This window comes from Ailuropoda melanoleuca, chromosome 9 (genome assembly GCF_002007445.2).
Source record: "Ailuropoda melanoleuca isolate Jingjing chromosome 9, ASM200744v2, whole genome shotgun sequence".
NCBI classification, from domain to species: domain Eukaryota; kingdom Metazoa; phylum Chordata; class Mammalia; order Carnivora; family Ursidae; genus Ailuropoda; species Ailuropoda melanoleuca.
In genome coordinates, this window is record NC_048226.1 from 71,414,236 (window position 1) to 71,522,500 (window position 108,265).

The 108,265-nt window shown below is 37.2% G+C and overlaps 1 protein-coding gene across 2 annotated transcripts; it reads right to left on the reverse strand.

Moving 5' to 3' along the window:
- Positions 1-15,216: 15,216 nt before the first annotated feature.
- LRP12 (LDL receptor related protein 12) lies at positions 15,217-86,454 on the reverse strand. Of its 2 annotated transcripts, XM_002917475.4 has the most exons (7): positions 86,376-86,454; positions 53,225-53,281; positions 34,720-34,855; positions 25,649-25,851; positions 22,860-23,964; positions 21,205-21,337; positions 15,217-17,493 (listed from the first exon to the last, which is right to left on the reverse strand). In XM_002917475.4, exons 1-7 carry the CDS (start codon positions 86,452-86,454, stop codon positions 16,627-16,629), a joined length of 2,580 nt encoding a protein of 859 aa, XP_002917521.1. In that variant the 3' UTR covers positions 15,217-16,626. The 2 variants fall into 2 exon arrangements, with proteins under 2 accessions (XP_002917521.1, XP_002917522.1); XM_002917476.4 differs by lacking the exon at positions 53,225-53,281.
- Positions 86,455-108,265: the final 21,811 nt, after the last annotated feature.

Below are 108,265 nucleotides of genomic sequence, written 5' to 3' on the forward strand. Positions count from 1 at the left end.
CCACTCACTCACTCACTCACTCACTCAGAGAGAGAAACACCTGCATCAACAATGATAATACCCACGCCAGGAAAAACCACTTGATCTGGATTTCCTTGTAAAAATATTCTTTATGTGAGGAGTGAATAATCTCACAGTCCCAGTAATTGGCAGACACAGAGTGAAAGTTCAGAGTGAAATACTTAATCTATTTGAAACCAAAGCGGTTTGGTATCAACTCTTCTCCAGAATGATGCAATACAGATGGGCAAAGTTTTCATGGAAAACAGCAGGTAATGTAACTCTAAAGATATGGGTTTTTCCTCAGGTTTTACCAAAGAAACTTATTTAACAAATACTGGCTTTGTAAGGACTGACCACTGGGACAGGGGAAGGGGGTGGGTTAGATAGAGGGGTAAGTGATAAAGATAAATGACATTCTCATCCTCAAGGAGCCAAGAGCCAATGGTGACACACACAGACATTTTGATATGTAACCAAATATATAAAACAGAAAATTCTACCTTTGAGAGAGGATAAAGATAAGAGTTTAGAGGAAAGGGAGAGTGGACTTCGCCTTGAAGAAAATTAGGTATAGAAGATTCACAAAGAGATATTTGAACCAGGACATGGAGGACATGGACATAAAGAGATGAAGGGTGGGAAGCGGAATGACATTCTAGGTTGTGGGAACAGAGTATGTAAAGGCTTGGGGAGGTGATGGCAAGTCAAGTCAAATATAATGAAACTCCTGCAGGCTATTCATATAACACACCACCCTAGGAAAATGAGGTGAGATGTCACGGCGGTTGGGATATCCTTTCTGAAACTGTCCAGGTGAGTGATTTCAAAAGGTTTCTTTATTTTAGGTATTTTATATCATGAAATGCCCAGCAACACGACACAAAACAAACTTCCCACATTTCATGAACTCAAACTTTGATCAGAAAAGGGGTTTGTAGAATGTCACTGAAGCAGGAGGATGTGGCTCATTGAGATTCACTGAGAGCAACAAAGAGAGATTGGGGAAGTTTAAGGAGAAGCGTTAGCGCGCAGGAAGAGTTATTCGCCTTTCTGGTGGGACATCGGTGTCCCACACCAGCTCACGGGGCAGGAGGAGCCTGGGCAAACATGCTCCTTGGAGGAAGCGTGTCCATAGAATAGCCTGCCTCTCTTGGCCTCTCTTGGCTTTGTCCTGTTCACCTGCCTCCTTACCCAGATGTCTACAGTGAACAAGGATTTGGGAGACAGAGATGGGATGTTGGTGGGAAGCAAGACTGCCGTTTTGCATTCCCCTCCTGGGGAAGAGTCAGGTTGATTGACTCACAGAACAAACTGTGTCTGAGAGCAAGTTACTCCTCAGAGGACTAACTGACACTCAAAGGCTTAACCACAGAAACCAGCCCTGACTGATGGTTTAGAGGGGCAGCAAGGTAGAGGAGAAAATCGTGACTTCCTTCCCTGAGTGCCTTGCGTTTTGGGGGAAACAAATCCACCGGGCCCGGTGGTATTTAAGTCCTCAGCAAGCCTGGTGTCCAGGAGTTTGCTTTCCCTATTCTCCTAACCTGTCCTGCTCCTGCTCTGGGCCCCTGTGGCCCTCAGAGGGTTTCAAGCCATCGTTCATGGGCAGAGGGAAGGGACGGTGAGGGTGTGTGGGCAGTACAGAGGAAAGAGAGGACAGGACAGAACTGGGCATCTCCAGAAAGCATACCCCAGTTCCCTGTCCCACCCTGGGACCCAAGTCCCTGGCAGGGTAATGAGGTTATATTTCAATCAGCGATTAAAGAGGTAAGTAGGCAGCATGGCTAGGTCAAAACAGAAGAAAATCAAATGAGGAATTGGAATTAGGAGTCTAATCCTGGGTCTGATGCCAACTTCTGGTGTGAGCTTGGTTGAATCACTTACTCTCAGGGTCTCGGTCTCTTCAACTGAAAAACAATGAGTTAGGTTAACAGGACACACCCCCTGTGCTTTTAGAGTTTTGTGATTCTGTGAACAGGGACAGAAGCTGGAGTCCAAGTAGGACTTGCCTTTGAGATTCAGGTCAATTTTATTTCTGGTCCCTCCACTAAAGCAGAGGGACTCTGCTTGGAAAGACAGAGTGTATAACCCGCGGTCACCAGGGGACAACGCTTGGTGGGACTGATCTTGGAGTCTGTGTGCTGATGAGCAGGGATGACATCTTTATCACGGCTCAGCAATGACATACATGGCAGGTGGGAATGGTCCCCTGACTCTGGAGGGCCAGAGGGAGAAAGGAGCTGCCATTGCACAGCTCCAGAGGGCAGTCTTCCCTAAGCACCAGTCCTGGGTAGAGGGAGAAGGTAGCTGTCCCGAGTAACAATACCAGCTTCAGTAGCCAAGATTCATCAGGCACTCAGGTCAAGTCAGGACCGGGCTGAATACTTTACGTGCTTTGTTTTACTTCACCTGCACAACTCTTTGACCTGAGTACTGTTTTTTCCTTTAATAGATGAGCCTTTTGAGGTCAAATGGTTTGCCCAAGGTCACATAGCAATAAATATTGGAGGTAAGCCGATCTGGAACCTGTAATTTACCCATTATATGACTCCAGATTCCAAAGCCAGGTTCAGCTCCTGGCTGCACTGAGGCCTCAGGTGATGTGAACGGATAAACGAATATCCAGGAGTGAAATCTTACATCCCTAACACTAACTTCAGACCTCCAGCGCGTCAAAGCTGCCCACAGTCACCTAAACTGTGGTGACCTATTGCAGAGCCATTCTGTGTCTGTGTTCTTGCTCAGGTAACCAAGGTCAGGAGTGGTAAAATAACTACATAAGTAGGTGAAGTTATAAAGTGGACATTTTTGTAACAAATTAACAAGTCTCATGGGACCAGACCCAACACACCCACACTGACATGCCTTGGCGGAAAACTTTCAGACGTGTTATTGTGTGAGTCCCAGAAACTCAAGGAAAATACCTCTTTTAAAAAATTTAAAAAAAAAAAATTCTTTTTAAGTGGGGAGGCCAATGCAGAACTTGAACTCACAACCCTGAAATCAAGACCTGAAATCATGACCTGAGCCGAAATCAAGAGTCAGATGCTTAACCGACTGAGCCACCCAGGCATTCCTCAAGGAAAATTCTTTTTAAATATTCTTATCTCCTACAGGGTCTCGTCCTACATGGTTTTTATTTGCTTGCTTGTTTTTTGTTGTTAAAGCCTTCTGATGCAAAGCTGGCAGTTCTAGGCACACCCTCTAAAGCGACCAGAGCAGTGCGTCTTCGTTTCCTAGGGCTGCTGGAACAAAGCCCCTATGAACATGTCAGCTTGAAAGAACACAAATTCAGTCTTTTTGGGTCGTGGAGCCAAAAGCCCAAAATCAGTTTCTACTGGACTGTAGTCAACCTATGGGCAGCGCTGTTCGTTCTGGGGCCTCCAAGGAGAGAATTTGCTTCCTAGCTCCTCCAGCTTTTGGGGGGTGCCAGTATTCACTGGCTGTGGCCTCACCACTCCCATCTTTGCCTCCACGATTACAATTGCCTTCTCTTCTGTGTCTGATCTTCCTTGACCTCCCTCTTATAAAGACACTGTGATTACAGTCAGGGCCCACCTAGGTAACCCAGGATAATCTCCACATTTCAAAATCCTCAACTTCATATCCGCAAAGTCCCTTTTGCCCTGTAAGGCAACATCCACAGCTTCCAGGGTCTAGAAAGATACCCAGGTATCTTTGGGGACCCTAATTCAGCCTATGATAGTGCCTGTCATTGTTCCCTTTGAACAAAAAGACACTATCTTCTCAAGTGATGGCCTAGGACCACTGGGCTCTGCTCAGAGTTTTCTTCTGCCGGCAGTACTAACCTGTCCTGTGCTTCCAAAAACTCTCCTGTAACTCACTCAGAATGTGCCACAGTTTCCAAGTGATTTTGGTCTTTTTTAGCAAAACTTATTCCAGCAATATAATAATATTTAAGGAAATAGTGAAAGTGCTCCGTGGATTACAAAGAGTATAAGAAAAAAAATGAATGAATGAATAATGAATGAATCAGCTTGCGTATTGGAGCCCAGCTGATCTGAATTTGAGTTCTGGCTTGTCACCTATCATCTGTGGATACTTGGATAAGTTTCTTAACTAGTCTAAACAAGAGCAAATCATTTAAAAAATACCATTTGGACTTTTGTTGAATAGACTAAGATAGGGTTTGAATATTGTATTTTATATTTTTAAAAAATTTTAATAAAACACTGTAAAATATAGAGAGTAAAATTCATCTTGTTTGGGCATACAGTACTATGAATTTTGACAAAGACATGCGATCTTTTTTCATGCCACTACCACCACAATCTAGATAGAGTATTTCCAGCATCCGTGAAAGTTTCCTTGTGCCCCTTTACAGCCAGTCTTCTCTGCCCTCAGCCCTGGCCCTTGGCAACCACCATCTCTTTCCTGTCCTTTGAGTTTTGTTGGCTTTCAACTTGAATACAAAGTGAGCTGCAGATATCTGCAGAAGAATTTACCTACTTTCACTCTAGAAGTCATCTTCATGTGGAATACACACACAATGGAATATCACTCAGCCATCAGAGAATGAAATCTGGCCATTTGCAACGATATGAACAGAGCTAGAGGGTATTATGCTAAGTGAAATAAGTCAGAGAAAGATAAATACCATAGGATTTCACTCATATGCGGAATTTAAGAAAGAAAACAGACGAACATATGGGAAGGGGGAAAAGAAAAAAAGAGAGAGGGAAACAAGCCATAAGAGACTCTTGTAGATAGAGAACACACTGAGGGTTGCTGGTGGCAGGTGGGCAGGGGATGGGCTAGACAGGTGATGGGGATTAAGGAAGGCACTTGTGAGGAGTTCTGGGTGTTGTATGTAAGTGATGAGTCACTGAAATCTACTCCAGAAACCAATATTGTATGTCAACTAAAATTTAAATTAAAAATAATAAATAATAAAAAAAAATAAATGTCATCTTCAACTTAGTGGCACTCTTCCTGTGCCCTACATCTAAAGAAACCTCCCTGACGCTGTCAAGATCTAAAGCAAAAGGGATTCAAGGCAGGCCTTACTCCAGACCACACCTGGGGCTGAAGCAGGGCTGGCAGGCTTTGTGCTGGAGCCCTCCCAACACCGTGTTGAGACTCGTAGGTGGGGGAGCAATCGGTGTACAGGCGAGAGCGTGAGATTCAGAGACAGCAGGCAGGGGGCAGCCCCTCTTACGGGCACTGGCCCCACCCACACCCACGCCCTGTGGCGCAGAGCCTTCCGACCTCTGCACTGTCTACGCCATCTCATTTTATACTTTTATTTCTCTCACATAAGGTGATGGAGTTATAGATCTTCCTTCTTCATAGAAATGTTGTTAATCTTCAATACTTCTCGGGAGAAGATTACTCTTTTCCTGGAAGAGGTACTTAGTACTAGACATGACAGACACAGTGAAAATATTGTTGTAGGTCAAGGATAATACCCACCTGTTATGTAACTGTGTACTTGAGGGCACTAATCTGCAGCCTCCTGGAAAACGCAAACCGCACCGTATTTATCTGTGTAATCACAGAGCTCTCAGTGGCACCGAAGAAGAGCTCACAAGCTTCGTGCGCACCTTGTCAGTATCACAGTGCAGGACTCTTTCAGGGAATTTTGCAGCGTTTGGTTCACATTAATCAGATCGCAGCTAAAAGTTTCTTTTAGACTTTTTTTGGAGCTCCAAACTAAGTGCCAGCTTTATTTCCTTTTTGATTCACACATTTGCCTTCAAAGAATTTCGTTTGAGTGATAAGAAAAGCAAGTAACCCAACTAATTGCATTGCGAAATAAATAACTGTAAATGCTAGAATGAACCACTAGGTGGCTTCTTGAAAAGGCAAACATTTTGTTTGGTTTGTTCAGCAACTTGTGTAAATTACAGATAAGCCACTCCTGGTGACCTTATATCTCTATTTATATTTAGTTTTTATCCTTTCTTTAAAGTTGGAAAGGAAAATAAATAGTTTCTTTGTTTCCTTGAATATGACTAATGCATCATTTTTGCAGACATGTTAATATACAAGCATAATTTCATATTATAAAATTAGAACTTTCTAGATTTACAAAATATATTTTTCACATTAAACAAAGTTTTCACATTATGACGTCAAAGAGCATATAGATTGAGCAAATATAGTCCCTCCATAAATATTTGTGGGATAATTAATTGTTGAATTTGAATCCACTAGGGCCTGGGGTGAGGCCCTTCATATATGTTCTGTCATCTTGACAGGAATTCCATGAGGTGGGAAGTCTTAGTTCCATTTTAGAGATGTAAAAACTGTGGTTAAGAGAGGTTAATTGCCAGAGTAACACAGTTAGCTGATCAGATTTCAAGGCCAATGGAACAGAACTGACAACCACTATATTACACTGCAAAATAGATGAAGACCATATTTTCTGTCTTTAATTTGATAAAACAGTTAGTTTTATCCTGCAGAATAAGGGAGATTATTTATACAGGAATAGCTTAGACCTAATTTTAAAAGCAAAAAAGAAAAGCAATATTGTTTGTGTTTTTGTTCTCTAATCGTTAATAGCTATATTGAGATAAATTACATATCACAAAGTTCACCCATTTGAAGTGTTCCAGTCAATGGTTTTTAGTATACTTACAGTGTTTTGCAACATTCACCTAATCTATTTTCAGAATATTTTTATCAACCCTGAAAGTAGCTTGTACCTAATAGAAGTCACCAATCCTAACTCCCCCAACTCCCCATTTCCTAGCCCTAGGCAACCAATAATCTACTTTTTGTCCCTACAGATTTCAAGACATTTCATATAAATAGGGTCATATAATTTGTGGTCTTTTGTGACTGGCTTCTTTCACTTAGCATAAGGGTTTCAAGTTTATTCAGGCTGTAGAATGTTTTTCCCCTTCATTCCTTTGCATTGCTAAGTAATATTTCATTTTCTGGATATATCACACTTTTATCCATTATCAAATGATGTACATTTAGGTTATTTCTACTTTTTGGTTATTATGGATAATGCTACTATAAACGTTGACATACAAGTTTTTATGTGGACATATGTTTTCATTTCTTTGGGTATATACCTAGGAGGGGACTTTCAGGGTCCTATGGTAGCTCTCTATGTAACTTTTGAGGTACTGCCAAACTGCTTTCCAGAGCGGCGACACCATTTTTATATTCCCACAAGGGAGGCGTCAGGGTTCCAATTTCTCTACATTCTTGCCCACACTTGTTTTTCCTGCTCTGTGTGATTCCAGCCACCCCAGATTATGAAGTGGTTGTTTTTAAACCTTTTTGTTATTTTTAATAAAGCAAACATGGTTCCAAATAAAACAGAAATCCTTACTATGTGATAACACAATCTTAAATATGATGTAAAATTTCTCCATTATTCTCTTTGTGAAAATATAGTTAAGAATTAGTTCGTGTTTCAAGAGTTCTACTCCTTCCAGTATCAGTAACAAAGGCCCTTACTGATGCAGCCAGTGCTGTGAGAGGACAGTATCTATCACACAGACATGTTCCGAGGACTAGAAATGACATACACGAGGTATCTAGTACAATCCTTGTTACTCAGGAAAATACTCAATACATGGATGCTTATTTTCACGCCAAATCAAGAAAATGGTGACAAAGAATTGCTTTGCACACTTGGCTAATGATTCTAATGGCAATTCCTGAGCTAGAGAAATGGAAATTATATTGTATGGTGACATCTCAATAAAAAACAGCAATAATGCGAATCCAGCCAAAGAAAACTGATAGGAACACAATGGAGCTAAGACCCATACAATGCCCAATAACCAATACAAAGTCCATATTTAAGTCAGACGTTGAAAAACTAGGTAAGAAATTTCTATGCTCTTTGAAATCAGAGCTCGGCAGATAAGATAGAAATATACACGATCCTATTGTAGTGAAGTTGAAAAAAGGTTTTGAATATTATTTATAAGCTGCTGATTATCATAGTTCCTGGATAGAAATAACTTCCCTGCAAGTCTGGTGTTTATACTAGCTCAACCCATGTTACTAAGTCCATAGCATGTAGTCCCATCTTTCCTGTTCAGAGTTCTGTGGCAATGCTTCATTTTGGCCTTTGTAAAGTAAAATAGATAACTGTGCCAAGATACCACTTTTCATTGAGATACAGACATAAGTTGTCCTGTAATCAGGAAAACAGGACAATGGCTGCTGTAGGAAACCTGCTCTTTCAGGAGGCTCTATAATATACAGAATGTCTAATACACTTTGGTAGAGGGGAGAACAAAAAGAAAAAGGTTGTTTTAACTTAGAAAATGAATCTGTAACATTGGCAATTAAAATTTATTTTCCATCTCTTATGATCTGTGAAAGCCTTCTGCATAGTCTCTTTTTCTTTTCTTTTTCTTTTGTTTAATCCTTAGAGTAATAACCCTTAAGGGTAGGTATTATGGCATGTTCCAGAGGAGACAAGGGGGCTTGGTGAGATCAAGCGATGTATTCAGTTGTGAAACTCTGTAGCAGCGGAGCCGGGATTCAAACTGTGATGGGTCCCACTCCAAAGCCCAGGTTTTTCCAGCTCACTGTATTCGTCCTTAGTGAAGCTTCCATGTCACTTTTAGGAAAATATTAAGCTTCTCTGGGCTTGAGCCTCCCTCCCACACATGGGAAGATCCAGCCTAGTTGACATCTCCGTATCTTTACTTGAAATCACTCTTAGGAAATTCTTTTTCAAAATATGTTTCAGTATCAGTAAACCATGTGCGGTTGGTTAGCATAGAGTAACGTGGTTCTACAATGTTCCAGCACTGGTTTCCAGATTTACTTATCCTGAAAGCCTTTTGTTCAAATGAAATCTTAGCTATAAGCTGTTCCTTTGGCAGAGAGCGGGGCGGCCGTTTATTGGTAGCTCGACCATCATCCGTAGCAACGACTGCTTGAGCACTACACTGCATTCAACGGCCCCGTTCTGGTCTGTTGCTATATATCATCTCATTCAATCCCCCAGCCCACCCAGTGATTATTCCCAATTTAAGAACCAGTTGCCACGTTAGGAATGTATTACTCTGTGGGTAACTGAGAAGCCGACTCCAGGAGCTTCATGGAACCGGTGTTGAGCGAGCCAAGCCAGGGCTCGCACAGCTGCTTCCTTTCCCCACACCTGCACGATGAGGTGCCTTCGCCGCTGCGTGTTGGGGATGCAGCCCGCAAACATTTGTGCATCGAGGGAACAAAGTGATCTGAAAATCGCTGGGTTCTCGGAGTCCCATAACCCCGAACTCCAGATTCAGTCACTGAGGTAATTGCCTCAGCAGGTCCTCTGCCTCTTTGGTCTGGGAATTCCCTTCAGCTCATCCCAAGAGCGGTGCTATAGTGCCTTCTCCTTTTTCTTGCTCTCGTTTTGACTTTTATTCCAGGTGGCAGTTCACGGTTCCAGGAGAAGTGGCTGTACTCAGAGGCATTCGGGGTAAGTACGCTTTCATGATCTTTAGAAACCACAACTCTTTCAGGGCGTTTCCCACACAGTTTCTCATTTAATTCAAGCTTCGGAGATGTTCTCTGTTGAACAGACATGATAGCAAACACACCGCGCTTGCCATGAGCCAAGTACTGCTCCAAGGGCTTTACATATATTAATTTATTGACTCCACCAACAGCCCTGTTATCTCCACCTACAGATGAGGAACTGAAATGCGGAGAGAGCCAGGGGCTTGCTAGAGAGCACATGCAATAAGCAGGGCAGGGTTAAAATCCGGGCGCTCTGGCTTTTACCCAAGATGTCACCTCCAATAAATATAAAAATAAAGATTTTTTAGGTTATAATACATCATGTTGAAATAGTTATTTTAAATATAGCTGAAAAATAACTCGTTGTTACCATGTACCAACTGCCTAAATACTTAATTTGCACTGGTTGTTTGACCTTTGTATTTGTAATCAACATAAACACAATTGATGTACTTGACATGATAAGCTGAGTTGACTTGATGTCCTTTTGGCAAACAAGCATCTTACTGAGACCGTAACACTGTTTTTCTTAAAATATTCACTGGCAAGTTAGTGTTTCTTATGTATCAGGTACTGTGCTGCGGTGGATTACAGATGCCCCGTATTCTTTGCAACGTCCGCTATTGAGAGTGGAGTCCATTACTTTCTGTTGGATCTGGGTTTGCCTCAGTGATTTATTTGACTGACAGGAGGTGACATCCTGCGCCTTCTGAGACTAGGTCATAACAAGCCTTGCAGCTTCTGCAGGGGCTTGGAACAGTCACTCTTGGATCCCAGTTTCCATATTGTAAGGAAACACAAGCAGCCCTTGGAGGGGCCCACGTGGAGGATCCAAGCCTCCTGGCTGGTGGCCCCGGCTGAGCTCCCAGCCAACAGCCAGCTCAGACTTGTCCCTCGTAGGTGAGTATGTCCTGCAGCTCCAGTGGATGCCAAGAGCGGGATGAACCAACTCCACTGAGTGCCGCCCGAGTTATCAATTTGTGAGCAAACTAACTTTTTTTTTTTTTTTTTTTTTTTTAAAGATTCTATCTATCTACTTGACAGAGAGTGACAGCCAGCGAGAGGGGGAACACAAGCAGGGGGAGTGGGAGAGGGAGAAGCAGGCTCCCAGCGGAAGAGCCTGATGTGGGGCTTGATCCCAGAATGCCAGGATCACGCCCTGAGCCAAAGGCAGACGCTCAACTACTGCGCCACCCAGGCGCCCCTAACTTGTGGTTGTTTTAAGCATAAAGTTTGTTACACAGCAATAGATGACCAGAACATGTGTGAAGGCCTTTACAAATGTTATCTTAATTTATTCCTCATAATAACCTTATGAGGTAGTTATTACTGTCCTTATTTTATTATAACAAGGAAGCTGAGGCTCAGTGAGTTTGCAAATAATGCGGATCTGTTAGCTCCAATTTAAAGATGGGTAATTTTCTTTACTGATATTACTTCACTTTATGATTCACCTCATTCACAAGAGGACTGTTGAGGCAGGCAGGACTAAGTAAGGTCAATTCTTAGTTTTTGTCCTTATTAGTTGGGTCCTTAGGTAGATAAAAGTAATATGTAGTTTATATTATAGAGGCCTGGGAAGCTCCAAAGATACATATAAAGGACTTGGCAAATGGTAGGAACTCAACAATGGGTAAATATAAGCTGTGAGAATTCTTTCCTATGATGAAAAAGCAGCTGGTGGTAAAGGACTTAGGAATGCCTTTGAAAACAAAACAGGATCATAGGGGAAGAGAGGAAAAAAGAAAACAAGACAAAACCAGAGAGGGAGACAAACTGTAAGAGACTCTTAATCATAGGAAACAAAGGGGAGGGGGGTAAGGTGATGGGATAACTGGGTGATGGACATTAAGGAGGGCACGTGATGTAATGAGCACTGGATATTATATAAGACTGATGAATCACTGACCTCTGTCTCTGAAACCAATAATACATTATGCTAACTAATTGAACTTAAATTAAAAATGTTAATGGGGCGCCTGGGTGGCTTAGTCATTAAGCGGCTGCCTTCGGCTCAGGGCGTGATCCCAGAGTCCTGGGATCGAGGCCCACATCAGGCTCCTCCGCTGGGAGACTGCTTCTTCCTCTCCCACTCCCCCTGCCTGTGTTCCCTCTCTCACTGGCTGTCTCTGTCAAATAAATAAATTAAATCTTAAAAAATAAAAGTTAAAAAAATGGTCTTTGATAGTGTGAACATGGGATACACTCATTTGGGTCAGGTATGTGTCAAAATATGTCAAAAGAATGACCTTTTTAAAAAAAAAACCTGTGATATCACATAATGGTTAAACCATGTATGCATAAATGGTTTATTAGATACAAATACATATTTCATTAAAGTTGAAAACATTCTTGGTTAGTCAGCTATGTCTGTTAACTTCCTTTTTATTTTTATTATTTATTTTAGTTACTTCCTTTCTAAAGATTCCTTCCAGTTCTAAAATTTTGTGAATTTTACTGCCTCATTCTACCTTGAATGTTGACGACCTTAGAAAAAAATGTAATCAGCCAACATTCAACCCATGCCAATACGCACAAGCAATTTGTAATTTGTATGCTATTTCTGAATAAGGGTGCACTTATTCTGAGAACCAGCCTTTTTCTCTACTGCCTGCTTCTCTTAATGCTGTCATCTTCTCCCTCCCTTGAAGTTCAGGAGCAAGGCTGTGAAGGAACGAGCAAGCAGCTAGAAAGGAGCAGCAGGTAAACTCTTGTAAATATCAGAGTTTGTGGTAGGTACTCAACGAATACTTAGCATATTGAATGTACAGTACTCTTTTTACCCTGTCTTGCCCATTTATATCCAGCTTAACAGGAGATGATGGTGGTTAGCAGTGGTAGACTAAAATCTCAACAGCCTGTAGAAAGACTCCCCTTCATCCTATGCTTATGGTCTCAGTCCTGGCTGATAACATGAGGGCTGGGGCCTAAGGCAGGGCTGGGGTCCACAGAACCCTAACACAGCCTCTTTGGATTCTAGTCTCTTCCAAACTAATTCTGGAGCTCTGATAGACTGAGACAAGACAAAGTACTGTGGAGAAGATCTAAACAACATGATAAATTAGTAATATCTACTAAGATCTGTATCCTGCAAACAGAGAATACACTTTTTAAAAAAGTGTTGCTGGAACATTTAAAAAATTGAGAAGGTACAATAAACTCAAATCTCCCCAAATAATACACATAACATTTTCTGATCTTGATGCCATAAAAATGAAAATTAATGTAAGAATCAGAAAACAAAACTACTCACACCAAAAATCCCAATATCTGAGAGAAAAAAAGCAAAGAAAAGAAAAAAGGAAAAAACTTTCCTCTGTAAAATAACGTTTGGATCAAAGAGGAAATAAATACTGAAACGTCACAACACCTAGAATATAAAAGTTATGGCAACACTAATATATTTAACTGATTGAGCTTAAGCAGTGCTTAAAATTAAGTCTACATCTTAAATCGCATATTAATAATTAGGAAATAAAAATGAATGAATGAAGTTCTAACTCAAGGAGTTAGGGGAAAAAAACAGCAAATGAACTAAGAAAAGCAAAAAGTAGGAAATTTATTAAAGTGAAAGTCAGTTAAGTGGAAAACAGAAGAATTATAGAAGAGACACATTCAAAACATACCACTCTGGGAGAAACAAAAAAAAATGTTTTAAAAGGTCAACTGTTAGCTATCTTAATTAAGAAAATAAAGGAGCAAACATAATACACAAGGGAGAGCCATATGCACAAAAGAGAAAGAGATAACTCTGCTCAACTCTAGGCAACTAAATTTGAAATCTGGGTGAAATGGATGACTTATGATCTCAGCTAAGATAGAAAAACTACACAGACCAATTACCACAGAAGATACCGACAAAGTTGTCAAAGAGCTACTTGCCAAACATCCATCAGACCCAGGTAATCTCACTGAAATTTTAAGGAACATTCATTCCAATGCAATTTAAACAGTTCCAGAGCAAAGGAAAATAAGGAAAGTTTGTAAATTCTCCAGCATAAAATAACTAGACCTCATAAAGACAGCACACACACACACACACACACACACACACACACACACTATAGACTAATCTCATTGATGGATACGGTTGCAAATATCCGAAATAAAATATAATCTACCAATATATTAAAAAAATACACACGGTCAAGTAGTTTATTTCAGGAATGAAAGAATGGTTCAAAATTACAAATATATTAATAAAATTCATATTAAAATATCAAAGGAGAAAAATCGTATGATCATCTCCATAGTGATAAGGCATGTGATAAGATTCAACATGCATTCTTGGTTGTTTTTAAAACATAGGGATCAATGGATACTCCTTAACATGGTTAACTATGTATTTAACATGATTCTAGAAGTACTAGACAATGCAATTAAAATGTAAAGACGTATGCAAACTGAAGATATAATTGTGTAACTGGAAAACACGAAAGAATTAAATAATATTACTAACTATAAGAGATTGGCAGTCTGGTAGCTGGGTAGAAAATTAATAAACAGAAAGGACTCCCTTAATATTGGTATCAAATCCAATGAGATTCCAAAGATTAAACTCTTAAGAACGTATAAGAGCTCTATAAAGTAAAATGTGAAACACGTCTGAAGTAAACGACAATAAAAAAAGGCTTGAACAAATGGGCACCATTTTTCGATAGGTACCATGATTAAGAAGCTTTAACATGACAGATGTCAAATTTTCCTAGGTTAATCTGTAAAATTAAAACTGTCCCCCCCCAAAAGTACTGATGGATTTGTTTTGTGAAACTCAGTAGATGAATTCTAAAGTTCGAATAGAAAAATAAGCAAGAATATTTGAAATATTTAAACGTTAGTTATTAACAGTGTAGGACTAGTATAAAAAAAGAAGGTAGATCAATTGAAGAGGAGTCTAGAAATATATCCAAGAGATATGTAAATTATCATATGATAAAAGGGTCATTGCAAATAGTAAGGAAAGAATGAATTATTTAATAAAGAGCTTTAGGATAAAATTAACTGGGAGAAAAATGGAGCCTTGAAATCAGGATAGACTGTGATTTAAATGGGAAAAAATCAAGTAACAGAAATACCCACTTTAGTTTTAATATTCCAACTCAAATAGATACATTTTTCCCTTAAAAAAAGGTGCAAAAAAGTATGCATAGTATGTTACAATTTGTATTACCATATATGGCATTTATATATATGGATACATTTATGTATCTACCTGGTATCTATCTCTGGAGGGGTATACAGAATCTGGTACGGTACTTATCTCTTTGGAAAGGAACTAAAGGATGGGTGTCAGGGATAGGGGACAGACTTACTTTTTACTGTTTGAACTAGGAAGATGTATTAGCTACTTAAAAAAAGAAATTAAGACACATGCCAGAAAACAAAACCAAGAAATGTATATAATGTAGTATATTATTAGTAGGACCTAAGCAAGATTAATTAGATAATGCAAATTCTGCCAGGAAAATATTCTATAGGGGTCTGAAACGCATCTGAAAATCATATAAAAGAGAACCGATTGAGTTATTGCATCTTCTAAGAAACATTAAGAAGCAGTGTTCTCTAAGGCAAATTTATTCAGTTCCTTAGGAATTTTTACCCTCGATGGCTGGTGTAACCTACTTTACTACAAAGTGGTTAAAGAAGACTATCTGCCCTTTTCTTCTAGACACACTGCATATCTTACGGCCTGAATCTGTATCTGTACTAAAATGCAACAAAAATAAAGAGCAACTCTGATTTAAAAAGTACCTCAAGGCAATATAAAAAAAGTGATTTTAATTCTTGATACATATTAAAACATTTCAGTCAGTTCTTCCTGACAGCATAACACGACAAATACACAAGACCTCAAACATGCTTTAAAATGACATTCGGCAAAGTATTGAAAATTTAATAAATAGCAATAATCACACACAAATACATTTTTCATACTCAATCATTAAGCTACTAAAACGGACAGCTAAGGAATAAATAAACAAGAATTGACAATAAAAAAATATGTGGGGTTTGCAATTCATTCTACTTAAAAAAGGGGGTGGATCTGAATGATTTCTTAATTTGCTTTTCGACATGTAGCACGATCCCCTCCATGAATAAAATATATTGAAAATCACTCTTACAATAATGCAGTCTTTAAATACGACAAATAAATATGAAACCAGCAAAGCAATTTCAAGTTGTAATAAAAATCCCCCCCCCAAGCTATGGAAATATAGAGTCATTGTGGTAGCAAATGACAGTATTTAAAGTGATAGTGCTTGTGCACTAAACTCATCTGTGACCTTGATATGATTTTAGTGCAAATCCCTAGTGTCCAATACAAGCATAACCCTGTACCAGGGAAGGACATTACCAGTTGGAACTTATCTTGTACAATTTTTGTACATATTTTATAAAGTTCAAGATTTAATGCATAGTAGAGTATCTTCATCTGTTTAATTCTGTCCCTAAATAGAGATGAAAAAACGAAATGACTTGGGATTTTACCATTTGGCTTGTACCATCTTAGAGTATTAAAGTCAACATTAGAAAATCTATAAAAGTTTTGTTTTTGCAATTAATTTATCTAACTCTACCTAAATTTCACATCACTGAATGTTAAACGTAAGAGAAAAATTTTTAGACAAGGTTTTTCCCTTTGACAACCTCATATTATGATGAAATCCAATAATATTTAGACAAATGTTACATAAATAAAAACACAGGTGAATATAAGGGGCCTTTTTTTGTACATTAACAACCTTAACATCTGGTATATTAAGTTGCAAGATGTATTGGCAAAAAGCATTAAGGGTTCAATGAAAAGAAGGTATTATTTTGTACAAACAAATGTTTTAACGTAGGAGAGAGAAACTGACAGTTGAGTGAGTTTCAGCAGCCATACTTCTACCGTGAACTACAGTACCAGGATAAAAACAATTAGAAACAAACGGAAGAACATTATTGAACAATATGAATACATAATGCAATTTTAGCTGCTAAAATAGTAAACTCTAAAGTTCATAGAGTTACAAGTTGTTTAATTTAACCATGCAGGCTAAGATATGATAATAAGAAATCACCCTGCATCTTTTTTGTTTTTAAATTAAAACTAGTTTAATCGTGAAGTTACAAAACAACGAATGGATATTGCTCCAACTCATACACAATCTCCCTCGCTGCGATTCGTACCTAACAAAGTAACAAAGCCTCGTCATCACTCGTCTCCTGTTTCAGTGTTGCTTCCAAGCAACTGTCCGGTATCTGGGCAGTGTGGACAATACCACAGCGCTCACAGGGGCCGTCTCGATTACTTGGCCTTACTCCAGGGTTTGTGGCGCTGTACGGCTGTCTAAACCCCTGTCCTTGATCTGAGGCAAGATCGAGAAGAGGTCTGGAGCAGTCGTTCACATCAAAGTCTGAAGCTCCATCAGAAACTGGAATCAGCATTTCGACATCATCATCTTCTTCTCTTCCATGTGCCCCATTATCAAGCTGTCTCAAAGGACTCTGGTTCTGATTTACAGAGCTGGATCGTCCTAACGTAAAACGTACCCAGCGCAGCCCCTGAGTCATTCGACTGAGTGCGCTTGTGAGCTGGTGACGGGCCGGACTCACACCCGGGGGCTCCACACTTGTCGCATCCCTTCCGTTCTCTGTGTGGCCACCTCGCGTGCTCGGAGTTGAGGAACTTCCACTGGCTCCCACTGTTGCTTCTACTGCTGTCGTGGGAGGGACTTTCTGGGGCAAAGGAGCTGCAACCCCCCCAGATGCTCCTGCCGTATCTCTTCTCTCATTTTCTGTGTCTGTGTCGTCGGACTCCACGGAAAACAAACTTCTGTGGGTATGATTTCTTTCAGGTTCTCTACTGGTACTCTGACTGGGGACAACCTCATCCCCATCTGCTGAGACCAAAGCCAATGACCCCGAATGACGCGATCTTGCAAAGTTAAAAATACGATTCCAAATGTTGCTGGATCTGCCTGCCATCGGAAGCCTGATTGAAGTAAATCCAAGCTGAGATCGTACCGCTAGCCTCAGGTTTTCCAAAACAGAAGCCTACAAAAAATAAGAAAAGATCTTAAGATAGCTAACGATGAAGTATGAAAATAAAAAACACCCTTTGAATAAGAATGCGTTGTGGTTAAAGATGCTATTATTGATTGTTAGGGTCCATGAAGGAGGAAGTAAATTCTCTCGTCTATACAGGTTCACCCTACTACAGAATCTAATCTGTAACTTATACCATTGTTCACTTGCTTTGGATTTTCTGGACACTTCACTTTAAAATGATGTTCAGTATCAATTACAACAACTATTTTATTTTAAAACTGCCCACTGTAATCCAATCTAAAAGCGTACTAAAGCCGAAAAATAAAATTATTTGATACTTCTCTAGCTAAGAATGGAAACTAGGCCCTTCATCTGTTTTATGCTTTTTTTTTTTTTTTAAAAAACATAGAACAAGTGAGATTTGATTTACAAAACTGAAACTTTCTAAAACATGTGAAAGTTACATTTCACAGTTGGTTTTCAAGGATTTGTTGAATGAATGGACAATGAAGATTGATTTTTATTGTCATGAATAAAATAATTAATTAATTTGTAATACAGCCGAGGAATCAAGCTAAAAACCTTAATTTGCTTATGGCACTACACAATGGTATTTGAGACATTTGGACTCCTCTCAGTCTTTAAAGTTTTATCTTCTACTAGGCTTAGCGTTAAGCATAAATTATCATATCCTCGTTCTTTGAAAATTTACTTTTTCCTAGATGAATACATTTATGTATTATTTTTAGGACATACAACATTTATTTAAAACAGTCTTTAGGCTCCATCTAGTGGTTATAAAAAGGAGCATTCAAACTTGGAACACACACAGTTTTCATTTGTGGCATTTGGTATTTAAAACACAGTATTTCCAGGAAAGAATGGTGAGTCCATGTGCTCCCTTTTCAAAGATGATATAAATTCCCTCTGCCAAAATGAATAGCTCCTGCCTTTACTCTCAAAGAAGAAATGAAGGAAAGGAAAGATGTGATAGCATGTGCTCTTTATCTTTCTTCAAGATGGGTATTAAGTTTACTTGTAAAACATAAACTCAAGAATATAATTCAGAGAAAGCAAGGAAACTACTTTCATAGGAATATTTAATAATCTAGCCTTAGTAAAGCACAGATTGTCAATAAGAAATCTGAATATCAGCATCACAGATTTGCTATACAAATGAGTCAAGATGTTCCACCAATTACGAAGTTACCTAATTATAAACTGAAAAACAAAATGGTTCATATCCTTAAGGAACTTCTCCATAGATGTGGTCCTCACCATTCAGCATCTGAGTTCTAAGGCTTTGTGTGAGCACCATGTTAACCCAGCAATGAACAGAAGGCTCTGCAGCTAAGCTTCCCTTCTATGCAGCTATCTCCCATCAAGATCAACAATGCTGACTTTCACATTACAGTCAGTCATAGTGAGGTGAAGCTCTCTACTTAGTTATAAGTCTGTTCAATTAAAATTAACATTAGATTCTATAAGGGGATCTCATGAATGTTTTAGGAATAATTTTATATACTTCTTCAGTTTATAATGCAGAAGAAAGCATTCTTTAGAACACATTTCTATTTTTGAATGGGATAGTAATTTAGAATATTGTTTTTCTTTTTAAAAACCCTTATGAAAATTTGAGAATTTGTTACCAAAAGTTTTAAACTTGAAAGTTTAACCTCATAAACTGAATAAAATCCAGCTTACGATTCATAAACGTACTTTTAAAACTTTGTTGAAGGAGAATTCCCTCCTAAGGGTAACTTATAAACCTAAAGGATGGTGTAGTATGTAGTAAAGAATTAAACCGTACCACAGGTGAGGTCTGACTTTTGCCCTCTACTTCTGGGATGTGATCTCTAAGCTCTTACAATGTCTTCTATGACAGGGGTATCCCTGCCTGGGGCCTTGGGGCAGCCAGATACAGAGAACGCTGTGTCTGAGGGGGAGGCTGGAAGCCACACCAGCAATGTGATGCAGGGTGGGTGCTCTGGGTCAGTGCTATCAGTCAAACTCTGCAGGGGCTGGAGACTGAGATCGTCCACATGTACAGTCATCATTCCTAGGTGATGGAGCCCCAGTAAAAACTCTGGAGGCTGAGTCCTGGGTGAGCTTCCCTCCTTGGCAATATTCTGTGCACACTGTCATACACCTGTGTTGAGAGAGTAACACTGTCTTGACTTTATGGGGAGAGAAGAACTAGAAGATCTGTGTTTGGTACCCTCTTGAACCCTGTTCTATGTGTCTTTTCCTTGGCTGATTTAATCTAGGTCCTTCCTTGTAATAAACCATAACCATGAATATAATAGCTTTTAATGGGTTCTGAGTCCATGTAGTGAATTGTCAAAACTGAAAATCATTTTGGGAACCCCTGAACTTATAATTTCTATAAAGATGAGAGCTGCCTTGTGTAGACTGTGCTTCCTCCAACTAGACAATTGGCTAAACTCTTGAAGGCAGCCTCAGGGTATAGGGGTGGTGAGTGGCAGATGGTGGAGTGGGTGGGTGGGTGGAATTAACCACTTTTTGAGTTCCTACCTAAAGAGAAACCTTCCACATGGCAGGGTCAATAGACTATGGCTTTTTCCTATTTTGGACACAAAATTCCAACCAGTGGAACTTCTGAATTGTTTACTTAGCAAAGTAACAATCCAGAGAAATGTTTTTAAAACTATAAATTCTCACCAAATATTTCCTAAAAGACTCAAATAAAGGTGACAGACTGTAATCAGTAATCTTATTTACCAGAAATTAGATCACTGGGATTTTTACACAGAATTAGATCACTAGGAAAACAATGTTTATCAATTTTTATAAATATTTCTGGATGAATTTACATTTTTAAATGTATACATCCTTATGGCTTTATTTTTTTAAGATTTTATTTATTTATTTAATTTATTTCTTTAAAGTAGGCTCCAAGCCCAGCATGGAGCACAATGTGGGGCTTAAACTTATGACCCTGAGATCAAGACCTGAGCTGAGATCAAGAGTCGGACACTTAACTGACTAAGCCACCCACCCAGTCATTCTTGAAAAAGAAATTTTTTAAAAAGTGCTAATAGAAATTTAAAGAATTCAGAAACATTAATAAAGAATGAGTTACTATTTAAAGAAAATGATATGAATTCTTAAACACTATAAAATCTAGCTGTGAAGAAGTTTTCCCTCAAGTCAGGTGGAAATGTTAACTTTATTGCAATTACTTTTATCATTAACTAGTTAACCAGCATGTTACTAATATGTTACCAGTTACTATTTAAAGAAAATACTATGAATTCTGAAACACTATAAAATCTAGCCATGTAGAAGTTTTCCCTCAAGTCAGGTGGAAATGTTACTTAGTTGCAATTACTTTTACTTATTAACTAGTTAATCTAGCATGTTACTAATATATTACTAGCATATTAATTTTAACATTCATTCTTAATCTTCTAGATGTTTAGTTCAAACAGAAAATAACTTACCAGACTTTACTTCTGAATTTTAATACACCAAATGATCCTAAACAGCAAAATGCTTAAGAATCACATAACTAAATCAGAAGAATGAAAAACTGATCTTGTAGCATTTGTTAAAATACAACGAAACAATTAAAATTTCAAATCCTCCATATATTTAATCCTTGACTTGACTGCAAAAATTATGACAAAGGTCCTTTATCATATATACAAATATAGAATTCATTTTATGAGACAGAAATAATAAACTGCAACATACCTGATTAGGTGAACAAACAGGAAAATCTTCAACTGGTGGAATTAAACCCTGAGCAATCAATTGTCCATAAGAGGGAGGAGCTTCTCTTCTTAGCAATTCTGCTTCCACTCTTGACAACTGCGTTTCAAATGACCTTTGAGAGAAAACGGGATAAAAAGGGTTAAAAAAAAAAAAGGCAAGACAAACTAATGATTTTTGAATCAACAATTAAAACAATCTGAACCTTAATATATTTGACCATTTTTAAAGCTTAGTCAACCAACATTTATTGAATATCTATACCATTCCTACACTGAGAATACAAAGATGAAGAAGATAGTCTATCCTCATGGGGCTTTATATTAGGAGCCTGGATCACTAAGTTCTAATGAATTAGAAATCCCCATAAGAGGTAAAGGTATTAGATTTTTAAACCCCTAAGAACATAAGGGGCTTTGGATTTTAGGTGGAAGTAATCATCCAGTTCAACACATTTAGTTTATAGATGAGGAAAAGAGTTGTTAATATACTTTCTTGCATAGCTTGTTCCTAAACTCAAGACCTCAGACTCTTCATTAAGCTCTTATGCTGCAATGTAGTAAAAAATCTTCTGGCCATTTATACTTGTCCAAAGACAAGATGCAGCATGATTACTTTGATTCTGTGCATCTATTAGCTTAGTTGTCTGGGACATGAAGTTCCTTGTTGAATCTATTATTTGTAACTCTCCTGGAACGTAGGGTCACTATCTCCACGACAGCCTCCTAAGGGACCTCTCTCTGCCATCAGCTTCTCCCAGGTCCAGTCTATCCTGCACCACGTGGAAGAAAACCTTCCTGCAGGTCACCCTTTATACTTAACCATTTCTTACGTAACTGAGAACTCTGACACATGGCTCTTATGGTCCTCCACAACATGACACTGGCCCATGTTCCAAGTTTCACCTTTCAGCCCTTCATATGTACCTTAGGCTCCAGACATCCTGAACTATGTGCTACTTTTCCAAGCAATGCTGGGGATTCCTACTTCTATGCATTTTCCCAGGCTAATTTTTTCAACTACAAGACCTTTTCCTGTCTACATTCTGCTTATAGATTTCAAATGGCACTTCTTCAATAAAAGCCCTTCCATAATCCCCTCATCAAATTAGGCATCTTTTGACTTTTACACCACTTTGTTTTATAGTTCTTACAGCATTTGTATTTTCGTCATCTTATTCCACCCACTAACGACTTCCTCCTAACTGTAAAGTGCCTGTGAAATTATGCCTTATTCATTTTCTACTCATCTGTATAGTGCTTTGAACATAGTAGGTTCTCAAATATTTGCAACTGTCGAATTCCTATTTATAAAAACACGGGTTAAAACATTACAACTGAGAAGTGCAGCTTGCAAAGTTCCTATAAAACAGATTAATCTGAAAACAGAAACTGGTAAATACAGATTGGCTTTTCTCACCTCATAACCTAAGTATTTATTAGTTTTTAAAATGTGTTTAGCCTCTTGGGTCTTAATCTTTCCACACTAATTTCATAAATCACGAAAGACAGTTATCTATTTCCAAAAATGGTATAACACCAATGTCTATCACTGATGACGTTAAAGCTCTGCTGCAAACACTGGGACCATGTGTATTGCAGAAGGCACAACCACTACAGTTTCGTCTTGATACTGACCTTCGTTCAAACATTCTCAGAGAATAGAGCTTACAGGTACATCCCAGGGCAATGACCAGTAACAGGCCACAGATAAGGCTCCCTATGACGGCTGCAGTTATGACTCTGGTCGGCACAATGACCGGGCAATTCTCCTCATCGCTGCCGTCACCGCAGTCATCCTGAGAATCACACACCCAGCTTTCAAACACACAACGATTGTTTTTACAGTGAAAATTTCCTGGCTGGCAAAAAAAGCAGTTTTTTTCATCTGAGCCATTCGGGCAATGATTCTGGTAGTTGCAGCGATCAGAACGAGGATAACAGACACCGTTTCGGGAACAGGGGAATTCTTCCTTCTGGCACATGGTGCAGTTTATTTCATCCCTTCCGTTTGGGCAATGCCAATACCCATCACAGCGCTGCTGTTCTGTGTAACACCCCCAGTTACCCCCACAGGGTATTTCCCAAGGCAAACAGAAGCCATCTACTTGGTAAGTGGCATTAAATCCCCTTGCAGCGTTCACTTTGTCGGCGCAAAAATGGACCCTGATCTGCCCGGAAGAAGAAACAACTGTAAGAGGTGCATGAGAATCAAAAGCCGTTAAGACACGCAAAAGCTTGTGTGGATTCTCCTCTAACCCATCGTATATTTTGACGTAATCGCCATAACCAGTACCATCGAGTTTAAAGTCGGTGAAGCGTAAAATGACTTTACGATGATCACCAGTATCTATTAACCAGGTGCAGTTGCTTCCAGGAGGATAGAAATCCGGGTAATTGGGAGAATTGAAAGTACCGTAGAAATATTTTAGCCACTGCCCACAGGTCGGCATGTCACAGTCGATCTCGTCTCCGAGGTCCAGGCAGTCAATGTTGCCGTCGCATTTCAGAGATTCCGGGAGGCACGTGTAAACCTTGGTGAACCGAGACAGACACTGGAACTGGTTGTAGGCACAGGGCTGAAAGGAAGCGGATGTCGGGGGGTCGGCTTCTCGGGCGCAGACCTCCTCGTCAGACCCGTCTCCGCACTCGTCCATGCTGTTGCATTTCCAGGCTTCAGGTATACACTTGCCATTGCCACAGCGGAACTGATCGCAAGCACAGTTGGGTTCTTCGGATTTCCCTGGGAGGGCGTGGGGAGGACGGAGAAGGAGAGGCAAGGAGAAAAAAAACCATACTCTTTAAAAGATACAGAACAGCAAGTGGTATTTTTATAATAAACATTAAGCCCAAGCGATAGGGGTTTAAAAAAATCTTATTTTAAAAAACAGATTAGGTTCTAATGGCAAATTAATATTGGCTCAACAATTCAATTTATTAAACACCTATTGCTTGTTCCATGAAGACCTTTGTATTTTGACCTAAAGCAAAGAGAACACAAACCAGGGTTGCTGGAAGAGAGGTAGGTGGGGGGGATGGGATGGAATAATGGGTGATGGGTATTAAGGAGGGTACTTGCTGTGATGAGCACTGGGTGTTGTATGTAAGTGATGAATCACTAAATTCTCCTCCTGAAACTAATATTATGATGTGTGTTACTGGAATTGAAATAAAAACATGGAAAAAACAAAAGGGAGGAGAACAGTTCTGCTTTTGTAGAGAGCTGTTTTACTGCAGAACATTTAGTAATCTAAGATACATGAGCCAATAGACGATACTGCCTAAAATTTTTAAATAGTTTACTGTATAAACATCATTAGAATGACAGACGTATTGAAATAAAGACAAATTCACCCACAAAAATCACCTTTCCAAATCAATTCTTTTCATATTTTTTGTGTTCTTTTCTAGTTCTTGTTTTTATATATACAATATTTTGCTATAGGTGTCATACAGCATACACTATTTTGTAATCCTATTATATAGATCCAAGTTTCTGCTAAGCTTATTATAAGATTAGCTTTATATAGAGTTGATAATATTTCATGTGATCATAACACAACACTTCCATTTTATAATTCTACTGTTTTATACAAATGCAAAACACTGCATGAATCTGAGCTAAAGATATACATTTACTCATCAAAATAGTAGGGGGAAAGAGAGAAAAAACTTGAAATGCCTATAGAATTCCAATCATTGTAGTGTACCATCCTAAATATATATCAATAATGAGGAAGGGGAAGAAAATCAAACATTAGATCCTTACGGTCCCCAAAACTAACAATGTTTATGACAATACTTACTTCTCCACTAACAACTTACTTATTGGTAAAGAGGTGACAGAAAATGTGCTTCAGAAACTAAATAAGTATTACAAAGAAAAAGCAGCATATCTGTTGAAAAGACGATTACAAATTTTAGAAGATGTAAAATGATTTTCAGCAAAAAGTATATATAATTCTAATACTCTGAGTTATTCACATATGTATAATCTGGTCACACTTTTTGAAAGAAAAGATTCAGAACAGTAAAAGAAGACTTCTGATACTACAAACCATGGAGTGAAAAGGAATGTCTTTTCTGCGAAGCTGTAAAGACAATGGTCATTCAGACACACAAAAACACACTCTGAGGCAACTTTCAGGTTATCAGTAAACACCTGAGGGAAAAAATGTTACTTTTAAAAAAAGTGTATTTAAATATTTAAAAAGAAAGTTGACCTTGGTTTATAAAACTGATCATTAGAATGTACAAAACACCTTTTTGAGACTGTGCTCTAGGGCACCTGAGCCTTCTTCAATCTCAATAGCCTTGAGGCTTAGTCAAAATTAAATGGGTATTGTTTTAGAAGACTAGCCCCAAAGTGACTTGGTATATACTACGGAATTCTGTTCATTGTCTTTCTTCTTTTTTTGAAAACACACCTGAAAAATATGCCAGTCTGAAACCCTTTCTAGAGATACTGTCATCGGAATGGAACCTGATCCAGACGTGGTCTTGGGAAGAAATATATGGTGGTGGAACTGTCGAACCACAAGCTCTGTAACTTTCAATGTTCTTGTATGTTTCTATCGTCAACCAGTCCAAACTGCATCTTCTGGACCCTTGAATATCAAAATCCTGAAAACTAGAAATAAAAAGTCAGAAAAGGCTATTAATAAGGGTAATTTTAGAAAAAAAATTTCATAATAATACAATATAACTGAGGACTTTATTGTAAGCCTCCATATTCGCTGATTCTCCTGGGTTTTCCAGGCATACAGCCATGTCATCAGCAAACAATAACACTGTTTCTATGTTCCTAATGTTTATACCTCTTTTTCAGATTCTCAAACAATACTTCTTAAGTAATACCAGATTCCAAAATAATGCTAAAAAAACCCTAGGTAATAGTTGGCACCTTGTTTCTTTTTCTTCTGTTTGTGTTTAGGAAGGCCTACTTCTAAATCAGAATATCCTAATTGTCCTGTATTTGAACTAGAAACACCACTCCATAATCTGATAAACTGAAGTACACACAGAGAATGTCAGCCTCCTCTTAGATTAGACTGCTTCATTTGCTTGCTTAGTGAAAAGTTTACAGCTTACATTTTCAGGAGAGCAAATAGCACAAATCTAAGGAAAGTAAAAAAAAGTAAAAACGAACAAACAAAAAATATTTATCAGTGAAAAATCTCTCAGATTGGGAATACTTTTTTTTTTTAAAGATTTTTTTTATTATTTTTATTTTTATTCGACAGAGATAGAGACAGCCAGCAAGAGAGGGAACACAAGCAGGGGAAGTGGGAGAGGAAGAAGCAGGCTCATAGCAGAAGAGCCTGATGTGGGGCTCGATCCCATAACACCGGGATCACGCCCTGAGCCGAAGGCAGACGCTTAACCGTTGTGCCACCCAGGCGCCCCTGCTTTCTTTTTTTTTTTTTTTTTTTAACAGATGTTACGCTATAGTCAAAGACTATCTTGTCGTTCATAAAATACTGGCATGCAAAAAGGGCAAAAAAGTCAAAAGCACATATAAAATTAACTACTGCTATGAAAAAAGAGAAACTAAAGCACTATTTTCCAATAACATGTTTCCACCAAGCAGGGAATATCTGACTTTATCTCCATGCCTCTGCCTCAAATTGTGAAACTGAAATTAATTATTCAAGGATTTTTACATCAGGATATTTCCTGTTTTAACAGTCTGAGTAACTACAAGAAAAACTGACAGATAATCTGATTGTTACCAGTTTTTCACTATTCTGAACAATGCTTTAAAGAACTCTTGTATGTATCTCTGCATGAGCAAATATTTCTCTAGGACAAATTTTTCTAGAAGTAGAATTGCTAGGTCAAAAGACAAAATTCCTCTTTAAATTTGACAGACACTGACAGAAATATTTATACTAACTAATTTCCATTGAGTTTTATGAAAGAACCTTATACTCCATGACTCTGGAAAATTGGGATATTCTGTTTTTTAAAAAAACTGTTACCAACTATTCTGCATTTCCTTATTTACGGAGATTGAAACACTTTAGGTTTACTTTTTTTTTTTTTTTTAAAGATTTTATTTATTTATGACAGAGATAGAGACAGCCAGTGAGAGAGGGAACACAAGCAGGGGGAGTGGGAGAGGAAGAAGCAGGCTTATAGCAGAGGAGCCCTGACGTGAGGCTCGATCCCATAACGCCGGGATCACGCCCTGAGCCGAAGGCAGACGCTCAACCGCTGTGCCACCCAGGCGCCCCCTCTTATGTTTACTTCTTATGTTTATTTCTTTTCCTATGAATTGCTTTGTTCTATCATCCTTCATCAGAAATTTTTCTTATTCACTTAAAAATTCTCTATGTAGTAAAAACATGTACCTATTTAGGGGTATGTCTATAATGCAAGATATAGGTACAGATATCTGTACCCACATTCTCTCCAATAGCTGATGTCAGTCATTGGTTGGCACGAACTGACATCTCTCACTGGGTTTTATGCGCACTTCCCTGAAGACTAATGATGTTGAACGTCTTTTCATGTGCTTATTGGTCATTCTTACATCTGTGAAGTGTATGTTCAAGTCTTTTGCCCATTTAAAAAAACTGAGTTGTTTCTCAAGTTATTCAATGTTCTCAGGGACAGGTCAAGATTTTACACCTACTTGGTTTTATCACGCATGGAACATTCTCGTCTGGTCATCCTGCACTTGTGGAGGTTTGGTTTAGCTTTGCCCTTAGTCTTAGGTGAATTCTTAATTTTAGGACATTGTGTTTACTTATAATGTATGACATTTCTGTGGCTTCAATAAAATCCCATTTACCACGCTCCTCAAACTCAGCAGGTTTCAGACTCCAAACTCTGCCTCAGCCACAGGGCACAGCTGCTGAAATCCTGGAGTACCTTTTTCTACCAGGTTTCTTAGTGTCTCTTAAGCATGCACAGTTCAGAAAAGAGCAAAGAATTTGAGAAGAATGCAGATGTAAGGGCTTCCTACATTGGGGCTCTCTCCTTTCTGGGACTTGCCTTTTCAATTTCCAGCTACTCTGACAGGCTCAACGCCACCGTGATACCACCTCAAGCTCATGAGACTGTGGTGGTCTGTCTGTTTGAGTTCCAGTTACTCCACTCTGCCTGGGGAGCTAACAGGAAGCAAATGTATCTCACCAGTGTGGGTCCTTTCTTTCAAGGGTTTAGTTCCCTCTAGCTTCTGCCATTTCTATTTACTTTCTAGAACCTCTGAATAGTTTTTAAAAAATTGTTATCCAAAGTTGATCATTGTTTATGGGTGGGCTGGTCAGATTCAGCTAAGGAATCCCTTAATACACTTTTACCCACTAAAATGTTTAAGATTGAGGAAACCAGGATCCTTGCCCAGAAGAAAAGAAATGATCAATCAATATCTATTCATGTATACACTCTTGGATTTGGTTTGCTAATATTTCATTTAGGATTATTAAAATACATTTAAAAGTAAAATTAGGTTTCAGGTTTTCTTTTTTTGTGATTCATCATAGTTTATAGAACAAAGATGCTGATCACATACTTGTACCTGTTGAAAGTACAGATCTAGGGTAGAAACTTTCAATTTCTTCATGTTTTTTGGTTTATTCAGCTTTCTCTAAACTTTTGAGCCACCTTTGGTAATTTAAATTTTTGTAGAAATCATTTTATTATCAAGATAAAATTTTACTATCAAGGTAAAATTTGTTACAAAGCAGAAACAGTACTTTCTTACATTAAAAATTGTTTTCATATCTGTGGGCTTTATATTTGCCTGGATTTCTATAGAGATGAGCATAGTATTGGCAAACATGGAGAGTTTCATCTCTTCCTTCCCATTTTTCCTATTACTCATTTCTATTTATTGTCTTTTTGCATTGACTCAGGGTTTCTAGTATAAGCAGTGAAAACATGCATCCTCATCCTCGTCCTCAGTACTAAAATTAACTTCAATATTAAGTTTGATTGAAATACTTTTTAACAGATACCTTTTATCAGGTTAAGGAATTCCTTATCTATTCATTTAATAACACCTGCCTAAACTATTTGGGTTTAGAATTTTTATCTGAATGTTGATTCAATTTCTTTAGTGCAGAATCAATTCTTGAATCAATTTTGGTAATGTACACTTTCTAGAAAAATGGTCCAATTTATCTAATTGTATAACAGTGTTACCATAAACTATTCATAATACTCCCTTGTGACTTTAGAAGTCTCTATTATTGTATTTATAATTTTAGACACTTTTGCTCATTCTTACTTGTACCTTTTCTCTTTTTTTCTTCCGTCTTGCTTTGAGATTTGTTTATTTTCCTGAGGTTTCCAGTTTGTTTGTTTTATTGAATCTTATTGTTTATTCTCTCTATTTAATTATTTTCTGGTCTTATCTTACTGTAGTGGGGTATCTGGGTGGCTCAGTCAGTTAAGAGTCTGCCTTTGGCTCTAGTCATGATCTCCGGGTCCTGGGATCCAGCCCCGGGTTGGGCTCCCTGCTCAGTAGGGAGTCTGCTTCTCTCTCTCTCTCCCTCTGCCCCACCCCACTGCTCATTCTCTGTCTCTCAAATAAATAAATAAATAAAATCTTAAAAAAAATTTACCCTGTAGTTTTCCTTCTATACTCTTAAGAAAATGCTGAGCTCGTTTATTTCCCATTCTGCTTATTTTTAAGTCAAGGCATTCAAGCTGTAAATTTTTCACTAAGTAGTCCATCAATGTGTCCCAACAGATTTAATAAGTTAATACTTTCATTATGGTTATTTTCAAAATATTTCATGAGTTCCAGTGTGATTTTCAGCATTAGTGCAGGAGTTTTTTAGGCATATGCTTTCAAACATAGGGGTTTTGTTGTTATTTCCCCCCAGTTTTTTATTGTGGTTTCTAATTTAACTGCATTGTGGTCAGAGAACACAATCTGAATAATGCAAAGTCTTAGAAATGGAATTCAGAATTCCTCTGTGGTTTAATACATAAATTTTTGTAAATATTCCATATGTTTTTGAAAACAATGTATATTCTCTATTCACTGAATAGAAACATATTTAGTGTTCCTACTGGATCAAGCTTGTTAATTTTTATCAAATCTTCTATCTTTACTATTTTTGTTTAATCTGTTGAATTCTGATTAAAGGTACGTTATTATATTAACTTCCACTGACTGGATCAAACTTGGTAATTCTTCATATTTTGCTGTTTTGCATGTATTTTAGGCTTTGTTATGAGGTACACAAAATTTACCATGATTCCATCTTCCTAGTGGATCATTTCATTTGTTACTAATATTTTGTGTCTTAAGCTAAATTACATCTATTGTTAATCTTTCTACACTAGCTTTCTCTATATCAGTATTTCCAAAGCTTATCTTTTTCTATCACCCCTTTCTGAGCTGTCTGTGTTTGTTTTAGGTATGTTCTTAGAAGCCCTTTATAGGAGGGTCACACCAATCAACAAACCAATAAACCTGATCAGACTGTCTTTAAAAGGTTAAATGAATTTTTTATTGAACACCCCTTCTATTGAGGGAGATGTTTCACTTTCCTCCTTTCCTGTGTTCTTTTGTATTGATAGGTTTTTTTTTTATTTCTTTTTCTTTACCAGATACTCAAGATTGCTATCTATTTTTTTCAGTAGTTATCTTTAGATGTTGTAATTCAAATACTAAAACATACTTTTGTTCTAATAAAGGCCAAGTAAGAGTATTCGGTGTTTCTGTTCTCTTTTCAAATTCTCAGATTTGGTGGAAAAATTTACAGCCTTATTTTCACTAATCTCTAACCGAAATTTGGCATTCACTTATGAATATAAACAACAAACCATGATAGTATTTACTCTGTCACTCTGTCGCCAGCAGAAATCACAGATAATTACATTACATTTCAGCTTAAATATCTAGAAAAACTATTTACACTCAAAATCACCTTGAAATTACAGTAGCTGTTAGAATCATCACTTATTAATATGTTAATAGCATATATTACTATATTACAAACTTGTAAAAATGTTCCAATAGCTATACCTCAATATAATTGGTTCCCTTTGTAATAATATGTAGTATGACTTATGAGTTTAAAAACATTTTAGAAAAGAATCTATACATGTCACTAACTACCAAAGTGTTCACAGCATAAAAAAGGTTAAAGAAAAAAATCCTGATGCACTTGTGATGAGCAGTGGGTGATGTGAAGAATTGTTGAACCGCTATATCGTACACCTGAAAACTAATATAATACTGTATGTTAACTATACTGGAATTAAAATAAACAAAAACAAATAGGGTTATCATGTCTGGAGTAAATTTGTGTTTGGATTTTGTTGACTGTTTCTGTTAGTATTAATATTTTCCATACATTCTGGAAATAATGCTCATTCTGTAGAAGCTTTTCTGGTTTTCTCTCTCTCCTTTTAACCCACTCTCTTTCTGTATTCCCCCGTTTGTGTTTTGTAGCTACGTCCACCTGTGTCTCCATTCCAGAACAGTCTTAATACGGTGGTTCAGAGGATTACAGATCCTGTCGTGGAGTCAGTAGGTAGCCAGGTTAAATTCCTATTTGTAAGGGTACGTCCTCCCACCTCTCTAAGTTTTCAGCCCCATACAAGTTCAGGCAGTGGTTAGTGATTAATGCAAGTTTTTTCCAGTCCTTTTTTTTTTTTTTAATTAAAAACAAAATTTTTAATTTTTATTTAAATTTAATTAACATATAGTGTATTATTAGTTTCAGAAACAGAGCTCAGTGCTTCATCAGTCTTATATAATACAAGTACTCATTACATCATGTGCCCTCCTTAATGTCCATCACCCAGTTACCTTATCTCCCCCCCCAACCCCTTAAGCCTTCTTTCTTGAGCAAAACACCCTGACTCTAGTCCTTGACTTCAAGCAGGGAATTAAAATCCAATCCTCTATCTCTTCTTGTTAAGATGGCCTTTGTTGATTTTGTTAAGTTTCAAGGGAGAGGAGTAAGGTAAAAACGCCTTCATGTTACCTCTTCAATCAGGTTTATAAGGAGAGCTCTAAGTACTACTCATACATTGTTCATGTAACTTTAGTTTCCCTCTTTTATCAGGTTTTAATTTTATTTTAAACTCAGGAATGAATGTTTTCTTTTTACCAAAATGCTTTTTTTTTTTTAAAGATTTTAATTAATTAATTAATTTGACAGAGAGAGAGAGAGAGAGAGAGAGAGAGCGCGCGCACACGCACAAGTAGGCAGAGCGGCAGGCACAGGGAGAGAGAGAAGCAAGCTCCCCACTGAGGAGAGCCCGATGCAGGGGTTGATCCCAGAATCCTGGGACCATGGCCTGAGCTGAAGGCAGATGCTTAACTAACTCAGCTACCCAAGTGCCCCTATCAAAATGCTTTAAAACGTCTGTCTATTCTAGATAATCATACACTTTTTCTTTGACTTGTTAATATGGTAAATTGATTTAGAATTTTCTAATAGTGACTCACTTTTATGTCTAAATGAGCTGCATTTGATCATGGTATAAATTTCTTTTGAACAATTTAAGATTACAGCAATATTCACAAGTGAAACTTGACTGTCTTTCTGTGTGTGTGTGATTTTTTTAAAGTTTGGTATTAAATGATAATGATTTCAGTAAGAACTAGGACAATTACTTTCTGATCTCATTAGGCTGTACAAATCCAAATTCACTAACTTCTTCTGGAATATAGGAAATTTTCCTTTAAATATATGGCTTATCTCTAATTCAGTACTGTGCTTGGTTTTAGCGTTTCTTTGTAAAATCTCAAGGGTCCAACACATGATCAGAACCAAATGGCAGTATTTCACGTAGCCTCCTCCGTGCTGGGAAGAATTTCCAAGTTTTATGGAACTGAGCTGGTAGGTGGCAAATTTAATTTTGGGGTTGGATTTTTAGGTTAAAGATAAAAATCTCCAAAAACTCTAGCTTTATGTTGAAAGAAATCCAGTACATGGAATCCCATGGTAAAAATGCTATTTTGTAAACATGTTTATACTTAGTCGCATTGTAAGTAACAGAAAATAGGCACATTGTCCGGGTTCCACCCTGGCACTGTTGCAGAAGGATAATCTTAATGGCACATGCTACCAAGCCATCAGGCAAGAAAATCACACTTCTCACAGAGAACAGTTTCTGTTCAAGCTCAGCTTCAGCGTTCCAGAAGAACTGGCCTGGGGCAGAAGGGACCAGAGCAAAACAAACCAGATGGCCCCTGTTTTATGGCTTCCACAGAAAAAAGGGGAACTGAACACAGCTGTGCTTCTCCAGAGACACTGGTTGTCTCATTAGTTAAGGGATATAAATAAGGAAGATGGATGAAATAGATAAAGGGGATTAAGAGGTACAAACTGCCAGTTGTAAAATAAATAAGTCACAGAGATGAAAAGTACAGCATAGGGAACATAGTCAATATATTACAGTAACATCATATGGTGACAGATGGTGCCTACCTTATCATGGTGAGTACTGAATAATGTAGAGAATTGTTGATCAGTGTGTTGTGCGCCTGAACTAACATCACACTGTACGTTAATTATATTTTAAAAACCCCCGCGAAAGTCGGCTAAACTTACAATCTTATTTTTAAAAAATGTAAGAAGAAGGGATTTGAGTCTGTGATCTGCCAGGTCTCTTCTAAATCTAAAATCCCACACTTTTTACCTATAAAAATGTTACTAATGAAAGAATATTGAAGATGCCTTTGTGCTGTTGCAGACACTGCCTCTGTGATAGGCATGACTTTCTGATTTATGTTTCAGTTCCCACTACAGTTCTTTGTTGAGGCACAGTATTTTTTTCTTTCCTTCAGGCAAATTTTTTTTCTAATAGCCTTGATATAACTTCCTTAAGCGAGCGTTATCTAGTTCCACTGAATCTTTTCTCCTTAGCATCTTATTCCCATAGTGCTTTTCCGCAATTTTAAATGTTTTTAAAATGAATCTAATCTTTCTTATTTATATTTATTAGAATCTTAAACTTTTGTTTATTTCTCCTAGGAATCTCTTTTATTTTGTATTCTTAACAAAAGTTCTTTTGTTTCAAAGTTATATAAAAAAAGATTTTTCTAGACACATTATCAGCTTGTTTCAAGTTTTATATACATATATATACACAGGTAAACACTACAATCATGTTTTAGCTTGTTAAGACAGAGGACTCTACTAATGAGACTAAGGTTATGGGCTAGATCTCCAAGTGATTAGTGAGTTTTGTTTATTTGTCCCACAGCCAAAGATTATACTCTTGATCCCAATAAGCTATTTTGCAAATGTACACCTTTTGTTAAAAGGTGATCTAGAAGAATATGGATGGCTCAGTGGAAATCCGTTACCACCATCAGAAAATATTCAAAACACATGCCCTTACAGTAAGGTGAAGGATGGGCCATTATTCCCACCCTTAATATGGTACTGGTAACTATAGCTTATTACATTTTTAGAAAATTGTCTTTTTATATAACTGCATGCTGAGTGATGATACCTGGAAACTGAATTTATATCTTGTAATATTATATAGTAATTCAGAAAGGTATCAGCATTACCTTATAGTAATGATTTCCCCTGGGTTTGCCCGTATGAACCAGCTGCAGTTGATTTTGGCAGGATATTCGGAAGGCCAGCCTGGGCTTGTGATTATACCACTTGGTGCTCGAATTTGTTCTGGAGTCTCTCCACAAGCTGGAAGAAGCCAAAGCAATCTTAGCTAATTATTATACTTCAAAGCAAAGCAGTTAGTGTTTACTCAAAAAAAAAAAAAAAAAAACCACACTTCAGACATCAAATCATATACAATAAAATATGCTATCATCAACCTTAAAGATCTTTTATTACTCCAGTAAGATATTTTATTTTCTTCCCTTTTAGTCAAAGTATTTCATTCTAATTAAGTTCATATTTTGGGGAGGCACAGAAGTTTTCAAATTAAGTTTACAGTTTAAGAGTCAGGATTACTAGCTTTAGCTATGGCTATTGATCAACTGATTCAGCTACCTTTTTTTTTTTAATTCTACCTTTTTATCTTTTTCTTTTAAAATCTACCTTTTTATCTTTTAAATTCATTTTCTTTATTATAAACTAACTATAAAGCTCAACGTTTACTGAATTACTGTGTTTAGATCCTTAAGAGTACCATTTTGGTTTTTGGACACTTTAAATTAAAAGACTATTATATAAATAGTCTTCTGAACAAAATAATGGAGGGAAAGCACATATAAACACAATAGTAAAATGATGGATTGTTATGAAGCTAGCAGATGATTGGATAAAGACAGCAAAGCACTATACTTCAAAATTACTGCAAAGTAGTTCTTTAATTTATTGTTAATATTTCTAAATTTTATTACAAGGAGATAAATGATTCCTAAATTATTTTAAAAATACAGGCTTGATAAGGTGACTAAAGTATCATTATGTGATTAGATATCTGAATATCATGAAGAAATACAGAACAAGCTTAAACTACTACCAACACTTTCCTGGTTCATTCTCCTTGCATTATCTTGAACTCTCATAGTGAAAAAGTTCACATCTTACCTATCCAGAGGTCAGCAGATAATATGACAATTTATTCTCCCTCAATTTAAAAAAATAGTCATTGGGCTACAAAAAAAATACAGGATGAATGTTTTAAGCTTTCAGTAAAATTTAAAACCTTAGAACCTCTTATTTGATGTAATTTCAACATATTAGATTATTTGATTTTTAAAATAACAGTAGATTAGAAGCAGCAAATTAGAAGTGAGGAGAATAGCTGCCAGGAATACAGAGACAGTTCTCAGAAGTGATGGGGGCAATTTTCAGGGGGAAAAAAAAAAGTATGTGCTGAACTTAAAAACCATGACAGCTCAGAACATGTATAATACTGCCTATTTTCCAAGTGGCAAGAGAAGACTCTCCTTTCGTAATAATTAGTAGTCATACCTAGCTAAAAGAGTTACTGAGTGAATACATGAATCCTTGCAAGCAAAGTGCTTGGTGTAATATGTGGTCTGAACTTCAATGCTTTTTGAGTTCTGCTGTTAGTTTAAAAATTAGTTCACCCAATTTGTAGATAGGCAAGTATCCCTATTACAATTATAACTTGTAAAAATGGCCTTTTTTTTTTTGATAACAGAGGTTACGGTCCATTCAATTAAGGTTAGAATGCTAAGAAGTATACTACACAATTTTAAACAGTTTTTATCTATAATGATCAAAATAAAGCAAGCTGTATTGCTGAGTCAATCCTTATTTCTATAGAATAACCCATTCCCCGAAGAAAAAATGCAATCCAGGTTTTAAAAGCACACTTTACTGAAGAAAAAATGTTCATGCCTAAAATGGGTCTACCCTGGAATTAGGTAGGGTACACTGCACCAAAGGATCTTGTATTCAATCACTTTTAGAAAACGACTCACAACACAGAATACAAGGATGTAATATATCAAGAACCTACTACACGTCTTATCGCCCACTCAGAGTCGAAGCTTCCAAATTTGTTTTGGTTACATTTCATTAAGAGTAAAATTTCTCTTACAAAAAAATTTTTTAAATTTTGATAAATAATACTTTAGAAAAAGACGAAATTTACCTAAATGTGAGCTTATTGACAATGAAGTGCCAGAGGTTTGCTTTTAACTTTGCTCTAATGAGTTATCCTCATAATAAAGAAAAGAGATCTTTTTCTTTCTTCGTTATCTCTTCCCAAAGTATTCGGGAGTAGTACACGAAAGCGAAAACCAGGTAGGAATAACTTACGGCAAAGCAGACAATTTTTAGCCTTTAAATAAATGGACAGAATAGTTATAGGGGAAAAGCTAGGAAGAATTTCATTAGGTTTTATTAGGTTTTGTTTTAAATTTCTCCCCCCTGAATACCTGAGAAACCCATAGGTGGTGCTCTTATACCAAAAACTAAGTATGTTATGCTCTGATACGGATGCTCAAAAATACTATTGTATTTTATTTTCATACAACTGCCCAAGGATAAGATACACCACCCATAAATAAGAATGGATATTTTAAGATTTAGTATTTTACATTCCTAATTCAGTAAGTACTTTAAAAACAAAAGGATAGTATCATGTTTCCCCCTTAATTGGTTATGAACACGTATTTTGATTTAATTTTGCACATTTGCAACATGACTGAGTTTGGCATTTAGTTTCAAATCCAGCTGGTGGCTTTTTATCAACACATTTTTGCATGTGCAATACATTGGGCATGTAGATAAATACACTCTAGAACAACCGTAATGTCCTCCTTTCTCTATATAAGGAAGAATAAATTCAAATGCCAAAAGAGTAAGATTAACATTAGAAACCATTAAGAAAATTTTCTGTCCCTTTTCGGTTAAGAATTTGCATATATCTATATATCTGGGTAGATGTGGAATCTTAAGATGAAGATGCTATCTGTCCTACCTGCCATTTACTGGCTTTGTCATAGTGTAAACTACTAAACGCCTTTGGGTCTTGGCTTCCTTACATGTTAAAATAAGAAGCTGCTACTTGAATACCTCTAAGGTCTATTTTAGCCCTAAATCATGCCCACCCCCATCTCCCATCATCAAGATATATTTCTACTACATTTCTGATGGCTCATCAGGATGGACTCATAAATTTTTCCTTATTTTCTCACTTTTCATTTTCTCTTTGGCCTATTGAAACCAGACTTCCAATTCTTAACTCCATAAAAACCTTGCTAGCAGGCAAAACCATCCTTGATCTCACTGCTGAATGGAAGGGATGCTCAGTCCCCATCCTACTTGATCTCTGGAGTATGTGAGAGGGATTTGTTTTTTCTTGATACTCTACCTTGACTTTGCTGACATCACGCCCAGCTCACCCTCTACCTCTGACTGTTCTGTGTCAGTCCTCAAGCTCTACATCATCCTCTGCAGCCGGCTTCTGGAAGGCTGGTGTTCGCAGTTCATTCCCAAGCCTTCTGCTCTCCTCACTCACTACAGAAGGTCTCACTACATCCTAGAATTTCAATATGATCTACAGTTCATGGGTTTAAGATCTCTAACCCAGAGATTTTGCATAGTCAAATTCCCAATGGACGTTCCAACCTCAAATTCAACATGATCCGACAGTGTATTTCCCCAATCCTCCTTTTTATCCTATATTCTGAATCTTTATTGTCTTAGGCATCAGCTGGTTAAAGGAATAATCATTTTACCTAATTTAAATAAAAAGGAAATTTACTTTAATATTACAGGCGATTCAAGGATTTCCAAGCATAGGAAATAAATCAGGCCTTAACAGCGACTACAACTAGCAATTTCCAAATCAAACATTGAGACTGCTTTTATCACCTGTTATGCCTGCTTTATCTCCCAATATCTATCCCAATCTTCCAACTGACTTTCTCTGAGTCCTCTATTTTTCGTTATCAGTGTCTTCTAATGATTTCCCATTCCTAACTCATCGTAACCCTACAGCTCAAGTACTTACCATCAACTGTAATTTCAATTTTTCTTAGTTTATTATATTGTTATTCATTTTACATCTTTTTATATGAAAGATTTGTGGTGAGTTATTGTTATAATCAATTTGATAACACTTAAGCCTCCAGCCCCTCACTTGTAAATAGGGATTAAAAGACTACCTACCACCTAGTGTTACAAAGGTTAAATACAACTATTATGGTAAACGACTTAGCACACTGCTTGGATTACAATAAACTGTCGTCCATAAATAACACCACATGATATACCAAGTCAGACTGGTTTGTAGTAATGTCTGGAATGCTGTATTGAGATGTGTTCAGACTAAGTGGGAAAGCGGCAGTGACTATTCATTTAATATGTACCGGGCACCATTATGCTGTGGAAAGAATGAGAAATTATGCCACCAATTAACTCGTTATCTGACATGGGCAGAAGCCAGAGTAAAGATAAGGTTGTGGGATACCCACAAAACAATGCTTTAGGAAATGAATCTCTTTCTGTTTTGAACTAAACTGTTTATATAATTCTACTAGTCTGAGCCTCATCCTTCTAGACTTTGACTATACACCCAATTTGTGATATACCAAACCTGACATTCTTTTACCTACATTTATTCTACCCATTCCTTCTCTATTGCGGATACATAATTAGTTTAGCTACATACAGTCTGATTAATTCCCCAGTGAGAATTAGGTTATACATAACTGGCAAATAGAGAAATCTTGTCAGTATAATGCAAAGTTGTGATCAATTTTATTTTTGGCATGTAAATGATTTGAATAATCCAAAAGCAGGAGATTTCACAGTTTAAGAAAAAATACAAAAACCCTATAGGATGGCCTTCCTTTATTGCCAAGTGGTTACCTTACTAGCTTAAAGAACTGCTTGACTTTCCTCTATATTAATTTATCTTGGGAAGTCACGAGTACAGATGGGGATGTGAAGTCATTTCTCTGCCATAAAAACAAAACAAAACATTGTAATAAAGGGTATAATTCAGAGATAATAGATATATCATCATCATCATCATTATTTTTTAAGATTTTCCTTTTAGGGGTGCCTGGGTGGCTCAGTTGGTTAAGTGTGTGACTCTTGGTTTCAGCTCAGGTCATGATCTCAGAATGTGAGCTCTATGCATTACGCTCTATGCTCAGTGGGGAGTTGGTTTAAGATTCTCTCCCTCTACCCCTCAGCTCACATGCACAGGCTCTCTCTCTAAAATACATAAATAAATCTTAAAAAATAAAAATTTTTTAAAATTTTTATTTTTAAGTAATCTCTACACCCAATGTGGGGCTCAAATTCACAATCCTGAGATCGAGAGTGGCATGCTCCAGTAACGGGTCAGTCAGGTGTCTTGAATTATATTTTTATTTTTGATTAAATTATTCTCCATTAGAAGCAAATGTCTTCAAGGAGTAAGTATGAAGCCCAGAAGATAAGAGATGCAAAGTCTGGACTGATTCTAGGTATAAATGTCAGGGGTACTTAACTGTGTTAGCATTTGGACTGCTATTTTGTCAGGGCTATCCTTACAAAGTTACATAATTGTAAGTGAACTGTACCAATACTACTTTTCTTATAAGCCTTGTTAGTTTAGTGTTTAATTTTGCAGATTGTGAGATTTTCCAGAAATGATTATATTTTAATCTTTGCTCATTTTGCCTCCTTAACAGACCTCTTAACAACCAGTATCAACTTTTGGTTCTTGGAATACAAACATCTACAAAAAATGTATAAGCCTAATTTACTCAGGTCAGTATCTTTACACATAAACAAGCATTCAAGTATTTTGGATGATGATAACCCATTATTTCTACTTTTGATAAATTTCCCACAACTCCAGAAACAGAAACTCCCAAGTTAAGGAGCGTCCAAATGTTCACTCAAAAGACAGCAACTTTCCACTTGGACAACATCTTCTCCATACCATTATGTAGTGATTAGGTTATCTGATTAGCTCTAAAAAGCCTATTTAATTCATAGTGGTTCTAAAATGGTGTTCTCAATAAGATTTTGATATTAGGTTTCAGGTTTAGAATGCAAAGATCTCACTGCATAGTTTAGAAAACAGCAAAACTGAGAAATACTCAAGACTTCTACATGTTTAATCAGATACTAATTCAATAATCTCAAAGAAAAGCAAAGAACTATGGCTTTAAACTAGATTAATGCACCATAACTATCAAATTTAAAGAAATCATTTAAAAAATAGGAAGTGTTCAAACCACCTCTATTTCACAGGACACGTGGCAGAAGAGAGGAGAGAATGACTTCAAAATAATGTCAAAGAAACTGCCCTTCGATCTGAGATTTCATGGCTTCAAAGACTGAGAAAAAAAAGAGGCAGGCAAGTAAATTTATGATTAGAACTGAACTACCTGTAAAATGGAAACAAAAATGACGATTTCCTGTTCTACAGATGACGAGCTGGACTTCCTTTCAAAACTGACAAGAGTTGACACTATGACTACAAGTTTAGACTAAAAGTGACACGGAATCTTTGTGCCTTTGGTCTTAATAAGCCACAAAACTAGATGCAAAGAAAAATCAATGATGCTTTTACTGACCACTGAAGTACATAAAATACATATGAAAGGCACCCGAAAAGAGCATGTAGAGAATTCATGCTCTCATGGAAATCACAGTTTTGTAATAATGATATGCTTATTCACTTAATCCAAGAAATATATAAACAGTTACAAGAACATACAAGACAATATAGTCCTGAACAACATAATACCCTTTAAAGTAATTATAAACAATGCATCATATGGGCATATGGTATTATTAAACAGACACAAAGACCCACACATACAAAAAGCCTGCATTATATAAGTATAGAACAGGAAGGGCTTACCTGACTATTAACACAGCATTTCTTTCACAAAACAGAAGTAGGTAGAGCCAGAGTAAAGAAAGAGCACGTTCCAAATCAGAAAAATTTAATGACCTAATTCCGTAGACAGCAGTCAAGCCAACATAGGCTACTGTGAAAAAAATGATGTGATGCAAAGAAAGCAACTGGTGAGGCACAGAGGTCAGCTAAGAAGCCCGTCTAGCCTGTAAAATTTTACTTCATGGAAATCTTACTATCTAACAAGAGCAAGAGCTCGTTCAGTCCGTTTATAAGCAAAGGACGGCATTTATAGTCAGTGGTGGTCATTTTCATTTGGCTTTCTCATTTTTCAGAGTATGGTGTTTACAAAATTAACTCCATTATGGCTACAAAAGCAATTCCAAATGTTGAAAACACTAGCAAGAAGAAATTAATTCTAATGGAAATAGATGTACTTAAAAAAAATGCCATTTCCTAGATAAGCAGTAGCAAAGGGTGACTACTGAATGGCCACATAGGAGGCAAGAAAGAAGATTCTAAAGGCTGATGAGGAAATCATACGATATATGGAAAAGACTGTGCCTGCACGAGCAATACCAGGCATTGAGACGTGGAAAATTAGGATATGCAGACAGATGATTAGCATGAAAACCAGACACCTACCTGTCCAGTTAATTTAGGAGAAGGGCAGCAGTTTGAAACTTAAAGGTTAAGTGTGGTGCACAAGGCTGAAGATGAGATTCTTGCTGCAAGTCACAGGTTTATGGCTCGTGAGTTGAAGGACCATGCATACAATCAAAGTATGGAGTGTGTGGTCAGGCCTGTGGATTCCATGACTCATGATAATGTTGCTGCCTGTCAGGTAGTTCCTTTCTTTCTTTCTTTCTTTTCTTTTTTTTTTTTTTAAAGATTTATTTATTTTAGAGAGAGGGAGAGAGAGAGACTCTCAAGCAGACTCTGCATTGAGCACAGAGCCCGATGTGGGGCTCGATCTCATGATCCTGAGGTCATGACCTGAGCTGAAATCAAGAGCTGGATGCCCACCCGATTGAGCCACCCCGGCACCTCTCAGGCATTTCCTTTAAATTCATAGTATTATTTAATCCTTAGTACTATTTAATTCTCTTTTTCTTATTCCTATTTAATAGATAAGAAAAAAAATGGAGGCACAGAGAAATCAATTTTCTTAAGATCACAAAAAAGCTAGTAAGTGTCACAACTGGGATTTGAACCCAGGCAAAAGACTTCCCAGGCTGCAGCCCTAGCCACTAAGACACACTACTGCCCAAGAGAACTCCCTATGACACTTGGAATAATTATCAAGAAGACGGAGTTGCCGCAACAGAATTTCAGTAAAGATAAAAGTAGTTTATTTTGGAAAAATTTCTCTTGGTCCTGTATTAACACAGAGAGAAAAGGTTTTAAAACTTCTAAAGACTGATTCCTATTTGCTACAAATCCAGGTAGTGACTGAGGCAGGACTAATCTTCTTAGTTTTTTTGGAACAGTATTTTAGGACCTACCTTTAATAAGATAAATGTACATACAGGAGTTAATTATAGGTAAGATGTTTAGGGCATGGGGCAGAATAGCAGCAATAAGGGGATGTAGTGAAGGCTGAGGAGGTATTTCAAAGGAGAGAGGAACAGAGAAGGGGAGAAGCAGGGAAGGCCAGAGGATTAATAGAACATGATAATATTCTTAATGTTAGACGGCCAGAGTTTAGAAAGCAAGCATGTTGTGTACGAAGTCTATGGGCCACTGAGAACACCGGGCAAGTCTCAAGTGAGCATCAGAATCCAAAGATTATAAAGTCAAGAGTAGCCCTCTGTCAGACTGTCCTCTATGACACAGCTAAGCCCTGGCAACCTCCATAGGAAACAAAAGAAGCCCATTGTTAGCCCGTCGTTAGGAAGAAACAACTTTAGTTTGAAAGTTATCTTCTTGCAACTTGACTGGGTTTGTTGCCCATCCCACTGTCTTGACTTCTTTGACCTATCATTGCCCAGACTCCCTGAATACCTGGTATCTGAGCTGAGCTCTCCCACAGTATAAATGTCATAACAGCCAGCATACTGAGGGTGCTGGAAGGAGACAGAGATTGGACATGGGTAGTATTCCCTCAGATTTACTCCACATTTCATTCTAATTTTTTTCAGAAAGTCAGAAAACTGAACTTCCCCTTTTACGGAAACAATTACTGACACTCTAACAGCAATATTTACTAGTTTAAGATGGGAAGGTTTTTAATTGTTATTTAAAAGGTAAGATCAGTATAAGCCAAAAAATTTATATTAAATCCATCACTCACATTCAGGACTCTCATTATTTTCAAACCTATTACTAGAAATCACACATCTCTACTTTGAGCAGGAAATCCTACATCTAGCTGCTTATAATTAAATGAATATTCCTTTGCATTAGCACAGATACTTAAGAATGACTGCAGCAATGTATTTATTCCTATTATTTTAAATGTTTTTTGAGGACCAACATATTTCATGTGGTCTTTAGCTCTAATCAAGGCAGGTAACTCCTTAGTTTCTTGAGGGTCACTAAAGTCCAGAACAAACAAACAAATAATGATCAAGGGCTACATGGCAGTAAAATAAAATATATTTTTTAAAAAGTCAAAAGAGGCATAAAGTATAGAAAAAGGAGAAAAAACAGAAAAAAAACCCATGCAGTTTTTCCAGTTCCAATAGGGTCATAGCACAATATGAATAAGATAAGAGTACCCTTAATAGAACTATCCAAGCAGCTTTATCCTAAAATTTCTAAGAGTAATTCTGAATTTTGCCAGCAAAGCCTAAGATAAGGTAAATGGTGGAAGATTCAACCTTTTATACCTTTTTTTAAGGGCATAACAGGGCAATTTTTTCCTGTAAGGGCATAAAAACTATTGATATGGTACATATATTTCCCAATTTTAAGTACTATAGAAGACTAAAATGCTAAGCAAGCTACTATTTCTATTTCCTGAAGGGAAAAAATATTAATTTTGAAGTTTACTGTGATTCTTGCTAGAAAAATAGAAAAGGCAAAGCAGAAATCAGCACCTGAGCAAACATAAATTGGCCTCGATGCTCATGATTTTCTAAGCCATTTTTATCAGCTTTGACATAGTTTTTTTTTTTAGCATACACACATCTTTTTCCAGGAGTGTTCTCATCTTAGTGTCTTGTCAAGAGTGATACCCAGGAATAAACATACTATCCAGACTGTGTTTAAAAGAGGAGTAAAGAAGAGCTTTGGGGATGCCTGGGTGGCTAGGTCAGTTAAGTGTCTGCCTTCGGCTCAGGTCATGATCCCAGGGTCCTGGGACTGAGCCCCGCATCAGGCTCTCTGCTCAGCAGGGAGTCTGCTTCTCCCTCTTCCTCTGCACCTCTCCCCACTTGTGCTCTTTCTCTCTCTCCCAAGTAAGTAAAACCTTAAAAAAAAAAAAAAAAAAAAGAACATCTACTTTGTTCTGGATATTGTATTTCCAGCACTGCAGTTTAAGATCAAATCAGCTCTAACTGACACGGAGCTATCAGTCAAGTGAAATCCAAAGTCTACTCTGCTCATCCAAGTGACTGGCTTTTGCACAACAGCTGCATAGTACATCCAATTCAAATTCAGGCCTTAGCAAAATCACAGCTAACATGCTATCACACTTTAAAGAATTGTTCTCAAAGTAGAAAGAATTATTCTCAAAGTTACAGCGTAGAAAAGAAAATGTCAAATGTTTGAATGCAATGTGTTATACCTTCACTGGATCTGGCCCACTCACTCGAGTGGGTGAGTTTCACTTCCACCATCTAAGCATCACACACTGCTGTCATGTTACAACCTGGTCTGTCGATGGTCCTGGTGTTCACACTTACTGTTCTGATGCTGAATTTATTTACTGCTTCTTATAATAATGTAATATAAGATTATACTATATAATAATCTTGCTATAAATATGCAATTGTTCAATAAAGACTTGATAATACACAAAATATTATGATTATATAACACAGAACTATGCTTCACATAAAATATATTATTGTATAATAAAACACTGTAAGTAATATTTAATTATATACTATGTAATGCTACATATAAAAGTACAATACATAAAATTATAACACTACCATTACTTTCTTTTCTAAAAGTTTCAGGGAATGCTCTACTCCAGAAGCTTAAGTGTCTCATAAATAAACTCTCTGAACACAGGCAATGCCTTTAAAAATTCATAGCATCTTAAACTATGTGTATTATTTTTTAAAAAACTTACTCTGTCTTGTATTCTCTACTCTATTCATTTGAAAGGCGGTTTCTTGGCTTCACATTAAGTTCTACTTTTTTATATTTTGAAATCCTAAAAACCTTAATGGGTTTAGTATTACCTAAAATATAATAAACTGTGTTCCCTTTCTTCATTTAGAACACGGGTAAAAGACACACCATATAATACTGGTCAAAAGAACTAGTGAAATTCTCTTTAGTAAGTTTAGTAGGAGGTCCAGTATTTGACTGAATAATTGAAAATAATATTAAAATCACATGGGAAAGGTACAAAGGACCACTTATACCTGCTGCTTTATTCATGCAAATTCTCTATATTTAAAAAATAATTGTAAACTGCTATAAAATAATTATAGTTTAGGCTTTATTTCCTTTCAGAAGATCTGAAAATTCTAGGATAATAAAAGTGTTATCAGACTGGATGATCTTCCAGGGAAACTTCAAAATGCCACATTATAGTATTTAGACCTAAAACAGTGGCTTAAAACAAAAGCCACTTTACTATAGTGCTCTACACTAATGCAAAATATTACTAATTAATTTGTAAGCAAAATAATTGCAACTTAGAAAATAATACATCCTAACTAAAAAGGCCACAACTAATAATTATTTGTTTTAAAACTTTATAGGATCAGCAGTGTGCTAGGCCTTTGAGTACTAAAATACAAACTGTAAAATGCAAATACACAAACACAAAGGTGATGACTTTTTTTTTTAAGATTTATTTATTTATTTATTTATTTAACGGGGGGCACATGCACAACTGGGGGAGCAGCAGAGGAGAGGGAGAAGCAGGTTTCCCACTGAGCAGGGAGCCCGATTTGGGGCTCGATCCCAAGACCCTGGGATTATGGTCTGAGCTGAAGGCAGATGCTTAACCGACTGAGCCATCCAGGCGCTCTGATGACTTTTTTTTTTTTTTGAAGATTATTTATTTTAGAGAGAGAGCGCGTGCATGGGCAAGTGGAGAGAGGGACAGAGGGAGAGAATCTCAAGCAGACTCCCAGCTGAGCAGGAAGCCCAACCTGGGGCATGATCCCAGGACCCATGAGACCATGACCCTGAGATCACAACCTGAGCTGAAACCAAGAGTCAGAAGCTTAACTGACTGAGCCACCAGGCGCCCTGATGACGACTTTAATAGAATAAAAATTCTGACAAGACAAAGGGAGAACAGTACTTAGAAACTACTTGAAGTACATTTTATATACTCTGCTAATTCAGTTAATATAAACAAGGATTAAGAAAGAAACTTCCTGGGGCACCTGGGTGGCTCAGTCGTTAAGCGTTAAGCGTCTGCCTTCGGCTCAGGGCGTGATCCCAGCGTTATGGGATCGAGCCCCACATCAGGCTCCTCCACTGCGAGCCTGCTTCTTCCTCTCCCACTCCCCCTGCTTGTGTTCCCTCTCTCTCTGTCTCTCTTTCTGTCAAATAAATAAATAAAATCTTTAAAAAAAAAAAAAAGAAAGAAAGAAAGAAACTTCCTAACTTGATATTCTCTTTCTTAGCTCCCAGAAATGTGGCTTTGCCTGACAAAAATTCCACATTAACTATAAAGTAGACTCAGATCAAGCTAACCTCGTATAGGTGTTATAAGGTAGGAACATTTAGAAGCTACATCACTGATGAATTGGGAAAAACATTTTAATTCTCATATGTAAAAGCTTTCTATTTGAGAAAGCAGCAAGCTCCAACATCTGTTCCTATTAGCAAGCAGAAAATCTTTAAATTTCAGGGTAGTTTTGCCTAACTATAAAAGAAAGCCAATCTCGTTCTCTTATTCTTTGCAATGTCACAACTCTAGGCCATGAATCAAAAAGAGAAGTAAACAATTACATTTCTGAACAGTCTGGGGAAAATAAAAGGTTGGGACTTTAATAGAAACATAGTAAGAGAAAAGTTAAATGAGAAAAACATGATCATACCCAAGGAAAGTGTTCTCACTCATTGCAGATAGCTGTGTACACTGGTACAATCCTTTTGAAAGCTATCTGTCAAAAGGTTCCTAAATTAAATTATTTATGACCTTTGATAGAGTAATTTCCACTTCTAGAAATCTATGCAAAAAAAAAAATCTTAGAAATAAAAAAAGGCTAGATACATATTAATATGTCCCTTGTAACATGACCGAGACTAGGGAGAACCCATTGGAAACAACCCATTGATATGTTTAAGAGCACTACAACATAGCCACTGAATGGAAACTTTATACAGGCATTAAAATACCGGTTATGAAAAAAATGTAGTCTATAAAATGTTAAATAGAGAGCGCAGAAGACAAATTAGTTATAATTTAAATGCTTATACAATTATTTTTAAGGTATGCAGAGAAAAAGGACAAATATATTATTATTATGAATGATATTAATAATGGAGGGTTAATGGGTAACTTTCCTAATCTTTTTGCTCTTTTTCCATGTTTTCTAAATGTTTAGTGAACCCTGTATAATAAATAAATAAAATCTGTGAAACAAATGAAAACCTTGATTTGGAAGTAATTAATAGGGAGTGCATAATCAAATTATTTCTAGAATTATAGATTCAAGTAAGTATCATAGATCATACAGTAAATTCAGTTTAAAGTAGATAAATTTAAAAAGTCAAATAGGTTTGTTTAATTTATGCAAAGGTCTTGTTATAAATCAATCTAACCTAAAAAACGTCTCATTCTATGCAGCAGATGAGCAGTAACTTCGGTGTTTTAAAAGTTTAGACATTTAAAAAACATGAGACATTTGATTTAGACACTTTTTATAAAGAATGTTAAAATAGCCTTCCTACTCTCTCAACATGTACAATTAAATTACTTGGCAGTTTCTAGGATATAATTTCATGATTTTAAAATATTATTAGTTTTACAAAAATACCATTTGTCTTTTCTCCTTTATTGTATATATGAAAGCAGATTTAAAATTCAAAACAATGGAAAGTTCTACATAAAAAACATATAGAAAGTAAAATTTTATCCAATAATTTTCCCTGTTTTAAAATCATCCAATATATACTTTTTGATAAGTTGTTTTCTTTTTTTTTTTAAAGATTTTATTTATTTATTTATTTGACAGAGACAGCCAGCGAGAGAGGGAACACAAGCAGGGGGAGTGCGAGAGGAAGAAGCAGACTCCTAGCGGAGAAGCCTGATGTGGGGCTCGATCCCATAATGTCGGGATCACGCCCTGAGCCGAAGGCAGACGCTCAACCGCTGTGCCACCCAGGCGCCCCAATAAGTTACGTTTTCTTATGCCAAAACCTGTAGCATAAGAACCAGTGAAAGAATTAAAACTTAACTCTTTTGGTAAAGATTGGAGGAGGAGGAGGACAAAAATGAATAGATTAGAAATAGAAATAAATTATCCCAAGCATAAAAGTCAAAAATATATTATCAATCAGAAATAATTCCCATAATTCACATGAATTCTCAGAATTCATATGAATAAGTAAAACTAAGTACTTGGTGCTATTCATAATAAAATAAGAAAAATTAATACTGTCATTTACTACTCACTAAATACTGTAAATAGGCCTTTTAAAAATTCATCATCTTACTTAATATGCTTATTACTCATCATAGGATTTACCACATTAAGACAACATTAGAGGTACAAGTTGTACATGTCTATTTTCTCCATTAAATAAGTTCCTCGAGACAAGAATATTTTACTCATTGCTTATTCCCACCCTTCTTGGCATAAGGTCCACATCAGGTGTTAATGCGTGCTAAGTGAATTTACTTCATTACAGATATGGGGACTATATATTCTGCACTGTCCAGGACAGTCCTGGTTTTGTCGTAGTGCCAGAACAATTACAAATAGTGTACCCTTTCACTCTGAAAGTGTCCCTGATCGGACAATAATCTACCTGGAAACACTAACTGTAGACAAGTTAGGATTATTTCTAAAATTGTCGGTACAATTTCCAAAATGCACCAAATGACTAGACAAGAGCACTGAAGACCGTCAGAGAGAGTCGCAGAGGTAAAAAGAGAGCAGGTGAGGAGCAGGAGCCACTTCTGCTGCTTGCTGGTCTCAAGAGAAAGCAAGTGCTACATTTAGAGATTCTTCCGAAGGCTAGTTCTCCATTTAGATCAGCCCCCAAGGGGCTCCCATTTCAACTGGGGATGCACAGAATTCAGAGGGCTCATATTGTATCCAGCATTACATGTTCTATAGCTGCACACTGTAACAACACCACAATGAATCTGTATATCTGAAAACACCTTTTGAGACTGTATCTATTTATTTTTTTAATGGTATAATTGGAATAGATTTCTTATTATTCTTCTCCCTCCACAGAAGAAAGATTTTATAAGAATAACCTTCAGGAAAAAACAAGAAGCCATAATTAAAGTTTCACTGACCTCTGAAATTAAGCATTTTAGTGATGAATAAACATTTAATTAAAATATACGTTTTGTTACGGGCTGAACTGTGTCATTCCCAAAACTCCTATGTTAAAGCCCTAACCTCTCAGGATGTGACTGGATTTGGGGTCAGAGTCTTGAAAAAGGTAATTAAATTAAAATGAGGTCATATGGGTGGGACGTACTGACTGGTCCAGTATGACTGGTGTCCTTATAAGAAGAGACTGGCACACAGAGACACACAAGGAAGACCTGTGAAGATACAGGGAGAAGACTGCCACCTGCAAGTCAAAGAGATACCTCAGAAGAAACCAGCTCTATCAACACACTGATCTCAGATTTTAGCCTCCAGACCTGTGAGAAAATAAACCTCTGTTAAGTCACCTGGTTTATGGTGCTTTGTTATGGCAACTCTAGCAAAGAATGCACATTTCTAAACATATGTCTGAAATGCAGAAGTAGAAAATCAAGATTAAATAAACAGGATTAATATATATTAATATATTATACATATTCTGCTAAATTTTTAAACTGAATTTTTTTTAAATAGGAATCTATTTAACGGTAATTTTGACATTTAACAAACACCAAAACTTAGTAGTTTTGTAGTCTAATTTCAAGCAAACATAAAAATTAAGAAGAATCTAATCTTGATGAGTTGAAGCAAAATTCCAAATTTAATACTAAATCTGTCCAAATTGTCATAGCTCTCATACTCCATATAAACCTGCATAACTCAGAACACCCTTATTTTGTAAATTAAGGCATAAATAAAAAATGATGCATGGTTAAAAAAATCCATCCCAAGGGCAAGAAAGGCCAACTGGGTTTTTATGTAACAGAGAACAAAACGCTCACTAAAACGGTTTCAGATTCTACTCAAAACTAACTTTGAACTACAAATTATTGAATTTTGGTATAGTAGCAAAGAAGAATACTCACAATCATCTGAAAAGGCTACTAAAATACTCCTCCTTTTTTCAATTACACATTAGTGTGGGACTAAATTGTCTTCATATATGTCAAACAAAATAACATGTTACAAAAGACTGAATGCAGAAACAGATGTGAGAATCCAGCCATGTTCTTTTAAGCCACTCTTTAAAGACTGCAAAATTATAAAACAATGCCATTCTTCTTACTGATGTTTTTATTTTGGAAAATTCATTTTTTTTAAGATTTTATTTATTTATTTATTCGACAGAGATAGAGACAGCCTGCGAGAGAGGGAACACAAGCAGGGGGAGTGGGAGAGGAAGAAGAAGGCTCATAGCGGAAGAGCCTGATGTGGGGCTTGATCCCATAACACCAGGATCACGCCCTAAGCCGAAGGCAGACGCTTAACCGCTGTGCCACCCAGGCGCCCCTGGAAAATTCATTTTTTAAAAATTATTTTATTGATGTAAACATGCAATAGATTCATTACTGTTATTTGCAAATAATACATTTTAGAACAATTTCTCAGTTTTAATTTCAAATATAGTAAGTATCAGAAGCTATAACCTGCATAAAAAAAATTCTTTGAAGTCCTTCTTATGAACTGAATTGGGTCCTCATTCAAACTCATTTGTTGAAGCCCAATGTTATTGTATTTGGAAATAGGGCCTTTAAGGAGGTAAGTGAAGTTAAGTGAAGTCATAAGGGTAGGATCGAATCCTATAGGACTTAGTGTCCTTACAAGAAGGGTAGGAGACAGCAGGAACCTCTGCACACAGATGAAAGGCCATGAAAGGACACAGCAAGAAGGTGGCCCTTTGCAACCCAGGAAGAGAGATCTCACTAGAAACCAGCCCTGCTGGCACCTTGGTCTTGAACTTCTGGCCTCCTGAACTATGAGAAAATAAATATAACTGTTATGTATGCCACTCAGCCTATGGTATTTTGTTATGGAAGCCCAAGTAGATTAACACGGTCCTCAATATTTTAAAAGCTTAAAAGGGGTCCTTAGACTAAAATTTTTGAAAATCACTGAATTAGACAATATCATTTTATTATGTAAGTTAAAATGTTTGTACACAATCTTCTTACATCATAGTGACAACCTGGAAAAATAATCGTAATTCTCATTAGTTATTCAAGATAGAAAAAGGGAGAAAATTAAGGTTATCTTTCAAATAAGCTTATTTTTGCTTGATGTGTAGAATCACACAACTAGAACACAAGAGAACAGTGAGACAAACTGTGAAAGGGTCCAGGTGGGCTATGAAGGTACTTACTTCCATTTTCAGAAAACCACATGTCAATGTGTTTGGCTGTGCAAATTAACTCTTAGAAGTTTTGTTAAGTCTATTAACTTTCTGAATATAAAGTCAGGCATAAAACAAGAGGAAACTCAGTTTTGCTTCACATGAGGGAAAAATAAGCAAAGTACAAAATGACATGAAGAAATGAGTCAATCAGTAGACTGATAAATGCACAAAGTGTAATTTTTTTAACCACATAAAACTTATCAAGACTAAAGGGAAATAATAACATAATGGTAAGAAACTCTATTTCAGTATATGCAAAAATAAGAGATTTTGCTCCCCTAAGTAGTTATAGTTGATACAGCAAAAATGGAAACAAAGCTGTGGAAGGCATTTTAAGAATGAAAATTATAATAGTTACAGGCGTTTACATAATTATTAGGTTATAAAGGCTTAGATGAGTGGAAAAAATGCATTTACTTCAACAAGTTTCTGAATTTCATGGATACAAATATGTATTTTTTTAATAACAAATTGTGCACTCAAGAACAATTTTATATACAGTAGTACTCAAAAAAATCAAGCAAAATGCTTAATTTCTAAGGCTCTAATACTAGAAACAGCATTCAAAATTACATTTTAATAAATTTCACTTCATAGAACTTTGTGAGAAGAGAAAGTACTTGAGTTAACTTTTTTTTTTTGGTTCAATGTTTGTATGAAAAAATAATTATGCCGTCTGTTTGGAAGAGTATAATCAATCCTCGGGCATGCAAGTATCAATTTTATCTTATGAGAATTTCTCCATGTTCCAGTTACTTCATTCCTTATTACATGCTGCAAAAAGCAGTAATAATTTTTATAGCCAAATATCACTTTGTAAGATACCAGGTGGCTTTCAATATTTACCATATAAGTCATGCATGAAATTTAAACATTACAAAAAAATGACTTACCAGTTGACACTCCTGAAATATGCACATTTTCAGAACGTTCTGCAAGAGCACCATTTCCTAAAATTAAACATAATAATAAACTAATTTCCAAGATAAAATTTATAAAAGTTTTTCAGATTCTACCTTTAAAAGAAAAACAACTACATACAGCTACTTCATAATATTCAGAAACTAAAGTCTCTTATGACAACCTTCAAAACAATACAATAAAGCCCCAAATTATAGTAGTAGCAGAAATAACAAAACATTTTGGAAATCACAACAATGCAGTGTAATATATATGAAGATCAAATATATAGATCTGATTAATATCAGAAAAAAATTTGTTTCAAAAAAGAACTCCGAACTATTATTAGAAAAGAGAGAATCTCATACTTTTTTTTTTTTTTTTTAAAGAGGAACAGAGAGTGTGTGTGGGAGCAGGGGGTGGGGCAGAGGGAGAGGGACCAGAATTTCAAGCAGGCTCCTCATCTAGCACAGAGCCTGGGGTGGGGCTTGATCTCACAACCCTGAGATCATGACCTGAGCCGAAACTGAGAGTCAGGTGCTTAATCAACTGAGCCACTCAGGGGCCTAGAGAATCACATACTTCTTAAAAACAGCATACCACTAAGAGCATGCTCAATCAGTCCACAATGTGGTTACTGCTTAAGGGTTGCACATGTTGGTACTTGCTCAATCAGTCCACAGTGTGGTTATTGCTTAAGGGTTATAAATGTTTGTACTTAAAACAAATAATGTCTTGCATTGTCTTCTAAGTCTTTCAACATCTTCTCATCAACAACTCTAATAGTCTCAAGAGTAGGGACAGAATTATATTCTATTTTGGTATCTGCCAATTTCCTATACCTCTTACCACAAAGTTGGGCACATGGAAACATGAAAATAACGGAAATTTAAGTTACCAAGGGTCACCTCAAACTCCCATTTTAAAGTGCCGAGGATATTTACTCCTTCAATTAATGTGAACAGTGTCCCTTCAGGTATTCTTTCTTTTCTTGTACAAACTGCTCATCTTTACTTGTAAACTGTCTCCCTCTAATCACTGGGTGGGTTTGGCATTAAACAGCTCAGGAATCCAGCTGGCAGAGAAAGAATTCTTGCAGTGGGGCAGGGGAGGAAGCTAGGTCTGGAGAAGCTTAGAGTGCTATAGCAGGCTTGTCTTTGACGGCTGCAAGAGCAGAGACAATAGCAAGCAAAGTTAAGGAACAACTTGTCTCTTACAACCATCACACTTCCATGACTGCTTGATTACTGTACAGCACACCCCTCCCCAAAGCACTAGGCTCTCGGAAGGCAGAATCTGTGTTTACTTGGCTCACCCTTGCATGCACAGTTCCTAGAGCAGAGCAGGTGCTCGGAAGAGCTGATGAATGAATAAATGAGGGAGGTCATGATGATGATGTCAAATCATGCCAATTAAGCACTTGATACAGTGCGTGGCACATAGCACTGGACAGTTATTAACTTTTCTAACTGGGTAAAATATGTTATTACCAAAGAAAAAAATAATAGTCATAAAACAACCTTTTACTTCAACCACAGCCATAGCCGTCAAAATGAAAACAAATGTTTCTCTCCATTAAAAATGATACAGTGGAAATGGTGACACAGGTGTGTAAGCTGTATTTCGTACATAATAAGTCGATTATTGTTATTTAAGTATTGTGCATTAATACTACAGAAGCCACAATTTATTTTTCCCAGCAATGTTAAATGCTATAGACATAGAATTGAAACTAGAAACCCCCACCTATTTCTGTAACACATAGAACTTACAAAAATTGGTAGCATAAATAAAATGATGTAAAAACGGATTCAATAAAACAACTGACAAGATTTGCCAAAAGGCGGTATAAACTGCCAAAAGTTTTTCTCCTCAACAAGCAGACCAACAGTACCGGAGTCATCAGGAACTTATCAGAAATGCAGTCTCAGGCCCCACCCCAGATTAGTGAGTCAGAATGTACATTTTAACAAGATGCTTCCCCTACTCCCAGAGATTTGTACGCACATTAACATTTGAGTAGCATTGGCTTAAACCTTTTACTTGTATATTAGATACAACCACAAATTACAGTTGTGTAATCTGTGACTCTAAGGTTTATAATGTTCTTCAAGTAGCATATTAAATTATCCTCAGGAAAGTTTTAATATTAAACACATTTCATCCATTGACTTCTTTTTCCTTAAAGATTTTATTTATTTATTCGACAGGGATAGAGACAGCCAGTGAGAGAGGGAACACAAGCAGGGGGAGTGGGAGAGGAAGAAGCAGGCTCATAGCAGAGGAGCCTGACGTGGGGCTCGATCCTGTAACGCCGGGATCACGCCCTGAGCCGAAGGCAGACGCTTAACCGCTGTGCCACCCAGGCGCCCCTGACTTTTTTCTTTTTAAATTCAGTAGATAGATTAAGAATAGCCAGAAGGAAAAAGATAACATAATGTAGTATTTAAGACTGAACTCTGGACTGGATTGCCAGGATTCTAATACCAGCTCCACTACTTACTTGCTATACAATTTAGGTCAAGTTTCCTAATCTCTTTGTGTCTTAATTTCATCTCTAAGATGAAAGGAGACTATCTACCTTATAGTGCTTAGTAAAATTCTCTAAGATAGAAAAAAAAATAGAATTTAATCTAAATCTCTGTCAGCATGCAAACAAATAAACTAATATAGTCTTATAGTAAAATATTCAATACACTGAATTCTATATGTACTAACTTGGAAAGACATGCACTTTGAGTTACATGTTTCAGAGTAATATTAAAATATGATCTGATTAGAAATATGATCTAATTTTAACTTTAAAATGATGTATACATAGTTAAATGCATATATTTATATAAGCACATGATGTACATATATATAACTTATATATATATTATATATAGAGAGAGAGAAGAGTCTAAGGGTATATACATATTGTAGAAGAAAACCTCCGGAACTGGAATTAGAGAGGAACACCTGGTTTCTACACTTCAGCACTGACTGAATTTTTTACAACAGGTGTGGATTTCTTCAAAAATTTTATTAATATTACTAAAAAAAAATAGCTGAAGAGAATATAGTTCATTTCCCACTATTCTTTTTCCCCCTCACCATTCTAAATAAACAGAAGTCTGATATAGTGTGAAACAGTATAAACCATAATTTCATAAATGTAATATTAATGATTTTAAAAACTTTATAAACAATATCTGAAAACATAAAACATGATATTGCTTGTTTCCCATATATTTACTCTACCTTAAAAAAGATCCTATTTAGAAGTTAAAAAATCAGTGATAATTTCTGTTAACATCAAACAACTATCCCCTTCCTTCCTTTCTTTTTTTTCTTTTTAAAGATTTTATTTATTTGACAGAGAGAGCCAGCCAGCGAGAGAGGGAACAAAAACAGGGGGAGTGGGAGAGGAAGAAGCAGGCTCCCAGCGGAGCAGGGAGCCCGATGTGGGGCTCGATCCCAGGACCCTGGGATCAAGCCCTGAGCTGAAGGCAGATGCTTAATGACTGAGCCACCCAGGCGCCCCAACAATCCCCTTTCTAATAGTAAGTATCAGATGAAGTTAAGTGAGTTACTTTATGTATACTGCCATTCCAAAAAGTATTTTTACAAAGATGACAGTTATATAGCAAAATTATTTCAATATTGTAAGCAGACTGTTCCCCTAAATCAAATTACATTCCCCCTAATGCCCCTCATCCAGCCCCCAAGAGAAGAAAATCCCACACATATGAGAATGTACACATATCATGTCCTTACTGTAAGTACAGCATTCAAATTCAGCCATGCTAGATAGTCTCGCAGGAGTCCCCTTTAGAGTAACATGTATTGGGAAAACATATAGCTGGTAAAACATTACTTCTATGACTATATATTAGTAGCTGATGAGTTAATGGATCAGCAAATTAAGTAGAACTCCTAAAAAAACAGTTTTCAAGTAAGAAAAAGTTTTAATTATCACCTAAATCAGGAAAAATGCATTAAACTTAAAATTTTTTTAGTCCCATTAACCAAATACCAAAGGTGGTCAATCTCCCCCATTTATTTTATTATTTTTCTTTCCAAAACGCAAGATGGTTTTCAGTTTTTGACTGCAATCAAATGAGAGAGAAAGAATCTTCCAAAAGAGATACTATTTTAGAAAAGAGGTCACACAGAATGGTGATCAGACTCTGGCACCACACTCCCTGGAATCATCTCCAGCTCTACTACTTATTTAGTCATGAACCTTAATTAAACTACTTCTCCTAAGATATGGTTTACTCACCTGAATAATCAAGACGTCATCATTAAGAGAATGCCTAATTTATGGTCTGCATCCCTATTACTTGTAACATTCTGTTTATTTGTTCTTTTTATTTGAGAACTGAAGTTCTTAAAGAATAGCTAATAAATACAGCGAAGATTCGATAAATACATGCCAGCCAAATCCAAAGTGCTTTACAAGCCTTCCCTCAGCTTACCCTTATAAGAACAGTTCATTTTAGAAACAAGAAAACCAAAAACTTCTAGCAATTTAGTTATTCTTTCAAAATGCTAGTAATTGGATGAATTGAAAATTCAAACCCACAGACACTAAGAAGTTTGTGTTCCTTACTTTTTCAAAAGAATTCAGACTGAATATATTTCTTGTTTACAAAAGCTATTAATAGTTTTCAGAGTTCAAGGCCACCTGCCACAGCGATTACAGTTTGTAAGTGGGAAAGTCATTGGTTTAAAAGTTAATGAGCAGCATTTACAAGTAACTTATGTACTCAGCATCCTACAATCTCATTTTCTATGTGCCATGAGAACAGTTATCACACATCAATACATATACACACACAAAAGCAAATGTCATTCCTGTTTTGCTACTACACTAAAGGGAAAAGTCCAAAATCCTAATAGGGCTTACCAGACTCTCCACACTCTAGTTCTTCCTAACTACTTCAAAAGCTTCATCTCTTGTGACCCACTTTTCTACTCTATTTCTTCTTTCCAGATACACTGGATTTCTTAGAACAGTGTCAGCTGTCTCTCTTGTCTTTAGACTTTCCTACAATATTATTTCTTAGAGAGGTATCTCCCGATTTCCCCGTACTAGGTTAGATCATTCTGTTATAGGCTCTTATAGTATCCAGTACTGTCACTTTTTGAAAATTTACCACACTTGTGTTATCTGTGTAATGTATTTCCCACCAGATCTTAATCTTAGCAGCAGGGCTTGGGGGTGGTGTGATGGCGTGATGGGACATAGCCTGGGTTTGTTTTGCTGAGTTACTACCACAGAACATAACACATAACGGGAAATACTTAGTCCATATCTGCTCAAATAAATGAATGGGAGGTCAGTAAATAAGTAAGAGGCATAGTCCTTGTCCCAAAGAGTTGACAATCTATTGAGAAAATAATGAAAAATACATGAAACAGAAGCAAGCATTAAAAAATCAAAGTAAAATTAGCAAGCTTCTTATTCAGGTGGGAAGCCCTAGACTTTTCTACTAAAAATAGGAACGGAAGACAGGGGTACCCACTATAGTTACTACTATTAGCTAATGCAATTAGATCAATTATAAACATAAAAATTGGAAAAAAGGAGGTAAAACTGCATCTATCTGTAGATAATATAATTGTTTATCTATTTGGAAAACTGAAAACAGTCAACAGAAAAATAATTTAAGCAATATGAAAAATTAGTAATGTAGCAAGATATAAAATATAGTATACAGAAGTCAAAAACCTTTGTGATTACAAACAAAAATCAATTAAAAGATAGAGACCCATTTTAGTAGCACAAAAAATGATATTTAAGAACTCTGACACAGAACTCCTACTGTTGTTCATGACAGAATGATTGGTAATGGATCAGTAATTCTGCTATGAACTTAAAAAGTTGGAAAAAACATGTGAAAAAAATTCAGACCCTGGACAACAGGCAGTATAAGACTACGATTTCTGAGAAAAGGGAAGGAGATTAAGATGAGCCCTATTATTGCACTAGCTTTCTCCTGGAGATTTTCTGAACACTGGTACATTTCAGGAGAACCTAAGTTCATTGTTATAGTGTCCAGACCAATTTTTCTAAATTGTGCAAAGGGTGTAAGACAACTTGTTGGACCCTTGTGGAAGTTAATAAGCATTTGTCTCCAACATTTCTACTAGTTTATCAACCAGAAAAGGAAATAATTTCTCTAACCTTGTTCTTACCAAATCCATATAACTTACAGATTTATTTCCTCTCCTATATGTTCTTCTATATCCTCCTATATGCTACTGTCTATTTATAATCTTCCCTACAGCACTATCAGTAGTTGCTGGTTTATGGAATTTTCATCCTTCTCACTCCCTGGTTTGGAAAATCAAAATTGCATTTCCTGTTTCCAGTCTTCTGACCTTTCTTTCCTTCTCTCATTCCTTGGAAGTATTTTAATATCTAAATCAGAACTCTTTTTTTATAATAATATTTTTTATTATATTATGTTAGTCACCATACAGTACATCCCTGGTTTGTGATGTTAAGTTCCATGATTCATTAGTTGCGTATTAACACCCAGTGCACCGTGCAATACGTGCCCTCCTTACTACCCATCATCAGAACTCTTAAAGTTGTTTAGAATGCCTGAATGGACTCCTACAATCTTTGCACCTGTGGCCTTCAAGAAGATTTTCAAAAATGGCTACTCTTAACCTTTTGGTTTGAAGAGCTTCTTATGTTGACAGCAGAGACATAAACATTACCAGTAGTAACTATCTGCCCAAGCAATAGCTCTCCATACCTTTCTGTTAATTCTATATCCTACAAATAAATGTTTCAAAGACGACTTTATTTTTCTTGGTATTTTTGCTCAACTCAATCCTGAATTTTCTCTACATTAGTAATATTTACAATCTATTCTTGGTTAAATATACTTTCTATCTTGGGAATATGTTCTTCATTAGTCTGAAGTCATTGAGCAACCACTTAATTTCTTTAGATTTCTTCACCATTCCTTTTGGGATTGTTTGGAATTTTAATAACCAAATTATTTCTGAGATCTTAATAACCTCCCTGGACTATCTATCTTCCCAGATTTTCATGTTGTGAAGTCATATTAATATTTTTCTAAATTAGAATCTTTAGGTGTCAAGATCTGATTGTGCCCAATCTTATCTTTTTTTTTCTTTTTAAGTAAACTTCACTGCTAACATGGGACTCAAATTCATGACCCAAGATCAAGAGTCGCATGTTCTACTGACTGAGCCAGACAGGTGCGCCACCGTCCCCCCTCCTTTATTTAAATTTAAAAAAAAAGCCATTACAACATAGTTACTCCTTTTGGTCTGGTCAAAGTAAGGTATAGACTAGCACGCTGTTTTAAAACTGAACTGTGTCACCCAAAATTTGTATGTTAAAGCCCCAACCCCAATGTGACAAGGGAGATAACTATGGTTAAAAGAAGTCATAAAGTGGGGACCTAATCTAATAAGACTGATTTCCTAAAGAGATATAAGGAATCTCTCTCTCCATCTGTGCATAATATAAGAGGTCATGTGAGGACACAATGAAAAAGAAACTGAAAGCCAGGAAGAGAAACCTCATCAGAAACCAACACTAATGGCACCTTGATCTTAGACTTCTAACCTTCCAGAGCTGTGAGAAAATAAATTTGTGTTAAGCCCCCCAGTCTGTTGTGTTTTGTCAGCCCAACCAGACTAATATACACACTTTTCCCAAATATTTGCTAGACCAAGATGTTTGTGAATTTCTTCAAAGTGTATGAAAAATTCAGTATATTCTTCTTAAGAGAGGCTCTGTAGTGTCTAACAAATACCTATAATGAGATATTTCATGGAAAAAAAGGTTAAGAAACTCCTGGGAGATTGAGGTATTTTTCTGCTTTCTTTAATTACTTGTATTTTGAAAGTATTACATCAATCTTTTTAATTGCAGCCATTCTTTATAGATTTAATAGTCTTTTATGAACTGGCCTGAACCTACCTGCCCCTCAAAATAAGAGTAACAATCATTTATAGCATTACTTTTTAGAAGAATATACTTTCTAATTTTCAAACCACATTCTTAATAGACATTTGGGAGTCTGACGTTTCTATATGTTTAGACATCTGTAGTATTATGTTAGTAAGGTTTTATGTTTGAAATATCTTCAAATAAGGGTATAACAACAATGAACTATTAGTCAAAGTACAAATACCAAAGTTCTCAGTATTAATAGAATGAATCAATCCCTTCAAGAACATGCAATATGGTTATGAATCCTACTGTTGAGAATCTCAGTGACACTGTTCATACAAATGGAAATAATTTTCTTTATTCTAAAACAGCTTGAACCACGCTTGTAGCAACTCACAAAATACACCAGAAAGGAACCCTAAAGACTATATTGAGTTCAAAGGTTCCTACCTGTGACTCCTGTGGTTCACAAGAATCAATATAAAAATTTGAAGGGATTCAGAACTCCAGGAAAAAAAAAACAGAAGAAATTATAGGCCTATACTTCTTATAAGAGATTGAGATATCCATATAACATAAAATTCACCTTTTTAAAGTGGTTTTTAGTATGTTCAAAAGTTGTGCAACCATTACCATTATCACATGCCTGACTGTTTTCCTTACCCCAAAAAATAAGCTTATACCTATTAGCAGTTATTCCTCTTTTCTGTCCTCCTCTAGCCCCTAACAACAACTAGTTTCTGGCTCTATCTCTATGGGTTTGCTTACTCTGGACATTTAATAAAAATGGGATCATACAATATGTGATCTTATGTGTCTGGCTTTTTTCACTTAGTTTAATGTTTTCATGGTTCATCCATATTGTACCATGAATCAATATAGCACTCCATTTTATGGTCAAGTACTATTCTATTGTAGGGATAAACCACATTTGCTTATCCACTCATCAGCTGACAAACATCTGGGTTGTTTCCATTTTTTTTGTGAATAATGAAGCTAAAAATATCTGTGTACAAGTTTTTGTGTGGACATACAGTTTTAGTTCTTGAGTATACACAGAATGGAATTGCTTGGTCTTCTGGTAACTCTACATTTACCCTATGAGGAAATGCCAAATTGTTTTCCAAATGGCTGTACACTCCTACCAGCAATGTGTAAGAGTTCCAATTTCTCTACACCTTCACCAATACTTGTTATAGCCTATCTTTCTATCTTAGGTATCCTTATGGGCATGACATGGTATCACTGTGGTTTTGATGTGCATTTCCTTAATTTAGAGTAATGATGTTGAGGCTCTTTTTGTGTGTTTACAGTTTTTGTACATTCTTTGGAGAAATGTCTACTTCATAATTGACTGGATTTGTCTTTTGTTTTTGTTGAGTTGTAAGAATTCTTTATATGTTGTGGATATTAACTTCTTATCAGATATATAATTTGCAAATATTTTCTCCCATTCTGTAGTTTGACTTTTCCCTTTCTTGATAGTGTCCTTTGAAGCACAGTGTTGTTTTTTATTTGAACCAGTCCAATTCACCTATTTCTAATTTTGTTGCTTGTGCTTTGCTGTCACAACTAAGCATCCATTTCCTAACCCAAGGTCACAAAAATGTACTCCTATGTTTTCTTCTAAGAGTTTTATAGTTTTAGCACCTATATTCGGTCGTTGGTCCATTTGGAGTTAAGTGTTGTATGCAGTTGAGGAAGGGGTCAAATTTCACTCTTTTGCATATGGTTAACCAGTTGTCTCATCGCAATTTGATGAAAAGACTACTCTTACTCTACTGAATTAACCTGGCACTCTTGCTGAAAATCAACTGACTATCAATGTAAGCTTTTATATCTGGACTCTTAATTCTGTTTCACGGATCTGTCTATTCCTATATCAGTATCATACTGTCTTCATCTGGAAACTTTGCAGTAAGTTTTGAAATCAGGAAAGATGATTCCTCCAAATTTGTTCTTAAGATTGTTTTTGTTATTCTGGATTCCTTGAATTTCTACATGAATTTTAGGATCAGCTTGTCAATTCTTTCAAAGAGAACTGAGATTTTGATAAGGATTGTGTTAAATCTACAGTTTAACTTGGGGAGTGTTAACATTAATTCTTAACAAATATTACATCAAATACATAAATATGGGATGTGTTTCCATTTTTAGTACATTTTTAATTCCTAGCCACGACATTCTGTAGTTTCAGAGTTGCATTATTAAATTTATTAAATATTTTATTATTTTTCATGCTTTTTTTTTAAGATTATATTTTTAAGTAATCTCTACACCTAACGTGGGGCTCGAACACAAATCCTGAGTTACATGCTCTACCAACTGAGCCAGCCAGGCACCTCTCATTCTATTGTTAATGGAATTATTTTCTTAACTTGATTTTCAGTTGTTCACTGTTAGTATATAGTAATACATTTTTTTTTCTTGTATCCTGCAACCTTGCTGAACTTATTAGCTCTAATAGGCTTTCTGTAAATTCCTTGGAACTTTTTTATGTACAAGTATGTCAAATCTATAAACTAAGATAGTTTTAATTCTCCTCTTCCAATTAAGATACCTTTTTTCCTTGCCTAACTGCCCTGCCTAGAACCTCTAATACAATGCTGATTAAAGAAGTGAGAGTGGACATCCATCCTTGTCTTGCTCTTGATCATAGAGAGAAAGCTTTTAGTCTTTCACCATTAAGTATGATGTTAGCTACATATTTTTCATAGATATCATTTATTAGGCTGAGGAAGTTCCCTTCTATTTCTAGTTTATTGAGTGTTTCTATTATGAAATGGTATTGGCTATTGTCAAATGCCTTCCTTGTGTCTACTGAGATTTCCCTGTGGTTTCTGTCCCTTAGTCTATCAATACGGTGTATTACACTGCTTGATTTTTCTGTGTTGAACCTCACATTCCTGGGAAGGATTCTATCTGGTCATAGTTTATAATCCTATTTACATATTGCTGGATTTGGTTTGCTAGTATTTGGTAGAGGACTTTTGCATCTATATAAATAAGGGAAATTAGTAGTTTTCTTTCTCTGGTATTAGGGTAATACTGGCCTCATAGAATGAGCTGGGAAGAGTGTGTATACACACATGCACACACACTGGGTGCTACTATGTATTTTACTCTCATTTAAGGAAACACCAATATATTGTTTTTACTTCTAATTTTTTCCTTGGTTTATTAAATTTCATAGCTTATTACTCAAAGGTAGGTGATTAGCTTGTTGATTACATTATAGCAATTCTGAAAAGTGACTAGTGGCCTGCTTTACTCAATGTACCAGGCACGGTACCCAAATAGATAAATCCAGTAAGTACATGGTAAGCTTAGCACAACAAAAAAGTGAAACAGACAAATAAAGGTAGTTCGTTCTTTCTTGTTTCTCAATAGGCAAAATCTGCAAAGTGGGAGCCTATGACTGGGGCTGCAAAGGAACACTAGGAGATAAACATGCTGGAAACCTCTGATGTCAACTCTTATTTTTAAGTTGATGGAACTGAAGTAGAGAGAGAAGGGAAAGGCAGTTATCTTTTTTGTTTTTTTAAATTGGCTTTGTTGAGGTTTAATTTACATGCAAAAAAGTTCACTAATTCCAAGTATAGGGTTTGATGAGTTCTAAGAAATGCACACAGTTCTGCAACCACCACTACAATCAAGACACACATTTCCATCACCCAAACAAGCTCTCTGGGCCCCTCTGCAGTCAATTCCCTTTCCACACTCCTCAAGTCAGACAACTACTGATCATAGACAGTCAACATTTATGCACCGTACTGAACTCGTGAGGTATTACTTTAATCTTCTTCCTAGAATAGATACTGTTATCCCCATGTTATGGATGAGGAAACTGACTCAGATTAAGTAAAGTATGCAAGATTCTTTAGCTAGTTAAGTGGGAGGGATATGCTCAAATCAAGATCTACCTAATTCCAACACTGAAAATAGAGTTTTCACTTAAAAACAATAAATATCTTGGCTTCCCCTGAAAACATTTTAGTATCTGTTTACATGTATCAGTGCATGCAAACCTACTGAGCTGATCTCTTTTAGGACACATTTTTTCCTTAGGTGACCAAGTGCCCCATGACTTTCTATTGTTATTCTGACACTGAAACCCCACCCTCTTAGTTCATTTGTGTTACTTTCTTGGTCTTTGTTAGAATTTGAATTTGTGACTTCTGGTGTATTTTGTGAGTCCAAGGTACAGTATAAAAAAAATGTATGGAAGGATACAAAATAAACTGCTACCACTGTTACCCTACCCCTTTACCCCCATCTCCAAGACAGAAAGGAGGACAGAAATGATTAGCTTTTGTTCTGATACATTTCTTTGTTTGACTTATTAAAGTATATATTACTTCTGCAAATTAATTCATGTGGATTGAATATTAAGTACTGGAATACTACCTTCTGACAAAAATTAACACAACATAAAACTACATAGCTACTTAGTTTCAAGTTTTTCTTTATAACGTTATAATTAAGAAATGATTACAGGTGATGCCTTTTTTCTTAATATTATTGACAAAATGGTACAAGAACTATCATTTAATATAAATACTGAAGCATATACATTACCTTCTGCTATAGCAACAGGTCACTTTCAAAAACGTTCTTATACATGAGATTTAACGATGAGAAGAGTAATGTATGGCTGCAGCTTTCCTATTCTTGCTGACATCATGGATAACACTACGTTATTTACCCACAGACCAAAGCAAACAAATAGAAACAGTGTTGGGAATGATAATAACAACAAAGATAAATGATTTTTAATTGCCAGACTGCAGGAAAATAGCCCTTTAGAGGTAGAAATATAAAGAAAGCAGAATTTAAAAATCAGTAACCATTTACATTTTTAAAGTATACTTCTGACAATGCTTAAATTACTAAATTGTTAAAATCATAGTATCTTTTAAAAATTTAAGTTTTTCTTGACATTAACTCCATGTTTACTTTTCTTTTTTTTTTTTGCATCAAATACACATAATGTTGTCTTTTTCTTACCTTTATTATTTATGCAAGATGAGACAGTAAGTACTTCGCTTTTACTTCTGGTAATATCAATGATCAGAGAACATGACATTATGAATGGTTTTTCATTAAGCAGGAAGGTAATTCTCAAGTTTATCAGAGGCTCCATCCTAGGAGTCGAGGACACTGTCTAAAATCACTCTGGATCTTGGGAGTCGTTCATTAGTCCCCCTCTTTTCCTTCCCTTCAGATCTTTCCTCTCTTCTGGTTCCTTGTCTCCTCTTGATGACATATGTATGTATTCAGGTCTTCCTCATTCATAAAAGAAAACCTTTTTCTTGTTAGTGCACCTCCCCATTTCTTATCTTAGTCTTTCTTTTCTCAGCCAACCCTTGTGAAAGAAGAATTTACACTCACTAATGGAGCTTCCTTACCTATCATTTGGTCAAGCCCTTCCTCAATCCAGCTTTTACCCCAGCACATTTCTGAAACCAATGACCCACCTATCAAACATTTTATCCTCAAAAATATGAACTCTGAATCCAGTTTTCTGTTAGTTGGAGAAAATCACATAACTATGAGGAACAGTGTCACTATAAATTCATAATTTCAACTCATCTGGATATTCAATGTTGAGAACATACCTTTTTTTTTAATAATAATTTTTTATTATGTTAGTCACCATACAATACATCCTTAGTTTTTGATGTAGTGTTCCATGACTCATTATTTGTGTATAACACCCAGTGCTCCATGCAATACATGCCCTCCTTAATACCCATCACCGGCCTATCCCAATCCCCCACCTCTCCCCTCTGAAGCCCTCAGTTTGTTTCCCAGAGTCCATAGTCTCTCGTGGTTCATTCCCCCTTCTGTTTACCCTCCCCTTCATTCTTCCCTTCCTTCTCCTACCGATCTCCTTGCTATTTCTTATGTTCCATAAATGAGTGAAACCATATAACTGTCTTTCTCTGCTTGACTTATTTCACTTAGCATAATCTCCTCCAGTCCTGTCCATGTTGCTGCAAATGTTGAATAATCGTTCTTTCTGATGGCTGAGTAATATTCCATTGTATATATGGACCACATCTTCTTAATCCATTCGTCTGTTGAAGGGCATCTCGGCTCCTTCCACAATTTAGCTATTGTGGACTATGCTGCTATGAACATTGGGGTGCATATGGCCCTTCTCTTTACTACGTCTGTATCTTTGGGGTAAACACCCAGCAGTGCAATTGCTGGATCATAGCTCAATTTTTAACTTTTTAACTTTTTAAGGGACCTCCACACTGTTTTCCAAAGTGGCTGTACCAACTTGCATTCCCACCAACAGTGTAAGAGGGATCCCCTTTCTCCACATTCTCTCCAACAATTGTTGTTTCTTGCCTTGTCTATCTTTGCCATTCTAACTGGCGTAAGGTGGTTATCTCAATGTGGTTTTGATTTGAATTTCCCTGATGGCTAATGATTTTGAACATTTTTTCATGTGTCTGTTAGCCATCTGTATGGAACATATCCGTTAAATAAAGCCTTATCTATCTCTACCTTTAATTCCCTCAAAAACTATGCATCCGTCATTATTCTTTTTGAGCCTCTAAACTTCCTCAACCAGTACTCTCTGTAAATCATCTCCCTTGCCAACCATTCAGAGGTCTTTTGGCATATTCTCCTCTCTCGTTCTAGAAACTCCTTCTTTTCAGCATACGTGTTTAAAGGTTTAGGTCTTCCATGTTGATAAATCTCAAATTTCTACTCCTAATCAGAATCTTTCTCTTGAGCTGCAAATTTTTACCTGATATTCACCACCTCCACAATATTCACTGAGCGCTCACCTTATGCCAGTCACTGTGGTTGGTGTTTTTCATACATTATTACTAATCCTTGCAGACTTCTTGTAAAATAGATACTATCCCCATTTCACATGCGGAGAAACTGAGAATTAAAGAGGTTAAGAGAATTGCTCAAGAATTGCTCATATTTGCCAGATGATCATCTAAGCCATTTCCATGCTTCAGTACATTTAATCTTCATAATCACCCTATAAAGGAGCTGCTATTATTATTTCCATCCTAAAAATTGTCTTTTAACTTCCTATTGAACAGGAATTCAGTATTACCTTAATGTTACCTAGATATTTCAGACTCATGTCAGAAACTGAATTCCTTTTATCTACCTCTACCCTCAGTCTGCTCCTCTTCCTATACTCTTTACCTTGGTGAATGACACCAGCATCTTCCAGCTGTCCACATAAAAACCTGGAAGTCATTCCAGATTTCTTCTTTACCATCCCCTTCTGCTCATGCACTATACATTAAGTTTCCTGATTCTTCCCAATCTTGCAATTTCCTTCCTTAAGGTTACTGATGTTTCTTTCCTGTTTTACTGCATTAAATAATAAGCTCCACAAAGCCAGAAACATAGAAGAGTGCCTAGTCCACAGTGGACATCTGATAAACACAACTGACTCCTGAACAACACAGGTTGCGGTGCACCTATACATGGATGGGGGGGATGGGATAAATACAGTATAGTACTGTGTTTGTATTTTCTCTTCCTTGTGATTTTCTTAATAACATTTTCTTCTCTCTAGCTTACTTGATTTTAAGAATATAGTATATGATACATATAAGGCACAAAATATGTTAACTATGTTATCAGTAAGGCTTCTAGTCAACAATAGGCTATTACTGGCTAATACTTTGGGGAGTCAAAAGTTATACATGGATTTTTGGCTGTGAGGGGGTCAGCATCCCTAACCTCTTTATTATTCAAGGGTCAACTGTATTTGCTGAATGCATGAATAAATGACTTAGTTTGCAAACTTCCTACTTTTGGTCTCACAGCTCTCTGATCCATTTTTCACAATGCTACTAGAGACCTTTTTTAAAGGCATATCTGATATTAATCTTCAGCTTATAAAACTGAAACTGGTTCAAATCCTCATATGTAGTAAGAGCCTCTAGGGCCCACTGTAATCTGGCTCTTCTCTCATCTCTTGACCCTTAACTTTTACTACTCCTTGTCTGCTTTTACCTCATACATACATACTCTGGTTCTGACACACTGCCAAAGTACAGTTTCTGAAAATATGATATTTTTGAACACGATGTTCTCTCCCCCTGAAACAGTCCAGTGCACTGCCACCAGTTACTTGCCTAACTCTTCAATTTGTCTTAGGAAACAGATCTCTATCAATCGCAGGATGAGTTAGGAGTCCCTTCTGATGTTCTCATAGTAAGTCACGTCAGTACTGAGTTATGGGCATTATTACCTCCACGGTCCTTATCATCTTGTGTTGGGTTATTAACTGTGCATCTTCCATTTCAAATTTTGAGTGTCTTACGAGCAAAGAAAATCTCCCCCTCTTTCTTCTCTCCTTTTCTCATTTTCAGTCTTTCTCCCTGCCTTCTTATTCCCCAACAACTATCTTCCAGTTTCTGTCTGACACAGAGTTAGATCTCAGTAAATGTTTGTTGGTTTAGTGAATCAAAATTATCAGATTTTGAAATTAAGCATGAAACACTCTCCGTATAATTAAAAATTTGGTTTCATGTTATAGTTTGCTCAGATGCTAACAGGAAAGAAGAGGATGGAGGAACATAAATAGGAAGAGGAGCCATTAAGGGGGAAGCAAGATTTCAGATCCAATTGTTCACTGGGATTATGGGCTTTAGAGAGCTATCCCTTATCACTGCCCTTCAGTATGTAAAATATTTGGTAAATGACTGTTCAAAACTCAGGAGCAGCTTTAGTCTTCAGACTGCAAGGGACTCGACTCTGCATCACCTTTAACAACTTGTTGTGGGGGGTTCGGGGGAGACATCAAAGGCTTGATGCTTTACATTTCTGATTATCAGTGACTCCTGGGTTCTAAATAGCTTATAGCTCATAAATCTAATGAATATGTTTAAAGAATTCTTTTTTCTCTGAGCAAATGGCTAGCTCTTTACTTAACTCTATAAAAGCTCATCTCATAACCTACTCTTTCACAGAATCTTAATATAGTGCCTTGCTGTTTATTCTGTCAATGTGGCATTTCCCTACAGAAGTATCATGCATGAAGTTAAGGATTATCCTTTTCACATAGCTATAAAAAATTATGCAGCATAAACATACCTATCTCTGATATATTGGTATGTTTCTCCAATTGAACAAAGAGAAAAAATATTTATCTACCTAGGATGTATTAGTGGCTATACTATGAACTTTCACAAATTTTAATTCACTTAATCATCAGAACAAGTATTTGAGGTATTACCTCTAGTTTACAAATGAAGAAACTAAATTTTGGAAAGAATAAATAACTCGCTTAAGGTGATATAGTTATGAAGTTGTACCCAAACCAAGGTCTGTCTTATTATAAAGATGATGCATTTAACTACCCCCACTTTATTTTTCAAAATATAAATGGGTCATATTTTGGATAATAATTTTGTCATGCACAAAGCAGTTTCCTAATAACACATCCTGTATTTTTAAAACAATCTCAGGAGTAATTGATATTCCTATTTTATGGCCCAGGAAGTTGAGACTCAGCATTTAAGTGACAGGACTAAAATCTCATAGCTACTGAGGAACAGAATGATGTATGGAATACCAGCCTCTTCTCCCACTAAGACCAGAAGATGTAGATTCATACTTGGTAGATGTTCCTCGTTAATGATGTTTAAATACAGTGGAACAGAAGACCAAGGATGTGCATACATTGACAAGGATTCCAAGAGATGAGGGAATTCTAAAAAGCTAGGTCAGTAATAGTTAAAAGCAACAGAGAAGGCAATACTAAAATCTACTACAGCTAGTATACGATGATACAGTGCCAAGGATATGAGCCTTGATATCAGAATCTTGAGTTTGACTTCTACCTTTGCTACCTATTTTCTTTTGTGTGTCTGTGTGGAGTATGTTAAAACACATCACACGTATCATTTCACCTCTATATGCATCTTCAATATGCATCTCTAAAAATACAGACAGACATTCTGTCACCCAACTTCAATGCTACTACTTTAACAAAAGTAATAATTCTTGGTATCATTCATTGTTTATTTTTACTTTTTTTAAAGATTTTATTTATTATTTGACAGAGAGACAGCCAGCCAGAGAGGAAACACAAGCAGGGGGAGTGGGAGAGGAAGAAGCAGGCTCCCAGCGGAGCAGGGAGCCTAATGTGGGGCTCCATCCCAGGACCCGGGGATCACGCCCGCAGCCAAAGGCAGACGCTTAACGACTGAGCCACCCAGGTGTCCCTCTTGGTATCATTTAATCTAGTCAGGCCGTAATCAGATTTTCCTGATTGTCTCACAAATGTCTTTTTACAGTTGAAGCAGGATCCAAAGTCTCAATGTTTCATCTGGCGTATTTAAGTCCCTCTTAATCTAGAGTGATACTCCCTTATTTTCCATAGCAAACTGGTTTCAGAAACTAGATCAGTTGTCCTTTAAGGGGCTGCTATTCTGTGGTGTCACTTCCTTTTGGTGTCACTTAACTTTGCTCATCTAGCTCAAGGATTGGCAAGCTTTTTCTGTAAAAGGGCCAGGTAGTAAATATTTTAGGCTTTGTGGGTCACACAGTGTCTGTTGCAACTACTCAACTCTGACACTGTGGCATGAAAGCAACCATAGACAATACCTAAATACACCAGACTGGCTGTATTTGAACATCATGAAAAAACAAAAGAACACGAAACAAAAAACAGGCAGCAGGCTGGTTTTAGGTCGAAGGCCATGGTTCCCAACCCCTGCTGTAGAAAGCTGATTTGACACAGGTTCAACATTTTTGGCTGGCCTACTTCAGAGCTTGTGCTGTATGCTTTATAGGTATCACATTAGGAGGCAGAGACTATCTGCTTGCCCTACTTTTCATGAGACTGAGATTAATCAATAGGTATAGAGAGGGCAACCTGATTTCTCCATTGTAAAGTTCCCATATAACCATCCAATAGTTTCATTTACTGATGATTATAACCGGAATATTTCATTAGGAGTTGCAGAATGATTTTCGAATCCTGCTATTCTTTATACTTTCACTACCTGAAATTCTGCAAAAAATTTTCTCATAATTCACACAGAAAAATAAAAAATACATATATTCATTAATATATAAGGCATATAGGGGCACCTGGGTGGCACAGCGGTTGGGCGTCTGCCTTCGGCTCAGGGCGTGATCCCAGCGTTAGAGGATCGAGCCCCATATCAGGCTCCTCTGCTATGAGCCTGCTTCTTCCTCTCCCACTCCCCCTGCTTGTGTTCCCTCTCTCATTGGCTGTCTCTATCTCTGTCGAATAAATAAATAAAAAAATCTTTAAAAAATATATATATAAGGCATATAATATATACGCAACATTTAAAGCAATGACTAGCATATGGTAAGCCTTCAATAAAATTGGGTGTTATTTTTATTTTTGACAGATTTGAAAATACTCCAACTTTTGACCCAGTAATTCTACTTTTATGACTTAACCACAAGGAAATTTTAAAAAATTAAGATAAATATTATAAAAGCATGTCTATTACAGTATTTATAAATGCGAACAAAAACTGCAGACAATCTAACGTTCAACATTATGGAAACAGTTTATGAGGAAAAGTGATACGGAAAAATGCCCCAAATCTATGTCAAGTAATACCAATAAACCTATCAGCCAAGGACTACCATTTCTACTATTCAGGTACGAATGCTCATTTCATTGCACCCTAACTACATGTTGATTTTTCTGTCTTTACTGAATATTTTGAACACTTAACAGAAGTTGATTCTTACATACTTACTAAACTAGTATGTGATATTTACTTGGGATTTCTTTGTAAAGTTAATTTTTTTTTTCTATTTTACTAGCCATCCAATTACCATTTCTCTAAGCTCTTTTTTGTCCATCTTCTGAGGAGGGAAGAAAATGAACATTTTACGTAGAAAGTATTTGCTTAAGTTATTTAATAGGCTCATAACAAACTTTGAGGGTAGAGGGCATAAAATCCAATAATCCAGCATCTTGCCATTTAGAAATCTCAATTAACAGCAAACCAAAATTAATTCAGAAAACACTAGTGATCTGGTATCTGTGGCTCATCTATCAGCACCACAAGCAGATGAGTTCCAGTAATGGATTTAAAAGAGCAAATGTATCATAATTAATCAGTTTGCATATAAGCTACATTGAGTTTAGGGAGGTCTGTTAAGTAAAACTATGAAGAAGCAGTAGAGCATAATGGTTAAGAGCACGGATTATAGAGCGAATTTAGGTTGAAATCCTAGCTCTTCTACTTACTGATTATGAACTTCGCTAAAAACATAGCTTCTCTGTGTCTCAAGTTCCTTATCTATCAAATGATAGCATAATAGTATCCAGGCTGATAAGGTTGTTATGAGAAGAAAGTGACTGTGTGTGTACACGCATACACGTATACACATATATACACACACACAGCGATTAGAACACTTCGTAGCACATAGTAACTGCTACATGCTTGCTATTGACAAAAAAATGAGTTTATAAATCAGTCTGTCTCTTGCTATTTCATATAGCATAGCTTACTATTCAAATACTATATTGTATTGCAACTATTTAAAAATATTTCTACTTTAATAACCCATGCACAATTTGGGTGATCAAGATTTCACTTTCTAAAAAGTGACCCTGATGATGTATCAGATATAATTTTTTTTTAAAAAGGGAAACAATCAATATAGATCACATATACCACAACTTCAGAGAGGTTTCTAATCTTCTACAGCAGTGCTTCTCAAACATGAATATGAAAGAAATCACCTGTGAATCTTGTTAAAATGGAGATTCTAATTCAGTATCTGGGGCAAGGCCTGAGATTCTGAATTTCGAACAAGTTCCCAGGTAGTACCAATGCAGCTGGTTCAAGAATGGCACTATCAGGGGGTCATGAATGAGCTTTAAGGGGTTCTGGGATCACACAATATCATATACGAAATTCTCTGTGAATGTGCTTATGTGGATTATTTTCTGAGGAAAGGACCCACAGTTCTTATCATAATCTCAGAGGTGGGGGTGTGAGTAGGGGAAAGGGCAGGTAGAGAGTAAGAGAATTCACAGGAGAGGTGAAAAAGACACATGTCAGTTCCAGAGCTAATTGAAAAAACCCCCAAGTCGTCATTACTAAAAAGGAAAACCATTTGTAAAGACAAATATTTTATATTTTCTACAACAGACAATTATCACTTAGAAGACTATATGAAGAATCACAAACCATTCTAAATTATAGACAATTATATTGTAGACAATTATAACTTAGAAGATTAAAAAATCTTTAAATTCGAGAATAAAAACACAGGGATATAAAACTCTAAGAAATAAAAAAGATAAGGCCAAGATATGTAATATTCAAATAAGAGGAGTTCTAAAAGTAGAGAACTCATAGGATAATGGAGTTAAAATACACATACATACATATGCACACATATACATAACATATACAACATGTGCATAAAACTATCTTTCCAACACACATCTAGATATGTTCAGATAAAATCACTACCAAATACCAAACAGTAATAACGACTGAAGATACACACATAAACACATATTGGTGAAAACTGTAAACTCCAAAAGGAAATTATTACAAGCTTCTAAAGGAACAAAGGAATGAGAATCAAAATGGCAACTTAAAGTTACAAATGATAAAGTAATTCTGGATAGAATTCTGAACAGAAAATACTGAAACCTGGAATGCCCTCCCCCACCCCTGCCAAACCATTATTTAAGTGTGAAGACAAAATAAAGAAACATTTTCAGCTGTGTACACCTAAATATATATATATATACACACACACACACGCACACCCCCAATACATATTTCTTAGGGAGACAGAGAATACAATTCAAGAATGTACTTTAGCAAAATTTAAAAAAAATCAAATTAAAGACTTCAAGGAAAAGAATATGGGACAAAGAAAATGATAAGGGAGGGGGAGAAGAAAACTTAAGAAATCAAAATAATTGTTAAGAATGGCGATTCAAATTTTAATGTAATTAATTTGGGGAAATATTTAAACACCTCCTTTTTTTGGCTTTCTTCTGTAAAATTTCAAACATGCACAAAATAGAACAGAATAGTACATTCTCATGTATTATCCTCCCATATATCTGATAAGGGGTTAATATTCACAATATGTAAAGAACTCTTACAACTCAACAACAAAAAGATAATTCAACCAATTAAGAAATGGCAAAGGAATTGAACAGACATTCACAAATGGCCAATAATGAAAAAAAAAAAACAAACCCTCAAGATCACTTCTCATTAGAAAAATCCAAAAAAAACCTGTAATAAAATGCTACTTCATACCTACAGGGATGCCTGTAATAAAAAGATGACCAATAACAAGCTTTGGTGAAGATGTGGAGAAACTGGAACTCTTACACATTGCTGGTAAGACTGTAAAATTGTACAACCATTTGGAAAACAATATGGTATTTCCTCAGAAAGGTAAATGTAGAATTACCAAAAGATCCAGCAATTCCACTCTACGCATATACTCAAGAGAACGAAAAATGTCCATGCAAAAACATGTACACAAATATGCATAGCTGCATTAGTCATAAAAAGTGGAAACGACCCAAATGATTGTCAAGTGATGAGCAGATAAACAAAATGTGGGGGGGGCGGGGAGGAAAAGCGGTGGTGATTGTCTATGCGTACAGGGTTTCTGTCTGGTGAAACTATTCTAGAATTAGATAGTGATAATAGTTGGGATAACTCTGTAAACACACAAAAAACAACTGAATTATGCACTTAAAAAGGATGGACTTCATTATATAAACTTGTTATTTAAAAAACCAAAATAGACCTATGCAAATATGACCACTTAATCTTTGACAAAGGTGAAAAAGCAGTTCAATTGAAAAAAGACAGTCTTTTAAACAAATGGTATTGGAACTGGTTTTCATATGCAAAAATGGAGCCTCTTCTTAAAATTTACACCTTATAAAAACCAAACTCAAAATGGATCTTACATCTAAATGTGTAACATAAAAATAAAACTTTTAGAAAAAAAAATAAGAGAAAATCTTCATGATCTGGGGTTAGACGAAGAATTTTAGAAATGATACCAAAACACAATTCATAAATAAAAAACTGATAAACTGAATTTCACCAATTAAAAAACTTTTGTTTTGCCCTCCTCCATGCTTCAGATGTGAATCTATCTCTACTATGGTATCTAACTGGCTTATTTAAGGCCCATTCATAGGAAGGGATCTACTTCTTATAGGCTCATCTCTATTATCTTGCTAAGTGAAACAAAGTTTAACCACACTGGGAAAGAAACATTTCTCCTGCCAGCAGGACAAAGCTATTAACTGTTGCTTTCCTATTATACAGTTCATAAACACTCTCCTTTCCTAATCTTAAAAAGTGAAATAATCAGAATTAAAATAATAAAATCTTTTACACTGACCAGTGAAATCAACAAAAACAAAAAAGTTTACAAATCCATCTAAAAGTATTAACAGATTAGGGATTAGATCTGATAATCAGGCAGGAAGACAGTTCAGTTTACAGGAGAGAAAAAGAAAAGGAGTGGAGGGAGGAAGAAATTTAGGGCTATGTATTGATCTCATAAATATGAACACAAAGTCTAAAAAAATTTACTAAATGTATTCCAGCAGATTAAAAGAAAATATATCATTACCAACTTGTTATGACCTATTACATAAATGTAAAAATAGTTCAACATTAGGAATCACATGAATGTAATTTACTCCATTCATGGATAAAGGAATTCACTTATTCAGGTATTATCTGGCATTATGCTAGGTTATGTTTCACCTGCATACCTCTGGCCCTCATTAACACCTTATGATCATCTTGGAAATGAAAAAACTTACGTGACAAAATTCAATACCTATTCTCAAAAACTTATTAATATAGAAATTGAAAATCTTTAATTTGATTAAAAATAACAGAAACCTATAGCAAATATCACACTTAAAAAAAAAGAAAAAGAAAAATGGGGTCTGGAAGCATTAAATTAAAGACTTAATAGATATCAACAACTGCAGAATATAGACCTTATCTGGATCCTGATTCAAACAGTGTCTAAAAATTCATGTTTATATAACAACCAGGGCTATATGTACATGGCTGGGTATTGATGGTAAATTAGGAACTGCTAATGTTTCAAGTGTGATAATGGTATTGAGGTTTTTTTTTTAAGTCCTCACATGTTAAAGATACATAGCAAAATATGAATAAATTAGATGTCTGGGATTTGCTTCAAAATCATTTGTGTTTAGGGAGTGAGTACAAGTCTAGCTAAAACAAGGCTGGCCATTTAATGATAATTTGTTGAATCTGGATATTGGGTTTATCAGGTTAATTACACTAGTTTCTCTACTTCTGGATATGTTTGGAATTTTCCAAAGTACGAAGTTTTAAAACTGTTCTTAATTATCAAATCCAAAGGCAAAAAAAAAAAAAATCAAAGAACAAAAGCAAAAAGCCAAGCACTACAGAAAATATAAATAATCAGAAAACCTTCTATAGATACTATAATCGAACAGTGTTCTATTTTTTTTAATTTATTAATTTTTAATTGAGACATATACACAATTGCACTTACTGAAAGTTTACAGTTCAATGAGCAATCACTAGAAAACTCCATTATCTGTGTAAACTACTACTTAGGTCAAGAAATAGCACAGGACCAGCAGTCCAGAAGCTATCCTGGTAAACAATCCTCTCAATCACAACCTCCCCTGCTTCCCGCCAATAGGCAACAACTCACCTTGTATTCTAACTTCTTAGATTGTAACCACATAGAACCTTCTAATTTTGTGTCTGACTTCTTTTGCTCAACATGTGAAATCTACCCATGCTTCTGGTACCAGCAGCTGGTTCTTTTTCATTACTTCATAAGCAAGTTATTCCCAAAATTGGTCAGTGGATTCCTGGGAATCTCCAAGACTCTTCCAGAGTTTAACAGAATAAAGTTCATCGAGGTTTCAGATTCCATGTTGCAACTAAACTTACAAAAAACGCCTACTTGTCAAGTTCTGGTGTAGCATCAAAGAATATTCACATTTATCTGAAAAGGCTATTAAAATATTTTTCCCTTTATAATAACACATCTATGTGGGGCAAGATTTCTTCCTATACTTCAACGAAAATGTGTCACAACAGACATGAGAAATCAGTTGACTTCTATTAAGCCAGACATTAATTTGCAAAAATGTAGAGTAGTGCCACTCTTCTCACTAATTTTTGTTTGTTTGGGAAAATATAGGTGTCATTTTACATATTTTTATTTAATGTACGCTATTTATGGTCACACATAATGGCTTTCTTACTGTCATTTTAAATTTAATTGTGGAGTCCTGAAGTTTGAAGACTGCTGCTGTGCAGTTTTCCCTTATGCTAACACACTATAATCAATTTAGCAATTCTACTGAGGATGGACAGAGGGGCTGTTTTTCATCTGGGACTATAACAAATAAGGATACTATGTATAATCTTGTACATGTCTTTTGGCACACATTATTATATCCACCTCTGTTGAGTTTATACCTTGGAGTAGAACTGCTAGATCACAGGGCATGTTTATATTCAACTTTAATAGATACTGTTTTCCAAAGTGGCTATTAAGCATTTGAAATGTGGTTAGTCTAATTAAGATGTGCTATAGATATAATATTTATACTGGATTTTGAAGACTTAATATGAAAAATACTGTAGAATATCTCAGTAATTATTTCTATTGATTAAATGTCAAAATGACAGTATTTTAGATATATAATATTGAGTTTAATTATTTATATTAATGACACCTGTCTCTTTTTAATATGGCTACTAGAAAATTTAAAACTATGTATATGACTTACATTTGAGGCTCACATTCTGTATCTCGGACAGTGCTGTTGCACTGGGAAACAGAAATAAAACAGGCCAATACCAACACTGTATATAAGAAGTCTGAGATGCTCCTGAGAAGGGCACCTTTTAAGGAAGACTGCCCAAAGGAGATAACATCTAAAGGAAGGCCAAAGGAGGGTAGGGGAGTGGTAAAGGGAAATAACAAGAGACAAGAAGGGAAAAACTAGCCAGACCATAAGGGCCTAGTGAGTTATGCCTATATTTTAGGAACAGGGAACTACTGCTGGGTTTTAAGCAAGAAAATTACATAATTATATCTGTACTTTAGAAAAGCCACTCTGGCTGCTGCTATGTATATAACTGAATCTGGACAAGAGTAGAGTGAAGATTAGTTGGGAGCTGTTACAATAATGTGGACAAAAAAAAAACCCCACAAAAAACGATGGGTCTCTGTGCAAAAAGAACAGCAGTAGAGAGACAGCCTTAGGCAAAATCACTGCTCTCGAATTCAGCTTCCACTATATTTACCTCACAGATACTCCGAGGATTTAAGCAAGGCATATTTTTTGTAAAGGCGTTCTGTATCCTAAGTCTTGGTAAAAGGTTCTAGTGTCACTAGAATAGGCATTAATTCAAGAAATTGAATTCAATTTCAGAATATACCGGATACAAAGATTCATCTTTTCTCCAACTTACTAACCTAAAACCTAAACAATGCTTTAATAATCAATGAAATTAAGTCAGATAAGAAAAGGCTTGCTTTCTTACTTATGTTTAAAAAGTAAATCCCAACACTAAACATGGTACTGTGCTCCATTTAATCAATTCAATATTAAAACATTAGTACCATTCCCCATTTCTCTAAAAGTGGAAATGTAAGTGAATTAAAGGTAGATATCAAGTTACTCTCACTCAGTGGTATGAATGTGAGTGCAAATTTCGCGGTGTCAGGATCTTCTACAGTTGTATCTTCTGTAAATAAACTATGCAATCCAGGGAAACAAAGGTAAAAAGGTCATTTACTTTTTCCAAAATTTTCTGAAACTTTCTAAACTACCAATACATCCTACCTTCTTCCAAGATATAAAGCAATCTTTAATTGACCACTTAACATAAAGCACCTAACTTGGGCAAAAAGGTTCTTAAATCTTCTATTCTAACCTTTGCTTCTTGCCTGAAATACTCTTAAAACACTGTAGAAAGTTATGTTCTATACTTATTTCAATGATAAAAATGACAGTCCTTAGAACTGACTTCTCCACAGGACACTTGTTAAGCCGCTCCCCCTTATAACTGAAATTCTCATTCTTTCTTGTCACGTGTTGTACAGCTGTTCACCACAATATGCCTTCTTGCGTTGAGTGTTCTTAGCCTTCCCTTTTCTAGCTTAAATAACAGAACCTTAAATTCCTAAGGGTCGAAACTCCTCCACTGAATTATAGAAATAAATCACCCTCAATCTCTCCTCCCTGTCACTCTCACCTGATCCCATGTCCTACTACTTTAGGAAATCTCCATCTTCCCACCCTGAAACTTTTAACAGACCTAAGTACACTGGCATCAATATTTTCTTCCTTCCCTGTTGCGACAAGAGAGGAAGCATCCCTTTCTTTCCCATCAAAAAGGCAATCCATACTCTTCTATCTGCACTGTTACTACCATGGTCCAAGGTCCCCTGTCTCTCACCTGGATCACAGCCAAAACCTGATCATCCCATATCTGCTCTTATCTACTTCACAACAATCCTCCACAGAGTGGGCAAAAGTGAGTGTCTTCAAACCATAAATTATATGATATGCACTTAAACGTCTTCTATAGTTACACTCAAATCTAAACTCTTTACCATGGTTTCCAAAGCCCTGAATTCCTGCCTAAGATTCTAAGCTCACCCTGCCACTCTCCTGTGTGACCACTATGCTGCAGCTACACTGGTTTTACTCATTTACCTGTGACACCAGCTCTTCCACACCAGCACTTTCCTGGCTCTGGGTCTTTCACATGTGGTTCCCAAGCACAAGGCTCTCTTTTCCCAATCATAATATGGTTAGCCATCCTTTAGGTCTTACAAATGACTCTACAAAGGAGTCTTCTTCTAACTACCCTGTGTCTGTTATTCACTATCTCTGCCCCTTATCAGTATCTTATTATAACTAATTTACCAGACTGTCAACCTTATGAGGGCGGGAACTATGTTCATCAGGTTGTTGGGCCTTACACAGTGCCAGATACAAGCAAGTGCTCAACAAACATTTGCTAATTGAATGAATGAGTGAAGAGATAGGATTGGTTGCAATCCTGGCTCTACTACTTCCTAGTGGTTTGATCTTAGATAAGTCACAACCTTTCTGAGCTTCAATTTCCTCTTCTACAGAAAAGTGACAAATACCTTGCAGGACTGCCAAATGAGACCTACTAAAGATGAACTGGCAATGAAGAAAGACCAAGTGCAGTATCTGAACTTAATTTAATAAATGTTACAAACTTAATTTAATAAATGTTAGTTTCCTTCCCTTCCTTCTATAGCTTAGACAGTGAGGATTCCTTAGGCTAATTCAGTACTGAAACTAAAAATATAGAGATAGGTCTATATATACACCTATTGTTGCATATAGGTAAAAAGACTGATGACATGCATCTGAACAGATAGATTGGTAACTTGTATTTACACGATCTAATCCTACGCTTTAGAAAGGGAATAAGTAGTGTACATCTATCCCTCACTCCTCCCCTAAAAAAACAGTGGGGGAGGGTGAGGAGAAAAAGAGAAGAACCTGGAGGGAAAGGTAACCTTAGAAATTAGAGATCATTAACTCAACTTCAATTCCCAAATTTAGAACAAACTTCATTTACCTATAAAGACTTGCAGCAAGAACAAGATTAAAACTCATTCTAAAATAAAAACATTTTCTGTTCGCTTAAATCTATATAAATCTCATCTGTATTTATTTACCCCCTTTTATCTTTCATTTTTTTAACTGTAACAGCATTGATAAAAGGTAAGAAAAAAAAACAAGAAAAAAACCTCAACTACAAAAACACCTCAGATCAGAAACACAAAAAGGTTTCACTGTTCTCTTAATTTCTTGATAAGCTTTAAATTGTCTAACCACGAAAGTCAGTTCTTTTCTTTCCACTCTCTTTAACTGCTGCTCACTTTTCAGCCTGACATGACTTTTATGTTTTTGTCAGAGATTTTACTTTCTAGGAACCTTCTAAATGATTTACCATACATCATTCAAAGCTCCTCCATATTCTTCCTAGAACATAGCTAGCCCTCTGAAAGTGGTCATTTAATACTTTCTGCCTGCTTAGAATTTTATAGAATGTGCTGTGTACCATCATATTGTCCCCAGGATATGGATATAATTTAGATTCTAAACCCAAGGAAGGGTTTATGTTAAGCAATTAATTCAGTTTTATTCAACATATTTTATGTAATCAAGCTTGACTTTTTTAGAAGTAATTGGAATCTAGTTTAGATTTTTTTCTCATGTTCCAGTTATTTCTACAACCTTTCTAAAATTGGAACTTCTGGTCTATGCGTAAACTGGAAATTTATAGAATTCTGCTGAATGTTCCATAAAATTCATGGGAAAAGACTTACCCATTAGATATAAAATGCAAGAATAAAAACAATATTTTATGTTACCACAATCTCTAGAACAGTACTGTGTATAGCAAAGACTTTTGACTATAATTAGCTGAATACCAGTTTAAAGAAGAATTTTATCACAGGCCAGTCAGCGTATGCCAGAAAGAGTTCTTACTGCTATCAAATGCTCTGGCAGCAAGTGGCGAGAAACCAACCATCTTCAACTCTCCAAGGTTATTGTAAAACGATATACAAAAACCACAAACATTTCAAATTACATTTTAAGGTCTCATCTGGGGCTGTGTTTTCCAAACTAAGAACTGCAATTTATTAGTGGGTCCAAAATTAATGAGTCCAACCACCAAATGAAGAGAGGAAGGGTGAAAGAAGGAGGGATAAATAGAATACAAAATGTTGGAGAGCATCACAGGTACTAAGAGTATTATTTCATAATCTTTGTTTTGTTCTGTATACTGGGAGTAACATAAAATGTATTTTCAGGGTGGGTTTCAGTAAAAAAAAAAAAAAGTTAGAAAGCAATGATCTGGGTGACAAAGAGAAGTGGAAATGGATAAAGTAATGGAACTGTTATGATTACCAAATTATGGGTTGAGAGATGAGCCAACCAACAGCTTCTGTTGACTAGGAGACAGTTTTGGAAACCTCCATGCACTTGCAAAAGCCAGACATCCCTACGCGAGATCTGAAGAAGCACCTTCTTATAGCAGGCCTACAACAATGCCCAGCAAAGCTCATAGTTGCTCCCACTAATGTTTTTATCTCTTCAAACTCTCAACAGCAGAGGTCAACTTTTACTTTCTACTAACTCTTAGGCACATTCAATAGTTAAGTTACAGCAGCTAAGATATAGCAGCTCTTGAAAGATAATTACTGGTTCTTGAACAACTTCCAGAATATATTAATGATATTTTATATCAGAATTTAGTCTTTCAAATAAAGCTTTGACATTCAGAAAAGTAATGTGGAAATGTAACTGTCACACTATTCCACTAAAATGGTCACCTTTAAGAGTCACGTACATAGACCACTAAAATGGCCATGTGAAGAGAATAAACACCAAAATAAAGAGAATCTTTTAAAAAGATGTATGAATTGTTTCAAAGATTCGCGACACAACTTGGAGCCATTTAATACTGCCATTAATCATCCTGTGAAGAGTTAATATTGGAACTGCCTAAATATTGGCCAACCTGTGTTTTTTCACTGAGTCTATGAACACTTGGTTGTTTCTTAATTTTATTTATTTATTTGAGAGAGAGAGAAAGAGCGTGTGGGAGTGCGTGCAAGCCCAAACGTGGTGGTGGTGGGGAGCAGAGGGAGAGGGACAAACAGACTCTGCCCTAAGCACAGAGCCCAATATGGGGCTTGATCCCCTGACCCTGACATCATGACCTGAGCTGAAATCAAGAGTCTGAAGTTTAACTGACTAAGCCACCCAGGCACCCCTGAATACACTGTTGTTTTAACAATGATTTCCAATTATTCCTGAAGCCACTTTAAAAAAACAAAACAAAACACTTTTTGATGTATCAGAGTTTCATAAATTACAGCTAATATCTGTCCTACAGGTCCAATGTGATGGATATTTCTCAGGATGCATCCACTACTCCACACAACTAGTGTATATTCAGATTAAAAAAAACCCACCACTGTTAAAGCACATCCCCCATATTATTGTTACAGCTTTTTTTTCTCTCTCATATAAACCCACACTTGGCTGGAGAGACAGAAGAGGACAAAAGTGCAGCTATAAAGAGAATTTCCCCAGTTGCAGGGTGAAGGGTATCTTTAATCTCTGCTCACATAGTTTAATGTTCTGCCTGGCTCACTACCTCCTTTTTTCTTATACTTTGAAACTTGCTGTGGCTTGAGACATCAACCCTGGCACAATTACTTGCTAGTTTTATAACATGGTCCCCCCCTCTGTTGGAAAAGGAGTTTCATTCTTTGCCTACTAACAATTCCTCACTGAAGACAAATTCCAAAAAGATAAATCTTTGATAAGCACCTACCAGAAAGTCGTTTTGTGTACAAGTACAAAAAAATGTACCAAGACAAATTATAGGGTTCACAGCCCCTTATCCTTGGAGGCAAAAAGACTTTTAGTTCAAACACTAATGACACAGGTTTTAATGAAAGAGCTAAAAGAGCTCATTTATTTATCCATTCTGATCAGACATCGCTAAGATTCAATTTTGACTATAGCAGAGGACAAAGCAGGACACTTCTAATCGCCCTAGATTAAAGATGCCTTCTTGCTTTCTTCTCTCTTCTGGGCCATTACACCAAACCTAGAGCAGAACTATACCCACCTTCAGGCTAGAATAAACAACATAATAGCTTATTGATCTCTGGTGTAGACCCAAACCCACAAGTCATCAGGCAAGTAGATATCACAGTGACTTGATGCAACTAACACTCAAAAGTCACGCACAGGGTTTTCTGATCACACACAAGCATACCATTGGCAATTATTACATCAAATGTGGACCAAACCTTTCTCTACCCCAAACAAACAAAAATAATAATATGTTAACCAGGTCACGCAGCAAGCAATACCTTTTTAATCACACTGAAAAACTATTTTTTGGTTGTCAGTGAACGTTAATTTATGTTCATTAAATTCATTTACTGTAATTTCTCAGGTTTTAAAAGCTACCATCATTCAATTCCACAGATAAATGCTTTCAAAAGAGGTAATACTTGCTGGTGAATTACGTGTTGACTTAACTCCATCACCACACCATTAGTGGAGTGAGTGTTTGTGGCAAATGACTTAGACATTTTCTAAGTGAAATCTCCAAAGAAAGGTAACTTCTAATTATTTCCTTCTGAAGATATCAAAACACCATTCTAAAAAGTAAAGGTTAACTGTGTTCATTGAAACACCTTTTTCAATGCGTTTCACTGATAAACTAAGAACTGTGAAGTCAGAAGCAGAACTCAAGTCTCAAGCAATGAATGCTCTAATTAATTCCATTTAGCTCTAGTTCAGACCCTGATGTAATATAAAGCTTAGTCCTCACACGCAGGCTTCAGCCGTCTCTTAACCTCAAAGGAGTATATGCAACGCAATCCACAGACTGTACTGAAGCAAGTGACAACATTAGCGGCCAATGATAGATGAAATGACAAATGAACTAGGAGTCAGGGCAGACATCCACTCCCTAAGGGAGAGACTGAGGTGGGGCTGGAAACTATTTTCTGGCCTTCTCCCGCGTGCTGCTTCTGGGGAAGGGACAGGATCCAGCACGCCCGGGATCAACAGAGCCTCGGCCTCCGAGGTGCAGGAGTGGGAAGAGAGCAGCGGGCTGCTTTTTCAGGGAGTGGGGAAGATGGGGGATTGGTACGGTGGGAATTTCACTAGGGAGAGAACTTCCTGACCCCGGAAGGGTCAGGGGTGGCAGGACCGTCCCGACAGCGGCGAGGGCGACCTCCTCTTCCTTCTCACACAGTCATACATCTTTGTGTGTGTGGATTGTGCAAGGGGCCCTCCGGCCCAGGTCGGGAAGTCCGCCCGCCACCCCCTCGCTCCACCGGGACTCCCTCCGGCCGGGACGCCCAAACCCCTCTCAGACAACCCCGAGGGTCTGGAGGTGGTGAGTGGACGAAAGCATCTTCGCGTGGGGACACCCTCGGGGCATCCACCCCTCGCCGGGTCTTTGTCCCGCCGGCGGCGGGGGTCTCTCCCCGTTCTCGCGGGGAACCTCTGTCCTGGAGGCCTCGGGGCCCAGGGTCGCCCCAGCTTTGTTCGGTCAGCGGGGCGCAGGGACGCGGACACTTACCGTACACTCCGGCGAGGAAAAGCAAGACCAACGCAGACCTCCACCGCGGAGACTCTTTTGTGCTCCAGCGACTGGCCATAACCGCCCGCCCGCCCGCGCTCCCTCCCTCTGGCCCTCCCTCAGCAGCGCGCCAGCTCCCACTCCGGGCGGCGCGAGAGCCCTACGCGGGGCGGCCTTCCCGGAGGCAGGGGCAGGTCGAGCGCTAGCGGGCGCGAGGCGAGGGGGCGGCGGAAGCGCGACTCAGACCTCGCACCGCACAGGCTAGCCGGCGCCGCCAGACGGAGCGCGAGCCGGGATCCGCGCTCATCCGTGCGATCGGCAATCACCTGGCCCGCCTGCCTTGGTTCCCGCCCCGCACTCCGCCGGACTTTCCCAGTCTCGGGGCCGGTTTCCCCGCTACTGGAGCCGAGGAGTAAGGCAGTGCCAATCGATGAGCGAGCACGCGAACACCGGTCGCGAGGTTCCCGAGAGCTGGGGAGCGGGGTACGCAGCGGACCTCCGCTGCAGTCCGAGGCCTCCGCGATTCCCCTGCGGGTGGTGTGAGGACAAGTTGGGAGGCTGTGGGTGGCTGTGCTTGCGGGGAAAGTGGGTGAACGGAGGCTAGGAACTTGGGAGATCCTCTCCCTTACCCCCGCATGCCTCCGCTTAAAATCCGGAAGGAGCTAGGGGTGGGTGGGTGCCAGTTAGTGCTGCCGTCGTCGGCCCGGCCGGGGTGCACGCGTGCCAAGATTCTGGTGCTGGACACCCAAGCTCAAGGTGCCTGGCTTGAGTCCAGCAAGGCTAGAGTGCGGTGTTCTTCCAGTCTGGCGTGGAAGCCGCGGGAGGCAGTTTGACGTCCCGAGGGCTGCGGGGAGCGGAGGGGCGGTGGGAAATCCGCCTGGGTGAGGTACTGGTGCAGGGGGGACGTCTTTCTGCGCTTCCTAATTTCCCTAAACACCTTTCCCCGATCGCCGCAAGGGCGGCTCCTCCTTCCCTTAGCACTCCGTAGCACTTTCTAAATACTTTTGTAGTGACACCGGCACGCCTGACCTTCCTCCGTGTATTTTTAAAGTGTTTGTCTACACGTCTTATCTCCCTTACTGGATTTATCCCTGGCCTTTACATGCACTCTCCTGGCTATTCATTGAAGACCTACAATGCACTATGCTGTCCCATTGACACAGGTTATCTCTTCTTAATCCCTAACAACCTTGTGAGATAAACATTATTAAGCACATTTTATAAACAAGAAAATGAGACTCGGGTTAAATTACCCAAAACGATATAGCAAATAATTCTCATTCCAAATTCAAGGCTGCTTCCCCTATATCACAATTAACTCTGTAGCACAATGCTTAATGCCTAATAGATAAACGTTAAATTTTAAGATACACTTTTTGGAAGGTACATTTAGGCTTTACCTCTATCCCCTACCGATTTGTACCGTTTAAGATTTTTTTCCCAGGAAATGGTATTTCAAAAGATAAAAAGTTTATTAACAAACAATAGAAAATCCAATAATTAATACATTTTGTATCAGCTGACATAAAGAAAAAACAAAAAACAACCAAACTCCAAAAAATGTTTTTTGTTCTTATTGGAGAGGAAGGAGCAGCTTCATTGTTTTTCATTAAACAACCTGCAGTTGTCTTACCTACTTTTATGATCCTAGACTCTATTTTCATGTTTCTTCAGATCTCTTTCTGGAAATTGTGCTGCTATGACTGTGCTTAGGACAAGCCACAAACAACATGAAGAGAACCTAGACTGCATCTTCCCCTCTCCACTTTTAGTACCATTCAAGAAACACTATCCCCAAGATGTGATATACAGTGTCATCAGTCCCTTGACGCCCCTCCCACCCCTACACTTGGTCATCCACCCAGACCTGTCTTCTGGGACTTACCAAGTTCTCATACTGGTCTTAAGGTCCATTTGAAAACACACAATATTTGGCGAGGACTCCAAAGAGCTTTGGTTTATGTAGACCATACCTAGGTATATTTACCATTCACAAATTAAAAGAAAATTTTAAAGTATTTGTAAATTGATATAAAATAAAAAATTCATTACAAGTTAACTTTTTTTCCAAAACAAAACAAAAAAATGGTGAAACGTGTGGCATTGTTTCCATCTTTGTAAATCTTGATGTCTGGCCTAATAGAGGACAGCTGGATTTTCATATCTGCTTCTGCATCCAATCTGTTGCAATATGTTGTTTTGGTTGAAGTATATGAGGAAAATTCAGACTCACACAGATATATAATTGGCCAAGGGAAGATCTCATGTACCTCCCCAGGGTTCTTAGAGAAAACTTTGAGAATGTTGATCTAGGTGTCTATCTTAATACCTTCAAAACCTAAGTATTCTGTTTCTCATTGCAAAGAATTAATAAATACCCATTCTAAGATATTAGAGACTGAGTGCTTCAAAGTTCACCAGCCAGATATTAACGGTTCATGAAGGAACATTTTTATTTGTACAGAATCTAATTCTGATAGAATATCAGACATTTGGTAAGCAACACAGGGCAGAATAGTTATTCAATATTACCCCTTTTCTTACCTAATCCATCTAACCGGGCATCTAAATGTTTACTGGGCTGATATGTCATATCAACTCATATACAAAAAAGCACTTAGAAATCTATAAAAACTGTAGGAAGTGGTAAGAATTGTTAACAGTTCTATTGCAGTTGGATTGCTGGTTTGGCTTGGCCAGGGTTCTGGTCTGCACCCCATAGAGCATAAAGGGTGCTCCTGAGCGTCACATGGTTCTTAATCTGGGTCCCTGGATCTACAGACAGGCTTCAAGCAGTCTCTTAACCTTCCTGAAATTGTACTAAAATTTTGCGCTCATATCTTTATAGGCAGAAGTTTCCTTATATTCAGGAGATTCTTAAAGGGCTATGTCAACCATTAAAAAAAGTTGAAGACAAATGAACGAAACAACTATTTGAGTTGCCTCTTAATTGCTTTCCCAGTGGTTCTCAGACTCCTCAAAAACATGCATTAAGGAGTGGGGAAGTACATGGATCGTTTCTTTTTCTCTTGACATATTCTGAAAAGGGCCACAATCCTTTATTTTATGGAGACATGCCCTTAAATAATCCTTCTGTTTGGATTTTAAACTTCCTTTTCCTCCTTGTTCGGTTATCACCATATATAATGGTTTAATTTTTACTCTTGTCACCAATAAAAATTCCTTCCTTTCTGGTGTAGACCCTGCTCCATTTAGTAGCATTTGAAAATCGCATCAACACTGAGGTTAGACTGGGAATTTACCACTCTGAGCATCGTCTTTTATTGGAAAGAAAATTGATGATAGTGGATTTTCTGCTTGGCATGTTGCCAGGAAAGCTAAATCTTTTAACTCCTCCTCAAAGGAATATTATGTTTAAAAAAGAAAAACAAACTTGATAAACACATATAACTAAAAGGGAAAGAAAAATTTTTCAACTTGAAGTTAAGTAAATGAGATATCTTTACAAACAAATTGTAATTTCCATTGGAGTTGTGTAATATAGGATAGCAAATGAGATCCATCAATCTAGGCATTTTCTCTAGTTCCCAAGCACATTTATTGTGGTTATTATTTATTATGTTCTGTGCTCTGACAGCATACCCAGCATTGTACCAAGTAGTTAAAGGCATCATCCTGGCTGTAAATTAAAGAGCCCCATTCCACACAGATTTAGTTTTGCCCTCATGAACCCAACTTCTTAATTGCAAAACCCAACTATAGAGCATACATGAATTTCTAGTGCTGACAACATCTATCTCTTGTGGACATATGTAACAGTTGTCCCTACCAAGAAAAAGGTAGGGAAGGGGGAATTAGCTACAGAGGTTGGTACTTACAGATACTCAGAGCATTTTGGTTGTTTAACTGCTAGGTTTCCAAGTGTACTTCCCTGTGTTTTTTTAAGTTCTTCCTATGATTGACTGAGGTCGTAAACTGGAAATGCCTGTGGAATGGAATCTTATCCCCTAAGAGCCCACCAGAAGTGAATTTGGCAATTGTGATGGCAACCCAATGGCTCTTTGTTGCCTAATTTCAGACGTATGTAACTTATTTGTTTGTACTTTGCCCAAGTCCAAAAAGGATTTTCAATCCCCCAGTGTATTTGTAGTAGACTATAGTTGTTAAAAGTATATGTCTTAAGATTTAACAGAGCTGAGTTAGCTTTGGTCTAGTAACCTAGCCTTTTATACCTCTTATTCCCACCTGCAAAATCAAGGGGAAAATGGGGTGTCATTAAATTATGTACATGCCTTAAATGGGATAATAATAATTGCTAATATATATTGAGTGCTTACACAAAATGCTACACATTTGGTCCCCAAAGAACCCTGTGATGTTGATGCTATTATTATCCCTGTTTTTCAAATGAGTAAACAGGCACAGGGAAGTTCAGTAATGTTCTCAAAGATCACACAGGTGGTAAATGATCAGCATTTAAACTCAGGCCCTTTAACTCCAGAGCACACACTCTTAATCGTTCTACCATGTTGTATGTAAAGCACTTAATACAATGCCAGGCATTTAGTTGTTACTCAATAAATGGCAGCTACTATTATTAGACATATAAGTGACAGAAAAAAAAATGCTCATTCTCTAATATCATACAATTTAAAATAAAATCTATAGAGTTAGTCTTTGTCTTCCTTTTATTTCCCGGAAATAGCTGATACTACCTTTAGTTTGGTTTAACTTAGACATAAGCCTCTTCTGCATTTCTTTTTAAAAAGAAAAGTCATTCTTAAAAGTTTTATTTCCTTGAGTTTAAGAAAACATCAAGTATCAGTTAGATGAAGCATAAGTCTGGCTTTTTGATGCTCGTACTAATTTTTTTTTCAGTGACCTTGTAGTCATTATTTATAGTTTCCTTTGAAGATCAGAGAACCTTAGGTTGCTTATTGCCCTAATCTTTAGAAAAGATCTATGACAGATTTTTCTGATCCCAAAGAATACATCAAATCATATGAAACTGCTCAGTTATCAGGCCATGAAAACAGAGGTCATTTCCACTAAAGAATAGATTACTCCAGCTTCATCATGAAAAGAATATTCTCCTTGGAAATACCCAGGCGGGTTTGCATTTTGAATATGTACCAGCTGTGATGGAAAAGAACAGTCTAATCCTTTCGATTCCTGTAGTCCACTGCCTCGCTTGCACAGCAGGGGACGTGCAAGAAATAGTGTCAAAAAGCATTTCAATATAAAAATTTTATTCTCATACTCAACAAAATGAATTAAGTAACTGAAGATAAGTTAAGCACCTTGGAACATTATGTCAGTTGGTTCTAGTCACCAGGTCACTTAACTCCAGTCACCAAAACTTTTTTTCCAGGTTATTAGTAGTTCTGCTTAAGTACAGACGCTCCTGAGATGGAGACCCCAATTTATAAATTCTCATCTGTGCAAAATTTCATAAAGTACTTTTAGCCCTTTCAATGTGGGACTTAAGAATAATTACTGGCAATTAGCAAGTAGAGAACTAGCTCCATGGAAGCTGTCTCTGCTGGCCTGTGAATGAGAACGAGGACACAGTCCACGAGCAGGTTGGGCTGACTGTGCTGCCTCTGGATCCGATCCCCAGCAGTGCTAACCTGCAGTACTCCAGGGACTAGGATATGTAGGCAGGAGGCTCCTTAGGACATTTTGCCCTTTTTTTTCTTTCCTGTGGCCTCACACAGGCAGAGCAGAGAGAGCCAGGCTGCTTACTATGCACATCTATTCTTTCCCGCCCTCTTCTTCTCTCTCTATTCAGTGGATGATGTCTTCCAGGAAGTCTGTTCTCAATGTTGGTCACCCTCATCATAGCAGTTCACCTGTTCCCTCGGGAGACTCCTTCTAGTACCAGCTTTGAACCTGTTCTGGCAAGCCACCTCATGGGCACTGCTCATTAACTCAGAAAAAGCATGTTAAGAATTGAGGCATGGACAAATCTCTGAAGATGGGAGAAATACTTTGAATTCAATAATGCTGTCTATGGCCTATAGACTGCTGTGCATTTGCTAATCTGAAGAGTAGAACTAGCATATTGAGATTCTCCCATCTTCATTGAGGGAGGTGGATAAAGAAGGGAAGAGAAAGGTCCACTGAGACAGGGACTTTGGTCTCTTTTGTTCACTACTGTATCCTCAACCCCTAGAGGAAGGCCCATCTCCGAGTAGATGCTCAGTAAACATGTGTTGAGTGAATGAATAAGGAAGTTGAAGAATGAAATAGATCCCTGGGGCAAAGGAGAAGCAAAGCTGTTAGGGTAATACGAGAGAGAACCAATACTTTCTCTGACATTAGTGCCCAGTGGCCTGCAGAGAAGGCTGCTAGTGTTAGAGCCCATACACAAATGGAGTGAACCATTAATTGTTGGTCTTCTAGGAAGAGCCAATAAACCTCACTGCAGGATGAAGCCCATATCACCTTGTGTGCCAATGTTCAAGATACAACTCAAGGTTTTGAGGTTTTGAAAAACTATTCTGGTGTTGAAGCCATAGTTTTGTGCAATCTTGTTGCCAGTGTTTAGTATTTCTGGTATACCACAGGTTAAATGGATTGTTAATGGCCTCAACTGGCTTTATAATATCTGTAAGGTGGGCACTACTAATTTTACTAATTATTAAACAGGACCTTTGTTCTCCAACCCAACAGACATCCTCAGAAAAGAAGGCTTTTCAAAACCTTCTTCTTCAGAATGCTGTAAGTTAACACCTTGCTTCGGGTGTGCAGATTCCAATTCTATTGTCTATGAAGTTAAGCTGAGTTAATCAGTCTAAGTGATGAAATCAATGCCCAGTGTGAAGTCAGGATCAGAGGGCAGAGAAGGGAACCCAGATGGCCAGAACTTCGCAGTATGAATTCAAGATTTGTTCAAGAGATTATGAATTTCTGGGTCCTTAGTCACTCCCATATTAAATTGTAAGTACCGGGGTGGCTGGCTGGCTCAGTGGTTAGAGCTGTGACTCTTGATCTCAGGGTTGTGAGTTCGAGCCCCACATTGGGTGTTGAGATTACTTAGAAAAATAAAATAAAATCTTTAAAATGTAAATACACAGAGCACTTTCCAACTTCCAAATTCCAAACTAAGTTATCTTTATTATTTATCATTTGCTATTTTCAATATTCTCTCCACTAATATGAATTTGCTAAAGTTGATTATTCAGCAAAATAAAATCAATTCTCTAAGAATTAACTAGAATATTGTTGGGATTTTCATAATAAGTCACTTCATATTTTTGAATACTTGAGATATTCTAAAGATTGTGGAATGTCTAAGTTCACTCAATCACCTGGTGGGGGGGGTTCTACTCTGTCAGGTTAGTGATTTTATATACAAAGAGGCTTATAATCTAGTGGGGAAACAGATATACCAATAAATATAAGCAACCCTCATTCATTAAGCAAGTATTTACTGAGCACCTAATATGTGCCAGTCATTTTTCCAGATGCTGGGACTGCTCAGTGTACAAACATGGTACCTGCCACAGAGAGGAACACACACAGAAGAGACTCCACAAGGGAGAGTTAGAGAAGTCCTCACAGAGGAAAAATACTCGATTGAGGAAGAAAGTAGGAGATTGACAATAAAAAAGGAGGTAGGCCAGGGGTGAGAGAAAAATATTCCAGGCAAAAAAATATCAAGTAGAAATGGGAGAGGAGAATAGAGTGTGATATGGGAATGTAAGCAGTTTGGTACTGCTGACATAAAACTGTGTGTGTGTGTTGGGGATAGGCAAGAAATAAACATATAATCATAAATTATATCATAAAGGGTCTTAAATGACATTCCTGTATGTGTAGATTTTTTTTTCTGTAAAATGCAGGAGATGGGGAGTCTTGAAAGAACTGTGAGCAGAGGAGTCATGTTCCACTTCTGATGGAGCCTGGAATGGGATGGGGAGGGAATTTGGAGACAAGTCAGGAGGATATTACAGCAGTGAGGAATGAGATGGACTGGTGAGTACTCACTGGCAGGAGGAATGGAGAGGAGTTAACACAGTCAATAGTTGTTTGTAAGGAGAGAATCTATGATTCCCAGATTTGTAGCTTGAGCACCTGGATGGTAGCATTTTCCCCATGATAAGGAATATGGGAGAGGGAGCGAGGTGGGGAGAAGAGGACAAAGAAAATGGTGAGCATAACTTTGGACCAGCACGTTCAGGTAGAGAAGTCCAACACACAGGTGGATACACTGTATATCCCAGAGGAGAAAAATGGGCTCAAGATAGAAAACTACCAGCACTGATAGGATTATTTTTAGAGAGATTGAGTTTTCCCATAGAGAATATGAAAAGCATCAGTATTTGAGGGAATAGAGGCAGTAGAGGGAAAACAAATGGCCAGAGGGTAGGAGCAGATGCAGAAAAGCCTGATGTCACAGAAACCAAGCACGGAAAATGTTAAGAATAAAGGAGAGGCAAAGAGTGTCAATGCCAAAGAGAGCAAATAATAAAAGATCAAGATGTGAAGAGAAATGAATAGAACTGGCTGCAAGAAAGTCTAACATACATATCTGAAGGCTTGCACAGTCCTTTAATTTAGATCAAAGTTGAATTCTTGGTGACCCATATATTCTTTTCTTACTTCATCAAGCATTTTAGCATTTCCCTGCCTCAGACTGTTATGTCACAGTGTTATCCATTTTGAATTTAAACTTAAGAATCTCAAAGTTCAGCATGGGCTCCGGACGCAATGCTGAAGGACATAATTTGTCTTCCTCATCCAATATTTCCTTATTTCCCCTCTTCCTTCCCAGCCTTGTTCACATTCTCTTCCACTGACCTCAGACGCCTGACGTGTTCATGCTTTCTGACCCTCACCTTTTCTGCATCAGAAACGATTCTCAGGAAAGACCTTCATAAGCGAATCCATCTTGAAGCCAAATACGGCTTCTCTGTCAGGAGTACAAGGGAGAAAACGTTAAACATCTGTAGCAGACATTTCAGGGTGGAATGTCAGTGGATGGGGGAGAGATTTGGGGCCAGGGAAGTTTTCCCAATGCCCCTCTCAGGTGCCCTCTTACCACAAGGCAATCCTTGCCTGAGGTAGAAGATACAGCTGGGCAAGAATGCCTAATTTGTCCTCCTGGAACCGCACTAACCCTTTAGAAGACTTAAAGGTCACAAACATTTCTTATGTCAGTAATGTTCTTTTTGGAAATTATATTTTTGGCTGATAGTATTTCAATGTACTTAGTTGCTAACATAATAGCCAAAGAACACATATCCTTTATCTTGTTTAATGCCAATTACCCTGTCACTATTTTGCTCAGAGCTATTGGAATAACTTCAAATGTGGTTTGGGACAGACAAGTTCAACTCTACAGAGCCCTGTATCCATGTCCACTGAATCAGCTGTTTCCTGTTGAATTTTTAAAAGCAATATTAATGACTGACTTTTGTGCAGCCAAGTAGTTTGATCATGCTTTTAATTTAATTCAGTTGTTAGGGAAAGGGAAACAATCTCATTAATCATTCTTTAAGGTTCAGTTTATGCGTGTGGTACAGATATTGCATTTCCTGCAACAGTCTCTGCTCAAGTTCTTGGCTTGGAAATAAGGAGTAGCTCAGTGAGTGAAAAATTCTATTGTTCTGAACTTCGTTTCTAAAAGCAAAGGTAAATGACAAGAGGATTTGCCTATATTGATATGCAATGGAAAACCAGATTCACTTTTTCTCAGTGTATCATTTAAAATGTGTTATGCTTTCATGGATGTGTTTGTATCTCATGTAAATTAGTTATGCTCTTAATCCTCTATTTACACTTAAGCCTCAGGGAACAAGGTTCCTAATAAACACATTGTGTAAAAATATTCCTTTAGCAAAAGAGAGGAGGTAGTGAACCAGCCCAAACATAGCCTCACCAGCAAGGGTCCAGTACCAGAGGCATGTGTGGATCCTGGCCGGAAAGCTCAGTGGCAAGCTCCCGGGGGCCGGAAGCAGGAGATTAGCAATGTCTTCCATTCAGATTCAATTTGTGTTGTGTAAGAAACACAGAAGGAAAATCTTCAGCACATCCCTTAATGGTCTGACTAGAATAAATTGGGTGAACGAATAACAACTATAGTATTTAAGGAAAAGTACTCTCTAAGAAACAGAAGCATTGCTCAAAGATGAGAAAGTTATCATCAGAAAAGAGAGCTAGGCATAGAAATGTCAGACTAAAAATAATCTACTCAGGACCTGGTGAGATTTTATTTTCTCTGAGGTGCTGTCGAGGACCATTAAATAGGAGAGGCATTTATAGAATCATAAGACTGTCAGAGCTGAAAGGGTCATTTCTAGTCCAATCTCCTAATTTTACAGGTGAGAAAACTCAGGCCCATTTGTACAGGGTGTTAGTACTCTGTGAATTCTGCTAGAGGACAGGCATTTTGGGGGCAATGGGGACCTAGAACTAGACCTGACACTTGGGTGGAGGTAGGGGAGGAAAGAGGAACTGGCTTCCAGAAGGGAAGCTCAGTCTCATGGAAAAAGCATGGTATATGAAGGGTACAGCAACTGAGAGAAGGTCTTATTCTGGACAAGTAGGCTCAGCTGGAAGGGCTGGGACGATAGGAGTATTCTGGCAGGTGCACAGCACGCAGCTGCTCCCAGGAGGCCAGCAGTTTGGGACTAGAAAATCCAAGCAGGTAGTATAGCCTGAGCAGGCAACTTGGGACTTAGTTTTTCATCCTCAGTTCAGAGGCTGGCGTCTCATCCCTGCCCTGGAAAGAAGGGAAGTCGAAAAAGAGCAAAACAGGGCTCCAATATCAGAAAGATACCTAACTAGGGTGCTAGTTAGGCTACAAATATATAATCAGCATCAAATGAGACTGGATGTTCAAGAGGGGTATTTTGCACAGATTCCTAGTACCAGGGCACAGGGCGAGAGCTGATGGAAGCAATGTAGACAAAAGGTGTGTTCCAAGATGAAATGCTTGTGTTCCAAATGGTGTGTTCCAACCCCCTAAGTTCCTCTTAAGAAAAAGATTTTTTTTTTTAAAGAAACTCTGGTATGTGGAAATCCATGGTTCCAGCTATGAGGAGAAGAGGGCTTCAAGTCTCATGAAAATACATTTCATCACTTCTAACATTGCAGACTCAACTTCATTTAGAACACTTTTGTGCATTATCAGGTTACTTTTCGCCCTTAATTGATGAACCCAGTCTAGGGATTTTACTTCTGCAATTCTCAAATATAACTGATATTATTAGCAACATAAGGATGGAGAAATAGAAGAAAATTTCTCCTTTCCTTCCTCGTTAATAATACTGATTGTTCTCATGTATGAATTTAATAATAGAACTTTGAATCATGGTTCTTGCTTTTGTTTCCAGCAAAAAGAGAAAAGTGAAGAGCAATATTGGAATAGCATGCAAAATTTCAAGTGAGTGGAATACTCTGTGTTGGTTAAGAATTAATATTACTTAGCTCGGCATTTACTGAGATCTTACCATGTGAAGGAGCTTTGAACTGAAGATTAATGTGGTGTAATAGTTAATGTGATATGTCAACTTCCCTAAGTTACGGTGCCAAAGTACTTGGTCAAACATAAGCCTAGATGTTGCCATGAGGGTATTTTTTTGTATGTAATTAATATTTAAATCAGTAAACTTGGACTAAAGCAAATTCTCCTCTATAGTGTTGGAGAGCCTTGTCCGATCAGTTGAAGGCTTTAAGAGGAAAGACTGAGATTTCTTGAGAAAGGAATGATCCTCAAGACTGCAACATTAGACACCCTGCCTGAGTTTTCATCCTGCTGCCCGGTGGAATTTGGATAACAGTTCTTGCCTGAAATTTTAGCCTATAGGCCTGCTCTACAGATTTTGGATTTGTGAGCCCCCCCAATCACATTTAAGCAATTGTCTTAAAATAAGTATCGGGCTAGCTAGCCAGCTATCCTATTAATTCACTTTCTCTGGAGAACCTTGACTAATACACATAGCCCATTCTTACACTGACAGTCCATCAAATGCAGAAAAATCTTGAATATCTCAGGTAGCTTGGTCTGGTTAGGCAAGCAGCATTTGCATTTTTTAAAAGTATTGTCAGGAAAATAACACATCTCAATACATTGTACTCCAAATTCCCATGCCAAAACTCGATTAGTTTTGCCCAAATTTGACTCACCATAAATCTTGCATCTGATGAATCTCTGCCATTTTTCCTTGTAGGGGTTCTCCAAGCCAAGCTTTAGTGGGGACATGTGAAAATATCTGTGAGGTCATGGCAAAAAGGAGAATCTGAAAATTCAAAGGGCACTTTGATGAGCAGCCTAGTTCATCATGGATTAACTGTTGCCAAGCACTTATTTTAAAAAAATGTCAAGTTAAGCCATTGATTTATTGTTTGTCATCAATCATAAAACTTTTAATTAAACCAGGGATTTAAAAACAATCCTTTTCCACTCATATTTGTATGATTTCTTAAAAGTTGAAGCAACCTAAAAAGATCTCTAATTTAGCTTACTGGTTTTGCAAATGAGGTACAAAAAAATTAAATGACCTTGAATAGTGATTTATTTTCAACCAGCAGTTGGAGTGAATTTTTAAAAACACATCAGATCATGTTACACCTACTCAATAATATCCAAGGACTTCTCAACTCACTCTGAGAAAAAGCTAAAGTCTTTTCCAATTATTCAAGCCATTACTTGATCTCTATCTTCTCTCCATGCCCCTTGGTTCCCGCTTTGACCTCATCTCCTTCCATTGTCTTCCTGGCTCAGTCTGCTCTAACCAGTCACACCGGCTACTCTCCCACCTCAGGACAGAGATGAGCACTGTAAATAAAATGTTCAGAAGGGCCCATTCACGCAGAAAAGGTGTACAGTTTTGGTATAATCCAGATGGCAGGCAATTAGGGAGGTGGCAGGAGCATGTTCAGAATCAGGGAAGTCTATCAACAGATTTTGAAGACCTCAATTTGTAGGAAAACTGAACAAGGAATCTTAGTTTCTCTATCTAACAAAGTTAGGCAAGATCATTCATTCAGCAAGCATACGGAGCACCTATGATGTATCAAATGTTTTAGGCTCTGGGCATAAATCAGTAAACAAAGAGGACCCCAGTTCCTGTTCTTATGGAATGTATATTTTAGTGGAAGAGAACACACAATAAAACAGATGAGCTAATATGAGATTTGACGTCATGATAAATGTTATAAGGAATAATAAATCGGAAAGAAGGGTGAGATAAGGATTGTGTTGGAGGAGGTCATCAAGAGAACATGACAGTTGACCTGAGAGCTGGACCTGGGCAGTCAGAGGCTCCTCACCCCCTCCCCTTCCCCATCCTTGGAATATACATTTTGGCTACTATTCCCACACTAGCAGCCCTTCCAAAGACACAGCATCGAGAGAGTAAGGTGTGTTGAGATCATCTGGACTGAATATATGACTGAACCCAGTAAAGACCTCTATATAAACTTCCTTGTCTTGCTGCGTACCAAGACAAACGTCATATATAAGTTCCCTTGCCACCTACCATCAAGAGTGGTCTGTTTCTCCCTTTGATCTCTCCTTGGCCTCCATGTACGGGGGCCTCATTTCAGATTTCACCCAGGAAGCTCTTGAGGTCACAAGACAACAGATTATCAGATCTGCGAGTGAGGAAGAGGAAATTTCAACTTTATACAGTGAAAGTCCAATTGAGAAGGTGATATTTCAGCCAAGACTGAAAAGAGGTGAGAGTGAGCCACATGGATATCTGAGGGAAGAGTGAAGAGGGGTGAGTCCTGAGGCTCAATGAAATTACCAAGGAACTGAGGAAAAATAAGGAAGAGAGGGCCTCTTGGCCTTGGGATCCTTCTCATTTTGGAAATGAAGAGGAATCAACAACAGGAAGTTGAGAAGGAGCAGCCAATGGAAGAAAACCAGGAGAATGTCAGTATTCTGAAAATCAAGAGAAAGAGTTTCAAGTTGGAGAAAACAATGAACTGACAAAAGCTGCTAGTCAGTCAAGAAAAATGATGACTGAGCATTGACCATTAGAATTACAGCAGAAAGGTCTTGGATGACCTTGACAAGATTAGATTCAAAAGAAAGGTAGGAATGAAAAGCAGAAGGGAGTGGATCTAAAAAGAATAGAAAGAGAGGAATGGGAGACAGTGAGTGCAGACAACACTTTTGAGGAACTTTGTTGTAAAGGGGAACAGAGAATTGAGATGTGAGGTGAAAGGGGAAGTGGAATTAGAGGGGTCTTTGAAATTTATTTTTTAAGATGGAAAAAGTGACAGTATATTTGTATGCTGTTGCCACTGAGCCCAAAGAGATGCGGGGAGCTTGATGAGGCAAGAGAGAGGGGGAGAATTTCTGGAGTAAGGGAGAGGTGATAGGGACAATGGGTGAGTGGAGGGGTTGCTCTCAGACAGGAGTACACGGAAGGAAAGCAGTGCATATGAGCTAATAGCAGATAGGTGGGTAGGTTGTGGGGTAGGAGCTTGAAGAACTTCTCTTCTTGTTGCTTCTATTTTCTCAGTGAAATAGGAAGCAAGATCCTCAACTGACGGAGGACACATTTTCCAGCTTATTGGAGTTCTTGACTTATTTGTGGCAGGGAGTGAGGAAGAGGCCTTCTATTGAGGAAGGAAATGCATGATTGAGATAAGTAGAGATAGGGATCTGAATTGGTTGGTTTTAAACAAAATTACATGTGACCTAATCATGGACTGCTGGCTGGGCATATTAGTCATGGTTCTCCAGAATAACAGAATCACCACTCTCCACAGAGGGAGAGAGAGAGAGATTTTAAGCAATGGCTCATGTGATTATGGGAACTGGCATGTCTGAAAGTCTATCTACAAGGCAGGCTGGCAGGCTGGAAATTCAAGGAGAGTTGATATTGCAGCTTGAGTCCAAAGACAGTCCAGAGGCAGAATTTCCTCATCCTGGAGGAACTTCATCATTGCTCTTAAGGCCTTCAACTGATTGGATGAGGCCCACCCACACTATGAAGAGTAATCTGCTTTACTGAAAGTCTGCTGTTTTAAATGTTCATTTTATCTAAAAAAAAAAAAAAAACTTTCACAGCAATGTCTAGACTGGTGTTTGACCCAATATCTGGACACCATGCCTAGCCAAGTTGACACATGACAGTAGTATAGTCTGAGTTAACCAAATTAACCATCCTTGGTAAACTATATTTACCAAATTAGTCATCACAGTGGTATAGTCTGAAGAAATGAGAATCAGTGTGACAAGGACAGGGAATGGAGGAGAGAGGGCAGATGATATGGAGGCAGCAATGGGGAGTAAGGAGGACACCCACACCACATTCAGTTTGACTCAGCGCTGGATCCATTAGCTACCTAACTAGAGTTTTACTGTTCCCATAGAAATTGGACTGGTTCTAGAATCAGGAACCAAGGTAACCCAGCAGGTAGGCATCACATGGTCTTCAACTGTCAGAGCCAGCTAGGGCACGATTGCTGTGGTCATTGACATTCTAGCCAATATGCTAGATATACTTACCTAATAAAGCACTTTATCTCATTTCTTTTCATACTATAAAACATTAAATAAGTTATATACCATGGAAAAGAACAAAATAATCCTCTATGCTTATTTTTATTCAATATGTATTTTTGTATTTTCCCTACTTCTTGTTTTTAAAATATAAAATTGGTTTTAGAAAAGTGTCATGTGATAATGAATACTGGGCATTTGATTTTAATGATTATGAGCAGTTTTCCTACATCACCATGAATTCTATCATGTGCTGATTGATGGGTCATTTCTAAAGTGAGGTCCTGTTCCACCAACTTTACTATGGCAAAGAGGACTGGATATCTCACTACATAATCTCCATTCTAGCCTAACGTGTCAGACTAGGCCAATCAGAAGTTAGCATCCTGACTTTTTGGAATTATGTTATGCTACATATATATTTCCTTTTTTAGCTCTGGGTAGTGAATAGATTTGTTATGCATATGGTGAAGGCTATCCACCGACTAAGTCTGATTTTCTAGACAGAAATCTGTGTATAACTTACCAGTCGCTTTTGGCAAACCTACCAAGCAGACAACGGTAGCTGTGAGTTCAATGACCTTTCTCTTCATTTTGTAAATTTTGCTGACACATTCATTATTTTGTTATGGTCACAGATTTGTTCCATTTCACTGTTGTTATTGTTGTTTTTTCTGTTTCTTTATTATTAAATTTTATTAATTAATTAATTTATTTAGAGATAGAGGAGGAGGGAGAAAGAGAATCTTAAGCGGGTCCCACAACCAACACAGTGCCTGACCTGGGACTCGATTTCACAACCTTGAGATCATGACCTGAACCGAAATCAAGAGTCAGACACTTAACCAACTGAGCCACCCAGGCGCTCCCCTGTTTCTTTAGAATATGCTTTCTTCTTACTCTTTCTGGTAAAGATTGAGACAGGGATTTCACATATCTCTGATATTACTAATATCTTATAAATGCCATTTGAGTAATGATATATTTTGCAAATTACTTTTATTTAATCTCATAATAAGCACTGCATCTTGAATACTCATCTACTCTTCATGCATGCTCTTGTTAATACTCGTAAGTTTGGATTTTACAGTAGAGGTAACCAGTGCTTGGGGGGGGGGGAGTGCCTTAGATAAGATATCACAGCCAATAAATGGAAGGGCATGATTTGAACTTAAGTTTGTTGAACTATGGAGCCCTTTTCTCTTTCTACCCTGTCATATTGCATATACTATTCATTTCATCTTTTCAGGAATCACAAGAGTTGATATTTTTGAACAGTTACTATGTACCTGTTTTATACATTTGGCACGTATTACCTCATTTAATTTTAAACTGGCCTTAAGAGGTGGGCAGTCTGACTACCTTTAGTTTGTAAAAGAAGAAGTAGAGGCACGGGAGAGGTTGAGTAATATGCCCGTTCAAACAACTAGTACTGGTGGACATTGGACGTAAAGGAGATGTTGATATTATTCCCATTTTACAGATGAGGAAAGTGAGAGTCAGAGATATCAAGAATGCTCCTGTTTCCAAAGGTGGCAAATTTACAAAATTTACCAAATTCTGTCCAGATTTCATGGCTTTAATAGGAGCAATATAAAAATTCCTTTTAAAAAAGTAGGGTTCTTGAGGGCTCTTGGAAGTTGTGAGAGCTATGTGATAAGAATGCTAAGCATTTACCGTATATAAAACTTCAGCAAAGTGAAGGCAAGTAAGGGGTGCAGAGGAAACATTAAGAACACGGAAGAACTGTTTCACACCATGAAGGGTGACTGTGGACCATTGAGAAACAGTAATAAAAGAGAGTCCAACCAAGCATGCAGAAATCAGAAATTGGATTGCTCTTTGGAAACAAATGCCACTAGCAATTGCAGAGATATTTTTTAGTCTGAAATAAGCATAACCCTTTAAGTCCACATCTTTCTTGTTCTCCTTTCTCTGTGTTTAACGGGCAAATCACTTTGGTCAGTGAATTTCAACATTTGAAATGCAAGCAATCATGACTTCATTAATGTAATGCTATGAAGTTTGTAACCCCAAATTTAAGAACCTAAAAGAGTCTGTTTCCAAACTCCAAATTCTTCTTAGCTTTTTTCTTTTTAGAGATAGGTGCAACAATTCAGTATAGCTATTTACGAACAACAATCAGCTTCAGCAATAAAAAAAAATTATCATTCAGGCAGGACTTGATCTCAAGTCCTCATTATCTGGGTAATGTGCTAAAATTTCCAGCAGCCATGGAAATTTGCACCCATTCATGCACCTATCATATGGAACAATCACAACAAAATAAGACAATGGAAAAATAACAAATTTCTACTCTTATGGGAGTTCAGATTTCAATATTAAAACTCTCTAAATATTATAAGCAATTTTTTTAAAAAAAGGAATTCATCAGTCTGGTAAAATATTAATGCAGTTGAAGGATTCTATGTTGCTACATCTATATCTAGTATTCTTGAGTGACAATATATATAACATGGAATGTATTTTAAAATCTCTGATCCTGCAGTTTCTATGTGGAATCAATTATTTGAAATCCTAAATACAAACATGACAAAAGTGAACAAAATTCTTCTTGCTGATCTCTTTTAAGTTCCTTCAAAATGCATGTACATGTCTTTTGTGTAAGTATGACAAAATTCTAAATGTTGTTTTGTTTCATTATGTGGCTCTTATGATAGGACATTTATTTTTAGTAAGATTATTCATCCTGTAAATGTCTCTCTTTGTTTTATCAAATATGCTAATAAAATAGATTTTATGTGTGATTTTGTGTGTGTGTATTTATAGGAAACAAAGCATAGCTACTACTGCATCAGCATGTTAGTAAGAAAGGTGTTGGAATTGATCCATTCCGGATATTTAGGAGTTTAAGAAACAGTATATAAGAACTTCATTAAGCCCCTGACGAAACATCATATCCCAACTCTTCAGAGCATGAGGAAGATCAGCACTGGAATTCTAAGAGTTCAAGGTCAAGTGGAGGAAGAGAGGTCCATTGAGGATGCTGAGAAGAAGATGTATCCAGAGAGAGCGCCAGAGCTTATCATCATGGAGAAGGTTATCCCTAAAACGTTCCTGGAAAGTGAGCAAATGCTCTATCAGTAAATAGGAACTAAGATGCTTCAGGCCAAAGAACGTGGGTGAGCAGACACAAAAATACAAAAGTGGGGTGTGGAGCAGAAACTTTGGTTTGAGAAAAAAAATCTGACAATAACATGGTGAATGGATAAAATGGGTGTTAGATGGGAGGCAGAGAGAGCCTGAGAATACTATTTCTATGGAATTGAATAAGGCAGTAGCCACAAGGATGGAAAGAAGGAGACAGTTTGGAGGAATAATTTTGCAAAGTAGAATCACCAGGATCTGGATTAGAATAAAGAACAGGGAGGAGTCTAAGATGATTCCCAGGTTCCTGATTTGGATGACTGAATTCATGGCGGGCCTTTCACTGAGATGGGGAAAGTTCAGAAGAGGAGCACATACAGACTGGAGAGGGCTTTGAGCTGTCTGTGAGTAACTTAAGCAATGCAATAAATACTCTGAACCACAGGAGACAGGTCTGATGTAGAGACATGGATTTGGGTGTTACTAACATATGTTACTAGGCCTCTAGCTGTTGACGCTATGGAACTGATAAGCTCACAAAGAGCAATGTTAATATCAGAAAGCAGTAGAGAGGTCATTCTTGGTAATTACCAACATTAGAGGACTGGGAAGGAAGGGGATCTGGGAAAAAACCCACCAAGATGAAGTGAAAAGATTAGTGGCATGGGACTCAAGAGAGCTCTTTTCCGTTAACCAAGGAAGAGTTGTTCCAAGCAGGGCAATGTCAAACGTGGTCAGGTGATTCAGAGAGTTCAAGATGTTGAATAAAAAGAGAGCAGTGGGTTAGGATGTCAACAATGACCTTTGCCAGAGCAGTGTGTCAGGGGAGTAGAAAGAGCAGAATCTTGACTATAGTTCACTGAAGAGTCAATAAGGGAAGAAAGACTATTCATTGGAGTAGCTTGCTGAGAGGGACAAGAGTTGCTGGTGGGGAATTAAAAGCCAGAGAGTGTGTATTTTTAAATAGAGGAACTTGAGCTTGTCTAGGCCTCTTAATGGAACGAGAGAGTAAGATGTTGAAATCCCAGGAGAAGAAATAACTTTTATAGCAAGTTACCAGAGGAGATGGGAAGAAATAGATTCAGGAACCTAGGTAGAGAGTCTAAAACAACATATCTTCTTTAGAGAATTTGGGGAAGGAGTGAGATTTGGCACAACCCCAGTTCTTCCCAACCTCCCCCAAAGCATGCTGCAAAGCATTCTGGTCCACATTTTCCTTATTGTTTTATTAGCGTATGCTGAATAATTGGAGTGTTTTCTTCAGGTTTTTATTCTTCCCAATATTTAATCAAATGAAATGAAATTAATGATGTTTAATCAAATAAACAAAATATATTTGTTTATTAGTTATGTTTTCATGTTTTTTTATTTTTTTGATGATGCAGTCTTTCTGGCACAAGCATTTGCAAATTAAGGGTTATTAAATCCACAAGAATTGAAAAACCCTGATTGCCAGCCCTAATTATCAGCTTTAATTCTTTCAGTTGTGTGAGTGTTGGTGTCATAAGGCAATTCCCAAATGTCTGTTTCCAGACTTTCTTATGCTATAGTTTTAAGAACTACAAAAACTGAAGCTCCTCTCCTTATGCAATTTGCTCTGACATTTTCCTGAAAATCAAACCCTTAGTTTCTAGTTACTTATAGTCTCTCTCTCTCCTTTCTTTCCTCCCTCTCTCCCTTTCTTTCTCTCCTCACCTCCCTCTTCCCTCCCTTCCTCCCTCCCTCCCTTCCTCCCTTCCTTCCTTCCTTCCTTCCTTCCTTCCTTCCTTCCTTCCTTCCTTCCTTCCTTCCTTCCAAGTCACAGATTTCTCTCCTTTATATGTTGTAAATAATCCTATAATCAATATACCAATGCTAATTTATTCTTTCAGACCCTCAGCACTTCTTGCTTTAACTGAGGCAACAATCCCATTGGTACAGCTGCCACAAATCTTAATCCTCTTTGATCAACCTGCCATATGCTCCACCAGCATTACTTCTTTTAACACTTATTTATTTATTTTAAGATTTTATTTTTAAGAGATCTCTATGCTCAAAGTGGAGCTCGAGCTCACAACCCAGAGATCAAGAATGGCATTCTCTTCCAAGTGAGCCAGCCAGGTGACCCATTTCTTTAAACACTTTAAAAAATACTTATCTGCAACATGGTAAAATTGTATGGCCTTGGCAATAATAGTTTAAGAGGAGTGGTAGAAGTTTTCACTGTTGGAAAAGACAGGGTTAATAAATCTTCTTACTCCCTTACTTTACGGAGGCCGAATGCATTTGAAGATTTTTTACAATCTGTCTCCAACTTACTTTTTAGGACTTGACCACCTACACTGTATCTTATCTTTTCCACATAGGTCTATAACTGAAAATCTACACTTGCTATGGGAAAGCAGTTTCTTTTCCCAGAACATTCCATGTTCTCTCATCCTCATGTCTCATTTTCCTGAAATGCCTCTCTTCTTTTTTCCACCTTAAAAAACCCTCCTACTCATTCTTTTTTAAAAATAATTTTTGTGTTTATTTTTGTTTATTTTAAACATTTTTAAAATTTTAAATGAAAAAAACCCCTCCTACTTATTCTTTAGGGCACGGTTTAAATATCTTCTCTGTGCTCCCATAATCTACTGTTGTAATTTTCATCCTATTATGTTGTTATAGGAATTGCCAGTTGTCATTTCAAAGAATGTGAAATAGGGTTAGGAGAAGGGATTCTTGTGGTTTCTACCCAGCCTTATGCTCAGGATAAAAACTTTTGCTGACTCCATTTGAAGGAAGAGAGGGGTTATCTCAGGTTTCCATTGTGGTTGTTTACTTGTCTACTTGCTATGTCTGAGAGAAGCTTGATGGCTGGATCTGTGTCTTACTGATTTTTATATTCCCAGGACTTCGCTCATAGAAGATACAAATAGATGTAGAATTAGTAACATTTAACCACGTAAATAGGTGATCCCTAAGGATGAGCTTTGTTCATGTAAGACAAAAGACGAAAAGGAAGAGCCAAGTAGGTTACTATCTCTAATAAGCAAGGCTGTATAGCTATATTTTGAAAGTTGCAGTGAGATGTTTAGTAATATGTGGAAATGAGTGGTTTCTCACACTAGTCAAAGCTCACTACTGACCTAATTTTCATTGACGTGCATGTGGTTTCAGGGCTCACAAGTCAAATACAGCTCAGCAGTTTGTGGAATTTGAAGAGTCAGACTCTGGGTCTGGGGATGCCCAGGTGGCTCAGTCAGTTAAACATCTGCCTTTGGTTCGGGTCATGATCTCAGGATCCTGGGATCGATTTCCTCATTGGATCCTTGCTCAGCAAGGTGCCAGCTTCTCCCTCTGCCGATCACTTCCCCCGCTTGTGCTCACT

Coding starts and splice junctions, on each gene's coding strand:
- LRP12 (XM_002917475.4), bottom strand. CDS start 86,454: ATGGCCAGTCGCTGGAGCACAAAAGAGTCTCCGCGGTGGAGGTCTGCG. Junction 25,852..34,719: donor GGGGAAATCATTACTATAAG/GTAATGCTGATA, acceptor TTTTATTTCTAG/TTTTCAGGATTTTGATATTC. Junction 21,338..22,859: donor CTGAGAATGTTTGAACGAAG/GTCAGTATCAAG, acceptor TTTCTCTCAAAG/GTCATTTGAAACGCAGTTGT.